Consider the following 142,362-nt stretch of genomic DNA (forward strand, 5'->3'; position numbering starts at 1 on the left):
AAAAAAAACAATTAGCATGCAACGGTTGCATTACGTACGCCTCAAGTGGCAAACAAGGTCTAAAACGTGTGCATAATTGTCACACATCAATCTAAGTTCGTTTTCACATCAACGAGAAAGAGAGATGTTAATTACCAAAGAGCACAGCAAGAACAAAAGCGAAGATAATAACCGGAGAGTATAAACACATTCGTCTGACACGGCCAAGGCTTCTTGGCAAACCTCCCATCGTGGCAGACCGCCTTCTGCGTGTTCGAAGCATATACAAAAAAATTTCAGGGAAAACAGAACCCGTTTGAAATATACATTAGATAGGTATGATCAAGAAGTGGATAGAGAAACAATGTTCAGTATAGGTTTAGGACTAGTTAGGTACTTATCTAGCTAACCCATCATTTTAGCAGTAGAAAAAAGAGAGGAACAAAGGGGTCGAGGAAAGGGCTGGGTAGGGACCTTCAGGAGAATCCGGTGTAGCTCTACCGAGGATGTTCTTGAACGAACTTCTTGTTAGAAAGACTGAGTTTCTAGTAAATAAAAAACTAGCTGTATACTTCGCGGAGAGGAAAATAGATGGAGAGCGACGTGGCCACAAGGACCAACTGCAAGCGAATCTAATATGGAAGGGACGTAAATGATGTGGGGGAGGTGGCCATATTTATAGCATGAACTCACTAGCAAGATCGAGAACCAGTACTAGACGACAAAAGTCTGTACATGTTTTTACGGTGCAGCCTGCTAGTGTTTACCCGCTGGCTTGAAACACGTATAGAGAGGATTTTCAGGGTTTTCAGTGTTTCTTCGGTAGTACTTTGACTGAGTTATCGATCACTTTGGGCCTTGGGGGGCGGACATTGGAGCCCAATTGCCGGATTAAATTAAGGGTAATCACCAATCTATTTATAATTTATAAATAATTTTAAATATAAGAATATTTTTATATTATATTTAAACACATCAAATCATCAATAAAATCAAAATAAAATTTAAAATAATATTATTTTTTTATATAATTGTATACAAATTGTAAATAAAAAATAAATTTATTATTTTTCTTAAATTAAAATTAAACAAGTAAAAGTTGACTAGCAAGATCAACAAGTTTATGTATTCATTCGAGCTAGGATTGTGAACAATCTTGCAATCTTACTAGTTCCAATACAAAAGGATATTGCAATAAATATTTTGTAAATATTTGCGATCGATGCAAATATCTATGTTTCGTGTTAAATATTTCTGTTCGAAGACAAACATGGGGTCTGGAGATGTATGATTTTTATGTTAAAGGCGCAGGAGTACTTGAATTTAAAACTGCAGTTTAACCCAACGATAAAGGCGAGAGCAATTATAACAGGCCGGTTCATGTGGGTCACATCGTCAACTAAAGCAGTCCTCGGTAAATACATTCCGGCCGGGTTTGTTCAGTTTTTTTTCAAAGCATGCATGTATGAGAGTTGAAACTGCAGGAAATATAATTGTTGGCATGAATCTAATGACTCAAAATCCACCATAAAATCCTCGCGAGTTTTCCCGAGACGATGACGACGTTCCATGCACTTTAATTAATAGGCTTTGGATTAGGTATGACAAAGGATCAAATCAAGAGATGTGCCGCATGCAGCTTTCTTGTAGCTGTCATATGATTTAACTCTCTTTGCCATAATGACGTAGAGAGACTCTTCATGTACTGCATAATTATAGACTTACAGTTAATTACAGATTAAATGGCAGTGCATGTGGCCTGTGGGTGTGTCATGTCTAGCGAAATAAATGCATAGGGCCAGAGAGACTCGGGCTTTTACGCAGAAGAGCCGCCAAAAGCAGGAGCAGCATACCAGGCTAGCTTTTTATTAGTGGCGTAATCTACTGGCTTGTCTGTCCCACGCTCCACCCTTTTCCGACGTTTAACCTCGTCAAGCTAGCCACTTAAACAGTTCATTGTCATCTTACATGATGTCTGTGTTGTGAATATGTTTTGCACCTTTTGATCTAAAAAAGGAGAGAAAATGATAATCTTTTGAACCCATATAAGAGTTGCACGGTAAATTAAGGTATTGATAATAGTTTTAATAATAATATACAATTAACATGGTTATGTACAGCATGTTTTGATGTATTTCGTACATACCTCCAGATCTTATTGGACAATTGGGTAGTAGACTGCTGATCTACACCAACGCAAATTTAAGAGAAGGCTCGAGGGTGATTAGGAAATTTTCGATACCTAAGTTAATTTTCTTGACCTCTCATTCCAGTAGGAGTGATCAAGGAGGGCACGGGAGGACAACCTCCTCTCTCTTAGTAGGCTCTACCATTCAAATGCCCATCATAGTGAGATTTAACTCTTGCATATATCACTCTTAGACCAACACTAGTTCTCTTCTGACTTCCCTGGCCTACTCCCGTTACAACAGCAATGGCACTGTCATCACGCTCACACTGTAAGGTAAACCAGCGCGGGCAAGCATTTGATCCATAGAGGAGGATGTTTCCACTCTCCTCACCATCTCTTGATATTTATTTTGGAGCTCCAAAAGTACTTCTTGTTATATTCTTTTTCTATTTTCCTAGTTGTCTTCCATCATTATTCTATGTGACTCTTCTTCCTGGCTGTGGCTTGGCTCCAGGTTCTCCATTAATTTAAAGGGGTCTTCTTTTAAAGCCTCGTTTTCTTTCTGCAGTTCTTCCACCTGTGCCTTCCATTTTTTCACCAATTTCTCCATCAATAACGGGTCCATGGTTCTCGATAAACCTTTCAAGCCCTAAGTTTCCGCAAGGCTGTGTCAATGCTATCCAATTGTCGGCTCGAGTTCAGCTAGCTCGACTAATCGCGAGCAAAAATTTAATCTCAAACTTGTATAAAATTCACCTAATTCGTCTAAAAACTCAACTTGAATCATTAGCTCATTTATATATTAAACCCCTAATTGTATATCGTGAGTAAGAATGCTATGTTATCTTGATTGTTATTTTTAAATTCATTTTTATTTAAAAAAAAAAACGAGTCAATTGAGCTGAGTACGTACTCAATCAAGCGCTCGGCTTGATTTATAGTTGATCAGTCTGATCAAGACAAGTTTGCAGATGATAATTTCTTACTCGAATCGAGTTCGAATATTTTGAAAAACTTGATTCGAGTTCGAGCTTTATTGTTTAATAATCGAGCCGAGTTTGAGATTCTGTGTGAAAAAATAAAACTTAATTGGTTAATTCTGTGTACCTTCTTAGCTGACCCACCGGTCTTAATTTCTTGTTTTCTCCGGCTAATATAAATTAACGAAGCCTATATCTGCAGATCTAAGTAGTGGCGGGCCAACTTTTTTATTATATGATATATTTATGTAAAATATATAAAAAAATGAGATAAAATATTTAGAAAATATAATTATATATAAAATTAAATATCAATAATTTGTTACGTATGTATAAAAATAAAATTCTAAAATCACAGCTTAATATATATTTAAGATTTATAATAATATTATTTCATGTAATAATATTCATTGATTATTATTTTTGTATTAAAATATTTAAAATTTACTTTTTTCATAAAATATATCAAATGATTTTTTAGAAGATAATCTTATATTCTAGTGTGTAATCTAATTTAGTAAGTTTCATGTAAAATTTAAATATTTTTATGTCACATTAAAGGTATAATAATATAATTGAGACCTCAAATAAATATTTTTATTGCTCAATAAAATCTCTTAACTATTTTTAAATAGATCATCAACTTTAAATAATTTTTTTTATATTTTTACTTTAAATTATATATTAAAAAACTTAATATTATATAATAAAAAATTTTAAGATTCATATTAATAAATTTATTATTTTTCTTAAATTTAATTTAAATTAATATTAGCGGGTCCACGTCCTTGAAAATAGATTACAATATTATATCATTTATTCTAAATGAAATATAGGGAAGATTTTCAAATTTCAAAAAACTTCAGCCGAAAGTGGCCCACCACTGGATGTAAGACGGCCCATTTGGTCACGTTAAGACTGAAAATTTTATTAATTAAATTTGGATTGCCACTGATCAAAATGATTGAAAATGACGTCATGATTATTATAATTGGTATGTAAACACGCAACTCAATCATTATTGTTATATATGAAAAGAGACTAATTACAACCACTAGATCAAAGATAGCAAGATGATCAGGCGGCTATCTTGGCGCTCCAAACAACCATCCAAGATATCACCAGGAACACTAATCAACTTAAAATTCAAACGTCTCTGTCATAATTTAATATTATATTGTACGTAATAGCGTATGAGGTCGAAATTTGCTTGTATTAATGCACAAGACACGCCGTTTTGTCGTTCACGGGTCTTTTGGTAACGTGCCTCGCTCTCTATATAAACAAGTCCAGCCTTTTAAGAATTTGCTTCAAAACTCAATCAAACATCTTGCATCAAAGTCTTCAATCTCGTCCATGATCCCTTAAGGTGAGCGAGCGAGAGAGAGAGATCAGAGAGACATGGCCCTGAGCTGGATTCTACATTCTGCATGCCATGTTCTAGCTGGGACGCCAAAGGACAATAACATGCAGAGGAACCAGATTATAGATCACCACCCCGCCAGTGATCAAGAACATCGAGTACATGTGCAAGGAAATATATATCCTTCAGCATTCCAAATGCCTCTCCACTACCCTCGCTACAAGAAGGCGGACTACCAGAAGATGGAGGAGTGGAAAGTGGACCTTCTTCTCGAGCAGTACGGGCTCAAGTTTAAGGGAAATCTCGATGAAAAGAGGGCATACGCAATGGGTGCATTCTTATGGCCTGATCAATATTAATAGTGAAACGAGTTGGTGCATGCATGGCTTCATGCCTGCATGCATGGGACTGTTATGTTTCTGTTTCAGAATGAAGGGACTACATGCCATGTGCCATGTCGTGCTAGCTAGGCTCTGATCCTAATGATCTCTACGAAAACTACTGTGGTTTAACTTGTAATGTTTTTTAAACGTATGCTAGCTGTACAACGTAAGTAGAATGGTTTACATTATAAGTAGTGAAGAAACGAAAGAATTATTACTCGTTTACAATTAATAAATAAAAATAATATTATTTTAAATTTTATTTGGATTTTTAGTTTTGATATGAGTTTTAATTTAATAAAAAATACGATTATATTTAAAGTTTTCTATAAAAATTATATATAAATAAGTTGTAATCCTATCCCATTTGATAGAACAAATTACAACATATACTTCTTCATGAGTTGCAGTTCATCATGAGATCATCAAGTTTTCTTGAAAAATAAAATGTCTGTGGCTGATCAGAATTACGGCTCGATGAAATGAATAATCATGAATGACATTAATATTGGTAAAAACTGCAATCAGAATTAACGTCTGAACCGATTTCCTGGTTTAAATAGTAATTTTTTTTTTATTTATTTTTTAAATCGGTTTAAATAGTACTTGAAGTCTTGAACTGGTGGTCTTGCTCGATCAGAGCATGAAATAATAATGGTGCATGTTAAATTAATCCCTCGACGTTCAGTCTTGAAATGAATAAGAAAAACATGAGTACTATTAATTAATTAATATATAGATTTATATTAGAGTCCCAACAAAAGAAATGTTGTAACTTGTGGCATATCATTGGGAATGCGAAGTTTTTATTTTTAATATATATGTTTTTTCAAAGAATATATATATATATTGATCTTAAACAAAGAGAAAACTTGTACAACTACCAACAAATTAATTAAATGCTAATTGACTTAATTGATAAATGCTTGTAATGCTTATTATCAAAGATATTTATTTGTTTTTTTATAAATAAAAAAAATTAATTAAATTCTCATAAGAATACATATATATTGCTGGCGTTTCGCTTGAGTGTTAGTTTATAAGATAGTGTGCATTAAATTTGAATAGAAAAAGAACACATCCTTCCTTATCATTGATCACGTGTAGCTCGTTTGCGCGCAGTTTGTGTTGCCAATTGCAATCTTCTCGACTACCACGATTGCCAAGAGATTGTGAGCGGCCTCTTAATTGTTGATGAATCATATTTAAAACTGGCATCAAACTTAAGAATTCATGTTAAATGCAAGTCTGGCTGTCAATTGGAGGTTACAGGTGGAGATCAGAATATTAGACGAATTAAGGAGACATCAATAGAGTTGATTCGACCCCTGGTTGCTTAAATTGGGGGATGCCTGGCTGGCAAAAGAGGCGTGATCATAAGTAATTCATAGAAACATTTTCAATCTAGCTTGTAAGGAAAGCGAGTCCTTATAAATTCATATGTATTAAATGATCTAATGATTGTCTTATAAAATTTTCACTACAAAAAAAATGACTTTTTACGTCACATAAATTCATCGCAAAAAATACAAAACGATTGTCTTTTACGACGAATTTAAGTGACGCAAAAATCTATTTTTCTTGTAGTGTTTAATTGGACCACATCATGCATGCATGTCACGCAAAGTCTTTTTGAGCAAAACCAATTCTTCTGAACTAGAAAAATAATTAAAGTTGATGAGTTATATATTTCAGAAATTTAAATCTTGAGAAGTGCCATTTGTAAAGGTTTGAGCAAAATCACCACACTCAATCGTGGTGAGTATTTCTTCTATATATTGTCAATTACAACGTACGTGCATAAGAATAGTTACAAATCAAAGTTATAAAGACTAATTACAATAAAAATGAAAAGAAAGAATTATTTTGTACAAATGAATCTCGCTCCTAAGATTAAGGTCAATATGTCAAGCCGAATATTAAGGTAACGTATCCTTGACACCATTAACAAATATATATATATATATATATATATGCTAACTAGCAAGAAAGTCCATGCTAGTATTTAAGAATAGATGTAGACCAGATGGAGGTAATCATTGGGTTCATGGAGATCAGGTTTCAAGACAAGGAAAAGAGTTTTGTTTGTAAGGCACCATACAGTTAAAAAGCGAAGGTTTCACGAATATCTAGTGAACATCCAATGAAATCTAACATTTTAGCCTTTGGGATTTTCACTCGTCGACGTTAATGTACGTGTAATGGAGGTTACACGGCTCTCCCGATCGATGTCACAGCTACTTCTATGCTACTTTGTGCGATTTTTAGCTTTTTCCACTCATCTTAATATCTTATGAATTCTATATAGCATCGAGCAAAAATATGAAAATCTAACTCCGAAAATACAGATCGAATATGGCTTCAAACTCCGATTTTATGCTCCACTTCGTTAATTTCAACTCTAAATCCAATTTCGATATTGTATATATGTTATAAAAATATAAGTTTATCTATATATATATATTTATCATATATACTAATATGGTTATATATATATATATATATATATATATATATTTAACAAAAGAAGGACAGCACCTTCTGAATTTTATTCAAATAAACATTCTTAGGAGGAAAAAATCCATACAGACTCCCAAAACGAGCAAAACAAAGAAACAACACTCTAACAAACATTACAACAAACAGTTATTTGAATAGTTATATAATTAAATAACTAGAACTTATATAGTTAAATTTAATAATATATTAGTGTGAGCGAATTATTATAAAATAATATATATATACTTATACTATAATATGAATAGGTTAATGATATTTTAGTATATGTAAACACCATAGTATTACTACCATACATAATCAAATATAGAAATAAGTTAGACATTAATATTTAAACAAGGCTAATATAATAAGTTAATAACACATATACTAATTTACTAAAATATAATAACATGTAATTAGACACTATATTAATTATAAGTTTTGTATAAAAATAAATTAGACCCTAGTAGATAACTAACTAATAAGTCTGGTATAATAAGTTAATAACACATTATATCAATTTACTCAAGTATAATAACATATAATTAGACACTAAAAATAATATGTAATACTATAGTATGATAACATGTAATTAGACACTATAGTATAAGTTTAGTATAAAAATAAATTAGATATTAATATATAAGTAATTTAGCAGTAAATGATTTAGTTTGTGTTTAATTTTTTTGAAAATTGAAATTTAAAAGCTTACAAAAATTCTTTTTTAAATGGGCTAAATATGAAGATAAAACAAAGAAGCTCAAAATTGAAAGTCCAAATGCGATTCCATTCTAACAAGTCGGAATCGGAGTTAGATCGGAAACCTATATAAGTTGGAGTCGAAGTTCGGATTTGAACTCTGACTAAGTGCATGCTTACCCTTAACTCTACCTACTCGAAGTAGTAGATCACTACTTCTTTCCTTCAAGGTTTCAAGCATCTCCATCAACCCAATAACCATATTCTGGCATGGGTTTACAAAAAGTAATACTTGAGGGTAATGCTCTTGATAAGTGGTTCGAGTTTTTAAACAAGTTTGCTGGAGTAGAATGGCCGGGGCAACTGATTAATGACACAAATTAAGATCCCTGACTATATGCAATATTGGCAAGTAATGCTAAACGGACGGTGATGGCGCGGGACAGAGTCTCGTTAAAATGGCTTTAGATTTGGTATAATATGTTGGATATAGAGTAGTACCTCCGTGCGCATCCATCCAAATAATGTGTCATATATATATATATATACCAGTCAATATTGGCAAATTATTGAGAGTCATGAAAAGTTATTGAATATAGAAGAAAATTATAGCAATATTTAACAAAATAAGGGTGCTTTCCCAATCACTAATTAAGAAGGTGGATCCAGCCGGTCTGGCCTTGATCATTAATTCATTGCTGGGGTCCATGCATGTTCTTGCACAATACAGAAAGATCTTGACCTTCATATATGCGTACGTATATAGTAGGTAAACATGATGATCAAGCTGCTCTTTTACAATCTTCTTGCCGTGTTATGTACGCAGTGCTGCGGACCTTCTAGCTGCTTGCATGGTGGCAGCTAGAAGTTTCAAATAAAGCCCTTAATTTATAGCAGCATCTTCCATTTCTTTAACATTTGGTGCTTTCAAGATCGGTCATTCTAATGGGCAACAGATACAGACTTGGGATTGTTTGTAAAATTCCTATTCATGCCCCCCTTTTTATGCAATTATTATGGTCATTTTTGTAAATTAAGTCTTGGTACTCCATGTTTTAGGACTATTATAAATAAAGAGGTACTTCATGTTACCCAGCATAACATCTCAAGAACCCATTAAAAAATAAGCGAAGACACCCCCTTTCAAGGCTATACCCTCGCAGGATTCCTCTCAAGCTTCCCTTAATTTTGTTCATACACAAACTACAAACAAAGATGGAGCAAAATGATCGGGACCAGAAGCTCCTGCAGAATGTTGACAAGTTCAACAAGAAGTACAAGAAGTTCTTGAAAAGGACTTTGCAGTACTCTGTTATCTCAGTCTCATTATTTTCTTTGTTTCTTTGCTACTCCTCAGGCTTTTGCTTCTTTTCCCATTCCTTCGTTGTCTACTTCTCCACATTCCATTTTTCCCTCTTCACCCATACCCTCCAAAGGAGATACATATTTCTCATTTGTAATGCAATTCTTGCTATTCTAGCCAAAAGCTTATTTTCTAGCAGCTCTTCAACATCTGTGACTGATATTGGTGGCGACTTTTCAGCTTCTGATGTAATTGCAACGAAGACATCAGTTGCTGAGGAAGTCCAAGTCGGAAGTATTGGATCGGTAGATAATGTCGCTCTTGGTGCTGAAGGAGGAGAAGAACAACAACAAAAACTAGCAGATCAAGCTGAAAAACTAGAAGTCCAAGAAGATGGGTCGTCTTCTGGTGCAGAAAATGAAGAGAGTGAAATTGAAGCTTTCATTGCAGATCAAGATGAAGGGGGAGAAGAAGAAGAAGAAGAAGTACCACCGGAAGCAAATGATGAATTGAACAAAAAGTTCGAAGAATTCATTAAGAAGATGAAGGAAGAACTCAGGATTGAAGCCCAACGTCAACTAATTGCCGTCTAATCATGTATATCCTGATCAGATGTATTATCCTGCTCCAAAATGCTTTGGTCTCTTTTTAAAATGACGAAGCTAGATCTTTTTTCTTTCTGATCATGTATCTTGCATGAATGCATGTAGAGCTTAGCTTCTGTCGTTAAGTTCTTTGTTCTAATCATGTATTATCCTGCTCCAAAATGCTCTGGTCTCTTTTCTTTGTTGTAAGCTAGCTGTGTGACTCTATGCTTTCTCCTTGTTTTTACTTCATCAATTTACGCAAATTAAGCTTCAAATTAAGTCTAAATATTAATTAAAGGAGTTTTGAAGCATCATTGAAAAACAACATAATTAATAAAGAGTTTTAAGTACAGAATAAAATATTAGGAACTTCATCTTTCCCGAGTTTTGTGGAAAATACTAGAAAAGTAGACTCCAGTACTACTGTGGTCTGTGGAGAATTTGGACAAAATATTTACGATTTAGCGCCAAGAATATGATACCACCGTACTGCAATACAGTAACAAGGAACTTGAACGTAGTACCTCAAGGCATAAGAACTTTAATGGCGTGTTGTCGCCACAATCGAACCTGTGAGGACTTGCATTTCCTTTTGTTTTCTGCTTTTTACGCAGCGTGGAAGCCGATAAAAGAAAATAATTATGCCTTTGACCGGCCTTTAAGCATCTAGTCTCTTCTTTAATGCGCCCTTATTAGACAAATGAAAGACACCAAATGCCTTTAACCGGCCTTTAAGCATCGAAGGCGCCCTTAATTAGACATACAAAAGACACCAAAATGCTCAATGCTTCTCACTCCCGACTAGGGTTGTAAAGGAACCGACGAAACCAGCTACCACTGATGTGAACCGATCGGCCATATTAGGAACCGGCCAAAACCGGTGGAGAATTGATCAGCATGCAGTGGAAAATGAAAGAAATCGAAGTTCAACAGTTGGGTCTTGATTTGAAGCCTGACTGGACAGTTGAACCAGCCAATATTATAAATCATTTTTTTAATAAGCTTCCTCCAAAATGACACTATAGTTTAAATGGAACGGATTTTTTACATATAGTTCATAACACATAAATGAAACGACACTATTTAGTATTAAATCAAACGGCATTTTTTCATGTTAGACGTATGAAAAAAAATTTGTTTGCAACGACATTTTTCGATTTTAAACCAAATGGCATCGTTGTAATATGTGATCATCTTTTACCATCAGTTTCTTCTTCCCCGCATCATTTGCAGCAGTTCTCTCTCCCCTCTGCAACACATTCTCTCTCTATTCTCTCCAGCTTAGATCGCCTCTAGGGGAACCAAAAATCTGCCGAGAACCGATCAAGAATCGCCAGAATTAATATGGCCGGTTTTCCTCCTCCCTATCAACCAATTATAGTCAGTGGATCCTCCCTCTTACACGGTGTCAGTTGGCGTCGGTTGTCTGAAAACCGATGCCAGTTTTCATCAAAACTTTACGACAAAACTGACGCCGGTTTTCATCAAAACTTTACGACAAAACTAACACCAGTTTTCATCAAAACTTTACACGTGCCACTTTTTTCCTCGCAGCCAAACACCTCCGATGTGACCACCATAAATGGACACGTTAAGAGCTATAGAGGTTCAGAGCTACAAGAAGACATGAACCCCGGTCAGTTCAAATCCCATCCCTCCGAAGAGAACACGCAGGTCTGTCCCAAGTGATTTAAGCATAAAGTATATCGATCTCAAATCATAAGTCCTCGTATCAATCTTTTAAGGGTCGAGATTTGATATTAATTCGAAAATAAATAGGGCAATCCACTCAATATGGCAAATTGATATTTGTCCTTCTCAGTCATGTATCATGTTGTACAGTACAGAAACCGACCCTTCAATGTGGTTCTTACACGTGGCTACAATTTTGCAGCTATCATTTCCATTCTCTTGTTATTAATATTTTTAGTGCCACGTATCATGGACAGGGTCTCTTTTTCAAGTTCAGATTCAAATTGAATGAATAATGTATTAAACTTACCTGTAAGTATGTAACTAAAAATCAGGTATCGTGGGGAAAGATCTAGATATAGAAGGGCCCCTAGATTGATGAGGGCCACTGCAACATTTATGGAAGAAATCCACCCTACTCAGCCTGCAAGTAGTGACAAGAACGTGGGTGTCAAGTAATTGTCAATAACTCTGTTGATGATATGGTACAGTTCAACAAAAGAGTTTGCATGAAAGAAACAAGGCCTTTTGATTGTATGAAGATGAGTTCAACTTGTATCCTCCTCTCGTCATCCAAATGAGGCACGTGAATGCGGGTCCATGATCAGGTAAATTACAACAAGGACTGGTGTATCCAGAAATAAAAACAAGAGACTTCAGTAACTCAGTTTCTGTAGAAGCTTATTACCCATTTGCAATACAAGGGGCCCTTTTGCAATTATCACCTTCTTCATTTTTCATTTTCTTTTTTTTTTTTTCATTTCTAGTCTTACAGTTTTAAACGTGTCCATTGAGTCTGCATGATACTCTAATCAGTAATTTAAAGAGTTCATCTCAGGACACGAGTAATCGAGACAATTTCTACTTTGTAAGCCAATTAACAAGGAATCTTGAGTTTATAGCTATTATTATCTATTTTAAGATTATTTTTTATCCGCAGAAGAACTTAGATCAAGATGCTTTCATACTCATTCAAACATGGTCCATCACAAATAGGTTTCTACATCTCAATCAACACAAAAATCCAATTACATCACTAGTGTAAACAAACTACTCACAAATACATCGGCAACCGGCTAGATATTTAGCAAAAAAAGAACGACTTTGCTACATACAGTCGCCAGATGCAGTCGGCGTGCAGTCGGCTGTACGGAATAAATAAAAAAAATTATAAAATTTTTTTTTTATATTCAGGGATACCTACATGAATTATAAAAAATTATAAAAATAATTTTTTTTTTTCATGTAGGTCCTGTATTAATTTTTTTTTTACAGCCGACTGCACGCCGACTGCATCTACCGACTGTAAAAAGTATTTCTCAAAAAAGAATTAGAGGTACGAAATTCTAGTTAAAGAAGCTTCTTTAATCTCATTGGTATTCTCAACTTTAGATCTATTAAGAAATGTCAACACAAAACTTCGGATGACAAATATGAGTACAGACTATATATTAAAATCTCTCCTGCACATTCTCTTTTTTTTTTGGTAATCAAGAAATTTTATTTATAGGAAAAGGAGGCATAGAAAGTACACATGATGTCTCCTGCACATTTTTGAATGGTATCAGCTATCGAGATATGTACTTCATAGAAAATACTGACTGGGGCACCTCAGTCTTCAAGTTGTCTGTTGTAAAATCATAAAAACTGAAGGCTGGGTTGGATACTAATAATATTTCAGAATATCTGTGAATAATAGTGAAATAGTAGTGAGAAAGTAGAGTTTATGAATAGGTAGTGAGAAGTTTATAAATAGTAATGAAATAATTTGAGAATATTTGATAACAGTTGTGCTCCCAAACATGTCCTAAAGGTGCACACCACTTCCATCAACCGGCCTTTTCGATGAACAAATTGGCCGTGATGGCGAAACCTACTCCAAATTCAGCATCTAAATATATTCAGGGAAAATGAAACTTATAAAAGCAGATAAAAATATGGCGGCTGTACTGAAGAAAAATCACTTGCTATACCTCATTAAATCAGACAGCTAGAATCTGTTCCAAGTTAAGGTGAGAAAAGATAAGAGCGTTAAAAGATGGAGACTATACTTTGCTTCATTATTAAAAACGACCTTAACACTTTACAAAGAACACCATCTTATGTGTATTTAACTAACCTCATCTGCATCCTTTTCAGCCAAGTTATTCATACAGGAAGCCACAATATACACTTCTGGTTAGCCATTCCCAGAATATTGCCTCTTTTGATTGGAAGTATTAATGAGAATGCATTATACTTTTGTCTCTTTTTCACCTTCATCAGCTTTTACTCATACATTCTTCCACATGTCTGTTGCCTCCAATAGAAGAAGTATCCAGTGTTGCATTTGCTAGAATACATAGACCCACCACTTCAAATCAACAAGTCGGTGAAAGTGTCAAATCCATAGCAACCACATCAGTCTCTGGTAGATTTCTGACCTCATTAAGAAGCCTTGTAAGCTCTTTGGTCAGTTTGCTACGAACATAATCGGAACGCTCCTTTGTAATGGATGATTCTGTGAATACAGTTTCACTAAGGCATTGATATTCTCGAAACCATTCATCCTCACCATTTTGAGTAGCATTATTTTCATAAATAACTGGAGAGATTTCTCGTCGCCATCTACTTGGAAAATACTTGTCAGGAAGCTGAAAGTAGTTTTTTATTATAAGTACCCTAAGAGCATGCCTGCACAAAATTCCTGAAGATTCATATTCCTTACAAGAACAATGGACCTGTTCATCTTCTGGAATCCATATTACAAGACGCTCTCCATCCATCTTCTTGAAGTGGCGTACTATATAGGACCCATTAGCCATTTCAGAGGTTGCATACTGCATGGCCAGCACCAATTCATTTTGTAAAGCATTGAAGGCAAAAGGCGTAAGAACGCTTCGTGCATTCTCTTCAATGGGTACACATGTTTTAAGATGCATATACTGCAACTCTAGACGTGCATGATTTTGAAAATTGGCAGAAATACCAACCTGAAAGAGTTCCAAGTGAAGGAAGAAACTTTAGTGAAAGGACTACAGAGCATATATTATTGCAAACAGAAGAGCTTAGAAAACCTTTAACCAATATACCTGCTCAAAAAAGCTACGTAAACATGTTTGTGCACTAAAAACCCCTTTCAAGAATGCATCTACGGACTTCGAATATGCCTGTGTTGCCATCTGGGCAAGAAAGTAGCCTCTCATATAGGACAGTGCCCAAGATGTCCGAAAAGAAAAGAGTAAAGCAATGTGTTTGTCTGAACCAAGTCCAAACATTGTAACCATTTGATTCCATCTAAGTTCAAATTCATCCACACCGTCCACATTATATAAGACATCGAACTCATGTTTGAATTCTCCATAGCGAGATCCAAGTGGGAGAGAGAACCAACTTGGTAGTTTGGAGAAAATATTCCATATAGAAGTGACGTGTTTAGTGCCAGGCAATTCACTTCTTATTGCGTCTCTAAGCCCAGGGTCAAGATCAGTTAGAATTGTTTGTGGACATCTACCTCTCATGAATCGGACAAAACTCTGCATCCAAGGAAAAAGATTATTGCAGGAGAGACATAATAGTGCATAACTAAAACCATTATAATAAAGGATATCAGCAGCAAACCTGCAAAGCCCATGAGAAGGAGCGCGGTGTTTCATCTTGCAACAGGACACAGCCAAAGAAGATGGTTCTACCATGGTTGTCAATCCCAAGCCATGCTCCAAAAAGCATTCCATACGTGATTGATTGATAAGTAGTGTCGAAATAAAGTACATCCCCGAACATGGTGTATGCATGAACTGAGTCACCATAGGACCAGGCAATATTTTCAACTTTGTCATTCTCATCCACTGTAAAATCATAAACAAAGTCTTCATCTGTCTCTTTTGTGGCCTTGCATGCCTCAAGAAGTTCCATCGTATCAGTTTCTCTCTTTTCAGTGAGCAACGCATCATTTTCCTGAACAAGCTTCTTACGGTTTTGAACAAAATTTCTGACATCCCTCTCCAAAAATGGCAATTGCCCACCCTGAATCCCCTTTTCCAATTCCAGCACCTTCACAATACGATGAATGGGAAAACCTGCTTTAGAAAGTAACAATATGCGCTCTTGATCTGCCTCATGAATTTTACGATACGCTGGAAGGAGGCGCACTTGGTCATCTTCCAAAAGTTCGTGGTTATGGACATTACTGAACTGCACAACAAACCATTGAGAAACCCCTTCAACTATCTCCTTCGACAAATACATTTTTGCATCACATCCACACCTCACCGATTTTCTATCCCTGTGGTGCTCTCCAGTAGGCTTTTTCTTCATGGGCGCAAATCCAGAACGGTAACAAACAAAGTCACGTTTATAGATACCAAGTTGCGGGCTCAGCCTCGATCGCTCTTTCCTAATCGAAAACCCGTTTTTTCTAGCAAAATTTCCATAATACTCAAATGCATCATCATCACTCTTAAATATCATTCCAACATAAGGAGAAACCATTGCATCTGATGGCGACGAATCATTCTTTATCAATTGAGATGCTATGGACGTTTCTTCAGCATCACCCTCATACGCAACATAACATTTCCAATCCCCACATGGGCATTGTTGCCGCCGGATCCATATGTTTTTTGAAGGTACTGATGTCATTATTTACACTAGGGTTGAATACATGCAGTTCAATTAAAGTCACTCGAAGCCTCAAAAACTAGCTGGAAGAACAAATGCAACACAAAGCAGAAAATTAACAGAGGAACAAAAAGGGTTATTCTTGGTAGGATAAAATACGTAAAGAACACAGAAAAAAACCGGTAAAGCTTATATTATCTAGGACCTACATGTGGTTTGAGAATTGACGGGTTTTGTGCTGCAAGGTCTTTGAAAAATTGGAGTAGAATTATACAAGGAAAATAGTAACAAAACGTGTAAAAACTTAGTAATTTAGGCTTAGAATTGGTGTAGAATATCGTACCAGTGAGAGAGAAGGAAAGAGAAATGCTTAAACCCCTCCTCTTCTTCTTCTTCTCCTCCTCCTCCTCCCAACCCCAAGTCGGGAGCTCCTGGTTTTCCCTCTACTATTGAAATCCCACAAATTAAAAGAAGCCCAACTCGCCGTGCAGTGGTTACTGTGTGAGTCCCGGCATTTAAATCGGGCCTCTACTGTGTGAGGCCCGGCTCGGTTCACCGGACCTGATTTAGTAAGGATGGTTCTGACTTCTGTGGGTCCAAAATTCAAATTATCAAGGTGAAGATATTCAAATTCTCTCGAATTACTATTTAATTTATAATCAATTCCTATATTATCAATTTTGATAATCACTCTCATATTAAAAATAATTAAAAATATGTTAAATTAAATAATCGAAAATGAATCTACAAATTAATGATTTTTTTTTTTTAATTTCTGAATACACAATTGATTAATTAAGTATTTATAGCGTATTCTTTTTTTTTTCTTTTTTTTTTGACAAATAAGACAGTATCAGTTCTGTAAAAGATGAAATTACTCTTCACTATTCTCAAATAAGACAAAAATACCCTAGTAAATTTAAAATCTTAAATAAAAATAATTTTCAAAAAAATAAAAATATATAATTTGTGTATTTTTATAGTTTGTGAATTTTTCTCAAAGCTAGTATTTATGTCATTTCCTTATATGGAGGAGCATTGAAATTTTTTTGGTAGTTTGGGGCTGATCGTCAAAATTGATGATTTAAGGTACTGTTATTGCAAATTAGGCGGTAATTCGAGGGTTTTATATATTTAAACTCATGACATTAACCAACATGAGGTAATTCATATTTCTGATGATCCCAAAGCAAAAATAGTAAAATACTATGATTAAGTCCTGTTTAATGGACTCTATTTTATTAACCTATGCCTATATAAAAGAAAATTGTTATAGTTACAAAAAGATTACACAAAATCAATTCTACAAACTGACGTAGTTTCATATAATCCGTTAGATCTACTTTATAATAAAAATAATTTTATAATCTAACAAATCACATAAAAACATGTTAATTTGTGAGATTATTTTATGTAATCAATTTGTGACTAAAGTATTTCTCTATATAAAATGGTAATGATAAGTTGGTGAACAGAAGGCTGCAGTGGGTAATGATAAGCACATATATAGGTATAATTGTAAGTTAATTTCTGCATATAAAATGGTAAGTACTGATGTTGCAGAATTATCATGTTAGTCTCAAAAGCTTGTAAGTTCATAGAAAATGGGGATCAATCTAATCATTTAAAAATTTTCTGTTGTATTAAGCAGAGAGAAACTCGAGCTTCTATGAATACTTAAAACCATTTCAATTGGCTAGTTCTTGTATGTCTGTAAGCGTATGTTTCTTCTTTTGAGGTTTGCATTATTTTTTCTTTTTTCTTTTTTTTTTTTTTTTTTTTTTCCTTTTTGTGTGTATGTGTGAATGAATATTCAGTAATTTAAACTGAATGAGCTTAGCTGCGTAAGAGTGAGCCATCATGGAGGTTCGAGGACATGCAACACGTCAACTTTGGTTTGATCAATATGAAGATCAGAAACTGAAAGCAGAACAAAGTTGAATTCTTCTTAATCTTCAACTGATCTTCTTAATTACTTGATCCTGCGTTATTTTTTGGGACTTGGGATTGTATGCCATTTGTAGATGGCTGAACTGGAATAACGTTGGTGAGCTTTGTGGGCACTGGACATCACGCAGATCAGAGACTAATTTTTGGTTTGTGATGTTGACCATGTCAACGTGGATTAGTCTTGGCGGCCAAACTGCCGAAGGACCCGCTTGGTTATTAGCGGTGAGAAAGTGGCCAGCTGGAAGAAGAAGAGTGAATCTCGCTTCATTTTGATCAATTTGAAACTGTCGCTGGTCCTATGGGATATGACTGTTAATCTTTCCAGTCTCTTGATTCTGGATTCGCTGTAAGGCATGCAAAAAGTACAAGCATTGTTTTCAAATCAAGCAATGAATTTGCAATAACCATCTTTCTTTGGTAATAAAATCTATCAAAAACCCATTGATTATATCTCTCTCCCATAACAACTAGCCCAGAGGAGAGGGCAAAAAAAAAAAAAAAATCTTCCATTAACAGTTCATCTGCTTTCTTTTTCTTTTCTTTTTCAAAATTTCGATTTTCATATTTGTAGCTTATTTATACGGGATGATGATGATCTCTTAAAATCATCCTAATTTCACGTTCATTTTACTTGTTTTACTCCTCTATGTTTCTCCTATTTTTTTGTTTTCGACGTAGAAACCAAATTTATGGTTTCTTAAGAGCCCATGTTGTTCGATTACACATCTAACAATAAAAGTCGATTGGTTCTAGATGATAGGATTCAACATGATCTGAAAATTGATTGTCGGTTTTGTGATTGGTTCATATGGAATTGTATCTGAGCTGTTAGAGAAGCGAAAGTCAATGTATTTTAATTCAATTCGTTTTCTACAAGTAATGATTTCCCATTCATGTTTAGCTCGTCGTTAATGTGATTTTGACACAATATGCCATAAGGTTATATCCAGCTCACTCTGTCATTTGAATTCTGCAGGTTTTCCCTGAATCAGACACACCTTCGTTTGATTTTCTGATGGCCTGTGAAGATGCTAAAGAATCATTGCTTTCAGAGTTGAGAGATCATTATCGTGTCAATGGAAACAAGGACATCCGGAGAAGAAATATGTGCAGTGGTACTGCTTCTCCTGCAGAGACCAATACCCTTGAACAAAATGAAGTCAAATGTCCTTTGGCTCCTGAATGTATATTCGAGAAACCCCGATTCAATTTCAAGTATGTGGTTATGTTGTTGGCTGTCTACCTCGGTGGAGGCACCCTTTGTTTCTTCTTCATAAGACATCAGATCAAGGGCAAAAGAACAAATGGGATTCTTGATGCCATTTACTTTTCTGTTGTTACAATGACCACTGTTGGCTATGGGGACCTTGTTCCAGATAGCATATTAGCAAAACTATTTGCATGCATTTATGTCTTCACTGGCATGGCACTTGCTGGTATAGTTATTAGTGAGGCAGCTGATTACATAGTACAAAAGCAGCAAATCCTTGTAGTTAGAGCCATTTACATGGGTGAAAAACTTGGTCCAAATGAGGTTCTTAAGGAGGTCGAGACCCACAAAGTTAAATATAAATTAATAATGGTGGGTGGCCTTCTTCTGGTGCTTATTATGGTAGGAACTCTCTTTTTATTTATAGTCGAAGAATTAAACCTGATGGATGCATTCTATTGTGTTTGCTCAACCATTACCACTTTGGGCTATGGGGATGAGAGCTTTTCAACCAGAGGAGGTCGTGTTTTTGCCATTTTCTGGATACTGAGCAGTACCATTTGCTTAGCTCAGTTCTTTCTCTACGTTGCTGAATTATACACCGCAGAAAGGCAACGAGCTATGATGAAACGGGTTCTTTCAAGGGAATTGACATTCTCAGATCTTGAGGCAGCAGATCTTGATGGTGATAAAGTTGTCCGGTAAGAGTAATTTGTGTGAGTTGAGCACATCAAAACCAAAGGAAGACATGTTGACTAGTAATTTTATAGGTTCTTTCTTTTTCTAAACATGCCCAGTCACTTAAATCTTATGCCATCTAAATTTTTATGTCAATCAGCAGTCTTATAGCTGGCGTTTTTAATAGTTGCATCAGATTTCCCATATTTATCATGCCTTCTTTGGTTTCCTTTCTTAGTGCTGCAGAATTTGTCATTTATAAGCTGAAGGAAATGGGGAAGATTGACCAAGAGGATGTTTCAATTGTGATGGAGAGCTTTAAGAGATGTGATGCCGATCAATCTGGGACTTTGACTGAATCTGATCTCATGAAATCCCAACCGTCCTAATCTCAGATCTGACAGTCACCATCTTTCGCAAAGTTAAAAACTCAGTCTGTAGTTTCTATAATTAACTTAAGAAAGGTGCTAAGATCCTTTCTACTGTACATTTGTGAATTAGATCCCCCAAGACATAATACTCATTTCATTCTGCTGGAGACTAATAGCATGGGCAAGGCTATAGTTATCTGTTAGGAATCAGTTAGCAGCCTGTGTATGCTTATGACAGTATGTGCTCACCAATTACTTTTCAACTTCGGCAGGAAAACACTGTATATTTGTGTCTTATTTTGGTGTGAAGAGTACAAATGCATGCCAGGGCATAAGGCACTTCCAAGCTTTTATCCAAGGCTCATTGTTGCAGAAGAACTGCTGAAAGAGACCAGGGAGCAAAATAAGAAAATACAAGCTAATCAAGAATATGCAGAGTATGACAGGACCTTACTACATCTAAAATCCTCAAGGCAATCCTTAAAACTTGTCATCATGAAATGAATCTAAGAGGCTCTAAATTTAATTCAGAAAGCTAAAAGCGCAAAAAGTGAGGTCCACTCATAAGATAAATGATATTTGGCAAGTGTAGCCTTTCAAAAGGGTTGGTGATGATATCTATTTGTAAGAATACATATGGTAAATCCATTAATGACTATCATCCCTAATTTTTTCCCAACATCATTCTTCCTAACATTTTATCCTTGATTTCTTCTCGAAACAAGGAACTTTTTCATGACCACTCAATCAACCCAGCTAAAGTTAAGATATCAAAAGATTGAAGAAATGATGTCAAATTCTTAAGTGATAAATATCGGGCTATATGCTGATAGAGTTATACTACTTACAAGTCGATGTATGAACACACTGATCTGGGACCACATAAGCCATAAAAAATTAAACAAACATTTTTTATACTAGCTGATGTGATAGGTTTATATAGAAATAACATGTTTGGTGTGTCAACAAGTAGACTTACAAATAAAAATTGTCGTGCCGGTAGGATATGTTGCATGATCCTCTGTCAGAAATGAAAAGAAATAAACAGAAAAAAAAAATGAAAATAGAGAAACCGTCTTTGCAATATTACTTCCAGGATTTACATTTTCCATGTCATCCAAGTTGTTTTCATATTTAGAACAAACAGAGTGGGAGATTGAAACATCTTTTTATGCAGTCATATAGTTACAGAGAATACGAAGTCATTGATGAATAAGCACCAGAAAAATTCTGAACCCACTCATTGAAGCTTGAAAGTTGAACCTTCTAAGTTTGCTCAAACCTTTAAGACACTTCTGTATGTTCTGGTCTGCGTTGAACATAATCTATGATTCCTTCGCCTGCTTTGTAACCGTGAGTTTCAGATGCCAACTGGGAAAGGCCTCCAAAGCCTATTATTGCCACCAACAAGACAGCCGTAGAGGCAAATAGAGGCCAGAAGTAGGTCAGAATGTTTATGAGCCGAGGGGATGCATACAACAGCAAGGAGATTACGACTGAAACAATAAATGTCATGGCGACATTAGATCTGTGCTGCATGAGCTTTTCTTGGATATCCATTGCCAGTTGAACTAGAATTACAACACAACAATAGAGAGGGAGAGGGTGGGAGAAAGAAGTTATGGTTTATGGTTATATATCTCTTCTTGAGTTTCCTTGTTATATATAACCTTTCCTTCAGATTCTCTGTTGATAACGATTGGTCTCAACAATTCTCACTGTTTGCTTGGCCAATCTACTTCCTATTTCCTTACTGATATGGTTTCCCAAAGTAACCTCCCTTATCTCCTTTATTCTTAGGTAATAAAGGCACCCTTCTACATATATATATCAAAAGGCAACCATGGTTAAACCAGCAAAAGTTGTCAAAATAGTGTCATTATCAGTTAGACCAATATGTAAAAGGGAACATATTCATTTTATGATCATGCTGTTGATTACTCCTTCCTTTCCCTCCTGCTAATTTTTCTTTTTATCAATCAATGTATCCACGTTGGAGGGCACTTGCAATTCAGAATGATGGGAGGGCAGATTAGTCAGTGCAGTGAATCCACTGCAATGTTTTGGCATTTATTCCCTATCAAATTACTTTATTGATCTGTTGCCAAATTGTCCCTTACCAAATGGCCCTTTTCCAATTGAGATGAGGATTAGAATTTTGGAAAGGAATAATCTTTTCTTCCAATGTATTTATGGAATCCAGGAAAAGATTAGTTCATCAAAGAAGATAAGAGTGGTTTCCTAGCTCATTTAATTATTATTTTGGGGCTTTGTTTAATGAAAAGGATAACTTTCTTCAAGGGGGTTACGGAAAGCAAACGACTCTTTTCCTTTTGACATGACACTCAAGGATTCTAGTCAAGCCTAATACAATAGAGACCTTCCAGGATATGGTTTCCTACAGAATAAGAATCAGATTCTTTTTGGTAACATAATATGGGATAGAGTAGAACTCAGGTCGGTTAAAGCAGGGAATAATTTCTTCATATGTGCAGCGATGGAGAATCTTCTTCTTCTTCTTCTTCTTTTTTTTTTTTTTTTTTTTTGAACAAAGTTTTGCATTTTCCACCTAAATTATCAAAACTGAGAAATCATTCCTCTTAACTACCAAAAACCTACGCTTTGCATTTTTATCGATTCTAACAGTTAATTAAGATGAAAAATAGGTGACATAATACAATCTTGATTCTTGATAGTCGGATCTTGATGGAGTGCAAACTACTAATTTTTAGTAGTTTGATGGTGTAATATGTTAGATTTAGTAATTTAGATTGTAAAATACAAAATTCTAATAGTTTAAGTTCCGTTTGTCAACTTAATTCAATCTAATTTTAAAGAGAATCTAACATCTAAATACCTAACTCTCAAATCACTAAATTCATCTTAACTCAAAATCTCTTCACATATAGGACCCACAACTTTTTTCAACAAAACACCTCTTTATATGTGAGACCACATATTTTTCAATTTTTCATAAATATATCTAAATTCATTTTAACATTTAAACATCTCAACTCACTCCATCTCAACTCATAAATATATCTTATAAAACTCATTCCACCATCTCAACTCACTACTATTCATAAAAAAAACTCAACTCATTTCAATTTAATTTAATATCTAAATAAGGCCTAAGAGTACCGGGTGTATTTATTTATTATTATTTTAAAGCATGTGTTACTATTCTTTTGGGTCAAAACGTATCTGACTCGTTGCTAGAACTTTTTTATGGATGGGTAATGGGAAGCTGGCAACCGGCAAGGATTTCCTGTTGTGCTTGATTGGGAAGTGGACAACAAAAGCCCACCACAACCGTTCAATGGAACTATGTAAGGAGTATAAGACCTGCAATTAGCAGCCCAATCGTGCAAGTCATTGGGGTGAGCAAGCCCAAAAGAGTTGGGCGGGCAGTGAACACGATTTGGGCTTCAATACAGCCAGGCCAGAATCGTTCAGTACTGTTTGTAATGCAGGCATTCCAACCTGCACTGACCTGAATAATGAAAAGGCAAAATTGGACAGAAGTATCATGAATCAATGAAAAGGTTCCAATTTTGAGGTCTAAACCCTTGAGCAAAGACCTGAATAATACAGTTGTTAAGTTGCTTTAGCTGGCCAAATTAGACTTCAACACCAGAAGATCAGGTGATAGTTTGTTCAGGTTCAGGTGCAGGTTCACCTCCGTATTTCTACGAATTTTTATGAAATGCGATAGTTTCTAGTCCAAAACTGAGTTGACATTAGGTCCAGGTTCAGACTCCATAACCTGCCGACTAGCCGATATTGCTGAATAAACTAGAAAACTTTTTTTCTTTCTTTTTTCTTTTTCTATTCCTTTTTTTTGATAATCTTAGTATGAGGGATGTTGACATGTCACCTCAAAACAATTAACAGGTTCATTCATCTGAGAGATGAGCAAAATTCCTTGGTCCTTTGAATAGCTAATATACGTAAATGATTTATTATTGATCATTGGCTTTCTTCCATATTTTCTATACCTGAATGAGACACCCTTTTGAAGACTCTGTAGATATTCCATATATGACATCATTAAAGCTTATTAAAAACCCACCTTTAAAAAAGATGATCCACCTACTCAACCCAATAAGGAAAACAAACTAAAGAAGTACCCACTTCAAACCCCAGATGTCATCTTAATCAAGAACAACCCCTTTGAGTGTTTTGGTTCTATTTGGGTTTGGCCATTGATCTCTCACTATTTCAGATAGGCTTGGGTGTTGGTGGGGGTTGTGGTGTAGTAGTTCCTTTGTCGCCTAGCCAAATGCCCTGAAGTACAACTAAAAACTGGCCAAATGGCTGATGTCCAAAAACACAGCTGGAGCTTTGTATAGTTTTTCTTATTTCCAGTCATTCTTTTAAGCAAAGGTGAATGGCTCCGTCTGCATTAGAGTGTGAATATTTGATTCTTCCAAGCCACTTTTAGTTGGTCCCTTTCTGTACAGAGTCATCAATACCTCATTTCCTTAGTTTTGATTCAAAATCTTTTTGAGTGACTTCCACTAAGTAGAAAAAGCGAGGTTTTAAGGACGGATTTAACGCTTAAGCAATTGAATTACTCGAAACAAGAGCTTTCCATCAATTTAGTCAGATAACGACTAGATAGAATAGTATCCTTTCCCTTTATATTTTGCAAAGGACTTCAGAGAATAAAATATAAATACGTTTTATTTTAATAAAATCTAGCAAAAATTAATAAAAAGAACACTAGAGATGAATAATAATAATAATAATAGAACTAGAACAATCATCACCAACTTTCATCGAGATAAGGAAAAAACCAGAGGGATATGATAATCCTTTGTTAGCAGAGAGGTTTGGTATTATAATGGTTGGCATCTCTTTATTAAAGTAAAATAGAGATAAACACGTGAACTGACTTATAAAGTACTTATTTAATCCTCATATAAATTTTTTTGGGCAATATTAGACACTTAGTAAAGATTGCATGCTTCACTTTATGTGTTTATTTATCTCCCACTTGAAACCTTTAAAAGGATCTTGATCTCTCTTATTTTAATCTATTTCTTATTGGGTTTTGGTTGAAGTTGTACAATCCCGTATTAATTTGCAAGTAGCAGGAAATGGCACAAAACGTGCCTTTGATCCTTCAATAATGTTTATAAACATCATGTTCATCCTCTGAATGCTCCAAATGTAATTGTCCAGAGATTAGGTAGTTAAGTATATCCCAATTATTTTTAATTAGAAACGAAGTATATGATAAGAAAGAGTCGTCATCAAATAGTACCGTTGAGAAAGCATTAGCTTTTTTTTTTTTTATAAAAAAAATAGATATATAAATTCCACTATATTTTGTGGAACAGATAATACTTTTAGGATTATCTCAAGTAGTTTGAGATGGTGATGTTCAAAGCAAAGATGATGATAAAGTGGAAGTAACCGTTACTGTCAAAAGGAAGGAAGAGAGGAGCTAACCCAGCCGGCCAGGCCGGCTTATGATAAATGCCTTCCAAATTTTTGCTTCACAGCAAGGGAAGGCAATCCCACTCTTTGCGGTTAATTCATTGAAACATAGGACTCTTCCACAAATAAATACAGCATTTCTCCTTTGACATTCATCACAAATTAGAACTCAGGTCTAGGTTGCTCTTATTGTTGGACTTTTGTGTCTTCCCTTGTAGTATTTCCAAGAGCCAAAGAAGAGAAACTAAAAGAAGATGGGGAGCTATGAGGAACAACTCGGATGTGAAGAGCTCTCTCTTGTCCACCCTGACCCTTTTGTGTTGGAGCTCAATCGTCTGCAGAACTTACTCTCAGGTTTCTGCTCTCTTCTTATTTATGTCTGTTCTGCATAATACTCAAGCTGTTGTGTTCAATGTGCTCCATATAATTGACTGGCGATTTGTGATATTTTAGTTATTCTTTGAGGTTCCTTTTTGTCAAATTAACTTTGAACTAGGTCCATGATTATTTTTTGTTCTCAACTTGGCAATAAAAGTAAGGAAAATATATATATATATATATATATATATATATCTGCCTTAGGCATTTCATGACTATAATTTTGGGATGTATTTCAGAGAAGGATAGGGAGCTAGGAGTTGCTCAGGGTGAAATCAAGGCTTTAAGAGCGACTGAAGCTTTAAAGGAGAAGGCTGTAGAAGAGGTAATCGATATTCATATGCAAACATTGTCACTCAAAAGTCTTCACACATCTGTGAACATTATGTGGCACTAGGTGCAGTGGAAGTCCTTTGTTTTGAGGGAAGATATTAGTTTTCTATAAAGGTTACCACTAAATCCGTGTTTGCATTTCTTTTGTTATTTTTACAGCTCAGAACTGAAGTTCAGAAAACGGAAGAGAAACTCCGAGTCACTGAAAATCTTCTTGAACATAAGGTAAGTCCAGGCTTTACTGAAGTCTCTTGGAGCTACAGAAAAATGTGCTAAATTCGTGAGGCTAAGATACTCACTCCAATCGTGTCAAAACTGATGAAATGCAGAACATTGAAATCAAGAAAGTAACAAGTGAGAAGAAAGATGCATTGGCTGCACAATATGCTGCTGAAGCAACCCTTAGACGGGTGTATGCAGATCAAAAGGACGATTACTCTCTTCCTATCGAGTCAGTTATTGCTCCGCTTGAATCTGAAATCAAAATGTATAAGAATGAGGTACGGGATGGAAGTTTTAAAAAAATCTTGTTTTCAGCCAATGCAATATATGGACATTGTTGATGGCTCACACTGCATGCACTTTCCACCACTCTTGGCCTTTTCAGATTGCAGCATTACAGGAGGATAAGAAGGCTATGGAACGTCTCACCAAGTCAAAAGAATCAGCTCTACTTGAAGCAGAGAAGATATTGAGAAGTGCTTTAGAAAGGGCTTTAATGGTAGAGGAGGTTCAAAATCATAACTATGAATTGAAGAGACAGATTGAGATTTGCCTGGTACGCTTCATGAAATCTTGTTTTGTTGATGAAGATTATGAACGTTTGAGCTATTAACCAAAATTTCATCCACACCAAACACAGGAGGAGAACAGAATCCTTGAGAAAACCAATCGCCAAAAGGTTTTAGAGGTTGAAAAGCTTAGCCAAACCATTCAAGAGCTTGAGGAGACCATCTTAGCTGGTGGGGCTGCCGCAAATTCTATTCGTGACTACAGACGGCAGATAGATGAATTGAATGTATGTCGTCGTAATATATGGAGATATTAGTATTTTATACTCCTTCAAATTTCTAACGAGCGTTTAGTCCTACCTCTCAGGAGGAAAAGAGGACTCTGGAGAGGGAGCTAGCAAGAGTAAAAGTTTTAGCAAACAGAGTAGCAACTGTGGTGGCTAATGAGTGGAAAGATGAAAATGACAAAGTTATGCCTGTCAGGAAATGGATGGAAGAGAGAAGACTAATGCAGGTATTTTCGTTCCCTGGACATATTAATGTCAGAACTTAAGTAACATACAGGTGAAAACATTTATTGCCGTTTCTATTTTTCTGTATGATTAATCATACCTAGCAAACGTAGGCAGAGATGCAGCGCTTGAGAGACAAACTAGCCATATCAGAGAGAACAGCTAAGGCAGAAGCACAACTTAAGGTGAACAAGTGAAGTCGGTCTAAACCTTTTGCTGTTGATCTTTTTAACTAAGTAGATCTTCTCTGCTAATGTAAATTTTCTTCAGGATAAGTTAAAGCTCAGACTTAAGATAATTGAAGAAGGTTTGAAGGATGTCACAAGTTTGTCAGTCAATCCTAATAGGTTTTGTGGGTCCCCGAAACCGGAGAAGTCCAGCAACATATTTGGCTTTCTTAGTAGCAATGGTGGACTAAAAAACAGGTCAACATCCCAGCCAAGGGCTTCTACCAACAGTAGAAGCTTGCTCTTGCAACAGCACAATTTGGAAAATGAAACAGACAATATTGCTGGAGAGCTAAAACAAGCCAATAACATAAAAAAGAAACACTCTTCCGGAGAAAATGTGCTGAGAAAAGGTATATGGGCCTCCAGAAGTAGAGTTATTGATAGCGGTGAAAAGGAGAACGCAGAAATAAGGGCAGATATGGATATGAATATCGGTAAGGACAACAGTGATGATACAACAGCCTCACCAGAAATTACACCCAAAAGTGGCAGCAATAAAGATCAACAAAACAGAGGAAGCGATGAAGATATGATCTCAGGATTTCTGTATGACAGACTTCAAAAGGAGGTTATCAACTTAAGGAAGCTTTGTGAAGTAAGAGACAATACTTTAAATGTTAAAGATGAAGAAATAAAGGTAAACTATAGACATCTCCTCTCTCTCTCTCTCTCTCTCAAAAGTACTGATTACCTGAGGTAAAATCCCTTGCCAGATGCTCATGAAGAAGGTTGATGCACTGACAAAATCCATTGAAGTAGAGTCTAAAAAGATGAAGAGAGAAGCATCAACTAGAGAAAAGGAAGCTGCATCAATGAAAGTGGATAATAATAGAAAGATTAGACCTGCAAACTCACCTATAAGGTACAATTTTCTGTCTAACTTTTTCCTGTGTGCTCAGCATTCATGGTTCAATAACTTTAATCTCGTGCATTGATAATCCTATATGATATAATGTGACTTCTCATTAACTTTGCTCTCGTTCCTTAAGCTTGTAGTGGTTTGCAATTTGCTGCAGGGCAACAAAAGCATAGTTAAGATTCATCGCATTGGAGAAGATGAAATGACTAGGAAATCAGTTAATTTGTGAGCCGTATTGTGTGACTTCTCATTGTACATACAAAGACGAGGTTTAACTGATGATACGCCGAAGAAATAAAGGTCTGAGTTGAAAAGGGAGTTGACTTTGTAGCATCCTATGATGGTGTTGGTGTGCGTTTTCCTCTGATTGAGATTATGTAAATGGTATCTTATACGGTTTCATGGTTTTCATACTGGTGAATAAAATGTAGTCCGATTCAGGAAATATAAGCGAGTGATTTTTTCTGCCTTTTTCCTGAAGACCGAAATGGGGCTAAAGTTGAACTCATTAAATGAAACAGATTTTATATAATGGCTGCCATGGCACTAAACTTACCAGGAGGGACATGCCTCTTCACCTTGAATCTATAACTATTGCTACCAAGCAAGGCTTAACAGAGGTAGAATGGCTTTGTTTGCAAGCCTTTTATGTTAATAAATTTGAATTTACTTCATAAGATTAAGAAGAATGGCTAAACAAAGCCAGAATTGGAGCAGCCCCTGACTCTAAAGTAGTGCTAAAACTACTCTCTGCAAAATAGCATGGGAAACCCACTCCTTATAACAAAATACATACTCCTTGTGTAACCTTCTATGCTGGATACACAATGGATTTGGTCTATTCTTATCCCGAGTGTGAGACCGTTCGTTGTCAAGCAACTGTAATGAATTGCGAATAAGAGAAACCACTGCCGTAACCATATTCTACATGCATCTAGCACTGAAACTTTGACCTATATATTGCAGCAACCAGATTAAGAAGTACTATTAAGTTTGAGAATTCCAAGCACCTGTTATCTCCACGATTATCCGAGAGAGATACAATTTCCATGGTGAATTGGTAGCTGAGCAACTGGTAGAACAAAAAAATATAGCAGCAGCTAGCTATCCTGTCACTCCAAAGCTATACGCCTCAGGAATCGTGGCTAAAGATGGCTGCCATTTCTGACACCCTTCTACCCGAAGATTCTTTAAGCAATGGAGAGCAATACCTTTGGACTCGAACTTCTGCGTGGTTCTTAACAGCAACTCCTACCGTTCCCTAGTCACCACAATCTGCACTTTCCGTCTCTTGCCAGTTTTGGGGTTGGCCGTTCTTGAAGGAATCGGAGGGCAAGGAGGCTGTGCCTGGAGTGGTAAGAGATAAGGTTCTAGCCTGGTGTTGGGTGGCAATGATGAATGAGGCTCAGCATGGTGTACCAGCTTAAGGCCATTGTAAGGGCCACGGGTGATTTTTTCAGCAGGTGCCCAGGCATTGAACTCATCTCCTCCATCAGACATGAGAACTCTAATCTTCTCTTTTGGCCGATGCATCAAAACATCTATGCAGTTTCCCATGATGGTGCTGTCGATCAAAGGATTTTGGATCATCAATTTATGGATTGGCTTGACCGACAAAATTGGTGGTAGTTCGACGTGCAAGCCGTCATGCTTTTTTTATAAGCTTTTTCTACAGGCTAAATCAAGGGTGGGGACTGTGGAGCTTTTTCTATAGGCATGGCCGACAAGTAATTCAGGTGTTAAAAGTGAACTTAATTTTTTAAGCGGAATTTAGAAGTCAATTTTTTTTTTTTTTTTGGACAAGTAAGAATTTAGAAGTCAACTTGTAAGCAGAATAAGAAGTCAATTCATTTTTTGAAAGTTAACTTCAAAGAAACTTGTAAGCAGATTTGGAAGTCCATGAATTTGGCGCCACAGAATGAACCGATGCTGTTCTAGTATGCTTAGCTTGAAGAACTAATACCAAATTGCCAATGCACCCTCCTGTGGCTTTATAATAATCTTCAATCCAAGTGATTGCTGACTTGTCTAATCTTCTTGCCAATAGTTCAGCTCTAGCATCACAACGTTGTGCTTTTTGGCTACTTTCTCCTCGCTATTCAATCTATTCTATCCAATGAATTTTTTTTTTTTTTTTTTTAAGTCTATTCTATCAAGTGATTGAAGAGAGAATGGCCAAAGATTGACGCTTCTAACAACAATGGACCGAGTCAGAATCTCGGCTTTTCAATTGTTGCTTCAGTTCTTAATCAACAGTAACTTCATCTTGTTTTCATTCCTTGAAACAACAACTTCTTCCTGTCCTTCAAGTTTTCTTTTTGTTGAATGGATACACCTCAACAAGTTCGAACGCAGTTTTTACTGCATATACTATTTAAACGTGGTCCAATTGGAACCAATCACAATAAATTCGTAAGAAGATGGGTAATTTAGCCATTGAAAGCACCCAATAATTCCTAAAAACTTCTGTGCTTCCATAAGACATCAAAGTATAAATAGATTTCATTGTCTAATACAAAAAAAATAATAATAATAATAAAAAAAAAAAATTGTTCTCTTACTAGAGAGTGATAAAATGAACAAATAAAAGAGGCATTTTGAAGCAGGAAATACCATTTCTAGGCATTACATGTCAATGAGAAGAGCAGTTCCCATAATGCCAGACCATTATGAGCAAGAAACCTCTGGAGCAACTAATTCAGGCGAACTTCTAGACTCCAACCATGACTGGGCTGCGACCTTTGTAGTCAAAAACCAGCCAACCTTATCAGGAGCCTCATGGAACGGAGCATTGAGTTCCTTCAAATGTGTCTCAAACACAGTCGCTAAACCCTTATCTGAGTACTTGTGTTTCCCATGTCCAGTATTGATTCCAAGCAATGGAGGAAGCTCCTCCCCACATTTCACGGCCTTGGACAAATCATTTATCCAAACATGTAATGCGGTGAGAGCTGCCCCAAGAGAGAGACCCTTTAGATGTAGGGACCACTGGGTTGGGGACCTGGACTGTATATCTGTGTATATCTCAAGTGTAAGCCCCAGCTCTAGTAGCTCACATGCTCTCTCCAACAGATTTAGGTTTACACTCAGATCAATTAAGCAATTGCAGTAAGCCTTCCTTACATCCAGACTAACTGAATCAAAGAGTTCTGAAGCTTGCTTTTTAAACTCTCCATCACTATCTTGCTCCTCTAACAAGAGCTTTACCACATGGCCAAGCTTTGAATTAGCCTTCTTGACACAATCAGTAAGCTTATTAAGTTCTTCCTTAGGTGTTTGGGTCATCACATTCAGAAGACAACCGCAGAAGCGTTCATCTGGAGTGATTCCCAACTCCAAGAGCCGATGGAATGTCCTAACAACATCATCGGTACGCTGGGCCTTCCCATAGCATTGAATTAGTGATGTCAAGACAAAAATATTTGGCTCAAAACCCCCCTCCAACATTTCATTCAACATTGCCTCTGCCTCTGAGACTTTTCCACTACAGGAATGTATCGTAATCAAGGAGGAAAATGACCAACTGTCAGGCTTGCAAGTGCCAGAATTCTTCATATCTTCAAAAATCTTGACAGCTTCATCAACATAGCCAACATCAGCACACATGGCCAAAAGTGTATTGTAGAGAACTACAGTCAACTCCATCCCCTTCTCCTTCATCTCCTCGTACACACTAAGCGCATCTTCACTATATCGAGCTCTACCATAGGCCCGCAAGAGAGATGCATATGTTGCCCAACTCGGGGAAAATCCATTGTTGATCATTTCCTTGTAAATGGTTTTTGCCTGCCAAGGCCTTTTAGCTCTTCCCATAGCATCCAACAAAGTATTATATATAACCAAGTTAGGCTTTGCACCAAGAGCCTTCATCTCTTCAAAAACATTCAAGCATCCGTCAAAATTTCCTGACACCCCATACACTTTAATCAATGTCGAGAATGTCACTGGGTCAATGCGCCACTTGCCAGTTCTAGCTCGGTCATACAAACTCAAAGCCATATCAATATTACCAGCCCGTCCATAGGCATCTATCATAGCGGAATAGGTAACGTCATCGGGATCACACCCAAAAGTAGGCATCTTCTCAAACCACTCCACAGCCTTATTTGGCAAAGAACACATCCTAGCACAGGTAATCAGAGTGGAGAACGTGACATTATCAGGTTTTAACCCTCTCTCAAGCATTTCATCAAACAGCTTCTCTGCTCCAACCAAATCCCTACACTTTCTAAACACCTTAATAGTCACATTATAAAGAACCACTTCCCTATTTGGTTTCAGCCTCTGCTGAAAGTACCTCAGTGCAAGCAATGCGGTGTCTGGGTTCATCGCGTTATTAAGAACAATCACAGCATCTTGTTCCAAAATTCTATCTCCTAAAGCCCCCAGAACTTCAGCAACATCTTCCTCATTTGGATTACATGAATTCAAAGACTCGGCCACTTTCGCAAGAGAAGCGTACCTTGCATCGTAGGAATGTCGCCGAAGCCGTGATGCTTTGGGACTTCTGGGATTGACCCAGATGTAGCTTCTGGATGAGGACCCAGATTTTCCATCTGGGTATTTAGTGTTTGAGTCTTCCGAGGGACTTGCCTTGTGGGTTTCTTGTGGGATTGGGTCTTGTATAGAAACATGTCTTATTTGGAACAAGGTTTTAGGTTGAGGTTGGAGAGGATTCGGCTGGGAAAAGAACGTTAAGCTTCTGAGAATGGGTTTTCGTGGTGAGGACAGAGAGTTGCAGAAAGGTTGGCGGTCATGGAAGAGAGAAGAGGGTGAGGAGCAGAGATGATAAGCCATTTCCCTCGGTCAAGTATTTGCAATGGTGTGCGTCTTCAAAATGCTTTTTTGGCTTTTCGGGTTTGAGAGTGGGTGAGGACTGAGGCGGCCTTATCGAGTGAGATTTCCAATATTAACCTTCAGTTTAAAGTGGAAATATCTGTCCGGAAATTAGGGTTATGACAATAGCTATTGGCCTTTCCCACTTTTACCCTTATCCTTAAAGAGAAACATACTATAATTAATTTTTTCGTAAACAAATAGATTAATAGACATTCTTATATAAAAATATTGTTCTCTATAATCTCTAATTATAGGGGTCAGCTGGGGCGCGCACCCCGCTCTGTAGGAAGAATTCCAAGCGGGGGCAGGGGCGGGCTAACCCAAGCCGGCCCCGCGACACTACGCTATATATAGTAATATAAATTTTATATATTTATATCAATGTTTATATAAATAAACATATTGTGTATAGATATATATATAATTTGTTGAAAATTTGAAATTGTATTCAAGTTATAGGCCCTAGGTCAACTTTTATACAGGAGGCTAGAACAATACAATAGTTATACTTAAGTAATGTGAGACTTATAATATTAGTAATTATAAATAATTTTTAGACCCAATGAATAGGCCTAGACACGAGGCGGGGCATATGAGGTTTTTGACCCCACCCACTTGGGGTGGGGCTGAAAACCCCTTCCCCCGCATGATTCGGGGCGGGGTGCGAGGAAGGGTCCACCTTGCCTCACACCATGTGGGTATCACCCATATCACTAATATGATATGCGTTATAAAATTAAATTAATAAACTTTCAACCGTTTATACAATCATATTTTCAATTAAAATTATTTTATAAAATAATTATAAAAAGGTATCATTTTATTAAAATATTATCATTTTAAAATATAATTATATTAAATATTATGTAAATGATTGTATGTTTATCATTATTTAATTTTACATATTATCTACTATTATCGAATTACAAATTGAGGGTTTTATTTGAAGTTGAGAATCGTGATGTGGTGCCCAAACTAGATTCGCTATATCATGTATGCGGTGTAGGAAACTTAAACCAGCTGCTAAATAGAGTTTCTGAAAAAAAATATATAATTTCAAACCAGTAAAACATATACCATTGTTTTTTACAAGAGAACTAAGACAACCACACCGACTTTCCATGAAACACAAGAAATCTTTTAACAAAAACATCCAAAATTGGCTTGAGCTTGGGGTATCCATTACTTGACATAGAGACTCCAAGAGTTCCTTTTCTACAGAAAATAGATCTGCATTATTTATCATTTTCGCACTCAAATGCAAAGGAGTCAACAGCATAAAATAGGTAAAATTATGAAATTACAACAAAAATTATACACTTTTTTAATCAAAACCATTCTTTGATCTTCACCTTTAGTTTTGTTTGAAAAATTTCCCCATGCCGAAAGCTTGTTCGGTGATACCCCTTATTAGGTGAGTATAGGTGGTTGATGGATCTTATATTGCTTGAAAATAATTTCTTATTCTAATAATTTCAAGAGAGAGTACTCCAATTGTGCTATTGATTAATTCTTTTAGAACATGACTCATACATGACTTGTTCCTCCATTGGAATGTTTAAGATAATATTAGAGCGTTAGGAGCTCCACTTATAATAGTTATATAGTTTCAACATCAAATTTTGAACCATATATATCTAACTAAATAGAATCTCAATCTCTATATTCACAACTTACACATTTCTTACCAACACTCATCTCAAACATTAGAATAACGGCCTTCCCCCAACTCCAAAATAATCCAATTCTCATTGTCAAGGGCCTAAAACTCAATCCAGGTAGAAATAATGAAAATCTTAGAACTTTGCCTTAATTTACTGGTTGTTTGAGAGCAAGATATATTAGCATTCGATGTGGTAGCTGCCTCAATAGCAAGCAAAATAATCCTTTATATAGGCTTAAAATGGAAATTCTTTACCAACTTCATCAACTGCCTATCCATTTGACATGGTCTTGATCTTTTGGTGGAATGGCAATAATGTAAGCCTTATCCAATCCCTTTTCCAACCAAGGATACTGAATCTGATTGAGGAGAAGGACATCTATTCGGTTGATATTTGAATTTGACACAGTTGCGAATGATCCACCTAAGATTGAAGCCAATGGCAATCGATCCAACAGTGAGACATGTTGCTACTTGCTGCACGTTTACAGGAAAATGCATGATATATATTAAACCAACAAATCTAACTCATATACATAATAGTATAATACCACAAGTTCCAGCACCTACTAGGGTGAAATGAATCTCATGTAATGACTACGGTTTATAGTTATGCTCTGATAATGTAAATGACTGGGAATGGTTTTGAGCGGGCTCTCATTCTAGAGAGAAAAGCTCTCACTTCTCTCTAGAGTTTCAACACAACCAATCCCCCAAAGGCTCCTCCCTCCCTCCCTCCTTATATTTTGTTTATTTTGTTTCGGTGCACGATAATAAGGCTTCCACGGTGGTTAATGTTATGGTGGCTTAAGGAAACTAGAGAACAGCTTCTCTAGTTTGTGACCCACGCAGGCTTCTACGGTGATTCGTGGAAGCACTTTGCAGACGTGCATGGAGATAGTAAGAATCTATGACTGTCCTAAGCAGTCGTTCGTGCAATACAAACAGTCGTGAGCCCTTGGCGATCTCACAGGGTAAAGTGCTCGAAGAAGTAAGCAGTGCAGTCCATTGGTGAGAGCCCCAGAGCTCAGACTCAACATTCGGCATAGTAAACTTCTGAACCAAACTTCAGAGTTAAGATGGACAAAGGAGCTTTATTTTTGGCAAAGAAAATAGAGGAGATCACCAAGCTGGGGTACAAGCCGTTTTGGGCTAGCTCGCGGTGGGGCAACCACGGGGGTTGGCTCTAACGTTTAAGAAGGTTGCCGTCACTTGTCTTGAATATGGCAAACGAACTGGTTAGCTAGTTTGACGTAGTCGTGGAAGGTGGTGTTGAATCTAATTTACTGTCGAGCTTGGAGTCAAGTCGTGAGGAGTGGAGTCATGTCGTGAGATGTGGAGGAGGATTGCCGCTTTGGTGATGCAATGGACTGGGTTGCAACGAACGTAGAGGAGCAGAAGAATGTTGGGTGCTCTGAACGAGGGAGCTGGTTTATAGCCTACCCACGCTTGCTTGTTGCAGGAGAACGTGGGTGTCTATCGAGCACTTACGGAACCTGATGGGCAAAAGATAGTTGGCAGAAAGTGTTGCGGCATAGGCTGGACAAAAGTCCATCATGATTGACAGCTTGTTGAAGGGCCATTATAAGTGTTTTATATTTTAATGTTTTAATGTTTAAGGTTGTAACATTGTTTTTTATATTATATTTAGATAAAATAAATAGAAATAGACTATTGGATTATTTGTCCATAGCAAGCTTGTCCCTCTCCTTCTTTGGAGGGTGGGGTTTTGGATGTGTTTTTTCAAACAAGTCGAGATGGACACCTATTTTGTTTACAGAGTCTCGTATCTCAGAAGGTCTTGTCACTAGAGAGTTTATTTGAAGTTCAGATAATGTCCGTCACAAAAAAATTTATGTGCGGGGAAGCCCCAAACATATGAGTAGTTTGACTTGTAACCGGGATTTTCTCCCTATATTTATCAGTCGCAACTGTAACTTCTTCCATGAATGAATTAAAGTCTATTTCTCAAAAAAAAAAAAAACAATAGTTCTGCTCTGATAAGATACAGAAAAGTGTTTTAGTACAGAATAATGCGAGCCAATAATAATGGAAAAAAAATATGATGATTGGTTCTCAGAGGCATCGCCAAGTTACGCACTCGCACTTTATGCGATCAAGTCCATCTCCCGCTCACCTCTCTAAGACAAGCCTTACGCTTGCACTTTACGCGGTCGAGTACATCTCCTACTATTGCCGAGCTACGCACTTGCATTTTATGCGGTCGAGTCCATCTCCCACTCACCCCATCAAGACAAGCCCTACACTCTCACTTTATGCGGTTAAGTCCATCTCCCACTCATCTCGCCAAGCCAAGCCCTGCGCTAGCACTTAACGCGATCAAACTTATCTTGCTAAGCTGAGCCTCGCGCTCGCACTCTATGCAGTCGAGTTCACCTCCCGCTTATCTTGCTAACCCGAGCCCTATGCTAGCACTTAATGTGATCGAGTACATCTCTCGCCTAATCTCACGCTTGGAAATCCTTAATGCTTAACATGAGAGGAATGGATAACTAGGGACCAGCTCTCAAAATTTATTTCTCTACGGATTGGGGCGGATCAGTTCAATTGCATATTTTATCTTTGAATATTCTCAATTTCTTCTTTTTTGAGCAAATTGCCTTTAAGAATTGCGGGCAATTGGAAGAGATAAAATATAACAAGTCCATGATATTTCCTAGGCCCAGTCCAATATGGGAGGAACTCATAAGGAGGGAAGAAAGAGAGAGGGAAGGAGGGGACAAAGGGATGAGAGAGGGCAGAGTGTCAAGAGGTAAAGTGGGTGATGTGATATAAAAGAAAATGATATGACATAAAGCAAATGGGGACAGGAGATAACAGGTAGGGACACCTACGACTTCAAAGACACTTTTGGCCAGACTTCTCCAAGAAGGCTTCTCCAACCTCACGACAGAGGTTCAAGCAATGAAATCTCCACCAGAAGACAAGCCTTCAAGATTTATTGTACAATGATGATGAGATACCATGACAGACTGTAAAACAAGCTTATTATAGTGGATCTTCCTCTCCCTGAACCTTCGTGGACGTAGGCCCAATGCCAAACCATATAAATATATATGTCTCTCTATTTATTTTCTCTATATTTATTTACTATTCACCATCATAGATGTTCACACTGACATCGTACAACCACACCGGATTATTGCCGGGACTCTACACAAAATCGATCTAGGCCAGAACTATCTCAGCTTTATGTCACATCACCTTTTCCAACTTGTTGCTCTTTTTTTAGGTGTTATTTCTCTCCTTCTTGATTATTGTGCTATTTTTAGGTGTTAAGAGTCATGTCGAGATCATCCTAGGTGCAGTGCATAAACTAACTTAGACCACTTTTAGATGTGAAGCTGGACTGAATTCTTTATGAATAGTAGTAAATTGATATGGTAGAATAAGTTTTGTGGGGCCCACCTTAGACAAGTTTAGATGTGTTTGGATGTTAAGATGAGTAGAGATGTTAAGATGAGTTTAGATGTATTTATGGGAAGTTGAAAAAGGTTGTGAGTCTCACGTGTAATGTGATTTTGAGTTGAGCTAAGTTTAGGACTCATTTGGTTATGCAATTTGAATTATATTCCGTATTATCCAGAAAAATATGTTTGAAAAAAAGCATCAAAATAATACTTTTCATCAAACATACTTTTTAATTTGGATGTTAAGATGAGTAGAGATGTTAAGATGAGTTTGGATGTATTTATGGAAAGTTGAAAAAGGTTGTGAGTCTCACATGTAATGTGATTTTGAGTTGAGCTAAGTTTAAGACTCATTTAGTTATGCAGTTTGAATTATATTCCGTATTATCCAGAAAAATATGTTTGAAAAAAAGCATCAAAATAATACTTTTCATCAAACATACTTTTTAATTTATTTGAGATTAAAAATATTTTAATATGTAATACACAAACAACTTAATTTTTTTTTAATTAAAGAACTTTTAAAGCTGTTTAAACATTTTTTAATACTTCTACTGCCATCCTAAACAGAAATGTGCTATTTAAGCCCAAATCCAACCAATTCTCCCCACACTTCCATAAAAGTGATTAATTTGTACATTAGGAAGTGGAAATTTGATTAAGCATTCTGTTTAACCCACAAAAGGGAATAAATCAATAAGATCTTAAAACAATACAATTTTAGGCAGTTTAGCTAAAATAACGGCAGAAACTCTTGCTGAAATAACCATACCATACTACTTTATAAAACAGAAAATACAAGACCGTTCACTTGAGAATTAAATGTTTGCATTCTTGATCAGTATGGTTTTCCTTGGGTTTCTCGACAACCAAACAGACTAGAACTGAAATAACCACCCGAGCAAGGAAATTAGAGGAATGCATGCATATCTTCAAGAGCCTGAGGAGAGCGTGTTTGGACTTTGGGGGAAGGAGGGGTCTCGACTCTCGACCATGAATTCGGCCTTCTTGAGCTCAAGGATCCGCCCAAGGGCCCCAAAACATTTTTAAAAAATATTTTCCCTCTTAAAAGGTAATATATACGAAAAATGCTATAAAGTTTAAAGAAAAAAAATTGACCTGACTCGTTTTTTTATTTAATAAGTAAATAAATGATTATTAGTGAATTGATTTGTTTTATCTAAAGGTAAAAAAAAAAAAAAAATACTTTCACTCGGGGAGCACCACCATTCTGATCAACACCCCTAAGTCCCTAACATTATAATATACACACACACACACACACACATATATATATATATATATATATTATAACTTATAGACTACTCGCCATATATAATTTCAAAATATATAATTATTATATCATATATATATATATAAAGTATAAAATCGATGTGTGAGTTTTCAGTACTTTCTTTGAGTTTCTTCAAAGTCTTTCTTATTTCTCTTCTAATTTTCCTTTAGTTTCTGCTTATTCGTTTTCCCATCCACTTGAATTTTCTTTAACATTTTTCTTTGTTAATAACGCTAAACATAGTAGGTTTTTTCTGTTAAAGATGGAAATTCTTATTTGTAATTTATAGTCTTACATTACTGTAACAGATCAAAGATATACTGATATATACATTTTATTATAACCATCATATACATATATCGGTAATATTATTTGTGTTGATGCCATCTTTTAATCTGGTGGCCACTAGTTGATCAAATGAGTCATAGATGATGCTAACAACAGATATGCACATCTGTAATCTGATCAAATTAAAGTATTGAAATGAAAGAGAAAAAGTTATGGTAATAATTTGATATTGACATCTACGTTTGCGTGGCTAAGGAGAAGATTCTACTACGATCTAGATTTGATATATACAAGCTCCCAACTCATCTCTTGCTCTCCATAACAAGAGAAAGAAGGAATAGAAGAAGATGAAATTTGAGAGGAAGAAGTAGCAGGGGAGTCCCACACTTTGGAGACATTTATGCACATAGCACTATTTTCATGCTTTTAGAGGACCGCAAGGACCACATATTTATCGATGAGAATGAAAGTAGATGGGCACTTGTTTCTTTTTACAATAGAAGCTTTGCACTTATTTTTTTTCAAGCAAGCAAATTAATAGATAAATTAAGTGGTTACAAGATATTAGATTGAATGGGGTGGGAGTCCCCAACCATCCCAAAACAAGTAAAGGCAATACAAGAGGAATAAAAGAAGGGGGGGGGGGAGGCGGATATGAAGCCAAAAATTGGCTACCATCCATTTTTCACTAAAAAGAAGCTGTTTGAAATGGTTTTTATATAGTCTAATAAACAAACTATAAGACTATGACTAAAAGTCGTAGTGAAATAATGTGTACTACATCTTGTTTGTCTAGATTGGCTGTAGGAAACTTTCACGACTATTTTATCTTGATCATTGGTTAAAAAAAGTGAGAACATAAAAAAGTAGCAATTGGAAAATGAGTTGATACGCTGGCATAGAACGATCACTGGTGTGTGGTTCATGCGCCACTCTAGGAAATAAGGTGATGGTTGGATCTAAGAGATCTAAAGCCGCTGATCCCAATGGTGCCACCCGTGACGGTGGGAGATTCTCCCTGGCACGACTATGTGTGAGTTTCACGCATGGTATGAGTTGCATGTGAGACTCACACACTGTTCTTTTGATCAATTTTCTTTGACCTTTGGACAAATCGACGACTAGAGAGTTTACTAGTGGGGTGCGTGACAGTCATTAAAGGCCGGTAGGTAGTAGATCGACACATCTTGATACTACGAATGGAAAACTACAAAAAAATAAGGAAAAAAAAAGTATAGACAATTCCAACGAAGGTCAAACAGAAGGAGGGATAGAGGAGTTGAAAGTCCACCTCGCCTCCAAGCGTAAGAAATGGAAAGATTGTCGGAAGCTTGGTAGAGAGAAAATGGCCTATAGAGGGAGAAACGAAAACTTTCCTCCTTATGCAACTTGCTTCTGTTACTTTATTTACTGAATTATAGAAGCTACGCACTTAGATACATACAACTTATACTCCTTGTTGTCAATATTGATGTTGTGTTCCTTTAGTTTTTTTTCATTTTTTAAAATGAGAAGTACTACAACTACAAATATATTTTATAAAGATAAATTCATAAATTGATGTGATTTTATATGATACGTTATATCTATTTTGTAATAAAAGTAACTTACATAATTTAATGTGCCATAATACATAAAGTCTTGTCAGTATGTGAGTTTATTTTTATAAAATTACTTTGTAGTTAAAGTATTTCTTTTTGAAAATTATTTTAGTATTTCGTGTATTTCTCTTGCATTTTTATGAGTTTTTTGTTTTGTTTTTAGCACTTTTTTCTTTTACGAGAGATTGAAAGAGGCAACATATTTTCCTTCTAACTCAAAGAACATAAGCCTCATTTGGACACTTATCTCAATCAATCTCATTTCATTTTCTTTTCAAATATCATTCAAATACAAACACTTTTTAATTTCAAATTTTTAATTTTTTTACCTAATAATTACCTAATCATTACAACTTTTCTAAACTTTTAAATAAAACACAAACATAATTCAATTCTTTTATATCTCAAAACAAAAAAAATATTATAATAATAGTTTAACTGTACAATATTTTTATTCAATTTTTCTTTCTCATTTTTCAAAACACAATAAAATATCTTAACTCAAATAATTTCACTACCATATATTCACAAACTATAACACTACTATTCATAGATTTCCTATCACATTTCATCTCAATATCCAAACAAGACCTAATTGTTACTATCTTATTATTGTCGTACGTGGAAACATCTCTCTAAATTAAAAAAATTCTGTCCCTTCTCTTTAGAAAATTAAAACAAATCCTCCCATTTTTTTTCTCCACCGAAAGGAGGAGCTGCCTCTATATCCTCCCTTCTCCCTGACAATCTTGCCATATATACTCTCTTTTTCCTTTATTTTTTTTTTATTTCTGCATTTTCTTATTTATCCACTAGCCAGGTTAGAAAATGAACGACCTAGCATTCTAAAACCTACCTGCATGCTCATTGACCACTGTTGCATAATTTTGATACCTGCACCGGCTGCACGCTATATGGATGGCACAACAGAGTTATTAATCACTTCCAGCTAGCTGATCTGACCCTCTGCCGCCACACCCAGCCGTCATGACAAAACCTTATGCATGCCCCAGCACCACCGATCTCGTCATGAGTTGCTTTATTCTATGATCTATTCGACTATGTTAATTATGATTTTTCCTAACTAAGATCAGTTTGTAGGAAAATGATATTGAAATGATCTCCATCAACGGTAGTACTATTCTAGTACTGCTAGCTAGATCCTTTCTCGATTGCGTATTTAAAACCGCATTTGAATTCCTTTCAAAAAAAAAAAAAAAAACCGCATTTGAATGGTACTTCACCAATTGGACTACAAAACTGTTCATGTTTAGAGTTAGGTATCCACCTCCTCGAGCTCGGTTGAAGATGAGCCCAGATCTAACATGTTGGGTCTTTTTTGCATGCGCTTTTAATTTCTTTTTTATGTCTTATGATTGCTGATGATCTGCATCTATTGTAATGGCGTTTATGTTAGCTAGCTAGGTTCTCCCGTCTCTTACCTCGAATAGTAGTAGTACTACTCTTGCAGTTTTGAATCTAAATTCAATGCAATCCTTGATTTTTTTTTTTTTAATCATAATAAAGCATTGAAATGTGATGGAAAGAGGCAAATATATTAATTCCCAGCTTCTAACTCACTAGAAACTGATCAAGTTCGCAATCTCCAATGTAATGTTTGTTCATAATAACTCTAATTCGCAATAGGCTTCATGTAGTGATCTGTTTTTGTTCGACTCAAATTAAGCTTTACCTTAATTAATAAGTTCTGATCCATATATTGCTACCTATTGATTACATTACACGCATGGACGATGGATTTATCACTACATAAGGAGAAATTGATATCATCAAGAATTATGCAACACCAACAAGTTTTTTGTACTTGGCCTTGCAAATCAGAATAATATATGCTATTCCCACGTAAAAAAAAAAAAGTAATTGATGGTGGCGACCGATTCTTTCTTTTTCTTCTTCTTATTCCTTTTTTACTTAATAATTAAGAAAATATTTTTAAATAATATTGTGAATTTAAAAAAATATATATATATATATATTTAAAGATATAAAAAAATATATTAAAAAAAAATAGGGTGGCCGCTATTGTGGCTTTTATCTATTGTTGTAGCATGATCCAGCAAACAAACAAAAAAGATGAAGCAAAATTTGACATATAATACTAGTGACAGCAACTCTTTGGCGACTGTTGCTTTTATGGGGCATAAAGATAACGATCGATATTATCTGGATGGTGTCCAACCAGCTTAGCTAGCTATAGCTAGCTATCTCCAACGAATGTGATCGTTTGGCTCATAGAATTACGTGGAACATCATGTCTATCAACCACATCATCCATTCCTTTGAAATTTGCCGCTTGATATTAATGTACGGCCCATGATCTATAATATCGATCATTGATCCCGGCCAAATTCTCGATTCCAAACCAGGAAAGAACTCATGATACATGCGATATTTGGTCCGAGTCAAAAGCAAGTGCATTATATAATATGTAAAGAAATGATTGATTGAAAACGTCTTTTAATCTTCTTTTCTTCACAATAATAAAGAACCACAAAAGTAAGTAGCACGTACAACTACGGAAAGTAAAAATTTCATAGATAAAACCACTAATTTCATGATTTAAAAGTAGTCGTTTCAACTCACAAGTCATAACAGCAGTACTACTACGAAAATCAACAGCCAGTTGTCAACCGACATCATCCCACCAATCTTATTTCTTTTTTTTATCTCCGTCCTTCTGAACAAGCAAAGAAAAACAAATGCGGAGGGCACCCATGACAGATGCAAAACGAAAGGCTAATAATTATGATCATGACGATATATGTATGATGCATGCATGCAGCATTCACTCCCATTTACATGATTGTGCATCCTGATGTGTTTTCTTCTTTGAAATAGTCACAACGGATGGCATAACAGAGTTATTGATCACTTCCAGCTGATCTGACCCTCTGCCCCACACCCCCCCGTCAAGAGTCAAGACAACCTTATGCATGCCCAGCACCACCGATCTCGTGAGTTGTTTTATTCTATGATCTATTCGAGTATGTTAATTATGACTTTTCCTAACTAAGATCAGTTTGTAGGAAAATGATATTGAAATGATCTCCATCAACAGTACTAGTACCGCTAGCTAGCTCCTTTCTCGATGCGATTTCAAAACCGCATTTGAATAGGACTCCACCAATTGGACTACAAAACGTTTGCATAGTTAGTTGAATTAAATTGAGTTGAATTAAATTATTTTTTAGTAGTATTGAATTGAGATTATTAAATGAGTTAAAATTTACTTAAGATGAGTTAAGTATGTTTGAATATTAAGATAAATTTAAATATTTATAAAAAATTTAAAAAAAAATGAGTCTCATTATTATTTTATATTGTATTTTGGGACTGAGTGACATGATTTTAATTGACCCACCTAATACAGTAAAAAAAGTTGTAATTCATGTGCACTGCATCATCCGAAATAGCAAACTCCCATCATTTTTTTTTTTTTTTCATGAGTAAAGCAGCCACTTGGAATACTATCAGAAGGTCACACTTTTTTTTCATCATTCAAATATATTCACAATTTCTTTTCTTTTCAGTGTTTTTCATATTACTTTTTCTTTAATTTTTTTTCTATCCATTTCATTTCATTTGTTTTTTCATATTGCTATTTTATTATTTTCCATACTTTTACTTCATATAATATATTATTTTTTATTTATTTTTTGAGTTAAATGAGTAACATTAAGTACCATTATCTTACTTAATTTTTATTTGAAAATGCAAAATATAATTAGTTTTTTTAAAATTATTTAAAAATAACAAAATTAATAAATAATATTACTTTATTATTTAAATGAGTCAATGCGTGTAAAAACTGATTTTACACTATATTTTATTTGTAGATTTTTTCAACAGAAATTATAAAAAAAAGATTCCAACACCATGCTAACAATTCGCACAACATGCGATAATAATATAACGTTGCCGAGTTGGATGATATTTAGGCATATTTTTTAAAAGTTGGAAACGCCTCTTCAACACACCGAAAATTCGTTCAATGACATTTCGAATGGATGAATGCAGATAATTAAATAGATCTTTATATCCTTGGAAGATATGATTTTCATGGCGTTCAGATCTGTAGTATCTCACCCCTGGATATGGCGGCATATATCCCTCCATGCAAAGGAATGTAGAATCTACCAAATAATAATAACTTAAGATTTTAGTAGAACAGTAATCTTTTTATAAATATGGTATATAAAATTACTAATCACTTTTTAGGTGCAAATTAAATAATGTGTAGAAATTACCGTCTTGAGGCTATGAAAAATTGTTTTCCAGATGCCTTAATGCATCAATTAAAAAGCGAGCATAATGGGCTGTACCCTCCCACTCGGAGTATACGAATGCAAATTTCATATTGAAATCACAGACACACAAGACATTCTGGGCAAGCCGCTGATACCGATTTAAATATGCGTTAGTTACGGAACTCGGCATAGCTGCATTAATCATGACCTCATCCATTGCACCATGACATTTCTGCAAATTTTGTTTTAAATCTGCATAAATTCTAAAACTATGTATTGGAAACATTACGTTATTTGTAGAGTACATTTTAATCTACAAAAATAGATAATGTAAGAAAAACTTACCTCGAACCATGGATAATATTTGGGATTTCCTTCAATATAAGGCATCATCCCTGTCGTTTGAATTGGTTTAATCACATGGCGTGCAAGGCAACATAATGCTACGTACACATGTCGATTCACAGTTTCAACCAAATGTTGAAATAGATTAGCTGAATTTCGTTGAACCACACCATGTCCGACGATGTAGCAAAACATTTCTAAAGCTTCCTCAACTGTGACCTCTTGAGTCGAATCATGTAAGGCCACATCTCTACGTAACCGATTGCATAAGGCCCAGAATATATATGCCTCCATTCAAAATATCTTATAACAGTTATCAGGATGTCCATTTAAGACTGCGATGATATACTCCCTTCCACGCAAGCCAATGTTATGTTGTGGCCTAAGCATATGATGTCAGGCACGGGATTGCTGCTCCTCCATCATCATGTTCAGAAGGGTCACCTCTTCTTGCGTACCATCATTACAGCTCCTCCATGCGTTCCATTCCGCCCATCTATTTTCGTCAAATGTATTTGACACATTACTACTAGACCCCTCATCGCTTGCCTCGTTCTCCTCGATGTTTATTTCATCATTCCACCAGCTATCATTGTCCATGCTGCGCTTTTAAAAATATGTGGTACGTAAATATTTAGAAATTCTCAGTATTTGTAAAACTAGGAATAAAAGGAACTCATTTTATAGGAACTTAGTGATTGGGTGGAAATAATATGAAATTTTAGCTGAAAACTAAGGTCCTTTTGGTCCTAAAATGTCACAAATGCACATCCATGCCTTACATTTCAGAAGAAGTAATTACAGGGATAGAATGAAAAAAAATGTATTATTTCTGCCACTTGAATTCACTTGACACTTAGAAGGAATGGGCCTTCTCGGTGCCCTAACTCTTACATCTTACATTGCAGAGTTTTTCCACATCAAAACTGCATGGAATTGGAGGGAATAACCACCCGGAGAGAGAGTGCAGCAGAATCATTGGAGTGAATGGAGGAAGATAGGCTAAAAGGAGAGTGGTGGGATGCAAGAGGGACATCGACATTAGGTGATAGAGCTGTAAACCGTGAGGAATGAGGATTTCTTTTGCAATTAAAATTCTGTTTTTACTCTTTTTTTTTTCTTTCGATTTTCTGGATGAACCATTTTTGTTTTGGGTTCTGAATATTTCATTTTCATACTTGATGGAGGGGTAAATTTCCAAGTAACCTAGGTGCATAAGGTGGTTTTGCTTGGGGGTTTTGGTTTTTGTTTGATTTTTAAGTTGTGTTCATATGAATTCCTATCAATTTCCTAAAAATCAAGTCTAGAGGTTCATCTGTAATCTTGTTTTGACTCATTGTTGACTCTGGGCACGGTGGGTACTTAAGAGATACAGACTCTAGCTTCGGATACTTAATGTTGATGTTGATATGAAATTTGTGATATTATTTAGAAAGTGTTTGTTAGTGCTAAAATTCTCCATATACTCTGTTCTAGACTGAAATTGCATGCGATGTTTTCATAAACGTCAAATCCCATTTAAAACCCCTTGGTGCAAAGAGGACCTGCAGCCTAGGTGCTTGTTTAAAGTCACTTGAGAAACTTAGTTCTAAATATTTCATTTGATTTACTTTGTCCATGTTCATAACTCGGTTTCTTGTATATTTTGGTTCTAAATTTCATAATGTTATTGAGTACACCACATGTTGTTCCCATTAAGCAAACTCCACCTCTATTTTGAGCTGAACTGACATTCAGCCTTGTCCCGTGGCTTTAAGGATGTTGCATTCAGCTTAAACTCTATTTTCTTGACTCTATTAATTCCAATAGCTTTCTTGTTGCAAACAAAATTGGAAAATGCCTTGATCCCTGTGAAATCAACCTTGTATTTCCATTATATATAAGTTGAACACCTTCTGCACTTGGAAGGCAATTTAAAAGAAGAACCTCTTAGTTAGTACTTTTAAAAAAAAAACCACGCCAATGTTTGAACTTAAATTAGCCCACACGAAATAAGATTGTTAGAAATCAACATATAACTAATAAAGCTCTACATAAAATAAAAGTAAAAGAAAGTGTTAGATAATTCTGTAAATCCAAAACAAGCCCAATATGCGTGGTTAGCGTAGTGACCACACCCAGTGCAATTTTAGCTCTGGAGTCATGGTCTGGAAAACATTGATCATATTAGGATCCAAAAAAGCTTTTGTTGCGGCAAGCTAGACATCCAAAGGTAGGGGAGGGTTGATATCATACAAAAACTGCATACACTGTACAACACTGTTATAGTCTGCATCAGACCCAGTATTTGAATTCTCGCCTCTACTGCGCTTTGAACTGCATAGTTGAAACATCTTTGCATCCAACTTTGCCCGCACCTTAGAACTAGCGGCAATTGTTTTCAAGGCATCAACCAGATCTGGTGAGATTGATGGCCCGGCTTCATCCCTACGTCGTCGTCGAGGAATCATTCACTACGGCACCCCTCCTTGCGTTTCAGGAGTGATCTCGATGACATCCAAATCAATAGTCGAGTCTAATCTAGTGCCAGTACCAAACACGGGACCACAGACCCTCAATTCATCCTCCAGATGCTGCTAATCCTCTCTAGAGGGGCGTTCTTGCGTTGAGGCAAAATGCAACACCCCTGTTGTGACCGTGTGACGCCCCCAAATTCCGTTTGGGATCGGACGGACATTTGAAGCGTCGAGACATGCAACACAAGGTTACCTGCCCCCGTTCATGACATATAAGATGCAATAATCCTAACATGCATCTAACATTATGCAATATTCGCAGCGGATAATTTTTTTCTTTAGCAATACTATGCACCAAACTGAAAATATCCCAATACTTAAAACATACTTCATACATAAAGATCCATTAAATAACTAAGATCACAGCACTATTCCAAAATAGTTATGATCCAAAAGTACTGGAGATGCAACTCCATCGTACAAGTAGTAATTTAACTACTATATTAACATTAACGACGCACCGTCGTTCAGTCGACTGTGTCTAGTTGGTCAGCTCCTGGTCCTCATTCAGGTCCTGTAACAAGATCTACCATTCAGGAGGAATGGTAGTTGGGACTACCACAGTGAGATTTGATTACAAATCTCAGCAAGTTAACAAAAAACTTCCACACAGACTAATGATGCATGGATGACAGTAAAAGCATAAATGCATAATCAAATTCATAAGTAATTAAAGAATAACTTAGCGTACAACATAGCATAATTGACATAACTTAAATTGAAACATGAACTGAACTTGACTTAGCATGAACTTGCTCTGAAACTTGAATTAACATGAAAAATACATACTCCACAGTTGTTGTGGCTCCATGTATTCTACGTGTAAATACATACTCCACAGTTGTTGTGGCCCCATGTATTCTACACAAACTTGACTTAACATTAAAAATACATACTCCATAATTGTTGTGGCCCCATGTATTCTACACAAACTTGACTTAACATGAAAAATACATACTCCACAGTTGTTGTGGCCCCATGTATTTTACGCATCACAATTGTAGTTAAATACATACTCCACAATTGTTGTGGCCCCATGTATTTTACACAAACTTGACTTAACATTAAAAATACATACTCCACAGTTGTTGTGGCCCCATGTATTCTACACAAACTTGACTTAACATGAAAAATACATACTCCACAGTTGTTGTGGCCCCATGTATTTTACGCATCACAATTGTAGTTAAATACATACTCCACAGTTGTTGTGGCCCCATGTATTCTACACAAACTTGACTTAACATTAAAAATACATACTCCACAGTTGTTGTGGCCCCATGTATTCTACACATCATAATGTACTCAAGATGAAATGTGACTGGAATACGAAAGGACTGAAGTCCTGACGTAACATAATGTGACTTGAACATAACTTAGAATACATGACCAACTTGAGATAGAAACATTTCGTAACATGACATAACATATAATAGACAACATATTTAACATGACATACTTGCAACAGTGAATATTACATGACTTGACTTACATGTAATGGATGACATACTTAGCATGACGTACTTATAATGTACAGTAATATATAACAGAATATATTATGTAACAGATAAAAATTGATGACAGAATAAATTCTGTATAATAGACAATTACATGATAACTTGACATGGCATGACACATATGATAACATACATACATACACTGTAGTTCTTTTACTTAGCACACATACACAGTAGACTGCTAGTAAGTTAAAAGCTAACTTACCTCGATCTCCGCGTTTCTTATAAAATTCAAGTGCGATCACGAGGAAAAAAGTTTGGAAATGGGTGTGCAAAAGAACTCCTAAAAGCTGTCCGAGAGAGAGTGTTTGGTATTCTTTCAATGGAAAGCATAAATGAAGATAATTTCGTGGGGAGGGATGGCTGGAGATACTTGTGGATAAGATGTGGAAGAGATGAGGCTGGAGTGAGAGTTAAGTGTAGGACTCTCTTACCCGAAGTGAGAGTTAAGTGTAGGACTCTCTTACCAGAGTGAGAGTGGAGTGTAGAACTCTCTTACCTAATAATATCTACAAAAATCAACTCAAGATATTTTTACCCAATAATATCCACGAAATTAGTTCAAAATATTTTCTAAATGTGGAGTAGACTTGGAAGAGTAAGGTGGTTAAAATCTTTCCATGTGTATTTTAAATCTATGTTCTTAAGATATTTTCCAAATGTGTATTTTGCTTAGGTGTCATGATCTCACACCTTGATTTCCTTCACAATTCCATCTAATGGTTTCTCTTTGTGCTAAGTATCTAATACTATTCATTATGTGTGGTTAAGATCTTGCCAAGTATCCAAATAAAATTTCGCTAACCTAATTTGGACATTTCACACTGTGATTTTGAAAACACTGCATTTAGTACGTTTACCGAGATTACTATTCACTCCAAAAATAAACGTAATAAACTTAGTACTGAAAAATCCTAAATATTCAATTAAGCCTAGTGGTGTAGACTATAATGTATTCTGACACTTCTAACTATATCAAATAATTAAAATCGCATTTTTGGCACCATAGTGAGTGATAACACTAACTATGTTGACAGGTTAAAACCTATGCGATTAGTCGATTCGTGTAAACTTACGGAATTTTCACGAGGTTCTTAAGGTCAAAAGAAATTCCACAATTGAATTTCTACCGGGCTGTTACAAACCGCCTAACCAAAAATCGTGTAGAGGGCATCGTAGTTGCCACAACCATTGTTCTTGAACTTTTTCCACTCAGATCAGACCAAAGAAATGTTAAAAATAATTAAACAAGTTGATTATAAAAGTAAAATGCATTTAATGGGCAATAATGGGCCATAAATTGATTACATAAAGCAATAAATTAAAAATACATCAATTAGACCAAAAGAAGAGGAAGGTTACCCGGATCGCATTTGCCTAATGTTCGTCCGAACCAATTACAGTTTTTGTGATGGGGTTTCAACCCATGCCCATTTGATCCATTAAATCTGTAAATTGGCATTGTATCTTCTTAAGACGGGCGATTTTTTCCTTCACTTGTGATGAATCAACCTGCTTAATACGCAGGTTATTGAGGAGCTTAACTAGTCGGACATAGTCACGGTTTGTTATTTTGGACCCCACCAATTTACCTTCCAATGTTTCTTGGTACAACATGTCAATCAGCTTATCCGAAAACCCACCAGCCCACAGGTCATGATCACATTGAACCTCTACATCAGTCATGATATGCTGCTAATGGACAATAATGACAACACAAAGAATAGACAATGCAAACAATAAACAATGCATTTAAAGTCATATTATTACGTCAAGCTATGTATCATAGATGTGGCGCCCCCAAATTCCGTTTGGGATCGGACGGACATTTGAAGCGTCGAGACATGCAACACAAAGTTACCTGCCCCCGTTCATGACATATAAGATGCAATGTTCCTAACATGTATATAACATTATGCAATATTCACAGCGGATAATTATTTTCTTTAGCAATACTATGCACCAAATTGAAAATATCTCAAATACTTAAAACATACTTCATACATAAAGACCCATTGAACAACTAAGATCACAACACTAGTCCAAAATGGTTATGATCCAAAAAGTACTAAAAATACAATTCCATCGTACAAGTAGTAATTTACGTTAACTACTATATTAACATTGACGTCGCACCGTCGCTTAATCAACTGTGTCTAGTTGATCAGCTCTTGATTCTCTTTCAAGTCCTGTAATAAGATCTACCATTCGGGGGGAATGGTAGTTGGGACTACCAAAGTGAGATTTGATTACAAATCTCAATAAGTTAACAAAAAACTTCCATACAAGCTAATGATGCATGGATGACAGTAAAAGCATAAATGCATAATCAAATTCATAAGTAATTAAAGCATAACTTGGCGTACAACATAGCATAATTGACATAACTTAAATTGAAACATGAACTGAACTTGACTTGACATGAACTTGATCTGAAACTTGACTTAGCATGAACTTGCTCTAAAACTTGAATTAACATGAGCATGATATGAAACTTAACTTATCATGAACTTGTTTTGAAACTTGACTTAACATGAACGTGATATGAAACTTGACTTATCATGAACTTGTTCTGAAACTTGACTTATCATGAACTTGTTCTGAAACTTGACTTAACATGAAAAATACACACTACACAGTTGTTGTGGCCCCATGTATTCTACACATCACAATACAGACTACACAGTTGTTGTGGCTCCATGTATTCTACACATCACAATACAGTTAAATACATACTGCACAGTTGTTATGGTCCCATGTATTCTACGTGTAAATACATACTCCACAGTTATTGTGACTCTATGTATTCTATACATCACAATGCAGTTAAATACATACTCCACAGTTGTTGTGGCCTCATGTATTCTACGTGTAAATACATACTCTATAGTTATTGTGGTCTCATGTATTCTACACGTCATAATTGTTGTGTCTCATATAGTGTATGTGTCACAATTGCTGTGACCCCATACTTCGTGTGCCACAGATGTTGTGGACCCCACGAAACTGAATGCACTCAAGATGAAACGTGACTAGAATACGAAAGGACTGAATCCCTGACGTAACATAACGTGACTTGAACATAACTTGAAATACATGACCAACTTGATATAGAAACATTTCGTAACATGTCATAACATATAATAGACAACATATTTAACATGACATACTTGCAACAGTGAATATTACATGACTTGACATACATGTAATAGATGGCATACTTAGCTTGACATACTTGTAATGTACAACAATACATGACAAAACATATTATATAACAGATAAAATCTGATGATAGAATAAATTATGTATAACAGACAATTACGTGATAACTTGGTATGGCAAGATATATATGATAACACACATACATACACTGTAGTTCATTTATTTAGCACACATACACAGTAGACTGCTAGTAAGTTAAAAGCTAACTTACCTTGATCTCCGCGTTTCTTATAAAACCTTAAGCGCGATCACGAAGAACTGTAATTAGTAATTCTAAAAGTTAGCACTAAATTACTAATAACTTGAAATATGGAAAATACTAACTTAAAGAGTAAAATTTCCATTTTACTCTCTACATGTAGGAAATTGACCGTTTTACCCATAACTTAAGGATTTTGCATACTAACTCCAAAAATCACCAAAATTTACATGCCTCATGTAAATTTTATCCTCAACTCAAATATCAATTTAGAAAAATTTAAAACTAATCACAACTATTAAAACTCTATAGGGCCGAAATTCCCATATGCTATTTCCATTGATTTTTGTTTTCAATTTGTTTTGATCAACCTTTTGATATATGACTTATAAATATGTGATCTTCAAACCAAACCATCACATGGTTTAAAAAGATGTCCTAAAACATATATAAGCTTCTAATTCAAGATCACATGGTTAAAAATTAACCAAAACATAAATTTAGCCAAGAACATCCACACTTTGACTTATTTGAATATCTCTTTGCATAAAATTTCGTATCTTTGAAACTAACATCAAATATAATAATATAACATGTATATAAGATGCTTAGGATCCTCCAATAAAATTATCAAAGTCATTGGAATAGGTTTAGACCACCAAAGAGTTAAACTTTCTCAAAACAGAAACTGTTTTTCCTCTTCCAGTTTCTAAGTTTCTAAATCTAAGAAAATCTTTCATCAAAACCTTTAATCATGCAAACATCCTCAACCAATAATCATATACACATGTTAACAATACTTCATAAAAATTTCGGACCAATATCTATCCATTAGCTTGGTTAAAAACTCCAAACTATAACATATTCTCCAGTTTATCTCCCAGAATGACCTTTCTATAGTTTATATAATATTTAACTGACCAAATGATCTTCAAATGGGACAAATAAGATATTCACGTAAACTAGACTCCAAAAGGAACAACTTATATGAAAGAGATTTTATGATAAAACACTTATAAAAGCTTCAAAATGAGCGTGCAAAAGAACACATAAAAGCTGTCCGAGAGAGAGTGTTTGGTATTCTTTAAATGGAAAGTGTAAATGAAAATAATTTCGTGGGGAGGGGTAGCTGGAGATACTTATAGATGAGATATGGAAGAGATGAGGCTAGAGTGAGAGTTAAGTGTAGGACTCTCTTACCCGAAGTGAGAGTTAAGTGTAAGATTCTCTTACCCGGAGTGAGAGTGGAGTGTAGGACTCTCTTACCTAATAATATCTACAAAAATCAACTCAATATATTTTTACCCAATAATATCCACGAAATTAACTTAAAATATTTTTATCCAATAATATCCACAAAATTAGCTTAAGATATTTTTATTCAAAATATCCACAAAATTTAGTTCAAGATATTTTTATCCAATAATATCTACAGTTTTGAACAGATGTTTCGTCCGAAAATATGAAAAAGTTTTATTGCACCATAAGACCTTAAATGACCCTCCGAGTCTAATGGCACAAATCATAATATATTTTGACACTTCTAACTATCTCCAATAATCAAAAACACACTTCTAATACCATAATGAGTAATAACACTAACTATGTAGTTAGACTAAAACCTATATGATTAATGGATTCGTGAAAACTTATAGAGTCTTCACGAGGTTCCTAAAGTCAATAGAAATTCCACAATTGAATTTCTAACGGGCTGTTACAATAGACATGGTATATGCAATGTGTAGAAATATAGGAATTCACTAATTAAATACATGTCATATGTTATTTTTGTTTATGAGCCAAATGCATGTAATATATCATAGAAGGAATCGAGGCCAATTAAAAATGTAAGATAAATTTATAATATATTGATATTGAAATATTTAATACCTTGTACGATGAGCTGTTGGATGAGCGTAGAAAATATGACTACAGATTTTAATACATAGCAATTAGGAAAGTAATTTAGTAGGGCTGCAGCTTTTAATACATAACAATTAGGAAAGTAATCATAGAGTAATCATATAGTAGGAAAGTAATCATATATAATAAGTGTAGCACATGAAAGGGTTGTTCAGCCAAAAAAACAACTTTGTGCCTTCTTGTATACTAGTAGATTTTGACGTGCTACACCTATAACAATTATCTATAATGGTCTACCATAGAAGTGTCATCACAGGTCATATGCATAGGAACTATAGAGTTATGGTCTAATAAATGGTAGCTAGGAACTATAGAGAATCCATCATTATAGGACACTTTATTTATTTATTTGGTTAAAGTTCAATTGTATTTCCATGTGCGATCTGCATGAATGCTCCTGGGGGCAGTCTTGGCAAGTCAACAAGCCAATGGCATCTAGTAGGACACTTTATTTATTTATTTGGTTAAAGTTCAATTGTATTTCCATGTGCGATCTGCATGAATGCTCCTGGGGGCAGTCTTGGCAAGTCAACAAGCCAATGGCATCTAGTGTTGTTTCATTACAATCCGAGGCTATTACAATCCATGTGCGATCTGCATGTATTGCTCATTGCTCTGGGTTTTTTAGTGCCCATTTATCCGTAAGCTAAAATATTAAGAATGAATTGGAGTAGACCTCAATGTAAGCATAAGTTTGGCCGAGGATATAGGGATATGCTCCATGCAAATTTTTTATTATTGTGGTTTCGACATATGTTGCATTTTCTTGCTTTAGTGCCAGAATAAGACAAGAACATATGAAAAAATGCAGAATCAACCCCTCCCAAACCCAATATCTTATCAATATGTGCATCCTCAAACTCAATATAATCATCACCACCACTGCCTGGTTCAATAACTATATGCGTATATGAAAAGTTGATAAACAAAAAATTCTATCCACACTAATTTTACAACCTACCTTAGACAGAATTCACCCGTTGAGTGCTCTATAGTCAAATGCACCAACACCAAAGCACAAACAATTCCAGTTAAGAAAAATGCACTCCACACTTTTGACAAAATTGTTATGAAACATTAAAGGGGAAACATACTCAAGTTTGAATTGAGATCGATGCTTACCCGATAAGAGCGCGTCCTCGGAGCCATGATTGATAATCTCTTGATGGTAAGAGTTCAGTGCCGATGCTTGACTATAGAGGAGCTAGCTCTGCTTCCATAGTAAGATTATGGTGGAGCATCTACATTTCGGCATGATGGACTTATATAGGAAACACAATAGCAAACAAGAACCAAATGTTTTTCAAGTCTACCCCTATGGAGATGATGCTCAAAGAAATGAGAGATTGGAAATAAAGTTGAGTGTAGATGGAAATAAAGTAGAGTGCAGATGGCAGAGGATCAGTTTGACTGAAGAAAAAAAAAACTCATGTGCACGTTCTATTCATTTACCACACCGATTACAGAATCTAGATGGTTGTAGCAGTTCAGATGAAGATTTTAGATTAGCTATCTTTAGGAATTGTTGCTGCACGAGGGTTGCAGATTTTAATTGGGGTTGACAGTGGGTTGTTTTCCATTTACATAGTAGGTTGCCGTTAGCCCTTATCTCCTGTTGAAGCTGCCGACTGTGGGGGATGATCGGAGACCATTCTTGTTGAAATCTGCTTCCAAATTTTATTTTGGTTCCTTAGATGTTTGGCTGATCCTTTGTCGCATGAAGCTGCTTGAAATCTTGTGCAATTTTTGAGGAAATGGTTGTGACAGACGGATTGGGAAAGAAGAAGACATGAAAGAGAGAGGGAGAGACGAAGGAGATGGAATTAATGGGAAAAAAAAATTTCAAATCACAAATAAAGACGTCAGGAATCTCTGTGTTTTGTCAGTAGAGTTATATCCAGATAAAGTAAACTCACTTGATTTTTACATGGACTCAACTTAGCTTTGCGTTTGGATAGTTGAACGGGTTAAAAAGTGGACTGCACTTAGTGCAATTAAGTTTGGTTATGGAACCAAACGGGGTCTTAAGTATCGACCTCCTCGAGCTCAGTTGAACACGAGCCCAGATCTAACATGTTGGGTCTTTTTTGCATTCTCTTTTATTTTTTATTTTTTATTTTTTTGTCTTATGATTGCTGATCTGCATCTATTGTAATGGCGTTTATGTTAGCTTGGTTCTCCCATCTCTTACCTCGAATAGTAGTAGTACTCTTGTAGTCTCGAATCTAAATTCAATGCAATCCTTGATTTTTTTTTTTTTTTTAAAGCATAATAAAGCATTGAAATGCGATGGAAAGAGGTAAACATATTAATTCCCAGCTTCTAACTCACTAGAAACTGATCAAGTTCGCAATCTCCAATGTAATGTTTGTTCATAATAACTCTAATTCGCAATAGGCTTCATGTAGTGATCTGTTTTTGTTCGACTCAAATTAAGCTTTACCTTAATTAATAAGTTCTTATCCATATATTGCTACCTATTGATTACATTACACGCATGGATGATGGATTTATCACTACATAAGGAGAAATTGATATCATCGAGAATTATGCAACACCAAGATGTTTTTTGTACTTGGCCTTGCAAATAAGGATAATATATGCTATTCCCATGTAAAAAAAGTCACCGATAGTAGCCACTGATTCTTTCTTTTCTTTTTTTTTTCTTTTTTACTTAGTAATTAAGAAAATATTTTTAAATAATATTATGAATTTTAAAAATATATATATTTAAAGATATAAAAAAAGTGTATGACAAAGAAAAGGAATAGGGTGGCCACTATTGTGGCTTTTATCTGTTGTTGTAGCATGATCCAGCAGACAAACAAAAAATTTGACAGACAATACTAGTGAAAGCAACTCTTGCTTTTAAGCGGCAAAAAGATAACGATCGATGTGGCCGGATGGTGTCCAAGCAGCTTAGCTAGCTAGCTCTCCAACGAATGTGATCATCATTTGGCTCATAGAATTACGTCGAACATCATGTCTATCAACCATCATCAATTCCTTTGAAATTTGCTGCATGCATGATATTAATGTATGGCCCATGATCTATAATATCGATCATTGATCCCGGCCAAATTCTCGATTCCCAACCAGGAAATAACTCATGATACATGCGATCTTTAGTCCGAGTCAAAAGCAAGTGCATTATATGATATGTAAAGAAATGATTGATTGAAAACATCCTCTAATCTTCTTTTCTTCACAATAATAAAGAACCATAAAATTAAGTAGCACGTACAACTACAGAAAGTAAAAATTTCATAGATAAACCACTAATTTCATGATTTAAAAGTAGTCGTTTCAACTCATAACAGCAATTACTACGAAAATCAACAGCGAATTGTCAACCGACATTAAATCATCCCACCAATCTTATTACTTTATCTTCTTTATCTCTTTCCTTCTGAACAAGCAAAGAAAAACATATGCGCGCACCCATGACAGATGCAAAAAGAAAGGCTAATAATTATGATCACGGCCATATATGTGCGGCGTTCACTCCCATTTACATGATTGTGCATCCCGATGTGTTTTCTTCATTGAAATAGTCACAAGGGACGTGGCCGGTTGGCCTGTAATAACCTCCACCATAACTATCATATACCGGCCTTCCATAGCCCTCATGACCATGACCGTTAAAGCATGGCCCCCCGCCACGATCCTCATAACATGATGAACAACACGTCCCAATTGGATAACCGGGCGGTAGTACTGGATAACACGGCACGACGACGGGAGGATTGGGTGCCGGTGCCGGTTCTTTAGGCTTTTCAGCTGGTGGCTTGGGAGGATCCGCAGGTTTCTCCTTTGGCTTCTCAGGCTCTTTCGGCTTCTCAGCTGGCTTGGGAGGATCCGCAGGTTTCTCCTTAGCCTTTTCGGGTTCTTTCGGCTTATCAGCTGGCTTCGGGGGCACTTTGATCTCAATGCTCTTAATGGAATCACCACCCTTGCAGATAATCTTTTGCTTAATCTTTTCGGGAGAGCAGCATACAACTTTGATCATCACCAAGTTTTTCTTCTCGTCATACATCTGGTCTTGTATTTCTCTTGTTCGCAAAATTCAACACCACATATATAATAACTCAGTCTTTTTCTTTTTGGTTTAATTTACTGCTCAATTAGGAACCACGCTAGATAACAACTTAAAGCACTCGCGTCGTACAATCATCCACATAATATACTAGAGAAAGACTAGGAGAGAGAGAGAGAGAGAGAGAGAGAGAGAGAGAGAGACTCACGAGGGATTTTACATAGAATCCTCTTCACCTTCTTGTAGCAGCGATGGCACTGAAGGTCAACCTCGAGCAACATTATTGTAGTAACCTGTAAGAGTAGACAAACTCTAAGAAAACAAGAAAACAAAAACAAAATCTCTGAAAAGCAAATAGCAATCTGTCGATCTGCCTACGACAGAATCAAAGCACAGGTTTTGACACAAAAGATGGGTATGTGAAAATAACGAAGATCTATCTGGAAGCCAAAAACAAAGTAACATTTTAGAGGACAACCACAAAAAATTGAAGATCGGATCATAATATCGAATGGGTATTGAGAGGCAAAGAGTGGGAAGTTACAAAATTTACGAACCTTTTCCCCCATGGTTGGCTGGCTGTTCAGATCTCAACCTGAGACAAACACAAATACGAAGAAGACTTTTTTTTTATCGAGCAACTAAAGTGAAGGTGTGGAACAGACTGCACTGAAGTCGCCAGAGCGCGAGATATCAAGACATCAGAAGTTAGCCCAAAAGGCCTCTTAAGAAGCATCATATTTCGTACATCATATTTTTCCATCGAAAAAAAAAAGAAGCATCATATTTCGTACATCCAGAAAAAAAATGTCATATTTCCACACTTAGAGCCAATGGGATGTAGACACGTAAGTTTCCGACGTTGAATCTTATGGCCTCACTACTACAAGATTGTCTTTATGATAAGGTGAGATCCGGTGTACGTGGCAGCTTTGATTGCTGACTCTCCAATCTCGTATTTGCAAGTGCAGGCTTTGATTGACGGCCACCTTCCATCCAATGCATCCATTATTAATCAAACCAAAAACTATACGCTAAGGTACATAGTTTGTTCAGATTCAATTATTGTGCCTGCAACCCAGTACGGGAACCGTACACGTGTCCCTAGACCAATTTTCATCCACCTTGGAGTGTGGCTAAAGTTTGGGTCGACTTTCCCGGCCATTAAGTCGTGTCCAGTATTTAATTAAAATATTACAGGCTCTGATTACACCAATTGCTACATGCCATCTTCAAGCAAGCAATCTGCGCCCACAGAATCGTCCTAAATATTCGTGGGTTCTAGATATATAAAAGTGTTGATGCGTGCGAGCGCGAGCTTTTCTTTAGAGGCCGACATGCAACCTAATACCAAACTCTACACTTGTGGGGTACCTTACCTTCTTGGGTATGTAGCTGTCAATTTTAAATGCGAGATATGTAGTAGGTTACGGATCTTGATATGCCTTTATTTGTTGGGGAAGGCAATCAAGATTCAAAGCTATAGACCACGGATTAAGTACTATTTATCACCAATATCCTATTGTAATTTATCATGTAATTGAGATGCATGCAGCAGTACTAGTACTGCATATTAATTAATCTGGATCATGTATTCGGCAGAATCGGCACATGCATACCCATTATCATACGTACAATTATCATATAAGGGAGTTTTAATACATACACTTGATGCGCATATATGTAACGTACACTCCGCCTTTGGCCCTTTATTTATGTCTTAAACCATACATATGTTTATGTATGCACGGGTGACTATGTAGTGATAGATAGACCATCTATTTCGATCCTTGACAGGGCTTCAGAGGTCAGCATGCATGTACCAAGTCGTATAGGAGGCCCCAGTTATGAGTGCTGAGACAAGGCTGTCCAACCTCATCCAGCCATCCAACCATCCAACATAAAAATGCAATTAAATTATATATGATCTCCCGGCCACTCATTACATTTACCTAATTTTCTCCAATTTGTAAATGCAGTACTGGATGAATGATCTTCAATGTCTGGCCTGATCATTTCCTAGCTACTCGTGCGTACTTAATTACTGTCCTTTCTAATTTTCTTACCTTTCCATGTACCTACTTCATGATCCTTGAAAAACTGATAACCATAGCAAGCATAATAATCTAAGATAAAGTGCGTGCATTGACTTTTGTCATTATGGAAAACGATATGGAAAATGATAAGATGACTACCCTATTTATAATTTTTCTACAACCTTCTAAAAATATAATAATTTTTTAAATATTTATTTTAATTTTGATTTTAATTTGATGTGGTTGATATTTGTAAAAAAATATTATTTTATTAATAAATTATAAATAAATTGTAATTAGATTGTACCATCTTCCAAACAATACCATTTGTCATTTTTGTTATCTGATGATCTGTTTCAGTGTGTCGTACAGTTTTCGTACTATCTTACTATCTAGGAGACTGAGTCCTGGGCTGGGCTAGGCTAGAAAAGTCGGTACCAAGCTGCAGGCCCCGCTTTTAGGTGCTGAAAGATGGTTCCGGCCATGTACAACCCCAGCCAGCCCATCCAATTGTCCACCACAAAATGCAACAGAATCTTCATGAATTAGACCATTTTTGAAAGAGGCCTTCTACGTACAATTGCGTGTTGCAAGCGGCAGGGAATTGGCTAACGTTATCTCAGAAAATAATAATAATAATAATAATAATAATAATAAAAAAAGATCTAAAAGCAAAAATAATAAAGAATAGAAAGTAGATGGGCAGGCTGCAGGGGATGGATGGATGATGCCATATATGATCGACAGTTTAGAGTGCTGGAGGGTGTGGACACTTGGTACAACTCAGAAAGCAAAGGAAAAAAAAAAAAAAAGTAAAACGCTGAAAGACGGAAAAGGAAACCAAAACAGAGCATGCTTATCGAAGAGAAATTTTATTTCTTTTACAATTTCGTCCATCATCTGATTCATCTCTTCGGATAGTTTCTTTTATAAATTTTATCTATCGTCCATCATTTCTTCCATCACAAGAAAACCCACTGATCAAGCTATTTTGTATAACTTGTCTGATCTTTGCAGGTATTTTCATGGGTCACGAACTCCACCATGTGGTTCATTTTGCAAGAAGCCGTAAGCAGCTGCTGAGCTGGTTTTCTTCTTCATGTGAGTATTTTTGTAGGTATTTTCTACTGGTTCATCTTTGTGGGGGTGTGGGTCATCTTCGCATAAGAAAAACGATGAAGGATTGTTGAAGAAGGATTGTACATAGAAGGATTGTTAAAGAAAAACTCTGAAAAAAATCTGTATTTTCTACTGATTCATCTTCGTGGGGGAGTATTTTCGATTGTATGTAGAAAGATTGTTGAAAAAAAACTCTGAAGAAAAATCAGTATTTTCTACTGGTTCATCTTCATGGGGGTGTGAGTCATCTTTGTTGGGGTCATCTTCATGGTGAGGACTTACGAACATAGTGAAAATGGTTATAAGTTTCGTAGCCTAAAAATGAAATGATGAAAGGGTTAAAGTTAAAATGGTGCATAGCAATTTTTGACACATCAGCAAAGCTATTTGTATGCCGTTTGCATTAGACGACTATATTTAGAATTTTTCTTTTCGAAATGTATGGAATGGGATCTACAATGTCATCTCTTGCTAGGCACTTACTCTTTTTTTTCCCCTTTAATTTATTTCTTTTAGATTTCTTAGGCTTATCAACTTTGGAAATTGATTGTGAGGTGTCAGAATTACAAGAAATAATATTATTCATTATTTCAGATTTTATTATGCTAGTTATCTGTCATTGTGGTACATTATAAATAGTTGACATGCAAAATTACTAAAAATTTATTAATCATAACAAGATTTATGATACGTTTATATATGCATAAACACTACACAATATGTGCATGGATATAATAGATATGTCATTCGGAGAAAAATCACCATACCTCATTACAAACTTAACTATTAAGCCTAACTATTAAATTTGATTAAGGCAACATTTGGATATTGAGCTCAGCTCAATTGAACTAAGTTGTTTATGAATAATAGTGAGTTGAGAAGGTGGAATGACTTATATGAAATCCATCTAAAATGAATTTAAATGTATTTAGATATTAGGATGAGTTTAGTACTATTTATGAAAAATTAAAAAAAAAAATTATGAATCTTAAAAATGTGTTGAGTTGAAAAAAGTTATAGGTCTTACGTGTAAAAAAATTTTGAGTTGAGATGAGTTTAGTAATTTGAGAGTTGAGTGTTTAAATGTTAGACTCAACTTAAAATTAGACAGAACTAAATTAATCTCACCTGAATTTTACAACCAAATGCAATCTAAATGATAAATCCTTAGTCTTTATTATCATAGAATCTTGCATGTTTCTCTCTTTGGTAGCCACACTCTTCTGTCACCGTTCAATAACTTAACAACATGCATCAAGACAGGTTAATTCAACTTATAACTCGTGACAAAATCTCGCATCTAAAATTAATTATTACTAATCTAATATTTACTAAGAAATTATTAAGCAATCTCCAAATACAAATTATATAATAGTCTTGGGTGAGATTTGGCTAGTGAGTAGAGATGAAAGTTAAAAATTGAAAAAAATATTGTTAGAATATTATTTTTTAATATAATTATTGCTTAGAGATTTGAAAAGTTGAATTGTTTATTATATTTTGCATGAAAACTTTAAAAAATTATAATGATTAGATGAAATGAGTTGAAATCTATTCTAAATCTAAATGGAGCCTGATCAATCACGATATAAAATAATATTAAAATTGTTTTATGATATTAATATTTAATAATATGATAAATCAAGGCCTCGTTTGGTCATATATATGAGATGAGAATTATGTAAATAATAATGAAATGATTTGAGTTAAGATGTTTGTTTAGATTTTGAAAAATGAAAGAGAAAAAATTGAATAAAAAAACTATAAAATTAAAAGAAGGTTAGGAGAATCTTTTTAGCAAAAACTTTATATGTAGTCACTTTTGCATATTCCTTGCGCATTCTACTAATGTGATTGACTGCATCACATTTTTTTAATATAAAATAATTGTTTTAGTCAATCATATCAGTAAATGGCGTAAAGATTATGTAAAAATGATTGTATATAATATAACTCTTAAAGTAATTATAAGATGAGTAATACTATATACAATTGTATAATACGTAAACGTCACACAATTCATTTGATAAAAAATGAGATTCATTATTAAAAAATTAATTTTTTTCATGTGAATTCTAAATTTACTCACTTTTTTTTAAAGAATTATACAAAATTTGTGCACTCAACGACTGCAAATATCATTTCTCTTAATGAGTTAGAGACCTTATATTTTTAGGCCTAATTTGATTTTACAAAATTTTCAAACTATCATATTACATCTCATTTCATCTCAACATCTAAACATTTTTTAATTTATAATTATTAAAATTTTAATTTTTTATTTAATTATTATTTAATCATGATAACTTTCTCAAAATTTTAAATAAAAAAATTTAATTTTTTAATTTTTAAAATAAAAATAATATTAGAATTCAAAAATGCTATTAAGAAGCCTTCTATTTGAATACATCTCGCACACCCTCTATGTCAGCTGCTGTAAATTGTCGATTCAGCCCTTAAAATTCATTTATTTTTCTCGACCAACTCAAGAGGACTTCTGGGCAGAGGCAAAGGGATCTCACCTGACACTTAGGGCTCTTCACGTTGGACGCTTAGATGGAAATCACAATTCGCGAAATCACCTATGCGAGAGGAAAGGGCTCTTCACCTATGTGAGAGAAAATCGCGAAATCACCTAGGGCTCTTGTATTTGTTGCTATTTTCCGTGGGTAGCTGTTAAGGTTTCTTTTCGGCAAGGCATCTCTCCTCAACTGTTCGACGGAAATCACAAATTGAAAAGGGCTCAGAGAAGACAATCTCCTTCTTACAAACTCACAGAGAGAGAAAGATAGGTGACCACCGCTAGGGGTGAAGTTCCACCATTGCCATTTTAGCAACTTTCACGTTCCGTCGAGCAATGTGAGAGTATTCTATCTCCCTACGAAAGGCTAGCCTTGCAGGAATCCAATCGGGGTCAGTTGCTTGGGAGGCAATTGCTACGGATGCTTCTCAGAGTGGTCTTCTGTATTGTTATTGTACATCCTTTTCTGGGTCGTTAATTACGCCTGGTCTTATCCACACTTGTGATATACAGCTGCAGAATATCGTGTGTGAGAGAGGGAAATATGGTTGCTGAACTCACGAAGAGAAGAACCTGTGCGAGAATTTTGTAAACTTCCGTTTTCTTTTCAGAGAAGAACAGCCCAAGAAGGACTTCTTGTGGGCTCCATCAACATCACTCCTCCACGTCAGCCGGTGTGCGGAGTGTGCTTACGTAAGGGGCTTCTTCGTAGCAGGCTTCCTTAGAAAATCGCCATTTCTGAGAACAAGTCGAGCAATGCGATGGAAGAATCTAGGGTTTAGGGGCTTCTGTTTACCCCTCTTCTTGAACAACGAACCAGCTAAACTCGGCAAAAGTGAAGTCTGCATCAGTCGCTTCCATTGATGAAGCGTCAGATGGTGGGTATGAGTCATGACTGAGCACAAGTAGAAAGCTTTTTGCTCTTCGCTTTAAATTTTGCTCAGGCTGCTGCTCAGCGTTAAACCGGAAGGTAAGCGGATTCCTTGTCTATGTAGAAATTGCCGCACTTCTATCCTAGTCATAATAATCCTCTTCCACAGATGTTTGTGATTCATGCTTCGGGTTTCTTTTCATAATATAGAAATTATTGGGAAAGGAAATGGATTCTTCATCGGGAATTTTGCCCACCGCCGGTCTGAGGATTACTTTTCTTTTTTTCGTGAAGGAAATTGGTTCTTCATAGGGATATAGACAATCTCAATTGGTTCTTATGATAAAATATGTAAAATCCCCCAAATGTTGGTCAAAATGAGAAGTGTTTCATTTTTCTGATGAAAAAGTTTTATTAACAAAGCGTTTCCTCTTTAATGTCTCACTCTCATGCCCATACTGGTAAAAACTCTGCAAATGATAAAAACTGCGAAGATTTTTTATCAAATTAATATGGTTCTATTGAGAAAGGAGGAGCTTATATGCTACAAGCGTTTTCGGACCACATAGGGGGTTGACTCAATCAAACCACTCCACTACAGCAGAACAAACCCTTCAACTTCAACCACTAAATATCAATCTAAAGTTTTCAAGGACGATAGAGAAAGCCCTAATGGACTCTCGGAATTCTTCCAACTTGATATTGCACCAGATTTGTTCTCACATTCGATTCCTAAAATGTTTTTACATTCGATTCCTAAAATGTAAAGATAGATTGAAACTGTTGGATAGAAGTAGGCTGTAGAATATTAAATTTTCATAACTAGAATGATGGGTGAAGTTGTGCTGTGAAAGCCCAAGTTTGCTTGTGTGTGTATGTGTTTTCTTTAGTAAGTTGAAGCCCATCATGTTGTTTAAGAGGATTTTGTTGTATGTGGGTGTATGAGAGACAGGCCCAACTTGTGTAAGTGAGCCCATAAGCTGAAAACAAGAGCCCAGCCCCTCCCTCTATACGACATCGTTTGGCCTAGGGATGAAAGCCTAAGATTTTTCGGTTTTACTTGCTGTGAAATCTCGTTGTGGTGTCCCCGCCAAAAGGGAACCGTAGATTTTGATGCAGATGATAGTTATGAGCTTGGAGGATCGGTTCCACCCGAGGAGTGAAGACTTGGGTACCTTTCCCTTATGTAGAATTGTTTGGTGTCTTCTTTTTAATTAGTTAGATGACTGTATAAAATTTTATGTCGGGAATTGGGAGACGGGTGGCTTATGGATTATTTTGTTAAGAGTTGTAATTTCAATTTCTGATACTATTAATTGATTGCCCCTATTTATTTTTCCACTGCAAATTCACTGTCCGCATTTATTAAGCATACACTATGTTTTCACGTTATGCGAGGGGTGTTTGATCCAAGCGGCCAACATCTCGGCGTCACGACTCCTGACTGAACACAAGTGGGGTTGAGGGCGCCACATGTGTTGCATATTTTTTATATAATCAATATTATGTTTCACACGATGTTACCTATAAAAAAAAATGTTTCACACTGTGTTATGTTTCACAGCATGCATACAAGGCCACTTCTTGCTCACTAGCATTAGGCAGTGAAATTTAAAAGCAGGTTGTTGCCCGCCCTTCATGCAGTTTGTTGTTTTATGGTGATTTTAATTAACCAAACTAGCTTGCAATAGGAATTGGCTAATTTGACCCAAAATCATGATCCATGGCATGTGCCTCTCAATAAAGTGCATTGCAACCTATCAAAAAAAATAAAGTGCATTGCTTCTCACAATGTAGGAATGCTTCACCTCTAGCTGAGCTCGAAGCCATGCAAGTTTTTTTTTTGGTCTTAGAGACACTTTGATTGTATTGGTAATATACATATCTCCCTTTTTGCTCATTTGATCTAAACTCTCTCTCTTTTTTTTTTTTTTAGTTCATTCCACTGTTGATATTTCAAGCCATGAGTGGTGGCAGACAAAGGACCCTTGGGAGTGGGGGTCAGCATTTATTGGACCACTTGAAGCGGATGAATGCAGAGAATCCGGCTTTCTTCTATGCGGTTCAGGGTGATAATGATCACACTGGTGGAAATATATTCTGGGCAGATGCAACATCCAGAATGAACTATTCATACTTTGGGGATGCCGTCATATTTGATACAACATACAAGATGAATGGGTATAGGGTGCCATTTTCCTCATTCACAGGGTATAATCATCACGGGCAGCCAGTGTTGTTTGGTTGCGCATTAATTATCGATGAGTCTGAGTCCTCCTACATCTGGCTATTTCAAACTTGGCTTCATGCAATGTCTGGACGCTGCCCTGTTTCTATAACAAGCGACCCAAACCCACTCTTACAAGTTGCTGTTACACAAGTTCTTCCTGAAACCCGCCACCGTTTATGTTTGTCTGCCATATTCAGAGAAACACGGGAGAAACTGGCTCATCTATATCAGTCACATCCTACTTTTGAAACAGAATTTAAGAAGTGCATTACTGAGACAGAGACAATTGATGAGTTTGATTCATGCTGGCAATCACTGCTGGAGAGATACTATATTATGGACAGTGAATGGCTTCAGTCAATGTACAATGCAAGACAACAGTGGCTACCAGTTTGCATGCGTGACACTTTCTTTGGAGAGATATCTAGAGGTGATGGAAGTGAACCTTTAAATTTGTTCTTCGATGGTTATGTGAATGTATCCACCACCATACAAATGTTGATGAAGCAATACGAGAAAGCTATAGCAAGTTGGCATGACATGGAATTGAAGGCAGATTATGAAACTACTAACACTAGCCCAGTTCTGAAGACACCATCTCCTATGGAGAAACAAGCTGCCAATCTTTATACAAGGAGAATATTCATGAAATTCCAAGAGGAACTGGTGGAGACACTTGCTAATCCTGCAACCAAAATTGATGACTCAGGAACTGTCGCCACATACCGGGTGGCCAAATTTGGGGAAGACCACAAAGCACACGCTGTGACTTTCAATTCTTTTGGGATGAAAGCTAATTGCAGCTGCCAAACGTTTGAGTATTCTGGAATTATTTGTAGGCATATATTAGCAGTTTTTAGAGCAAAAAATGTTCTTACTCTTCCATCTCAGTATATATTGAAACGATGGACAAGGAATGCCAAGAGTGGAGCTGTGTCGGATGAACATGCTTCAGAATTGCCAAACAGTTCTCAAGAATCTTTAACAGTGCGGTATAACAATCTACGTCAGGAAGCAATCAAATATGTAGAAGAAGGGGCAAAATCTATCCACATTTATAACGTGGCATTGGATGCTTTAAAAGAGGCAGCTAAGAAGGTTGCTGCTGTGAAGAATCAAGGTCCAGCACCTACCCAGGTTGGTACCCTGCTAAACGGTGGTGGGCATGAGTTGCATGCAAATCAAGGAAGTCAAACGGCAACATATCAGTCTACGGTTAGTTTCTCCCATCCAACAAGCTTATCTATATAAAGGACCCTCATTTTTATGTTTTTTTTTTTTTTTTCTTTCATAATTTATACTGCCGAACAGTTTCTTCCTTTAAAGACCTCCCTCCTCCCCCCCCCCCCCCCCCCCCCCCCCCCACACCCCCCCCAACACCTTCTCTCTCTCTCTCTCTCTCTCTCTCTCTCTCTCTCTCTCTCTCACACACACACACACACACACACACAGAGGCATGCACAAAATTGTCCTAAATAAGGATTTGTACCTGTTTAGATTGAGTGTCTAAATTGTTGGGGAAATAACACCACCCACAAACAACGATAGCGAGAAGACAGTGAAAATATAAATGTGGAAACACAAGAATCAATCACACGACACGAGATTTACGTGGTTTGGCAACATATTTATGTTCACGGAGCTGCAGTGGATTTTATTCAGAGGATATTTACAATACACAATGAGTTATAGGAGTTCTCCTCTCTACTCACAATCTCAACTCTCTCCGGAGGCTCTCTCTCTCTCTCTCTCTCTCTCTCTCTCTCTACTCATAGGCATCCCTTTTGTCATTTTCAGATTGAACAGTTTCTTCATTATGGACACCTTGTTATTACTTATAAAAAAAAAATGTGCACCTTGTTATTTGCAGACGGTTTTTCATACATACCAGACAAACCACAATGAGATCCACTATGATTTTCTCTTTAATAACGTTATGCGCCACTGATCTTGACAGGGTGAGCTATATAACCCCCAGAACCTGTCGATCTAACATTATGATTGGGCCATGTTAGATGGAGCTTCTTTCCCATAGAGGAAGATAGAGATTCTTCCCGTAAAGATAATCCTCGAACTGCATCCTCCAGTATCCGAAATCTGTGTCATCAAACTTCTTGATTCCAACCTCCACTTCTTCTCCAGCCATCGTTCTCTTTCAACCTTGAACCCTGAGCCTTGGAGCTTTGATATCAGTTGTTGGGGAAATAATACAACCCACAAACAACGATAGAGAGAAGACAGTGAAAATATAAATGTAGAAACATAGGAATAAATCACACGACACAAGATTTACGTGGTTCGGCAACATGCCTACGTCCATTGAGCTGAAGGGGATTTTATTCAAAGGAGATTTACAACAGACAGTGAGTTATAAGAGCTTCCTTCTACTCACAATCTCAACTCTCTATCTCTTGAGCTCCAAAATTACCGTTCCTCACTCTCTCGTTCAATCTCATAGTTTCAAACAAAATAACATACATATATATATATTAAATAGCAGAAAAGCCCTAAGGCGGCAACTTTTGGAATATTCGCTCTAGCAGAGTGTTGAGCACACCTCGAGTGAAGTTTTTGTCTAACATTTGCTCGACTGGTTTATCGAGCGAGCTCTCTGTCTGTTGTTCGCTCGAGCCAACAATTGAGTGCACGTCAAGCGAACTCTCAGGTTGAGCTTCCCTCGAGCCCAATGTCGAGCGAACTCTCTGATCGAGCTTCACTCGAGCAAGAGTCGAGCGAACTATTGGCGTGATGTCTTCTCAACTCACAACTAGGCTCCACATGGCCCAACATAAATGTGGTTCAAATTTTCAATAAATGAAACACGAATGTTTATGTATTGAGAATCTTGAAACTTTGGATATTATTTTTTGGATAATTTATTTTCTTAGAAAAGATTGAATGATTAAGTGTACTCATCGATTATATTACAGAAATTTGAAGATAATTGTTCCCTGTCTTGGCCTGCAAAACGTCCTTGTTTAAATGTATGGTCTATTGTCCAGCCTTTGAGGTCTAGCTCCAATGGCACATTTCCTCCTACAATAATTTGTTGGATGGTGAGATTGTGAATTCAAGAGCCAATTGGTGCGTGTGGTTTTACCAGTAAAATAGTAAAGAAGAAAAAAGTTATTTAAAGGCTTTCCATTCCTCTTTCTAGATAGAGAAGCTTTGCCTTCTCTCTAGAAAGAAAACCGATCCCTTCGAGTGATGTTGCCGGAGAGGAAGGTGTGAGTCTCGGCTTCACCTTCCTCTCAATTTCCTTTTCCTTTTCTTCTTCCTTTCCACTACCTTTTTGTGTATATGCTTCTATGGTCGTGTTTTTCCACCGGTTCTGATTTTCTTAGATATGGGCTTCTATGGTAGTGATGTTGCCGGACCACACATGGCCTTCATGCGCCGCTGTGCTTTGACAGCTCCACCGGCTACACGCGTCGTACCAACAGGCTCCCCACCCTCTGATCCTTCAGATCAGCTTTACCCCACCTCCATTCCACTGAGGCGTGGTCCAAAGGCATGGATTGACTATTCCGCTACTGCATATTTGCCCTTTCAATGCTAGTCTATCCAGGTTATTGTTTTCTCTAACCGGTGATACTGTGAAAGAGACTAAGGACCTCATCAACAAATACCTCAAGACTTTCAACTACAGTGCTTCCGTTTGCACCGCCTCCAATGGTGGTTTACGTTTAAAACGTCTTTTAAGATGGTACCCTCTTTGTAGGTCTGGGGTATAGACCAATTTCTTGGTCGACTTTTTTATTTCACCTTTTTTGCATTGTGGTGGTTGTTTTGGGGATGTTTTGTTAGGGAATGCCACCCTCTCTAACTTGTATCATCTTTTAATCTAATGAAGTTTGCTTGCTTAAATAAAAAATAAAATAAAAAAAGGGAAAGAAAAAAGTTATATGGTGTCTCCTTGTTTAATTGTATGGTCTCTTGTCTAGCCTTTGAGGTCTAGCTCCAACGGCATTTTCCCTTACAATAATGTGTTGGATGGTGAGATTGTTAATTCAAGAGGCAATTGGTGCGTGTGGTTTACCAAGAAAGGAAAGAAAAAGTTGTACACATATGCTATTGCTTCAAATAAATATGAATGCGTTGTAATGCAATTAAAAAGAAATGCAAACAGCGTTACAGATTCTCTGTAATGCATATCAGAAACTCAAAACATATCCTTGTGATAAAAAGACTATATTATCTGCTTGTGATGGTGATTGCATTTTCTATTAGATATAATTCATTAATTTGTTACTCAGGATGAGAAGGAAAAGAAAGTTCGCGAATTGACTGCAGATTTGGAGAACATTAATCGACGATGTGAAGTGTATCGAGCAAACCTGCTAGCCGTCCTGAGAGATATGGAAGAACAGAAGTTAAAGCTATCAGTGAAGGTTCAAAATGCGAGGCTTAGTTTGAAAGAGTGAAGGCTATACAAGAAGGAAATATTCGCGTCTTAATGTATATTTTCATGTACCAGTAGTTTTTTTTTTTTTTTTTTTTTCCTTTAAAAAAAAAAAATCTTTTTGAATTGAGCTTGGGAAGGGCATGGCTTCTGGTGGGTGAGGGGGAAGGTGGCGGATTTTAACTCATATTTTCGCCGTGCAGTTTAGAATCGTTAGAATGTATGTATGACAAAGATGTTAGATCATAGTCAGCTTTAATGGTCAAGTAGAAATTTTCGTAGCCAGCCGGAACAGAGACTCATTTCAACTTGTCTCAAACTAATTATTGATGGGATTTACTGCATTTTTTAACATAAAAAAATTTAAATTATCTCAACTTATTTCGTATATTTCAACTTAAAAAGTAAAATTTATATCAATTTAAAAAAAAATTAAATCTATCTCAATGGAATTTATAAAATATTATTATTCACAAATCAATTTAACTTATCTCAGCATTTAAACGTAGTCTTAAATTTCTTAAAATGAGTTTTAGATTTATGATACCACCTAGATAGCATTTTCGTATGTTGAAGTGTGAAGCCCCAGCCCCGAACCCGAACCTGCAACAAATTAGTTCTGTAACGTGAACATGCATGTGTTTCTGCACCTGTGGCAGTTTGCACAAGGTTATGAGTCCAAGTAACTGGAACTTGGAATTAATTTATTAAAACAGCGTGGAGAGACAAAATGCATGTGCCAGGAAAGGCAATGTAAAGGAACAGGCTTACCCAAAAAAAAATTGGAAATCAAATAGAAAGAACTGCACGTATAACTGCATTGCAACTTCAATAGTCATCTTTCACACAAATATTCATTTGTTTTTAAGATGGATCCTGCTACACTCACCGCTCCCAGCGGGAGCTACAGTTAGTGACTTTTAGTGTTATATTTTTTTGCTTTTTTTTTTAAATGTAATTTTTTAACATTTTTAAATTCACAATATCATTAAAAAATAATTTCTTAATTACGAATTAAAATAAAAAATAGAAAAAAAATTAAACTAGTCCCATGTGTAACTCTCAGCAGGAGCTACAAGTGGTGGGACTTATCCTTTTAAGATTAACTTTGGTGTTTGTTACAAGTCTGTAATGGTAACAGTAGGGACCAAAGCCACAGTGGGCTAGTTTAGGTAATAAGTATTTAGTAGTTGGGCTCAGCCCGTCGGTTAAGTGTTGGCCTGTGTTCACCTCTTTCATTTGCTTAATTGCATGTTATTGTTAATTGGGCCATGACCCACTTCTTACCTTGATAGACGTGTTAAGCTTAAATTATTTTACTTTTGCTTTAGTGTGTCGGCCCTTGGTACATGAATTGGTAAGGGGCCTCGTAGCATATGGAGTGAACGTCACTCTTGCAATGGTAAGCAGGATTTGAATGCAATTTTATTTCCTTTTTATCCTCGTCTTCTTCTTTGTTGGAGGTTGCTCCCTCGAAGTGAGCCATTTCTTAGTACATTTTTATCAAGCAGCTTCCGGTGTGATATGGTGTCACTATTTTTTGTAAGGCCTAAAATATCGAAAGAGAAGAAGAGGAGGTTGCTCCCTCGAAGTAAGCCATTTCTTAGTACATTTTTATCAAGCAGCTTCCGGTGTGTCATAGTGTCACTATTTTTTGTAAGGCCTAAAATATCGAAAGCATTGGTTAGAAAATTTAAAGAATCAAATTGATAAGAATGGTCATGTCTTTTTTTGAAGTTTTTTTTTTTTTTTTACTTTTTATTTTTATTTTTTATCATTAGCAACTCAATGAGTAAAGATTTTTAAAGAAATTAGACTAATCCTTTTAGTTCAATTTTACCTACATGATATATAGAGAGGTCTGGTGGTTGCATACCGCTTGTAACATGCATTTTATTATAAGATTTTATTTTATTTTATTTTTGCGCATACTGACGTGGCAGGGCGATCAGAGCTCTGCTAAGGCTCCCTTTTTTTCATTCGTGTGCGTTAGGGGTCAGCCTCCTGCCTACTCTTGTTCACTCTGTGGTGGCCTTTCGTTGCTGGTGGGTTTGGGATGGGGTCTCTTCCGACTAGTTTTGAGACTGTGGGGGGAGGTTTTGGTGAGGGTATGTGTGACGTCCCCAAATTCCATTTGGGATCGAACGGAAATTTGAAGCGTCGAGAAATGCAACACAAGGTTACCTGCCCCCGTTCATGACATATAAGATGCAATGTTCCTGACATTCATCTAACAATATGCAATATTCGCAGCGGATAATTTTTTTTTTCTTTAGCAATACTATGCACCAAATTGAAAATATCTCAAATGCTTAAAACATACTCCATACATAAAAACCTATTGAACAACTAAAATCACAACACTAGTCCAAAATAGTTATGATCCAAAAGTACTGGAGATGCAACTCCATCGTACAAGTAGTAATTTAACTACTATATTAACATTAACAACGCACCGTCGTTCAATCGACTGTGTCTAGTTGGTCAGCTCCTGATCCTCCTTCAGGTCCTGTAACAAGATCTACCATTCGAGGGGAATGGTAGTTGGGACTACCACAGTGAGATTTGATTTCAAATCTCAGCAAGTTAACAAAAACTTCCACACATGCTAATGATGCATGGATGACAGTAAAAGCATAAATGTATAATCAAATTCATAAATAATTAAAGCATAATTGACATAACTTAAATTGAAACATGAACTGAACTTGACTTAGTATGAACTTACTCTGAAACTTGAATTAACATGAAAAATACATACTCCACAGTTGTTGTGGCCCCATGTATTCTACGTGTAAATACATACTCCACAGTTGTTGTGGCTCCATGTATTCTACGCAAACTTGACTTAACATGAAAAATACATACTCCACAGTTGTTGTGGCCCCATGTATTCTATACAAACTGAATGTACTCAAAATGAAACGTGACTAGAAAACTAAAGGACTGGAGCCCTGACGTAACATAACTTGATTTGAACATAACTTGAAATACATGACCAACTTGAGATAGAAACATTTCGTAACATGGCATAACATATAATAGACAACATATTTAACATGACATACTTGTAATGTACAGTAATACATGACAGAATATATTATGTAACAGATAAAAATTGATAACAGAATAAATTCTGTATAATAGATAATTACGTGATAACTTGGTATGGCATGACATATATGATAACATACATACATACACTATAGTTCCTTTACTTAGCACACATACACAGTAGACTGCTAGTAAGTTAAAAGCTAACTTACCTCGATCTCCGCGTTTCTTATAAAACTTCAAGTGCGATCACGAGGAACTGTAATTAGTGATTCTAAAAGTTAGAACTAAATCACTAATAATTTGAAATATGGAAAATACTAACTTAAAGAGTAAAATTTTCATTTTACTCTCTACATGTGGGAAAATGACCGTTTTACCCATAACTTAAGAATTTTGCATACTAACTCCAAAAGTTTCCAAAATTTACATTTCTCATGTAAATTTTGTCCTAAACTTAAATATTAACTCAGAAAAATTTAAAACAAAACACAACTATGAAGAACACACTATGGTCGAAACATCCATAAGCCATTTCCCTTTATTTTTGTTGCAATTCCTTCCAACTTCAAAACTCATGCTTAAACCAAAATTTTGCAACAAACATCTTCCAATTCTAAGTTCAAAACCATACTTAAAACATCCATTTAGAAAAAGCTAATAATCAACACCAAACTTTTTTGTAAAAAGATCCAAGCACTTGAATCACAAGTTTTGACCTTAAATCAAAACATCTCCAAGAATTTCAAAAATCAAATCGTACTTCTAACATATTCATAATATCATCCTAACATCAACCATGCTTTAAATCATCAAACTAAAGTCACCAAAATCACTAAATAACATTTGGAGTTTTTGGTTTTACACTTAGTCCAAAAACAGGAATTTTTTCCTCAACTAGTTTTGATAAATCTCTTGATCTATGACTTATAAATATATGATCTTCAAACCAAACCATTACATGGTTTAAAAAGATGTCCTAAAACATATACAAGCTTCTAATTCAAGATCACATGGTTAGAAATTAACCAAAACATAAATTTAGCCAAGAATATCCACACTTTGGCTTATCTGAATATCTCTTTGCATAAAATTTCATATCTTTGAAACTAACATCAAATATCTTCAAAATAATAATATAACATGTATATAAGATGTTTATGATCCTCCAATAAAATTATCAAAGTCATTAGAATAGGTTTAGACCACCAAAGAGTTAAACTTTCTCAAAACAGAAACTGTTTTTCCTCTTCCAGTTTCTAAGTTTCTAAATCTAAGAACATCTTTCATCAAAACCTTTAATCATGCAAAAATCCTCAACCAATAGTCACATATACATGTTAACAATACTCCATAAAAATTTCGGACCAATATCTATCCATTAGCTTGGTCAAAAACTCCAAACTATAACATATTCTCCAGTTTATCTCCCAGAATGAACTTTTTATAGTTTACATAATATTTGACTGACCAAATGATCTTCAAATGGGGCAAATAAGATATCCATGTAAACTAGACTAAAAAAGGAATAACTTATATGAAGGAGACTTTATGATAAAACACTTACAACAGCTTCGAAATGGGCGTGCAAAAGATCTCCTAAAATCTGTCTGAGAGAGAGTGTTTGATAATCTTTTATTAGAAGGAGTAATTGAAGATAAGTTCATGGGTGCTGGCTGGACACATTTATGGACGAGATAAGGGAGGTGATAAGGCTGGAGTTGAGAGTTGAGTGTGGTTTTCTCCTACCCAAAATATCTATAAAAGATTATCTCATAATATTCTATCCAATAATATCTACAAAAATCAACTTAAGATATTTTTATCTAATAATATCTATAAAAATCAACGCAAAATATTTTTACCCAATAATATTCACAAAAATTACCTCAAGATATTTCTTTTTATCCAATAATATCTACAGTTTTGAATAGACGTTTTGTCCGAAAATATGAAAAAATGTTATTGCGCCATAAGACTTTAAATAATCCTCCGAGTCTAATGGCACAAATCATAATACATTTTAACACTTCTAACTATCTCCAATAATAAAAAATACATATCTCCAATAATCAAAAATACACTTCTGATACCATAGTAAATAATAACACTAACTATGTAGTTAGACAAAAACCTATACGATTAATGGATTCGTGAAAACTTATGGGTTTTTTCACGAGATTCCTAAAGTTAATAGAAATTTCACAATTGAATTTCTAGCAGGCTGTTACAGTATGGCTAAGCAGGAGATGTCTTTGGGTGCTAGGGGTGCGAGTTGGTCTTTCCTCCAGGCTCTACAACAGCCTTTGCTGATTGCTAAGTTTCATCTTCCGATGAGGAAGCTAGAGATGATTGACGGTGGTTTGGGCTTTGTGTTCACAAATGCAGAGATGAGTTGAAGTTTGCCTTGGTCCTAAAATTCCTCTTGGCGAGACCATTGATTGATTTTTTGAGGCGTCAAATTATTAAATCCTGGGGGTTTGTTAAGGTTTCAATGATCAATTTTATGGATGATTTCCATGTGTTACTTCACTTGGCAAATGAGAAGGATTATCTCCATGCTTGGGCGACAAAGGGGAGTGTTGTTGCTGGTTACCAGTTTCGTCTTTTCAACTGGTGGGTTGTTTTTTATGTCAAGAAGGAGTTGCCCATTGCTCCGCAGTGGATCTTTCTTCTTGGTTTGCAGCTTCATTTGTATAGGTTAGACTGTTTACAAATGATTGCTTCTCGGTTTGGTCGGATTTTGGTATTGATAATGCCACTTTGTATCAAATGAGAGCTACGATGACAAGATTATGTGTTGAGGTTGATCTCCAAGAGTAACCTATTGCGGGTTTTCCTTTGGTGATTGGCTAGAAAAGTCAGTTCTAGCAAAAAGGGGTGTATGAAAAAAGGGATTTTATTTTACTAAATGTTTCAGGCAAGGGCATATTGCTGTGGTTTGCAGGAGTGGAGAAATGTGTAAGAAGAATCTTGTGAGAAAAAGGGGCCGTATATTCCTTGGAAAGATGAGGAAGCTAAGGTATGAAAGAAAGCTGGTAAAAAAAAATGAGATGGAAAGAAGGGGGTAGGTAGTGAGGCTCGGATGTTATCTGAAGGGGAAAATATTAGTAACTTAAGCGATGTTTTGCCTTTTGAGAGGGAACTAGCGGTCAGGCAAGGTTCAATAAAGATGGGGTTGAAAATGATAATGCAGGGGTTGGGTTTGAGGAAGGGGAAGTGCGAACTCTAGATAAATTTACTGGTGAGAATGAGGGGTCTGTTTCGATTGAGGTGATGGAAGAACATGTTGTTGTGGCTGATGAAGGAGAGCAGGGTACCAAACTAGCGTTGGAATATGAATGTGTCCCTCCAGATTCTGATGTTGAAATTGCGAAACTTAACATATTTGAAGTGTTATCAAATGGTGATGGTGAAAATACCTCGAAATTTTAGAAGGATTATTGCTCAAATCCTGGTTCAAAATTGGTGCTGAGTGGTTTTGGGATAGGTGGTGTTAAAGATTCAGTGATAAGGAAGTCTCAAAGGCAAAGGCACACCCTAAAAAATTAAATTTATGATTGATAATATTGTAGTGTGGAATATTAGAGGGTTGGATACGTTAAAAAGAAGGGTACGAAAATTGGTTCATAAGTTTGATACCTCTATTTTGGTAATCTTGGAGCTGTTTCAAAATGTGGAAAAATTACAAAGTTGGTCTTGTTCTATCTAGTTCCCTAATTTCAGTTCTAACATAGAAGTAGGTGGCAAAGTTTGGGTCTGTTGGAAAGAAGATGTGGTGATGGATCTTGTTGGTATCTCTAATCAATCCATTACTGGCATTTTTTCTGGTAATGGTGTTGTTCTGTTAAAGACATTTGTGCATGCAAAGTGTTTTAAGCTAGAACATAAAGAACTATGGGATCATTTGAGTGGTATCTAAAGTGTTGGAGTTCCATGGGTGGTATTGGGTGATTTCAATATTATCAGGTCAGATGATGAGCGCATTGGTGGGAGGCCGAGGCCTATTGGTGTGATGGAGGATTTTAATGGGTGTATTAATACTTGTGGATTGGTTGATTTCAAGTTGCATGGAAAACAAATTTCAAAGTGTAATGGCCAATTGGAATAGGCACGAAGTTGGGCAAAACTTGATTGTGTGCTTGTGGACAACATGTTTATTTTCAAATTTGGTGACGCTTCAGTGCAATTGTTATGTCGAAAGACTTCTAATCATTCGCCAATTGTTTAAAAGCTAGTTTATGGGTTTTTGGGGTATGGTCCATCTCCTTTTCGATTTCAAAATATGTGACTTTCGCATGTTGATTTTTTGAAAGTTGTAGAAACTTCTTGGAATGAACCAATTGTGAGTAGTAGTGGGCTTTTTGTCTTAGATGAGAAATTGAAAAGGTTGAAGCATAAATTGTGTGAATGGAATAAAAATGTGTTTTGAAGAGTTGATGGTGTTATTCGGGAGTTGGAGGAACAAATTGAGATTCTAGAGAGGGTGTTACAAACAAATTTCTCTGAGGAGGTGGAAGATGAGTACTTGGTGTCAAAGGCAGAACTTGATATTTGGGTCAAGAGGGAAGAAACTCGATTAGCATAGCAAGCAAAGAAAAAGTGGACTTTAGAATGGGACCAAAATTCAAAATTCTTCCATGTTGTTATTGCGCAAAGGCGAAGGAGCTCTTGTGTGAAGGAGATGAGGCTTTCAGATGACCTAGTCCTGGATTCTCCAAAAAGAGTGCATGAGGAAGTTGTTGATATTTTGAGATTTTCCTCTCTCAAGAAGAAGTGGGTGAATTGCCAAACCTGGATTATTTGTTCCCTCACTCGCTATCAGAAGCCGATGGGAGGGGTTTGATGCTGGAACCATCAGAAGACGAAGTAAAAGGGGTTCTTTCTTCCATTGCTACAGACAGCAACCCCGGGCTTGATGGCTTTGGGTCTTCATTTTACTTGGCTTGTTGGAATTTTGTGAAAGATGATATTATGGGTGCTGTGAGGGAATTCTTTCAAGCTATGGAGCTTGTTGCGTCATATTCTAACGAGTTTACCAATTCATTTACTTTTGGTATTGCAGGTGCCTAAGGCTATAATTCGAAAGCTAAATGGTCTATTTACAGAATTTTTGTGTGAGGAGGAAGATGGTAGAAGCAAGAGAAATTGGAGAGCATTGAAGAAGTTGTGTTTACCAGTGGAGGAAAGGGAAATTGGGGTGAGAAATCTGGAAGAGGTACAAAGATCTTTGTTTCTGAAATTTGGATGAAACTTGTTGACCCAAGAGACATTATGGGCGAAATTTTTTAAAACTAAATATGTTAAATTGGGTCATGTTTCATTGTCCCTTGATGATAATAAGGGGTCGGTGTTTTGGAGAAGGATAGTGGAGGGATTTCCACTTCTTTTGCAAAATTCTAAATGAAAGGTTCGTGTTGGAAATATATCTTTGTGGTTTGATAAATTCATAGAGCAAGGGCCGTTGTGTGAAGAGACTATAGAGATGGAAGAACCGAGTATCACAATTTGAGAGTTGGTTGTAAATGATCAGTAGGATGTAGAGAGACTTGAGATGATGTTGGGTATGCAAAAAGCAAGCGCTGTTATGGCACAAGTGGGAGCATTAAAAAATGAGAAGGATGTTTTGATATGGCTACCAAATAAACACAGGACACTTACGTCAAAGTCGGCATGGGAATTTCTAAGAATCAAGATGCCAAGATTCGATTGGGCAAGATGGATATGGCATAATCTTCTTACGAAAAAAATGTCTATTGCTTTGTGGAAAGGAACTTTTGGTTGCTTAAGTGTGGATGAATAAGTCTGTTGGCTGGGAGTTCCTATTGTTTCTCGTTGTAATTGTTGTGTGGAGGGTCATGAGGAAGATTTGGAGCATGTGCTTGGTAATGGAGAGTTTGCACAGGAAATTTGGAAAAAAGGTCTTGGTTGAGGTGGATTTCCCTTCTGGGCACAACAATCTTGGCACGATAAAATCCAGTTGCGGTTTTCTAGAGTGTCTAGACAATCTCATATTGGTATTTTGTTGGGTCTCATCCCTGTTGTGGTAATATGGAGATTGTGGCAAAGGCGTAGTATTGTACACATGGAAGGAAAAAATGAAACTGTACAGTAGGTTTGGAGTTCGGTTAAATACATGGTGAAGTTCCTTACAGCCAAAATCTCCTTGGACATACCAACTATGGAACTGCAGCCCCCAATGGTCTTTGTTATTAGATGGTTGAAGCCTTAATTTGAGAAATTGAAACTGAATTTAGATGAAAACTTCTTTAGGAATCCGGGACTTGGTGGGGGAATAAAATTCTGCCGATAGTTGGGTTATTTTTTCATTGATATTAAATGTGATTATTTAATTGTGGTTTCTTTGTTGGTGACCAAAGTTTGTACAGTGTGGTATTTATGAGATTTTTGGAATCAATTGATGACCTTGCTGGATGGTTGTGACTTCTCCATCAAGCATATCTTTAGGGAATGTAATAAAGTGGCTAATGAGTTGGCAAGAGTTGGTGCGTTGGGGGAGCATTTTTTGTTTTTAGATTCTACTAAATTGTCACGTGAGGTGAGAGATTTTTATATTCTACGGCATCATTTATGCTTTTTAGATTTGTTAGTTGTTGGGTGCTTTGTAAAGGAAAAAAATGCATTTTATCTTGCATCTCTTCTACATTTTTTTCCCTTCTTGAATCTCATCTCTCTCTATCTTCCATTTAGATTTATAATCAATGAATACTATAATATGTATCGTCGTATCTAAACCAAGTACTTCCAGTTGACGAGTTACAGAAAGAGATCAAATATAAATAATTTCTTAAACAATTCCACCATATGTCCTAACCCGAAAAGCAAGCAAACATGCAACAAACAGTCTAAACAATAATATTGAGATGGCCCGGTGTTGCATGCTGTTTGTAGTAGTCATATATATATATATATATAGAGGAATGCTACACATCATCCCACACCACACACTTTATATATTAAAATATTATTTTTTATTTTTTATTTTATTTTATTCTTATTAAACTAATTAAATTATTCTATTTATCATCCATACACTACATATTTATTATAGAAAAAATGAAAAAAAAATTAAAATAAGTATGGTGTGTGAAGTGTGAGGATGATAAGAAGATTTTTCCATATATATATATATCACCTTCTTATAAGATGAATGATCCTAGCAACCTTCTTTGGGAGACCAATATTTATTCTATTATAATAAGTGGTTATCTAATTGTTACAACAACTTTTCTTTTTTTCCTGTTAAGTTTGTTACTTTCTTGTTTTAGGGATACAATTGTCTTCTCTCTCTCCTCTCATCTCGAACCTCTCTCACACTCTTCAATGACTGCCTCTCTACCTACCCCCCTCAAAACCACCCTATCATACGTTTCGTTAAAACACTCAAATCTTAATCTGAGTATAAATGTTCGGATCTATAGGAAAAAAATGGCAATAAAGAACAACAAGTACAAAACGAAAAAAAATTCCCACAAAGAAAAATACTCAGATCTGAACAAGATCTGTTCAAATACGTCAAGATTAAAAAAAAATTTATATCAAAACACATGATTTGGATTTATCGTCCAACATCTCAAAATAATTTCAAATCTTATGTGATCTTTAAGTGTTGTGATAATATTTATTATGGTAACAATGATGTTATTTTTATTTATCTATATTATTCTAATGTATCTTGACTTTAATTTTAAACTAATTTTTTTGTTTTCTAATATATCTAAATATGTAATTATATACTTACCGACCTATTATTATCTAAATATATTTGTTAAAATTTGTTATTTTTTTTTTATCTCTATATATTAAATTATTTATTAATCAAGTTCTTTTTAAAAAAAATCATATTATTTTGATACAAAAATATATTTAATTCAATTAAATAAACGTTCTTTACCCGTGCTCTAACCTAATATATATATATATATATATATATATATATATATATAGTAACCTTGTGGAATCGTCAGTTTGTGAATATATATGGCTGATCCTGCTAGCCAGCTTTCACGATATATATCGGCATCAGTTTTTCTCTATCTCAAAGAAAGTTGAGTGTCTTTTATTCATCTTCGTTTCTTTTTATGCAATCATACAAGCCCCCTTTATATCTTACAAAAATAGCCTATTTTATTCATGCAGTATTCTTCCAACGTATCCCACAAAAAGAAAGAAAAATAAAATAAAAATCACATTTACAAGTTATGGAAGGAAACTTTCATTTATTATTCCAAAACATACTGCTTAATTTGTATTAATTCAAGTAGTACTCATGATGTATATATATATATATCAAAATAAAAATAAAAACTAATCTAACTGCAAATAAAAGGACTATTTGTTTTTTACAATGTAAACAAAATGAACAGATTCTATAATGGACCCTATATTGTATTTATTTTAAACATGTTTAAATATTTTTCAAAAAATAAAAAAATTTCGATACATTAATAATTATTTCTTTAATTATTTAATAAAAATATTAAAAAATAAAATAAAATACAGAAACGGTCAAATTAAGTTAAAAATTCAGAGCATAATATTATTATTATTATTATTATTATTTTAAACTTTAAGGTTAGGTGGGCTTTCAACTTGTATGCGTAAAGACAGCCTACAGGGAACCAATTGTCACCTCTGCTTTCCCTCTCTGTTTTTTGCACCACTTTTTGGACTTATCATGACACGTGGCTTTCAAAGAGTGGTCGTAATTTCCTATCTGGGTCCCAATCTTATTCAACCTTTTATTTTTCATTTATTTTTTTCTACAAATAGTGATACCGATAGCATGCCCAGGCAGACCATACGTAGGGTATCCGCCTGCTCGACCATCACTTTGGGCTTGGAATCCAAAACTGTGGGCTCCATTCTCTATGAATTTGAACATTTACATTTGGTATTCTGACATCCACATCTTTCTTTTATAAAATAACTCCCACATTTTTATTTCTTTTCACCTTCTTTAATATAAAAATACAATGGGTTTGGGACATGTACTACATCCTGAATTATGAGCAAAACAAAGGTAATGGCATTTATTGTTGTTTATGATTTGATTAACCCCTTTGGGCTACATAATATGCTTAAGATATATACTTTCCATGTCTTAAAGATGCATATATAAATATATTATGCCGAAAGAGAGCAAGTTGATTTGGAATGGGCAGGATTGCATCATCTTGTCTGAATTTAAAACTAACCATGAAAAAGGGGTAACCTTATCAAGATCTTTTTGGATTTTTGTTCAGCTTTGTAGAAAACACCTCAATCAGCTCCTAAAGTATGCACCTAAAGCTAAAAACGGAGCAAACTCTGTAATCACTAATCACCTACCTTTTGCTGCAAATTGGACTTCATAGTCATGGCATCATAATCTTGGGGTTACATCCTTTTATAGAGGATATTCTATGAATACATGATATGAAGATAGAGTGAAATTATTGGAGAGAGAACAAAAAAGATGAATCAAAGGTGACTGGCTTTTAACCACCCAAGTTCAATGTGCAGAGGATTCAAAAAGCACTGCATAACTTGAATAATTATGCAGAAGTATAAGCTAATTATTAATAGTTTTTGTGATCTAAAATTGTACAAAAATCAGAACCAATATAGTCATGTAAGCTAGGACCAAAGTACTCTCGATGTAAAGACATGGGTCAAGAGTTTCTGAAGGAAATATTTGACAATTTTGTCATATTCTTTTAATGCAGAAAGTATTTTGGTACAGCAAACAAGTCATTTAGAAGGAAATGAGGGGCATTTTATAATATGATGAGTCAGCCAGAGAGCCTTTGTTTAGTATGTATTAAAACACTCCACGTCAGATGTGCAGAATCCCCATGTTCCTTATATGTTCTTCCTCCCCCTCCCCCACACATTTTCACATACAGAGAGAAAGATAGAGAGGGTGAAGCGTGAACCAGAGAAGTCTCCATTGCTTGCACAACAACTCGCCTTTGCCAATATATTATCTGAAGTAGAAAACTTTGCTAAGTATCATCACAGAAATGGGTGAAGTAAGTTTTTTATTTGTTGTTTTTAACCGAACTTAGTTTAATATATTTTTTCTGAGCATGCATATTTTTTCTCCCATGCTCATTAGTTATTCCATTTACTTTGTGCTCTGTTATTTGTTTTTACAACTCGGTTTTGGGTGGAACGAGAGTTCAATTCTTGGCTCACATTTCTGACAAATATCCCAATGCTTTATCTTGCTGAAGGAAAACAAGGAACAGAAAAAGAAAGAGGAAAGCAAAGAAGAAAAGGCAGAAGAGAAGAAGGAAGAAGAACCACAAGAGATTGTACTCAAGGTTGATATGCATTGTGAGGCCTGTGCTAGGAAAGTGGCAAGAGCCTTGAAAGGATTTGAAGGTCATTACTTTCTCTGCACTCGTTCTATTCTAAGTCTGTGCTTGAATTCTCATATATCTAGTTTTAGAAATGTGCTCATATTGAAGAACGAGAGCATTGAATATAAGGTTCATTTTTCTCAGAATAATAGCCCCAACTAGGATTTTACGATATGATGTATTTTTTTGGTAAAAGAAAAAGAAGGTATATATTGAGAAATCGCAAATAAAATATAATCATTATTTTTACTTTAAATCTCTAACACGTTTTTTTTTTAATTAAAAGATGTCGAGTGCATGCCAGAGTTCAAAGAGGGGCAAGCCCACATAAGAAAATAGTTCAAGCGTCGGTGGGTGATAAAATAATTGGATTTTTGGGTGAAGTGCCCCTCAGTATTTATTATTATTTATGTAATAATTCTGCAGTGTTCATGAGTTGTTTTAGGAGGGCATATTCATGAGTTTCCAGAGATCTTTGAAAAATACATCAGACATGTATGCATAAAACCAGAGTTTATTCACATATTATAAATCAAGTGAAATATAAAATAAGTAGTGCGATTTTTTTCTTAAAAAAAAAAAAAATTGATTTCATCAGGAGTGGAGGATGTCACCACAGATAGCAAGGCCAGCAAAGTGGTGGTGAAAGGAAAGGCAGCAGACCCCATAAAGGTGTGTGAAAGGCTACAAAAGAAAAGTGGCAGAAAGGTAGAGATAATTTCTCCTTTGCCAAAACCAGCAGAAGAGAACAAAGAAGAAAACAAAGAACCAAAGGAAGAGAAAAAAGAAGAGGTTAGAATTCACAAACTTTACTTACTCTTTAACCACACAATCAATTACTCTTGACTAAGATTATGTTTGGATAAGACAAGGAATGAAAAGCAAAAAGAGATGGAGAGAGAATGAAAAGATGTTTTTAAAGCTGATCAGTGTAAAAGAAGATCCACAAACATTTGTTTAACTATTTTAGGATGCACAAGTGTTGCAGGGGAAACACTTTTCCCTCACTCTCTTTTTAGATTTCTCCCATATTCATCCTTGTATAATTTCTTTAAGGTTTAGATAAAATGTATTAAAAAAATCCCCCCATATCAACTTTCCTATGTCCGAACATATAAGCTATAGTACTCCCTCAAATTTAGGAAAGCACCATAACTTTTGCGGACAAATTTTCTTAAACATCTAATTCTTTACCCCTCTCCCTTCACTGTTCCTTTCTTTTTTCACTCTCATTAATGAACATTACAGTAAAGACTTGTTAGTTCCTATAATTGGTTATTTATTTCTCATAAATGCTTGGCTGTGATATACAGAAAACAATAAATAATCAGGTGAAAAGTTTTCCCTGGTCTGAATGCCTAATATTTAGGAGGAAATTCAAATATGAATGCTCTTAACTCATAAAGATCCAACAATTGGCTTGGTAGGAATTTGGACAGCGGTGGGGGGACTTCAAATATACAAAGGGATCTGTATCCCACATACCTGCCCACAAGTCTCTTCTAACAGTCTTAAATTGTGACTTGATAGTAAAGCATTACAAACTTAATTAAAACATAGACATTATTTTAAATCATCAGTAATGTGTCAATAAGAATTAGATTTGTTTTTGAAAAAAGTTAGCTCGAGTACTTATATCCTGAATGAACTGAATCTAGTCTTGTTTAGATTCTTTAGAATCCCCACCCGCAACCACTCTTACATGCACGTACGGGGAAGACTGTTAGCTGCTGTTTTCATGCTGACATGAAAGTAACCGAACAAAGGTGGCAAAGTAAGTAGAGGCACATTTTACAAGGCAGAGGAGAAGTGATTGTGAGACTAGCCAGGGGTTTTGACCCCACGACTGCCCCCACTAGGTCAAATGTCGATGTCCTGCTCTGCAACAAATGGGGTCACGGGTTCGGTCTCAGCCCTAGCTTACGATTTACTACATGGAAAATGAAAAACAACACTGAGGGAGTGAGAAATTTGAGGGCCATTCACATGCTGGTCCTCAGGTATAGGTCATTTTTAAAACATCAATGCGTTGCATGTGTTTATCTATCTAGCTATCGTCAAAGCTGCTCGTTGTGCCCTTTGTTACTGTCCAATCTTCTTGGGTGCCGGGCCTGTTGCGATCTTGAGTCAGCCCACTTGCAGTGACCCCTTTAACTGAACCCAACTGCAAATAAACGTGACTAGAATCCGAGGCGGACCTACATTTTTCACTTTGTTTGTCTAACCCCAGCCTACCCTACTCACCCACCTGTACCAAAAGAAGAAGAAAAAAGTTTAGCTAGCTTGTTCCTGTAACTAAAGTTGTTAACGCATTTTGAATGAGAAGAGAGTCGTCAGATTCTAGATCTGTTCATTCAATTTATTTTTTATTTTATTATTATTATTATTATTTTTCCAAACAGACAGAGCTAGAGCTGAAAATCTAATGCCACATGGGTTTTAAAGGATCATCTAGTTTTGATCAGTAAACAAGTATAAAGAATTTGATATCTAAAAAGCATTGTTTTTTATTTGTCATGATTAATACACGGATTCTTAAATTTAATGTATCTGATAAATCATTGGATCTCTTGCCAGCCTCCTGCTGTTGTAACAGTCGTTCTGAAAGTCCGAATGCATTGCGAGGCATGCGCTCAAGTTTTACAGAAGCGAATCCGAAAGATACAAGGTACGTACATTGTCATTATCATTAGCTGATAATATGAGTTGCTACATAATATATAGTGTCATGTTTTATCATTAAAGTTGAAAATAACGGGGGAAAAGAATTGTATTAAAAGAAGAGTGAATGTCATATGCATGGAATCACTACTACTTGAACAAAGTAAAATTTGCAATTTTAGGATCATGAAAGTAGCTTAGACGGCCAGGGGTCGAATTTTCTGGCCTTAAACCTACCTAAGAAGTTGTGTAACACGTACGTGAATACCAAAACGTGGGAAATTTGTGGTAGAAGCCCATGAAATGGCTACACACGACATGACTTCGTTTTTTTATTTAAGCCAAGTGAGAAACACCCAAATTGTACTTGCTATTTGGGCACAAACATCCAAACAAGGAACACTTATCACCAAAAGTGTTAATCCCACTAATTATTCCATAATGATCAGGATAGCCCATCAGATCCGGCCCCGACTAAACTAAACAGAGTATTGGGGTTACTTTGACTACTTTTAATTTGTGCGCTATCGTTGAAAGAAAAGTCCTTAATTAATCAATTTAGTCCAATCGTGTCGGCTTAAGTCTTTTTTACTTTTTGTTTTTATTGGCCATAGAATTTGTAGAATCAATGGCACCGTTTAATATAGAATGGTAAAATAGTTACAAAATAGTTGTAAAAACATCGTACGTTCGTCATATTCCTTGAAGTTTTATCTTGTGGATGCAATATGAGATGTTAACTGCTGTTAGACTGCATGGATTGCAGGCGTTGATTCAGTGGAAACTGACCTAGCCAATGAGCAAGTAGTAGTAAAAGGAGTTGTCGAGCCAACGATGCTGGTTGACTATGTGTACAAGAGAACAAAGAAGCAAGCCTCGATAGTGAAAGATGAAGAAAAGAAAGAAGAAGAAAAAAAGGAAGATAAAGAGGGAGAAAAGAAAGAAGAGGAGGAAGGCAAGGGAGAGGACGACAAGAAGAGTGACATCAAGAAAAGTGAATATTGGCCATCCAAGTACTCCTCGGAGTATACATACCCACCACAGATTTTCAGCGATGAAAACCCCAATGCCTGTTCGGTTATGTGAAAACCCCATGCAGTAGTAGTAGTACTACTTGTAGTTACCCCAGCTGCCTTATGCGATAGTCTTCTCTATGCATGTGCTTTGAAGGATACGATAATAAGCCTCATGCAGAACGGAAAACCAATGGCTCTCGCCATATAAATTGTGTCCCGTGTCTTTCAAGTATGTACCTATGTATCTGGACAGTAATCAGGAGCTATGTCTTTGGCCTAAGTTTTTGTATCAACTAATTTAGCAGAGAAAGATGTGCCTAATATTGCATTCATGAGAATTACTTTTGGCAAGAAATAAAGAAAAAACTCCAACCCATGCATGATGCACCGCTATCTACGTACACATGATGCTAAAAGTCTTTTATAGACTTTTTTTTTCTTTTATTTTTATTTTATAAAAAGACGAAACTTCAATTTTATTTATAAACTTTATTTATGACGGAAGAAAATTATAATTATTTCAATTCAGTGTAACTAATATAACAAATGTTCAAGATGGTGTATAAATATACATACACCACCTATTAGGAGATTCATTATAGTTATAAACTTATGTTAGTTTTTAGTAATTTTTAAAATTAATTGATGTGATAGATTCAAGTCAATAATAAATTGAATGCATCAACAAATAAATTTGTTTATATATAGATATTATGATTTTTGTTATAATGCCTCAGTATTTTGAAACAGGGTAGATGGGCTCAGACAAAATGAGCCCAAGTCAGTGATTCTAAAGACTAAGGCCCAGTTTTGAAACTTAGAAGATATTAAGATCAATTCAATTAAGTTTACTGTTAAATTGAGTCTAACATTAAAATATTTAATTTTTAAATTACTAAATATCACAAGTCCTTTTACAGTTGAAATTCAGAATATTTTTTAATTTTTTATAAATACATATAAACTTATTTTAAGATTTAAATATATCTAAACTTATTTTAAATTAACTCTATAAAACTTACACTACTATCTTAACTCATTAGTATTCGTAAATGAGTTTAGAATAGAGTTTATAGCTGAGGAGTGTCCAATTGTATAATGTCTGTCATTTGGATTTTGATGATGCTCGTAATGGAACTGCAGCCACTCAAAACAACTTTGACAGAATTTGGAAGTTAGGTTTAAAACGTGTGGTTAATATGGCTCAGGGAAGAATTCTGAATTACTTCACTATTACACAAATTGGACACTCCCCAGCTATGAACCACTCATCCTAGATTCTTTTGGTCCATATCACTGTTGCAAAGATCAAAGGAGCAGCAAAGAAAAAATGGTAGATGTTGATGGTCGATGTTGATGAGATTCCAACGCCACTCAAAGTATGCAACGTCTAAAAGAAAATGATGCTGTCATCGATCTCAAGCGTACGTTCTCGCTTTCTGCGTTCTAGCTAGCATCAGTACTCCTGGGACTGTTGGTAAACAATAAAGTAAAACTGGAGCCTACCTACAGAATTCAGTTCCATCTAGACGGTCTATATAGATACCAATATCATTCTGTTCGTATATTGCTAGTGATTTTGGGCTTTCCTTTTTGGAGTCTTATATGCTCTCGATCGTTTCGAACACACTCCTTGAATGATCTCAACCACCACAGTAGTGACACTTGACCAGTACGACCGTGTGTGCATAGCATGCGCATGTCCTGTTTGAAGAATGTGCAGAAATTAAGCAGAACAAAAGCGAGCTGCAGCGTGCATGTGGCCGGTCTGTTGATCACGAAGGATTCTTCAGATGGTCAAATTCATACATGGCTTTCCCTCACGGGCCCTGCAAGCAGCACTAGATCACTCACTACGTTGGACCACAAGGTGGTTTATGGACTACACTTTTAAGCCAAAAGACGCATATAGGTTATGCTCAGACCTCAAGACGACAAAAGATCGGTTAAATCACATTCACTGCGAGCTTGGTGGGGTGGTACCACGGCTAAAAGCGATCAAAAGTAGTGAGGAGAACATGAAAATGAGAGAGAGAGAGAGAGAGGGGGGGGGGGGGGGGGGGGGGGGGGGGGGGGGGCGGCGGCGGGGCGGAGAGTAAGACTTATATGCTTTATATCTCATGTCATTTCTCGTTCCTAGTGAAGTGGCATGCGTTGAAATGGAGAGCCTTCCAAGATTCCTTATCCCCTTTCAATATCAAGCTGGAGCCGTCAAGTAATTTAATCAAGTTGGGTTAGACTTTGTGGTTTTAAATGTGTGTGTTATGACTAATAAGGATAGTGATAGTTATATATATACACATATTTATGTATATAATATAATGTTAACATGTATATTTACATTTACAATACTTTTACCCTCCTATTGTTTTGAAAACAGATATGTAATTAGATGCAGTATCAAATATTATAAAAATATTTGAGTGTGTCTTTACTAATGCATATTGATTTTTAAATGGAATGACAATATTTTAATTATGGTCTGACAACTATATTTCAAAATAAATAGCAAAAGTTATGATTAGAGCATCTTAAAAAGTATTAATAGACCGAGTCATGTTTCACCTAATTGTGAAAAACAATTGTCGGATCTTAGGAGATCTTACGTAATGTCAGCACAATTGTCACAATCCTCGCACAAGGGCAATGCTATAGTGATTACTAATATATCCATTAAATGTGCACAATAGTATAAATAAATTTTTTTAATTATTTTTTAAATATTCTTAATTATTAAAAAATATATATAAATTCATTAATAGTTACTTCTTTAATTATTAAAAAAATAAAAATATAAGAGTGCATATTTGGTGATCAACATCTTTAATAGTTTTCTATATGTAATACGTCTCAATTTGAGATATCACATTCAGAGCTTAGTTAACATTTTGTCGTGTGAACAAAGTTTAAACAGAACATGGTGTGACTAACGTTAAAATGATGTCTTGGTAAGCTAGATCAACTGAAAAGGTGCTTTTTTCCCTGCCACACATAATTAATTCGTTTGTTTTCATAGAGAAACGAGATAAGTTGAAATTAAAAATAAAAGTTAACTAAATTATTATTAAAATCTATTATTTTTATATTAAAATTTAAAAAAATTAAATTGTTTTTTTTTTTTTGGTATTAAATTTTGAAAAAATTAAATTATTTATTTTATTTTATATAAAAATTTAAAAAAATTATAATAATTAAGATAAAATAAAATAATATGAAATGAGAATTTTATAAAGTGAACCCATCGATGTCTTCTTTTTGAACTGCTTAATTTCCCTTTTGATTTTCAAACGAGTGCGCGCAGGTACATCACACATGCAGCCAAATGAAATAGCACGAGTACTCAATGAAATGGTGCCTCTTGGCCAAGTGGCCTGAGTCAAACATAGAAATGACAAGGAACTCATGATGAAAATCTAGCAGCGTTATCATTGTATTTGCAAGATTTGCAGAACTTAATTAGGAACGTGTGTTATGTGCTCAGTGCATGGTTACTCATTAAAGAGCAGTATTGACGATGAAATCGATATGGCCGGTGCTAAGTTGGCCCTTTTATTTGAGTGCCATATCTATCTCGTGACTAGGAGTGTTCACTACTCGAGCGGCCCGAAAATCACTCTTTTTGACCCGATCCGATTCAAAGTCATTCTGATTGGCCGATCAACCAATTAGTAGACACTAAAAATCTTTTGAAAGAAACGGGTATTCCGAACCGACCCGTTGTGTGTGTGTGAGCAAGGTCTGAAGGTTGCTTTTATGCATTCATATATTCATAGTGATTAAACTATTGAAAAGTGATAAAAATAAAATTACAAAAAAGAAAAAAAAAAAAAAAAAAAAAGAAGAAGATAGAAACCAACTCATGCACAACAAAATACACATACGACACTATACAGACGTGCACATATAAGCCATGCATGACAACACGACTGGTGCATGTTTAAACCAACAAGAATATATATGTATCCTAGATGTTTGTAGAAATGCATTACAGAGAGTATTCTTGAACAAAAGTATTCTTCATATATTCAATCTTTCTCAATACAGTAATGTCCATATTTATAGTAGAATTGCAGCGGTTACATCAAGGATAATTCTAGAAGATTCTATAATATTCTAGATGGAGCAAATTCACAATAGTCTATAGAGCAGAGTCTGTTATGAGATGCTGTGCAGCAGGTGCAATGGACGTGACGTTCGGTTGAGAGCATACAGCTGGTGCTTGTGAAGTGTTATTGTCTAAGGTAGGTGTAGGTGCTCTAATATTCCCCCGCGATTCAAGCGGCACCGATTGGATGGTGAGGCTTGAACGTAGAAGTGCAAAACGTGCCAAGGAGAGTGGCTTAGTAAAAATATCTGCAATCTGTTCTTTACTTGAGACAAAGGAGACAATGAGCGTTTTGTTGGCGACACGATCACAGACAAAGTGATAATCAAGGTTCACATGCTTAGTCCGTGAGTGTAAAACGGGATTAGCCGAAAGGTAAGTGGTACCAATGTTGTCACATAACAAGTGAGGTGCAGCAGCAATAAAAATCCCTAATTCTTTTAGTAATGCTTGTATCCAAAGAATTTCACAAGCAGTATTTGCAACTGATTTATATTCAGCTTCGGTCGATGATCTAGCTATTGTGGCTTGTTTCTTGGAATCCCAAGATACTAAATGAGATCCAAAATAGACACAAAACCCACCCGTCGATTTCCGATCATCCGGGCAACCAGCCCAATCAGCATCAGAGAATGCTGTTAAATGAAGAGGAGAGACAGATGAGAAATATAAGCCAAGAGAGATGGTGAGTTTGAGCTAACGCAGTATGCGTTTGACAGCCTGCCAGTGAGATTGGCGAGGACAATGCATAAACTGACAGACTTTATTAACTGCAAACGAGATATTGGGACGAGTGAAAGATAGATACTGGAGGCTACCAACAACACTCCGATAGAGCTGAGGATCCTCAAAAGAGGACCCATCAAGCGCTGAAAGTTTATCAGAGGTAGACATTGGTGTTGACACAGGTTTAGACTCATGCATATTTGTTTTCTTTAATAGATCAGAAATGTAACGAGACTGAGATAAAAAGAGTCCAGTAGCCGTGCGATAGACATGAATTCCCAAAAAAAAATGAAGTGGACCTAAGTCTTTGACAGGAAAAGATTCAGACAGAGAGGATATGAAATCAGTAATAAAAGAGGAATCCGAGGCAGTGACCACTATGTCATCAACATAAATGAGAACATACACAGAAGCAGTAGCAGATTTAAAGATAAACAAAGAGGAATCAGAGACAGAAGCATGAAAACCGAGTGAGATTAATTTCGAGCTAAGCTTTGCAAACCAAGCCCTAGGGGCTTGTTTCAAACCATAGATAGATTTTTTCAATTTACAAACAAAGTGAGGAAAGTCAGAATGAACAAACCCAGTAGGTTGTTGCATGAAAACATCTTCTTCCAAGTCCCCGTGCAGGAAGGCGTTCTGTATATCCAACTGATGAAGGGGCTACTTCCGAGACACTGCAATAGAAACCAAAAGACGTATGGTAACCGGTTTAACAACCGGACTAAAAGTGTCCGAATAATCGAGACCCGCTTGTTGATGGAAACCTTTGGCAACGAGGCGAGCCTTGCGTCGCTCAATGGTTCCATCGGCAAGCCGTTTGGTCTTAAGGACCCATTTTGAACCGAGTAGATTTTGAGAGGGATGGGGAGGAACGAGGGACCATGTCTCGTTTCGAAGAAGAGCGGCAAACTCACTGGCCATGGCTTCACGCTAGGCTGGAAATCTGGAGGCTTCCGTGTAGGAAGCAGGCTCATCCGGAACAGATAGATGAGTAGAGAAAGAGGCAGTGTGTTTCGGTAGTGGCCATAAAATGGTGCCATCATTTCGGGTAAGGGGACGGGTGATGGAGGCTTTGGACCGAGTGGTCATGGGATGAATATTTTGGAGGGAGGTGGAAGACGGAACTGGTGAGAATGAAGGGATTGAGTGATTCGGTGCAAGGGAGACGTGCGAAGTAGACGGCGCAGAGGAAATAATTTCTGGAGAAGGAGATGCCGAGTTAGGGTTAGGGGCAATGGGCTCATGGGCTGGGCTTTGAGCATTGAGTGAGGAAAGGCTATCGGCTGGGCTGGATTGAGTAGAAGATTGATAACTCATAGATGGGGCCCGGTCTGGTAAGTGTGGAGAAAAGAAGTGTAAAGAGTTGGGCTGGGCGGGTGAGCTTTGGGATTGTGGTGAGGTTTGAGTTGAAGCAAAGGGGAAGAGGGTTTCATCAAAACGGACATCTCGGGAAATATATATCGGGCCAGTGGGGATGTGTAAGCAGTTGTATCCTTTGTGATCAAGAGTATAGCCTAAGAAGACACAGAGTTGAGAACGCATATCTAATTTATGACGATTAAAGGGGCGAAGATTGGGCCAACAGGCCGAGCCAAAAACTCGTAAAAAATGATAGTCAGGTAAGGTATTAAAAAGTAATTGAAACGGAGAGAAATGATTAAGAATAGGTGTGGGCATTCTATTTATGAGAAAAACTACTGTTTGAAAAGCATCAGCCCAATATTTGATAGGAACTGAAGATTGGGCTAAAAGAGAGAGCCCAGTTTCAACAATGTGGCGATGTCGCCGTTCAATGCTACCATTTTGTGCGTGAGAATATGGACAAGATATTCGATGAGAGATGCCAAGATTTTGCAAAATGGCATGAAAGGGACGGAATTCACCACCCCAGTCAGACTGAACTGCAATAATATTTTTAGAAAAAGTATTGCGAACGAATTTAGAGAAATTAAGAAAAATTTGCGAGACATCAGATTTTGCATTCAAAGGAAAGAACCAAACATATTTCGTAAAATCATCGACAATGGAAAAATAAAACCGATAACCACTAGAGGATAGCACAGGCGCTAGTCCCCAGACATCTAAAAATAACAATTGAAAAGGAAATTGCGATTGAGAAGGAGAAGAAGGATGAGGAAGTGCATGTGATTTGGCTTGGAGACATGCCGAGCAAGTGGATGAGGTAGATGTGGACGTGGTAGGAAGGTTGTGATGTCGTATAGTAAAAGATGTGATCCGTGGAGATGGGTGACCAAGACGAGCATGCCATATAGTTGATGAAGTCCGTTCGCCTATGAAAGCATGCTGGGAGGGAAGACGAACATTTTGATCATCAGTTGGAAGTACGTACAAGCCATTCTTAACGGGGTCCTGAAGAAGTACTTCCTGGGAATGTAAATCCAGATGGAGTGGGAAGTAAGCCAGAGCCAGTGTTTTGAATAGCGAGTGAGGATCCATCTCCAATTGTCACTTGGTCTGGCCCTTGATAAGCAGTGGACTCGAGATTAAGTTTGGAAAAATCTGAGTTGAAGTGTGTCGATGCAGTCGTATCTGGAAACCAATTAGAAGAAGCTGAGGACGAATTTGGAAAATTGGTGAAATTAGCTGAGAGAGAAGAAGGAGGAGGAGATTGATATGCATGATCAAACCGATGATAGCAGGAAACAACAGTGTGACCGACACGGTTACAGAATTGACAAGTGGGTCGATTGGTCTGAGCGGAAGAAAAGAAGTTAGGTGGAGTTGGAGAGAAAACACGACCTCCCCTTCCACGTCGAAGACCACGGCCACGGTTTCGATTGGAGGGAGAGAAAGAGCCTCGGGTTGTGGAGTTTGCAGTAAAAGAATTTGTGGAGAGAAGAGACACGGTCTGATGTGCAAGCTGTGACTCGTGATTAATGAGAAAACTGTAAACCTGAGAGATGGAGAGAGGATCGGGTCTTGTAGTTATGGAAGAAACTACAGACTCGAAATTGGAACCTAGACCAGTCAAAAAATAGATGATAAATTCGGAATCAGGAAGAGGATGACCGGCGGCATTGAGGGAAGCCGAGAGTGCCTTAGCTTTGTGAAAGTAGGTAGAGATTGAATCAGACCCTTTTTTGAGAGTAGCTAGTTGAAATTTTGTGTGCATGAGATGAGCTGTTGACTGAGCCGAATAGAGATTGTGAAGTGTTTCCCATATTTGCTGGGAAGTGGAACATTCAAGAATTTGAGAAAGAACCGTATCGGTCAAAGAGGAATATATAGCCGACATGATGAGCTGATCTTGTAGAAGCCAAAAGGAATGATTCGGATTGGGAACATCATCGATGAGGGCAGGAGGAATGGGAGTAGTGCCGTCGACATATCCAAAAAGTTGATTGCCACGGAGAAAGGATGTGATTTGAGCATGCCAGAGTAAGTAATTGTCGGTAGAAAGTTTGATGGTGATGAGTTGGGCAGCGGAGTTAGTGATGGAGGGATTCGGAGAAGGGGTTTTTGATGGTGCCATGATGATCGGAGAAAGAAAAATGGGCGTTGGCCCTTTCAGGCTCTCGATACCATGTTTAAACCAACAAGAATATATATGTATCCTAGATGTTTTTAGAAATGCATTACAGAGAGTATTCTTGAACAAAAGTATTCTTCATATATTTAATCTTTCTCAATACAGTAATGTCCATATTTATAGTAGAATTGCAGCGGTTACATCAAGGATAATTCTAGAAGATTCTATAATATTCTAGATGGAGCAAATTCACAATAGTCTATGGAGCAGAGTCTGTTATGAGATGCTGTGCAGCAAGTGCAATGGACGTGGCATTCGGTTGAGAGCATACAGCTGGTGCTTGTGAGGTGTTATTGTCTAAGGCAGGTGTAGGTGCTCTAATAGTGCACATCTCGTGCACTTGTGATCCCCTCGAGCCCACTCTGTGGATCTGTTAGAGAGACCTCCCAGCCACCACGAAGGCCACTGGTGTTATTTGCTGTGACTATGGTGGTCACCAGGGATAATCGTGCATGGCGAGTGCATAACTGTTAAGCGTTGCCCCTCATGGTGGCTAGACGTGAGCCCATCTAATCCTCTAGAGGCCACAATTTGGGGTGCCAAAGGTTTTTGTTTGCGACCGACCACCCTCAATGGAGGTAGCCCTGCCAGGGGAACCACTTGTGTAGCCTTGCATGCGGTAAGAAATGCGAAGCCCAGCCCTACCGTGGCACAACGCCTCCAACAACCACCAAAGGGCTCACAAGCACTGTTTGCCTTCCCTGAGGTGGTTACCAACCACCCCAACTGACTGGCCGCATATATTGGCCACACAATGCACCAATGTGCACGTACACTCACGACACTGCCGTGAGCCACTGAGCTTTGTGTCCTTGCTAACTGTCACCACTTGATTGCCGGGACTTCTAAAGATGGTTCTAAGGTGGTTACCAACCTCCCCGTTTGCATTTTGGGTAAAGGGTAATTACTCAATACTGAACCGTTTTATATGAAAAAAAAAAAAGAAAAAAGAAAAAAGGCAGCAAAAATCCTTGCCCGTTTGCCATTACGGGTCGGGTCGGTTACATGCCTAATTAAATTGTTCAGCGCTACTCCTGATCTCCTACATGAGAATGACCCTAGCCTAGAAGTCGTTCCAATGAAACATTATGCTATGTATTCAAAGTTACAGGGACATGCAGTACGTATATACGAAATATCTATCAAGTTTCACTGTCTCAATACCAAACTGATCTCCCATAAGATTACATCAATTTGACATTGCACTACAGTTATACGCTGCTACTACATTGTCGTTGAATGGCCTTTTTTATCACATTAATGTAACTCCACAATGGACGGTGTAAAAAATGATTAAGTTTTGGATCATTTTGAATTTAGTACTCCTTGAAGTTTCTACTGGAGGATTCAATCTCATGCAATTAAATGCTGTTATGTGCACCCACGGCCAGCTCCTAGCATATAATGTGGACAAGTACTATAAGCAGCTTAGTGCTGCGACACCTAAGTACTTCTGTCCAATAGATTTCTGTCTCAGCATATGATGACAATCAAAAACTACTCATTAGGGTCACAGAAAGTTAAGAAAGAAACCCACCATTTTCGGTCCATTAAAACTTAGATTCGCAGCTTGCATATATAGGTAGCCACCAAAACAAAAATGTGATTCAATTTTGAAGTTCTTGACGGGCTCCATATCGACATTGACTTTATAATCACTCCACCATCCAAATAAAGGATCGAATAGTTAAAAAAAAGTATATATAAATTTCTGGAACCTGAATAATTTTGTAATTATCTCTTCAGTCTTCACCAGTGAATTAGGAAATTCGGTGGTTTGACATGACTAGAGCTAAGATCAGAAAACTAATTATTAAAGTATTTGATGATCTGTAAGGGTTTAACACGCAACATATACATAGATATAGTAATCATTAGCTAAAGAATATTCCTGGAAATTAATAGCATGCATCTCATTGCTTGGGAGGGAAAAAAAGTAGGAAAAGGCCAGTACAACTTGATCTATTGCCACTACATATATATTTCGTTTGGATGACAATGCCAGCATGTATGCATGTTAGTGGTTGCTCATGTCAATGGGAAATTTGTTTGGCTCAACCTATATTATACGTGCAAGGATATCTCGATTATGATGTAATTGTCGATCGTAAGATATTCGATCCTCACCAAGCGAAGGGGTCATGTGAAGGCGACCCGTGAGGCAGCGACCGGAGGGAGCCCCACTTCTTTAATTTGTTTGATGCGGTAGATGCAATGTCCAATATCGATCGCCCAAGTGGGGCTAGGAATTTTATAAGGTTCTTTGTCCTTATTGCCATGATATTTGCCTCTGTGTGAACTCGTTCGCTCAATGAAGTTGGACCGAATTATGAGAACAGGGAACGTTGCTACGGCCTTTCCCTGCTAGTTAGCTATTTCTAACGCTCGGAACTATGCGTGTGTGTATATATATATATCCCTATTTTGTTAAATATTTTAACATAAAACATTAATATTTGGATATTGATTTTCAATGATCTCCTTAACAATTTTACCTCTGAGCTGAGTGTCTCTCGATGACTAAATATACAATTATGTTGTAGGCAAGAATTAATCCTTAATCCTCTCAAGATTTAAATAAACTTCTAGCTATCATGAAATCTAGATGCATTTATATGTCACTGTAACTCATAATTAATTAAGTGATATAATTTGAACTAGTATAAATCCATACAAATAAGGGTGTGTGAGACATTGAGTTTTAATAAAAGTACTTATATATATATATATATATATATATATATATATTTTTTTTTGTAAGAATCTTGTTACTCGTAAGAGTACCTGATCAATTGTAATATCAGCATGCAGAATATTAGTCGCTGACAGATATTGATATATCTATCATAACAATTCTAAAAAGATATTAATGTGATCTTAATTACATTTTAACACATCAACAACGTTCGGTGTTACATTTAGCTCTGTTTGGATGATAAGATTATCATAGATCATCTGTAAACAGTTCATGTGTGTTCTCAAACAGAGCGCATGCTCTAAGTAGAAATTTTCTTCATCAGTACTTTTCTTTTATTTAGTTTATGTAAGTCAGGCAAGTAATTAAGCACGTTTAAGTAATCTAAGATATATACTTTTGGAATTAATAATAGATATTAATATTATTAATTTCGTGGGACGCGAGGAAACATATATATAGCTAGCTTGCTAGGGTGCCACCACATCATGACTACCAAGCCCATGACATTCCTTTTGTGAACACATTGCATGTATCGATCGGATCGGGTATGCAATTTCAATTACAAATAAAGAACACATGAAAGCATGAACTGATCTGATCTCTTGGGTGGCAGTCATCATTTGATGTAATTTCCATTCGGAGCCTCTATGTCAGTTAGATTCAATTAGCTATCTCAGCTCTATAATTAATACTGCCTTTTAAAACTGAAGGGATATTATATATATGGTACACTAATTAATTAATCACGTTTTCTCGATCTGTATCCTAATCAGCTGCCGTTGTGGTTTTTAATAATATTAGATCACACCAATATTGATCTTAAGTTTATTAATTAATCAATTGGGTAATTTTATAATAAAAAATTCTATATATAGTCATTTTTATATATTTTTTATATACTCTATTAATGTAATTAGTTATATAATTTTTTTTAAATATAAAATAATTATTTTAATTAATTATATCAATAAAATATATAAAAAAATATATAAAAGTAACTGTAATCGTAAACAATTAGCGTACGTAGATAATTGGGACACCGGTCTCCTCAGTCAACATCATTTTTCTCCAAAAATATAATATAATCATGACTGCTTTGCTTATGCACAAGGTGACAAAGGGCAGGCCGAGGTAAGGGCTTGGGGGCGCGCTCCGGTTCCCATAAAACTTCGAAATCATTAAATTCAACCTAAATGCATGCACATTAAACCAGAAAAAGAAAATCTGTTTCTTCGGCCTTGAGATGACGATATCATGTTCCACATCACGTACGTCTTTCTTCTAACCTTTTCAAGCTCTCTCCTCTGAATCCTGTTTCCTGTTGATCGTATATCCGTCCGTGGAAACCAAATTAAAGTCGTGCAATTGCATGGGCTCATTCCATGGCCAAGCCGGATGGGGCTATATATGTGTCCAAAAATGGAGATGCCTGCAGTTACTGCTCCTATATATAGTACTCATCCTGCTTCTTTGACACCTCATCATGAGTGCATGGATCCCGATGCATGGATAGCAAATTAGAACTTATTCTAGCGTAAGATGTCCAATATTGGTGGGGGCTCTATGTACTCTTGCTTTGCACACAAACCGTACAGATCGAACTGATCTCACAGAAAGCATTGGAAGACATGCAGGTTTTTTGCAGTGTGTATTCCTGTGTAAATGACTGGGGTCAACCCTTGCTCCGAATTTTCGGGTCCATTCGTAGGACCCTCGCTCCACTATTGAATTAAATGATTGGTTTTCTACAGCTAGTACGTACCCCACCCAGGGCTGGCTCCAGCCGCCCACCTCCACCACCAGCGACTCTGCACAAGTCTTACCAAGACCCCACACAGTGTGGAAAAAGAGAAAAAATTAAACACAACACAGACAAATATCAGTCTCCAACTTCTTGCATTCGATGCATGATAGCATATCCATGTAGTGGACGTCCTCAGCAAATCATGCATCCGGCCTTTTCTGATCTTTATTTCAAGGGAAAAAAGCATGATCACTTTAATTGTAGTAGTTGAAGTGTGCTCTTAAGTATCTGAGTGTTGTGAAAAACGATGACAATAAATTAAAAAAATAATATTGAATGAGAAAGACAATCACATATGCAATCACACACGACACAAAATGTACGTGGTTCGACAAATTGCCTACGTCTACAGGAGCTGCAGAGGATTTTATTATTGAGGAATATCACACTACAAGATGGATCTCTCACTGTACGTCCACAGTGTTTCTACAGTGTCAACCGTACGGCCATATGAAGTAAAGCATCATATATATAGTTAAATGGCGGAAACCCTAAAAATGCATGTTCGCTCGAGCGGCGTGTCGAGCGCACGTCGAGCGAACTTCCCTTCCGCATCCTGCTCGAGCTCATTGTCGAGCTAACATCGAGCGTTCAACTCTGCCTGATTTCGCTCGAGCGGCCAATGCCTCTGCTCGAGCGAAAGCCTCCTGCTCGAGCTCACTGTCGAGCTGACATCGAGCGTTCGATTCTGCCTGATTTCGCTCGAGCGGCCAATGTTTCCGCTCGAGCGATGTGGACCAGACTCCACAGTACTCAACAATTCTCCCACTTGGAGACTAGTACACTCACTGTATCGCCGTCTTCCTCAAACATGATATCCTCCACCTCTGCAACTCACTGCTCCTGTCTTCATGCTAGAAGACCAACTGAAGTTGCGCACAATTTCAGTTTCTCAAGCGTAACACCCTTTGTCAACATATCAGCAGGGTTCTTGCTTCCACAAATCTTCTCAAGTAACAACTGTCCATCATCTAACAATGACCGTATGAAGTAATACCTGATCTGAATGTGCTTGGTCCTGGAATAGAATGCTGGATTCTTGACAAGGAATATGGCACTTTGACTATCACTATAGAGAGTGCCTTTCTGATTCTTCTTACCCAATTCTTCCAAGAAGCCTTGTAGCCATACCATCTCCTTTGCAGCCTTTGACACTGCAATATACTCAGCTTCTGTTGTAGACAAAGAAACTGTTTTCTGTAGATTAGAATCCCATGACACTGCAGTACCACTAAGTGTATAAACAAAACCCGTGGTACTCTTTCTGCTGTCAATATCTCCAGCTAAATCAGCATCAACATAGCCCTACACCTCCAAGCTCTCTTCAGAGAAACACAAACAGGTTTCTGAAGAACCATTTAGGTACCTCAAAATCCACTTCACTGCTTCCCAATATTGCTTTCCTGGGTTACTCATGTATCTACTCACAACTCCCACTGCATGGGCAATATCCGGTCTTGTGCAAACCATAGCATACATAAGTGAACCAATAGCTGAGGCATAAGGAACCTTACTCATGTAATCTTGTTCCTCCTCTGACTCTGGTGACTGATTCTTGCTGAGTCTGAAGTGACTTCCCAAGGGTGTGCCAACTGGTTTGGCCTTGTCCATATTGAACCTGCTGAGTACCTTTTTCACATATTCAGCCTGTGAGAGTCTCAATGTACCTCTGACTCTATCTCTGACAATTCTCATGCCAAGGATTTGCTTTGCAGCTCTCAAATCTTTCATTGCAAAGTGCTCTGACATCTGCTTCTTCAGATTATTGATCTCATCAATACTAGCCCCTGCAATAAGCATGTCATCCACATACAACAGCAAAATAATGTAAGAATTGTCAAAATGCCTGACATACCAACAGTGATCTGCCTGACATCTCATGTACCCTGCATTGTTCATGAAGTTGTCAAATTTCTTGTACCACTGTATAGGAGCTTGCTTCAGGCCATACAAGCTCTTCTTCAATCTGCAAACTGAACCTTCCTTTCCCTGTATCACAAACCCCTCAGGCTGGTGCATGTAGATGTCTTCTTCAAGGTCTCCATGAAGAAAAGCTGTCTTCACATCTAACTGCTCAAGAAATAGATCTTCAGTAGCAACCATAGCCAGTACCATCCTGATAGTTGTGATCTTCACCACAGGAGAAAAGATCTCAGAGTAATCAATACCCTGCTTTTGCTGAAAGCCTTTTACAACAAGTCTAGCCTTGTACCTCTTACTGCCGTCATGCTCAGTTTTCATCCGGTACACCCACTTGTTGTGTAATGCCTTCTTCCCTGATGGAAGTTCTGTCAACTCCCATGTCTGATTCCCTAGTAGGAAATCCATCTCATCTTTCATGGCCAGCTCCCACTTGCTAGAATTCTCATCTTGCAAGGTTTTCTTCATAACTTTGCGGTTCTCCACCATCTGTCAACAAAATATAATTCAAAGTAGGTGAGAAAAGCTGTGGAGGACGTATAGTCCTAACTGACCTGCGAACTGCAACTGTAGGAGTAGACGGTTCTGAAACTGCCTGCGGAATAATAGGAATGGGTGCACTGGACCCACTCTCCCCGTCACTCACATCTCTACACTGCACTGTGACCTCTGGTAGGTCATCCAATCCTACAAACTCGGACTCCTGAGGAGCTACTACAGAAGCTGTACTAGACTTATCCTTGTACATCACTTTCTCATTGAAAATCACATTCCTGCTTCTTATGATTTTCCGACCCTGATCATCTCAGAAACGATAGCCAAATGCCTCGTCTCCATAGCCAATGAAATAGCATTTCCTTGACTTAGCCTCAAGCTTACTATGAGCATCAGAATCAACAAGCACATAAGAAAGACAACCAAAAGTTTTAAGGTGAGAAAACTTAACCTCTTTCCCGCTCCAAACCTCCTCAGGCAATCCACAATCCAGTGGAACTGATGGCCCTCTGTTTATCAAATAAACGGCAGTGCTGACTGCATCTGCCCAGAGAGTGGGTGGTAGTCCAGCGTGCAACCTCATGCTTCTAGCACGCTCATTTATGGTTCTGTTCATACGCTCAGCAACTCCATTTTGCTGTGGTGTCCCAGGAATGGTCTTCTCCATTCTGATACCCAGAGCTGCACAATACTTCTTGAACCCGCCATTAACATACTCACCACCATTATCAGACCTCAAACATTTCAGTTTCAGGCCTGTCTCTGTCTCAACCATGACTTTCCAAATTTTGAAAACATTAAATACTTCAGATTTATGTTTCAAAAAATAAACCCATACCTTTCTACTATGGTCATCAATGAACATAACATAGTAGCGAGAACCTCCAAGAGATGCCACTGGGGAAGGACCCCACACGTCTGTGTGTACAAGATCAAGTCTTCCTGTCTTAGGCGTCCTGCCACTTTTCAAGAAGCTGACCTTCTTTTGTTTCCCCATCACACAACTCTCACACATATTGAGATCAACTGTCTTCAGCTCTGGTAGCTTGCCTCTAGATAGAAGTTCCGTCATGCCCTTCTGACTCATATGGCCAAGCCTACAATGCCACAAATCTGCTGTGCTTTCTGCAACGGTAGTAGCAATAGTGTCAATTAAACCAGTAGTCATATACAGTGTACCAGTTTTCTTACCCCGAGCTAGTACCAATGCCCCTTTTGTGACCTTCTAGGTGCTATCTGAGAACACCACTGAATGACCACACTCATCAAGCTGCTCAACAGAAATGAGGTTCTTCTTCAACTCAGGAATGTGCCTGACCTTTTGCAAGGTCCATTTGTTCTTGCCAGGGAGTGCAATATCAATGTCTCCCATCCTCACTACGTTCAAAGCCTCACCATCAGCCAAATACACCTTTCCAAAATCACCTGCAACATAGTTTCACATTAGCTCCCGGTGGGAAGATGTATGAAAGGAAGCCCCTAAATCCAGTATCCAGTCATCAACTGGACTATGAACTGCAAGCAATAGTGCATCCTGTACTTCTTCAGTTACCACATTAGTACTATCATTCTCCGTCTTCTTGGGGTTTTTGCAGTTCTTCTTTATGTGGCCAGCTTTGCCACAATTCCAGCAAGTTGCCTGCTGACCAGGCCTCGACTTGCTCTTGCCCCTGTACTTTGATTTTGATCTTCCTCTGTTTGAGTTCCTGTCATGTGATCTCCCTCGAGAATCAACATTTAGGGCTGAACTCAAACCCGAGGTCTCGCCTGAATCTTTCCTGCGCACCTCCTCAGCCAAAATCAAATCACGAATATCATCATATTTTAGTTTAGTTTTACCAGCAGAAATACTAACAGTCATTCTCATGGCTTCCCAACTATTTGGCAGTGAAGCCAATAATATCAGTGCACGTATCTCATCATCAAATTCAATTTCAACAGACGACAATTGATTTGTGATAGTATTAAAATCATTCAGATGCTGTGCAACAGAAGTACCATCTGCCATTTTTAAATTGAATAACTTTTTCATCAAATGTACCTTGTTATTCGCTGATGGCTTTTTATACATACCTGACAAAGCCACCATGAGATCTGCAGTCGTCTTCTCCTTGATGACGTTGTGTGCAACAGATCTCGACATGGTTAATCGAATAACTCCCAAAACCTGTCGATCCAACAGGTTCCAATTAGCATCATCCATCTTCTCCGGTTGCTACCCCAATAGTGGAAGATGAAGTTTCTTCCCATAGAGGTAGTCCTCTACTTGCATCCTCCAGTATCCAAAATCCATGCCATCAAACTTCTCGATCCCCGATACCTTTAAATCATCCTCAGCCATCGTTTCTCCTCAGACCCGAACCTGGCTCTGATACCAATTGTTGTGAAAAACGATGACAATGAATTGAAAAAATAATATGGAACGAGAAAGATAATCACACACGCAATCACACACGACACAAGATGTACGTGGTTCAGCAAATTGCCTACGTCTACGGGAGCTGCAGAGGATTTTATTATTGAGGAATATCACACTACAAGATGGATCTCTCACTGTACGTCCACAGTGTTTCTACAGTGTCAACCGTATGGCCATATGAAGTAAAGCATTATATATATAGTTAAACGGCGAAAATTCTAAAAATGCATGTTCGCTCGAGCAACGTGTCGAGCGCACGTCGAGCGAACTTCCCTTCCGTATCCTACTTGATCTCACTGTCGAGCTGACATCGAGCGTTCAACTCTGCCTGACTGCGCTCGAGCGGCCAATGTCTCCGCTCGAGCGAAAGCCTCCTGCTCGAGCTCACTGTCGAGCTGACATCGAGCGTTCGACTCTGCCTGACTTTGCTCGAGCGGCTAATGCCTCCGCTCGAGCGATGTAGACCAGACTCTATAGTACTCAACACTGAGAACTCATTGTCAAATGTCGATCGAGGAGGGTGGGTCGGCAAATGCAATTCGAAATCCAATTTCAGTTTGCAATATGATTACGCTTTTGATCTCTCAAAATGTCACACGTACGTACCCGAAACACGAGCAGTAGTCTTTGACTTTGGTACGAGCATTAGATCCCTTTCTTTAAAGAAAAAGAAAAATGCCACGTCTACATTAAAATTTATAAAAAATAAACAGATCAATGCATATGGTTTTTTTTTTCCCTCATTTCTAAGCAAACATTTTATAAATGAAATAAATGGTTATAAGATACTAGATTTAATGAAGTGAGAGCATCTAACAATCACTCCAAAACATACAACTACAATACAAGAGAAATAAAAAAAAATCTGAAACTAAAAATTTGGTTCCCATCCATTTTCTACAAAGGGAAAGCAACTGCAGCTTGAAGAAATTATTATATAGTCTGATAAATAGATTATAAAACTATGACTATGTTGATGTGATGTAATTAGGATATATAAGCCCTTGGTTTATATTTTTTCTTTTCTTTTTGGTTTGATATCATATATATTCATATCTTCATTCCACCATGCATAAGTACCATAATACATGCATGTATATATATATATATATATATGCACATATATTAGTTGATCAGGATGATCAATAAAGTCTGAATCCACTTTATATAAGATAATGTCCGTATATAAAAAGCTAGCTGTAAAGTCGTGGACATATCTATATATATAAATAGTTGAGTGCAAATACTGTGGTCTAAAACGTACAACTTGAGAGAATAACATCCATCAAAACTCAAAAGCTCTGAGCATGTTCCAAAGTTAAGACACCGAACCGCTTCCTTATTTATGGATGTATACGTAAGTTATAGTTCATCGAACAAGGTAACAGGTGGTTGTCTGGAACACTTTATTTTTTGGGTATTTTTATATTAGATACAGATCACTACTTTTACAGGTCAAAGACTAGCGAGCGTAAATTCTTCGCCACGTGGACCGCATAAGCTTTGTCATTTTATGCGGAGAACACGAGCAGCACACGAGGTTCCCGTCCTACGTGGGTCCGATGTGTCCGAAATTTAACGGCAACGGCAGGTAAGTAAACCGTGAGTCACCAAGAAGTCCATGTGTTTCAACGACGGCGTTGACCCATTCCGTGAGTCCCTGTGGATGTCACCAGTCCGACGTGGAGACTTTTGCGGGTCCCGTACGGGAAACCACATGTAAATACGACGTAACTTCTGCTCACAACGAGACGAAAGTGTGGGAAACGCATCGTAGCATGTGAGATTCACGGGCGTCCAATGGCTCATTACCTCATTAATGATCCCTCGGCCATAAATTTCTCCATTACCAATATGCACATCTCAATTGGCTTAAATTATGGTTTTCATCAACGAGACTCTCGTGGATAAGAACGAACGGACTTATTCCTAATCACCCATGAAATGACGAAAAAGTTCGTGTCTTAATTACTATGGTTTGTAGGAGACAACCTAGTACTTAATTAGCAGGAGATGCGTTTAATACATGAATTAGTACTTCATTAGCAGGAGACGCATTTTAATACACACACATGTGGCTGCTGCCTGCAATTTATATGATCAAATTCTCATGTCATCGACATGTCATATTGTCGTAAGCTAGCTTGATAAGTTTTGGGATGGAAGTTTCGTATTTGCAGAGAGAATCATGGTGGACTAGTTCTTCACATTCCCCATAAGGTGCGTATAATACGTTAAGAACTCGAATCGGATAATAATTCAATTGTTATATTATTATCTTATACGTAGATCATAAGACTATACGTACAATTGAATTTTGTTTCTTGATCTCATTTGCACGACACTTGAATGACCTGCTTCGCTCTTGCACATACATAAATGTTATCAACATTGCTTAACTAGTTATGTAAGTAATTTAATTATGACTGTTCATCCCAATTGAATTTTATTCAGCTCGGTTCAGAACCCAGTCAACCTGATTGGACTTATTTAGTTTGGATATAGTTATGAAACCCAAGTATCCGTTTCCATTCTAAAGAAAAATGTAAAACACGCTAAACAGCCCCCCAAAGATCAATTTGATATTCTCTCTCTCTCATCTAAACCCTAGCTCTCGCCGCTCATTCTCTCTCGCATCGAAACCCTAGCTCCCGTTAATTCAACTTTTATCTTCCTTTTTGCTTCATACTCTCTCTCTCTTTCATCTAAACCTTAACCTAACTCCTGTTGAAACCCTACCCTAGCTCCTATCAAAACCCTTCGCCTCTCAATCTTATTGTTCTCTTCCTCTTCCATTTCACATCTTTCTAACTTTCTTCTCGCAAGCTTAAAATTTATTTACCAATTTATAAACATTGAAAAAATATAATTTATGACTCACAAAACCTCATATTTAATATATAACATATTCACTCAGATCAGGAGCAGCAAGTCTTTTCCAAAAGTGCTCAAAATACTGTGAAATATACTATTATAAAATATATTGTAAAATGTATTGTGTAAATATCATTATAAGAAAAATAAATTTTTACGACTAAAATTTTATAACTAAAATGACTATTTTCGACAAAAACGTACTCATTTTCGTCAGAAATAATCATTTTAATCATAAAATTTTGATTATAAAAATTTGTTTATCTTGTAGTTATATATCATGACTCCTAAAATATACCTTGAATGTTGTTGGGTTGGATGAGCCAATAACTCAAGGGTTACCATGCCCCTAAATTTCCCATTCATAGTACAAATTGTACTTTTCTTTTTTATAATTTTTTTCAAACATTTTTTAAACATGTTTAAATATTTTTAAAAAATAAAAAAAAAAATCAAAATATTAATAATCACTTTCTTAATCAATAAAAATTTTTATTTTTATTTTTAAAAAATGATGTACAAAAGACAAAAATGAGAGAAAATAATACCATTATTCATAACTCAAACGTGTCCAGTCTGGTTTTTGAGCAAAAATCACAGCGTAATTTCCAGCTTTCCTTCACCGCGCCATGATACGGACTCCCAAGTTCTTATATATGGCAGAGCCCGAGATCTGAAATAATTTTACATCAAGATCGTGTTAGGTTACGTTGGATTAAGTTACATTCCTGCACGTATTTCCATCAAAGTTAATTAAAAGGAAAAAAATGAATCTGCTCTTAAGGATAAACTAAGAACGACCCCTAATCATAAGCTTATTATAATTAGATAATGCACAGTACTAGGGAATCTATACACGTGTCTCGTCATGTTATGGTTGATGAACCTTCCTTTCTCACATGTAAAAGACTATAAGCCAAATAATTAATTTCTCGTAATTTCTTTAAAAAATAATTGAATAAATGTGAAATCTATACAAAAAATTCACTTTTTTAATGCTGGAAAAGGAAAAAAAATTAAAATTAAAATATTATAAAATTAAAATATTGTTAATATATAATGTTTTAATATTATTTTTGTTTTGATATTTGAAAAATTTTAAATTATTTTTTATGTTTTATATGTAAGTTTAAAAAAATTATAAAGATCAGATAAAAAAATTTGAATGATAAACTAAAAAATATTTATTTCTGAGCAGTGTTAGAATATTTTTAGTGAAATGGGGCTAAATGCATAGTCACATGTGATTAGTATACGAGGGTATTTTAGTCATTTGGTTCAATAATTATTACATTATTTTCTATGCAACAGAGACTCTGCGCAAAATGTTAAAAGGGCAAAGCCTTCTGTTGAAGAGTCTTCAGATTAGACAGCAGAATATAAATAATGGAGTCTTGCCCATCATGTAAAAACCATATATAGTGAATGGCATTATTGTCATGGGAGAGAGAGTAGAAATTCAAGCTGGATTTCCTTCTATATATAACCAACCCCTTTCCTTGACCCTTTTTCAAGCGAATGCCGAACTTTTCTTTAGATATTATTCTTAGTTTCCTATGTACAATCCTCGCCACAGATAAGAGTGACAGCAGAAGCATTGACTGAGCTGCCAAGCCTGTCTTTGGGTCTGTGTGCCTCTTCTTTGTTTTCTACAGAGCTAGCTTTGAACTCCATCAATGGCGTCCAAGAACCACACGGACGTTCCAGAGAAGGCAAACGGCGGCGCTGATGAGCATTCAGAGGAAAGATGTTCGGTAGAGGAGGTGGCCCTCGTGGTGCCGGAGACCGATGACCCATCACTGCCGGTGATGACTTTTCGGGCGTGGTTTCTTGGGCTGATCACATGCACCCTCCTTATCTTCCTCAACACCTTCTTCACGTACCGCACGCAGCCTCTGATCATCTCGGCCATCCTAATGCAAATCGCGGCCCTACCCATTGGCAGGTTTATGGCAGCCACGCTGCCCAGGAGGGAGTACAGCTTGTTGGGGTGGAGGTTCAGCTTGAACCCTGGGCCCTTCAACATCAAGGAGCATGTGATCATCACCATCTTCGCCAATTCTGGTGTTTCATATGGTGGGGGTGATGCCTACTCTATTGGTGCTATCACCGTCATGAAAGGCTATTATAAGCAGAATTTGAGTTTCCTTTGTGCTCTCCTCATCGTATTGACTACTCAGGTTTCATTTTTAAATTAATTTCTGGGATTCGTGAATTTTTGCTAGTGGGATTAAAGGCCGTTTACATTTCCATTATTATATTGCCATTTCTTTGTTGCTATCCTCATCAATGAAAGTTTAAAGATCGATGCAAAATTTAAGTAATACAGTGCATCAAATTATTTTTATTTTTAGTATGGGGAAGGATTTGAAAGAACTGATGGGTTAGTAGAGGCAACTTGTCAAAACTCCTGAAGATAATTATTTTTTTTTTCTCCATTATTTTTCAGTTCAGAAGGCTCGAATTTATAACCTCCACCCTTCTTTTAGTTTTTTTTTTTATATGTTTGGCTGATTAAGTAATTTATGTTTCGGCCCGCAGATTTTGGGGTATGGATGGGCTGGGATGCTTAGGAGATACCTTGTCGATCCTGTTGAGATGTGGTGGCCTTCAAACCTTGCTCAGGTTTCTCTGTTTAGGTCGGTTTTCCTCTTCTTTATTTTATCCTGAAAATGCAGGCTTTTATCCCGAAACAGAGACCTCCACTAAAACTGGCCGCAATTTTATAACTTGAATTATTGGAGGTGACACTTCTATTATTGGTAAGTTCAAGCAAAATGGAACGTAAGAAAATAACAAATGAAGCGCAACAATTGCATTGGTGGCCGAGAATTGGCTTGTTATGTCATGTGCTCTCAACTTGAGTAATTATAGCGCTTTGAATTTATAAGTTGCATCATATTTCACTCGGAATACAACATAGATTTGTTGCAACTGTCTTACTATTGCTTTTTTAGATCGTTAGGCAGAAATTTATCCTGTTCCCACGTCATAAACAGAGAGTGTTTATTGGTTGAGGATTTGTTTGATGGGCTATCTTGCCCCGTTGGTGTTATATTCTCTTCAATTAGATATAGCATACCACTTTCAAAAATAAGGTAAAGTTGACTATGAATTACTTAATTTATATTTTGTAGTAATGAAGAATTAGCATATGGATAAAGTAAAAGTAATCGATGCTAAAATAACTCAAATCAGGAGAAAGGAGATGGTCTGAATCTATTTGATCAACGGTTATTATCTTCCATGAAAATTTATATTGATTCACTCGAGTCCTATGTTGTTACAGAGCACTACATGAAAGGGAGGTGAAAACAAAAGGCTTTACCAGGATGCAATTTTTCCTCATTGCCATGGCTGCGAGCTTCGCCTATTACGCACTCCCTGGCTATCTGTTTCCAATTTTGACATTCTTCTCATGGGTCTGCTGGGCATGGCCCCGTAGTATCACAGCTCAGCAAATTGGGTCTGGTTACCATGGACTTGGGGTTGGTGCCTTCACTCTTGATTGGGCAGGGATATGTGCTTATCATGGCAGCCCACTTGTGACACCCTGGTCTTCCATTCTCAATGTTGGGATTGGATTTATTATGTTTATCTACATAATTGTCCCATTGTGTTACTGGAAGTTTGACACCTTTGATGCTCGGAAATTTCCCATATTTTCTAATCAGCTATTTACTCGCACTGGGCAGAGTTATGATACCACTAAGATCTTGACGCCACAGTATGATCTTAATGTTGCTGCTTATGATAGTTATGGGAAGCTTTATCTTAGTCCCCTGTTTGCCCTATCTATTGGATCAGGATTTGCAAGATTTACAGCAACACTGACTCATGTGGCACTATTTCATGGCAGGTGGGCTGCTTTTAACTTTGAGTCATGTAAAGTACTTACAGTTTCATGCCTTGTATACTGATGCCCAATTAAATATCACATCAGATGGTGGCCCGTAATTTTCGACATTGAACATTGCAGTATAACACATTGCAATCTTTCATTTCTGATTTACTTCCTAAGAATGACAGGTTTAAAAGATAGACGCAATGCTATGACTACTGCCATGGTTGGAGCACAGGATAAATGATTCTTTGGGTTCTTCATTTGCTAATAATTCTGGAAAATGACTTTTTTTTTCATAATTATTTCACAAGAAGTATTAGTTTATGTAGAAAAGAATTGGGTATGACTACCTTGATTATCTTTTGATACTTAATTATATGCTTTAATTCCAATTGACTAATGGGGATCCTTTGCCTAGTGATATTCTGAAGCAAAGCAGATCCGCAATGAAGAATGCAAAATTGGACATCCATGCTAAATTGATGAAAAGTTACAAACAAGTGCCTCAATGGTGGTACCTCATTTTGTTAGCGGGGAGCATAATCCTATCCTTGGTAATGTCCTTTGTGTGGAAAAAAGATGTTCAGCTCCCTTGGTGGGGAATGTTATTTGCCTTTGCCTTGGCTTGGATTGTTACCCTCCCAATTGGAGTTATTCAAGCAACTACCAACCAAGTAAGGAATCAACTTTCTGAGCTACTGTGTTTCTTCTTGTCTTTATCCTTTTAAAAGACAAGAAACCAATTTTCAACATAGGTCAGGAAGGTGGAAGAACTTGTAGATTTATGATTTTAACATCTCAATGTTTTTGTGACTACTATGCAGCAACCTGGATATGACATAACAGCTGAATTCATAATTGGTTATATCCTACCCGGAAAACCCATTGCAAACTTGCTTTTCAAGATTTACGGAAGAATTAGTACCGTCCATGCTCTCTCTTTCTTATCTGACCTCAAACTTGGGCACTACATGAAAATTCCACCACGGTGTATGTACACAGCTCAGGTATCCACAGCTGAAACTTACGCATTGATAAAATCTGGATTTTTTCCGAGAATACAAGTTGCTGACTAGCCCTTTTATTTTTCCAGCTGGTGGGAACGTTTGTTGCGGGTACAGTGAACCTTGCAGTTGCATGGTGGATGTTGGAGAACATTGAGAACATCTGCGATGTTGATGCACAGCATCCTGACAGCCCCTGGACTTGCCCTAAATACCGAGTGAGCTTTGATGCTTCTGTCATATGGGGCCTGATTGGACCAAGGCGGCTGTTTGGACCTGGAGGGCTGTACCGGAATTTGGTATGGTTGTTCCTCATTGGAGCTGTCTTGCCTGTTCCTGTTTGGGTATTGAGCAAAATTTTTCCTGAGAAGAAATGGATTCTCTTGATAAATATTCCAGTTATAGCATATGGTTTTGCTGGACTGCCACCGGCAACTCCCACCAATATTGCTAGTTGGCTTATCACTGGAACCATCTTTAACTACTTTGTGTTCAGATACCATAAACGCTGGTGGCAGAGATATAACTATGTTCTATCTGCGGCACTGGATGCTGGAACTGCTTTCATGGGTGTTCTCTTGTTCTTTGCTTTGCAAAATGAGAACCGAGATTTGAAGTGGTGGGGGACTGCTTTGGACCACTGCCCTTTGGCGAAATGCCCAACTGCACCAGGCATTGCGGTTAAAGGATGCCCAGTTTTTAAATAGTCATAGATTCTAAGCAGTAAAGTGTGTTGAAGATTACAAGACATAGGTGGAAGAGGTGCAGTTTCAGAGGAAGAGATATTATATATATTGGAGCAAGGTTTAGAGAAAATTGAATAACCAATTGCTTTGCGAATTTGTACATGTTTGTTTACTCTCCCTGAAAGCAAATAAGGAGTGGGTCTTCCTCTTTACACCTGACAGTAGGAAGTTGATATTCGCATAGAATCCACTGTCAGAAGTTTGATCTTCGACAATATTAATTAAGATGTGTGCAATTGCTGTATTTCCCAACCACATTATTCTGAACCTTTTTATTTCCTTTTAGGCAAATCTTCATCCATTCTCTCATCGCTGAGGGTCGATAAAAATCATAAATAAACAGAATTGCCAGAATCTTTTAAGAATAAAAGCAATTAAAACAATTAAAGTAAATGGGGCAATCTCTCTACTTTCTCTTCTGATCACTCTTTATGCTGGAATCTAGTATTTGCTTTGTTTGCTGGGGTTTCTTGTAAGAAATTTAGAAAGAGAAGCCTAATGGAATCAAAATCCTGCTGAGGTTCAACCTCTCTCTCTCTCTCTCTCTCTCTCTCTCTCTCTCGGAAAGTAAGTCCATCTTTTATTGAATGAAACCCTTAATTCAGGGAATGAATAGAGACAGGATAATCTTCAATGTCTACAATATCTTGATTTCTGAGAACTTCTCTTTAAACGTCTAAGAAAGTATGGAACCTTTTCTATTCTGATTTGATTGCAGCGTTTGTCTGACCATGGCTGCTTTAGATTGATAATTGAAATAAATTCAATACGAAAAGGGGAAAAAAAAAAAAAAAAAAAGCTTGAAATTTCATGATATATATATCAGCCAATGAAATTGTTACGCAATTTTCTTGGGTGGAATTGGGTGTTCGAACAGAGTTTATGGTATGGAAAGTCTGTGGGAATGATTAACCATTTACTCGAGTACTAATGGTCTTGATCTTTGAGTTATGCCCTTGATGTCTATGATTTCAATCCTTAAATACAAACAATTTACAAGGATCATGTCTCTCTCATCAATGAAAAACTGAGGATTTACTTGATTTGTGTGTGATGTAGCCCTTACCTAAATAAAAGATGTTACATTTGCACAATCTTTGAAATTCCTTTTCATAAAGAAGAAAAGTATGCGAGAATACTCATTTCTCGCTATGAAGTTGACGGAAATGACCCATTGCGCAATTTCGTCCTGACAAAATTGGCACCACACGACTTTAAGAGATTGACTAAAGAAACAAGGAGCGGATATCTCGGACGGAGGGCGGGCGCTTGTGCTGGATTGTGCGGATGACAATGCGAGTCGCCATCGAATCGTCGATGTTGGTATTGGATGACAATTCCTAAATATTGTTTAGTTCAAATACTCCTAATTTTCCACCTTTTCAGTTTTCACCTGCATCAATTGACCATAAGAGATGGGGGTGCTCAAGCCACTTGGTGAAGTTGGTTACGGCGGGTAACTAGTAGTGGTGGACACAACTTTGGATAGCAACTGAAACACATATAGGTGGGAAAATATCTGATTCCGCCATCTCAACTGCCCAAACCTGCAGTACTGAAGCGTGCAATGTAGCAGTTCATATTCTGAAATGCAACTACTTCAGTCATAAATCATCTTTCCTTTTAAAGAGGGAAGAAGAAAGATAGACTTTAAATTTAAGGAAATTACTTCGTCTGCTCAGGACTTCCTATATAAGTGATTTGAGATGCTGATATGTCCATCAGTTTTCTTTTTTTTTTTTTTTTGAAAGGATTCTTCAGAATTTCATTAATGAATAACTCTTCTATACAGCTTGTCTGATTCCAGCTCCTTCACAATGAAGGCTGGCATATCTTCTATCCAAACTTTCTGTTCTAACAAGCCTAAAGCATTTCTAGCTAAAGTGTGTGCTACTATATTGTTTTCTCTATGTGTAAATTGCAATTTCCAGTCTGTATTTTGTTTAAAAAGAACCTTTACATCTTCAATCACAGAACCAATGCATGACATATCCTCTTCTTCCCTGTTAACTGCCATAATAACAGTTTGTGCATCCCCTTCAAATATAGCCTGCCTGATGTTAAGATCAATGCATAAATCTAGAGCTTTACGCAGGGCTAAGCATTCTGCCACCATGGGGTCTTCCACATGACTCTGTTGATCACATACAGCCACCATCGGATCTCCCACTTCATCCCTTATAACTATGCCTACTCCCATTTTTTCCTTTTTTTTTTACTAAGGCAGCATCCCAATTCACTTTGACAAAACCACCCACTGGTTTTTCCCATTTCTGTTTCTCTCTTGCAGGCCTTTGAACTTGAATTTCCAGAGTTTGAGGGGCCTGAGCATTCTGGTATTCTAATAATGCTTCCTTTGCTGCCCTTATTACTCCTTTTGGACATAGCATCTTTTTTTCAAAAACAAAGGTATTTCTACGCCACCACACTCTTCTGAGAATCATAACTACCTCCTCCATTTGGTTCTTATTCAAATTCTGCATCATTCTTTCCCATAACCCGATGAAGTCTTCTTCTTTTCTGCTCCACTTGTGAACTAAACTTTCTGGTTCAGCCCATATATCAGTTGCAGCAGGGCAGGTCCAAAGCACATGCATTAAAGTTTCATTCTCTGCATTGCACACTGGACATGTCCTTTCTTCCACTATCTTTCTTTTAAACAGGTTTCCCTTAGTAGGAAGGAGATCATTTCCAGCCTTCCATAAGAAAAGCTTTGTGACATTGGGCACTGTTAATTCCCACATATACTTCCATCTTTCATCCGTATAGTCCCTTAAAGAACTTTCACCCTTCTCCCTCTTCCTTCTTTCCAGTTGTAGATAGTATGCACTGCTCACAGAGAACACTCCCTTCTTTGTAGGTCCCCAATATATTGTATCTTTTGCCATCCCTCTGCTTAGTGGAATTCTCAAGATCTGGTCAGCTTCCTCTTGCTTAAAAATGGCTCGTATTTTATGCTCATTCCATTCCTTCATTGGCTTGTCAATGAGTTCTTCAACTTTAGCATCTGCCTGCAAAACAGAAACAGGTGACTGTATAGAGAAAGATGAGGGAGAAGATAGCCACTTAGTGCCCCATACATGTATCTTACTGCCATCCCCCACTCTCCACCTCAACCCTTCTTCTACAAGGCTTCTAGCTTCCCATACACTTTTCCAAATGAGGGAAGGTTTAGAACTCAGTTTAGCTTCCAAGAAACTAGAGTGCTTGTAATATTTTTCTTTATAGATCACACTAGCTAAAGAGGATGGACACTTTAAAAGCCTCCAACCTTGCTTTGCTAGAAGAGCCAAATTAAAAGACTCCAAGTCCCTGAAACCCATCCCTCCTTTTCTTTTCTGCTCTCCCATCTTCTCCCATTTCCTCCAGTGTATGCATTTTTCTGTCTGCTGCTTGCCCCACCAGAACCTCGAGAAAAGCATGTTTATCTCATAGCATAGCTTTCTTGGGAGTTTGAAAACTGACATAGTATAAGTAGGTATTGCTTGTAAAACAGCCTTAATCAAAATTTCTTTCCCAGCTTGGGACAAGAAATTGTTTTTCCAACTTGTAATCCTCTGACATATTCTTTCTTTTAAAACTCTAAAAGTATTAAAGCTGGATCTACCTACCATCGTTGGAAGGCCCAAATATTTTTCATAACTCCCACAAGCTACAGCCACCCCTGCTTCAACTATCCTCCTTTTATCTCCTTCCCTTGTATTGCTACTAAAAAACACAGAGGTTTTTTCTTTATTCAGAAACTGCCCAGAGGCTTTTTCATATTTTTTCAGCACTTCTTGCAGTCTATTCCACTCTTCTATCTTGGCTCTTCCAAAAAGAATACAGTCATCAGCAAATAACAGGTGGTTGATACTCGTACCCCCTCTAGCTACTTGCACTCCTCTTGTCAGCTTTTGGTCTTCATAAGAATTCAAGAGGGTACTCAATCCTTCTGCACAAAGGATAAAGAGGTAGGGTGACAAAGGGTCCCCCTGCCTCAAACCCCTTTTAGGCCAAAACTTTAGTCCAGGACATCCATTTATCAATACAGAAAATGAAACTGATTTTACACAGCTCATAACTAATTTCACCCAATCCCTATGAAAGCCTAGCTTAGTCATAACAGCCTCCAAGAAAGCCCACTCCACCCTATCATAAGCTTTTGACATATCTAATTTTAATGCCATACTCCCTTCCCTCCCTCTCTTTCTGAACTTCATAGAATGCAACACCTCATAAGCCACCATTATATTATCATTTATCAACCTTCCTGGCAGGAAGGCACTTTGAGTTGGTGAAATAATAACTGACAGAACCTTTTTAAGCCTATTTGAAATAGTTTTGGAAACTATTTTATACATGACATTACATAGACTTATAGGTCTGTACTCACTAGCTTTTTTTGGTTCTTTGCACTTGGGAATTAGGGCTATGTGTGTATGGTTAAGGGCAGGTTCCATGGGGTTCCCATTTAAAAAAGCTAGGGCAGAAGAACAAACCTCCTCGGAGACCACCTCCCAATGGTTTTGATAGAAACATGGTCCAAAGCCATCTAGACCAGGGGCCTTGAGAGGTGCCATTTGCTTCAATGCTTGCTCCACCTCCACTCTTGAATAGCTCTTCATGAGCTTATCATTCATCTCGGGAGTCACCCTTGCTACCAAACTTCCCAAACATGCTTCTATATCTTCTTCACTTGGATTTGTAGTTTGGAATAAATGCTCAAAATATGCCCTGAAAATCTCTTCAATTCTTTGATGCCCCTCCCACTTCCTGTTATCATCATCATATACACTCTTAATAAAATTCCTTTTCCTTCTTTGATTGGCACATGCATGGAAATATTTAGTGTTTCTATCTCCATGCCTATACCAATTACATTTAGCTCTCTGTTTCCATTTAATGTTCTCTTTCTCCAGTAAAAGGTTCAGCTCCTTCTTTATTTGCCTTATCTCTTCTATATTACAGCTACTCTCCTCTTTCTGTAAACTTTGTAAAATCTTTGTTTTTTCTTCTATCTCCTTGTTTCCTCCCCTCCTCTTAATTTTACTCCATCTGAGTAGGGCAGCCCCACTTCTTTTTAATAATTCCATGACTGAATTTGACCTTGAGCTTTCTGAAACTTTCTTCTTCCATACCTCTTGTAGAACCTCCTTACAGTCCTCCTCAAGAGCCCAAGAAGCCTCATATTTAAAGCTTCTCTTCCTTACCCACCTTCTATTTTCTGGTTTTATCATGTGCATCAGCAGGGGCTTATGATCAGAAGTCCTGGCTTCCAATACCTCAACCCAGGTTTCTTTATAGTTCTGAATCCAAGTATGGTTTGCAATTGCCCTGTCCAATCTTTCCTTTGTGAAAGATTCATCTCCATGAGAATTACTCCATGTGTATTTATGCCCTTTCCACCCGAGATCATACAAGTTACCTTCCTGTAGGACTTCCCTAAACATCTCCATCTGACTTTCTGACCTTGCTTTCCCCCCCCCCCCCCCCATTTTTCATCATTTGTGAGGATCTCATTGAAATCCCCCACTATGCACCATCCCGTGCCACTTGGAGGCTTGAAAGACTTCAACAAAGTCCAACTCTCTTTTCTTTTTGCAGTTTCAGGATGCCCATAGAAACAGGTTAGTAACCACCCTTTTTCTTCCTCCTCCTCCACCCAAACATTTATGTGCCTTTGAGAGTAATTTATGACTTTCACTCTCACTTGGGCATTCCATAACAGCACCAGACCCCCTCCTTTACCCACTGCTTCTACCACAAAACAGCCCTCACTATTCAATCTCTTTTTTAAATTTTCAAAACTTTTTCTTATAGACTTAGTTTCCATAATGAACACTAAGCTGGGTTTATTCTTCTCTGCCATATTGCAGAGATCTTGAACTGTCTGAGGGTTCCCCAACCCTCGACAGTTCCAACTTAAGAGTTTCATAATGCTTGGCGGGGCTGAGAAACAGCCACCGCCATCATGTTTGAGTTTTCCACCTCTCCCACCTCCCTATCCCATTTCCCCTTCTTTTTAATGCCCGTGTCCTCTCCTGCCTCACCCCCTTCACATCTTCTTTTTTTCTGCTTTTCACCTGAGTAAACAACCTCACCCATCTTCCCTTTTGCTCTAGCCTTTCTTTTCCATCCTCCCTTCTTTACTTGTTGATTTTCTGTCTCGCTACTCCCACCCCCTTCTAATTTACCCCCATTCCTTATCACCACCTTTGTTCCATAATTTTCTATCCCTCTTAAAATATTTTCTGCCACAAAACCAACCTTCTCCCCGACCCCTTCCCCTTCAGTATTCTTATTCCCTTCCTCCAAACTTTTTTCTACCCTCTCCTCTTGACTTCTAAATATCTCATTATTGACCCTCTCTCCATCTTCTCCTCCTACCCCTCTTTTCTCACTCTCATTCTTCTTTTTGCTGTTAAAATTCTCCACCTCTTTTTGGTTCTTATTTTCTTCCTCCTTCCTCCACCAACTTCCTTCTTCCCTTCTCCCAAAACCTCCACTATAACCCCTGGTTCTGTTTAGTTGCTTAGCCCTCAACCATGAGCCATATTGATCAACTTCACCCTCCCCCTGCACATTATCACCATAACAGCCCTCCTCTCCATGTACTATGCAACCACAAGAGAAACAGATCTTAGGTAGTTTCTCATAGGTAAAAGGAATCCAGTAACTAGATCCTTTAACCTTAATTGTTCTCCCTCTTGCAATTGGTTTGGTTAAATCCAAATGCAGCTGTACTCTTATGTAGTTCCCCCAACCAACTCCATCCTCCTGTACCTCCACGTCTTCAACCTTACCCACGGAGGCCCCTATCTGTTCAGCTCGGCATTTTGTCATACATGACAGAGGCAAGTCATGCATCCTCATCCAGAAGCTCTCAGATTCGAATTTCACTCGATTTAAAGGAGTGTATCCTTCAAATTCCTTTAGAGCTAGCAAGTGGTTGTCAAACAACCAAGGCCTACCAGCCCACACCCTCTCCTTATCAGCAATGGTCTCAAACATTAGAACGAAAACATTAGATTTTACCTCAGCTAACTTCACGGCTTTACTCAGTCTCCAGATCTTTGCTAAAGTGGCTTCCAGGACCTCCTTGCTGATCGATCTTGGTGAACATAGCTTTCCCAGCAGACTTCTCTGTTCTTTGTAAGCTAACTCAGTCGAGGGATCATCCGCCAGCTCTATGTCTACTATCTCCTCTTCTCTCAATCTGAGGCACTTCCATTTCTCCTCCAGTGACTCCATTCTCCCTCTTTAGATTAGAATCTCACTCTTTCCTCACTAAAACTTCCTCTCTGCCGTAGCTTTCTATCCTCCCTCCGCCCCTGAACCACCGTAGCTCTGAGTTGAAATCCCCCACCTCGCCTGTTTCCACCAGTAAAACTCTCTCTCCTTCGCCCTGTAACAACCTGGAAAGCCGTTATAACCACCCTCACGTGCCTAAAGCACCCTTCCCACACCACCTCTTCTTTTCGAGAGAAAAGAAAGAGAGGAGACTCCTTCTCTATCTTGATACTATGTCCATCAGTTTTCTTATGCATTGAATAGAGTATTTTTTTTTTTTTCCTAAGCCAAGACTAATAGTATCATCAAGTCAGCGTGTAACTTACCTTTTATAAAAAGTTTTTTTTTTTTTTTTTGGAAATATGCTTCATGCATTTATTCATAAACGAAGTTACAATTGTGACTTATCAATACAGGAGAACCAGATTATAAGTCAACTAACGCAACTGCTCAGGAGCTTCCCCGCCAACAAATTTCTTTGTGACGGACATTGTCTAAACTTCTACACATTCTCTCCTGACAGCAGTCAAAAGAGAAAGCGCTCTGTCAAAACAGAGCTAAACCAACCTTTCTTCCGAAGAAGAGAGGTACACTCACGCTCCATCCTCCCAAGGAGGAGGAGTACACCCACACTCTCTCCTCCCAAGAAAGAAGAGTACTAACACCTACCTTCCTCCAAAAGAGAAGTAGGACAAAACACCCACATTCCTCTAAAAAAAGGAGTGGGACACTAAACTATTTTTATTATTTTTAAAAACTAAAACAAACTAACTACAAAACAAAAATTAAAGGGCTGTAAAGCAAAAGGGCCCAGCCTGAGCTAAGGGCCCAGCCCGGAGGTACATGGGGCCTAAAGGGGCGCATAACCAAGGTAACCCGTAGGGCCCGGCTAGGGTCTCATCGCTACTCCCCGCCGCCCCTTCCTTCTTCTCTGATACAACCATCCCCACAAGGCACGGGAAGACGAGGCCCAAAAATATGCTCAGGAAACCGACGGCCAAATCCAGAGAGAAAGAAGGCCAACGTGCCTCCTGCCGACAACCATCAGGACTCCGCCACCTTCTTTCTTTTTTCCTCTTGCGTCTTCTTCCTTCACCACTGCACAGTAAAGGCCATCCATTCCAGTCGACGTGCATCCTCGTTGGTCCACTGTGCAGGTGGCTTGTGTTGTTTTGGTAGCCCCTCGGTTTGACTCCACCGATCTGCTCTGCATGCGGCTCGTATACGTGAGCAAGCCTCTCTGTTTTTTGCAAACCAATCTGCTACAACCTAGTCTGCACCCCACGTTCTTCTGCTCCTCTACGTCTGCTGCAACCCAGTCCTTTGCATCACCGAAGCAGCCAGTACCCCAGCTCGATTATCTCTGTTTTCCTAGCTGAAAACAGAGCCCCTTCATCAGCTTTGAAGAATGGCTCCACGAATGGCTTTGCCAAGGGCCTGAGACCGAGCTCTGGTGCTCTCCTCAACCAACCGACTACATCGCTTACCTTCGTGCACTTTATCCCCGTGAGGTCGCCCAAGGCTCGTGACAGCTTGTGATGCATGGCTTGTGAACCAGACCTGGTTTCCGAAGCAGAGATGGTTCCTTGAGCCCTTAAGCCACCATAAAACAATCTCCGAAAGCCTTATGTTAAGTACCTAAACACACACAAACAACAAAGAAAACAAAATGAAAACAAACAAGGGAGGGAGGGAGGGAGGAGCCGAGGCTCCCACCTCCCTCTTCGGAGGTTTTGTTTTTGTTCTCTAGAGAGATGGGGGAGTTTCTCTCACTAGGTTGTAGAAAGAAAGAAACTCTTCATTCACCTTTTATAAAAAGTTTGTGTAGACGTAACAGTTCTCTAAATTTAAATAACAATGCTATTTGACTATCTGAAAGTTGCCACTTAAATGGCCCTCTTAATAATACAAACACAAAATGGATAAAAAGAACCTATATTTTCAATCTTTCTCTTTTTATATTTTTGAACATCCTTTTAATTTGAATATATTTTTTTTATGCTTTTAATAAACACAAAAGGGATAACAGGTTTGCTTTATGACTGATTTTGGGTTGATTTTGTTGGGCTGGTTATAAATTTAACTGTTTATAGGCTTGTCTTATTTTATTCTTAAAGATTATAAAATTTTGCTTAATCAAGTTTATGTAATGGTTTATGTTGCCAGATGATTAACATAAGAGGGGGGTGAATTGAGTTGTATTAAAAAAATAACAATTATAAATCAAATATATAATATAAAATATAAACAAAATATGAAATAACAATAAATATAAAGAGTAAGGGTAAGAGAGAAGCAAACTCAGTATGTTAACAAGGTTCGGCCCCACTGCCTAAGTCCTCGCCTCAAGCTACCCCTTGAGGATTCCTAAATTCACTATTCAACCTCCTTCAGGTGGAGATAGAAACCTATTACACCTTTGAACAACACCGCTACAAAGAATCCGTGTAGAACACCCTCTACACTTGCAATCACCTTACACGTGGTGATTCAACTATTCCCCGTGTAGAATACTTTCTACACGCACAAGGGTTATACACACCCTTTTTATGATACAAAAGCTGATAGTGGGTAGGTTATCGGAAAACACTCCTCAATGAGTGAAATAAGAACAATACAACGTAAACTATATCTTTCAAAATGAACAAGGATTAAGGCTCAATGCTTAGAGAAGAGAGAATGAAAGTTTTGAATGAATGTTGTATGCTCTTGATGTTGTGAATGTGAAGCTCTCAAATGATCTATTTATAGGCATATGAGACTTCATATTCAAATTTAAAAAGATTTACATCTCAAAGACAACATCATTCACTTTTTCAAAAAATTCAAATAAAAGGTTATTCTTTTTCAATTGTCAAAGACAACATCATTCCCTTTTTCAAAAAAATCAAACCTAATCTTTTACTTTTGGTATATGACAAAATGAGCACACTTTCCTTTTCAAAAAATTCAAACCTAATCTTTTACTTTTTGCATATGACAAAAAGAGCACACTTTCCTTTTCAAAAAATTCAAACCTAATCTTTTACTTTTTGCATATGACAAAAGGAGCACACTTTCCTTTTCAAAAAAATTCAAACCTAATCTTCTACTTTTTGTATATGACAAAATGAGCACACTTTACTTTTCAAATTTTTCAAACAAAATCATCTACCTTTTGTATAAGTCTAAAAAAACATCAATCACTTTTGAAAATATTCAAATAAAACATGCACATGTAAAAGATGACAATTAATCATCTTTAATATTTTCAAAGTTCAACCCTTTAATCAAGGCATGCACATGTAAAAGATGACAATCAATCATCTTTCAAAATTTTCAAATTTAATTTTCAAAAATATTCATGTACATATGAAAAATGTATTTTAATGCTTTATGATAAATATTAATTTTGAGCATTAATCCTAATTTCGAATTTTAAGAGATTTACAACATTACTCTATGACTTTAATGTGAACTTGTTTCCTTCTTGCTCATGTTTGGTTCTTTGATATGCTTGATTATATTATGTGGACAACTTGAGTTTGAAACTCTTTTATTCTTTAAATTCATTTGTTATCATCAAAATCCATGTATAGATTTATAATCACATGAAACTTGAAACCTTGGGTTTAACAGTTTAGTCGTTAACTTTTGTACAAATATTTTAATTTAGGTTATCGTGATACGACTAGGTTACTGTCCCAAAATGTAGGAAGTACGTTACTAGAGTCAAGTAAGTGGAATTCCTATGCTAAACTTTGCATAAAAAGAAAATAAACTGAGATCGATTTTATAAAAAGATATGCATGTTATGTGTTGAAAAGAAATGCAAAAAAAACCTTAATTATATATTCTGCATTACTCATGAAATTAGTATAAAAGAGAATATTTTCTAACATAACTAGTGTATACATGAGCAAAATTTTGGCATACTGTTTCTAAATTGCGCAAAAGAGAAAATTTGAAATTTGAAAATATTTTACATGTTATATGAATATGCTCTAAATTTGTTTTAATTATGTAAAAATGATATGAATTTGTTTAGTACTCTATTTTGATATGAGGTGGCATCTAAAAAACCTTTGGCATGATATTTTGATTTTATTTCTAATTTTGATTTTGGTTCTGATACGATATTCTGATTATGTTATATGGTTGGTATCAACTTCTCTGATATGAGTGCATCCACTTGAGAATAAAATAGTTTTCTGCGTTGTCTTTTCTGTGTGCACATTTGGAGTTTCGAGAATGAATAAGGGGAAGATTCATATTTTGATACTGCCTAGTTTGGCAACCGGGGATAGTATAACCCTACCACGGGTTTAAACATGGTATATGATAAAATGAAAATGTTCAGTTATATTATACCAAAGGGTCTTTGAATATGAACAGCTGATTTTTGAATATGAACAGTTTGAAATGTCGCTCTGATTTTTTAATAACACGTTTTGAGATCTGTGTATTGAAATTAAAATGTTTTGTTTCTGCATTCTGAACTGTCTAAAAAGATTCATGTTTACATACTAATATATGTTCTTTGCTTATTGAGATGTTTGATAACTTACCTTCTTATCTTTATAGTATTTTCAGATGATGTTGACGGTTTAGCTGAGGGCCAGAAATAGTGACTGTGAGCAATTCTAGCTAAGGATAGGAAGATTGAGTACCTAAGGGTACTATTGATGATTAGAGAATTTTTATTTGGTAGATGGGTTATCAATTTGTTATGGATTATTGATATTTATGTAATTAATTGAATGTTATGATTGGGGTTACCAGAGATTGTGGCAACATAGATTTGTGTTTCTTGGATTTATCATATTGATGACCTTGTGGATAAATTTATGCATTAATTTGAAGTAGATAAATTTAAGTTTTCGTGTTTTGTAGTCTTTGAGAATGATATTTATGTTTGGGATATATGATTATAGGTGATAGGTAGTAACTTTCCAATCCATCCAGGCACAGGGCGTTACACCACATGACATTATGTGATGCTGCCACATTAAGAGGGTCATCTAAGCGGCGAGTTTCAAATGGCCAATAGCAATACTCAAATTTAAAACAAGAAGTAACAGACAAATATCGGTTGGCATTGCCAAAAGGGTAAAAAAGAGAAAATCATGAACAAGAACAAGTAAAAAATTCTTCGATCAATGGTCATCAAGCAATTGCATATTAAGCGAAGTGAAATAGTTTAATTTGATATGATGCTCCTTCCAAAGTTACCTATTGGAATAACATTGCTTCTTAATATGTTAAATACATGAAAAGGGTTTAGGATTACAGATGTTGACATAGATGTAATGTATGTTTACCACTGCAAGACTTATAGAGAACCACCGTCACATATTTGGCTAGAAACCTATTAGTTGTCCCAAGTGCTACAACAGACGGCCCACTCTTCCCTTTTTGCATGTAAAGATGATTAAGTACAACATGTCGAGGTCTTGACAAAGGAGGCAGAATCTCCATGTTCGATGCAGGAACGTTCAGCAGAGTCATCTGTAAGTGTGGAGGCACCAATGGCGGCCCCTTCTCAAAATCTTCAGATCCAAGTGGCAAACTGTTATAACTTGATTCTGGGGACTCTGGAGGTTCAAAACTGGAAATGCTTTCAATGTCTTCTGGAACATACTCCTGTACATCAAATCAAAACAGCTTGATAAGTTACATTAATAAACATACACTTCAGTCTAAATTAGAAAGTCGCTTCCCTAAAGTCTAGCCAACATTAATTTCCGAAGTCCCCATAGATAGTCGGCGTATGCAACTCCTATGTATAGGCATAGTCAGCATATTTTAACGACCCAAAACATAGTCAGCATATGCAAATCCTAGTTGCTGAAACAAAGTCCCCGTAGATAAACTACTAATGCATGTTCCCTAAACAACTTTTACATTCATTTCATATGTAGGCATAAACCAGAAAAACGGAGAAGATATTAACCTGCAAGTCCAAAACGTTGTAAGCGTTGCCTGCCTCATCTTGGGCCCAGGGCAAGTCAGGGGCATACCTCCACTGTCCATCAACAACAAACCTGTACTGGTAAACACCAGATGGTAGAACTTTCATTATAATGAAGTCTTTTCCTGACCTCTGCAGGTGTATTCTGATGATCAAAATAAATGGAATGTTAGATGTTTACATAGAAGTTTATGAAGCATGTGCATGATTTAGAGAAAGAAAGAAGGCACCGAGTTTCTTGGACCTCGTCCTCCAATTATCCCATGACCCCTCCACAGCTACTTCCTTGCCATCATAGCTCCATGTAATCATTATTGGAATTCCTTGCTCCCTGCACATGCCTTCATACCCTGAAGCAGTTTGCATCCATGAATGGCTCGAACCGTACATCTCACCAGGTCTTCGTAATGGAACCACAGGGGCCTGGAAGCAGAACAAAAAAGAAAAAGGGGAAGGCATGATGAACAAGAGGCACATGCATATGCAGTTCATAGCAACATATTTTCTGCTCAAGCATGTTAGGTATTCAACAGGAATGAATTTACTTATATTGATTCAATGCTATTTAAAATGCTTTTGAGGGACCTCAGATAATTTTCTTTTATCAGTAAATAAGGGACCTCAGATCAAACATAAGTATAAAAGCCCAATAAAGTATAACAGAAGTTTTTATGCTATGATGTCCCTATAAGCACTGCCTCCACGGCAACACTCCCAAGAGGCCAGAAAAACCCAGCAAAACGAAAACGGAATGATATACTTTTGTCAAAGTTCTAATAAATATAAGGTCATCTTGGTTGTAAGCTGGATAGAATCAGAAAGTCAATTCCTACAGAGAGAAAAATCGAAATTCTCCACTCAGGTGCTATTTTTTCCATCCAAGGCTGTATGCCTCCTTAGAAGTGATAATATACTGACATTCGTTGCTACTTTCAGACAGCTAAAGTACAGGTGCATCACATAAACCATACTCTAAATGCATAAACTAACATAGAAGCACTTTGCAAGAGGTAAAAGCACTCAAAGTTTTCTTCCGTTAAATGGAGCAGCTAACATGGGGAAAATCTATAATTAAGGGCCTTTTAAACACTAGTATTCTAGTTGGACTTTCATCGAACTAAAGTAACGTGTGCCCACGGAAGCATGGGACGCAATATTGAAGGTAACTCCAAAGATCTCAAACGAACTACTTTCACTTCAATTATGCTAAATAATAATCCATCACCACCCAGGAAACATTTACAGCACCATTTTAACCGATTGATCAAATACCCTTTTGCTTGGCACTAACATTAATCACCGAGTCATAAAACCCCATGTCTAAAAAACTCAACTTGGCTCATAAAAATAAAAAACTGCACTTGGCAATAACTGATACCAAACCTCAAGTCTCCTACCCAAAGTTTACATCAAATTAGCACAGGCAACAGGAAACCAATACGGATGCCGAGATAAAGAGAAAAGGAACTCACTTGAGGAGTGAACATCAGGGGTGATTGGGTGGCCCTTGGGCTATGAGGAGGGGTCTGACCCATCAAGTCAGAAGGAGAAACAGAGACACCATGAGCTTCTACTGGTGCTGCAATTCCTTGCTCCAAACTATCACTACAACCACCTTCTCTTGCATTCACATTACCCATTTAATTATCGCCAACCAAAAAACAAAAACAAAAGAAAAGAAAAGAAACCCACCTGCAGAACCTCATACAAGTGTGTCTCACAATAAGTTAAAAACACAATTATACTTGCATCCACTATGAATTAAGAAAAACCAAGAGCATCCCAGCAAAGAGAATCCCTTCTACAAGCCCCATTTTGGAGAACTTTGCCACAAAACAAAAACTTAATAATACCAACAACAAAAAATAACAATTACAAACATAAAATAAGAAGGCTTTTGACAAGCACTAAGAAGCACAAAGGAGAAAGTGAAACCGGAGGAAATGTTAATTAAATACTCAGTTCAAATAACCTCCGACGAGTTTGGAAGATCCAAATTTCCAATGGTGGTCCAGTGAATATGATGTTTTAGGTAGTGGGGATGGACGTCACGTCATCATTTTGACAAAGTTCTTTCCTTGCTTTTCTCGAAATCCTGATTATTCTCTCGTAATTTTTTTTTTTCCAAATTTTTCTGTGTCGCGGAACCAGCATTTGGGTTCACCCAGACAAGATTAAAAGATAGGATTGAAAGAAATTGATGTTTGCGATAAAAAGAAAAACCCAAGAAATCATTTGCTTTTGCTTTGCCGGTTGTAGGAGATCCGCCCCCTTTTTTTTTTTTTTAAAATTCTATATGCAGTTATTTTTGCGAACTTCTTTGTACACTCCAGTAATATAATTAGTTGTATATTAAAAAAAATTAATCCAACCAATCATATCAATAAAGTATACAAAAAGTACATAAAAATAACTATACGTAGCATTACTCTTTTTTTTAATATCTATTGTGGCCCGTGGGCAAAGTCTAAAAACTTTTACTTCATTACTCTACAAATTCGCATGGCAGTATTTCAAAAAAAAAAAAAAAAAACATGGCAGCCAATGCAGTAATATCACATCAATCACAACATAAACATTCGCCATAAAAACCGTGAACTTAAAATAATTAATTTAAAATTTACCCATTAATTAAAATTCTTAAAAACTATATAAATGTTACAATACTCAGTCTTAAATTTTAATCGTACTGGTAGACAATAGTACATCTCATGAGATTTACAGATTATTTCTCTCCTACATCCGCCGATGAATTTAGGCATAAAACATCGTATAACATTGCTCCTCCTCCTCCTCCTCCTCCTCCTCCTCCTCCTCCTCCTCCTCCTCTCTCTCTCTCTCTCTCTTAATTCTTCCTTTCACATATTTTGCCTATCAATATTTCTTTTATTTAATTTTATTTTACTATCTTCGTAATCGAAAAAAAAAGATTTACAACTTTTCGACAACTCTCAAAAGATACACGGCACAAATAGATCTACAGGTCAAAAATTATTTAGAAAAAAGTAGTAATTTTATAAAAATCACTGCACGTGATTCTCACGCATAGTCCACATCTGTGTGTGGTCTTTATACACCATCCCTTCCGACAACTTTTCTCAACACGAGTAATAGGTGACTGAATTCGCTACTATTAGACCTTTCAAATATGATATTTGTGGCTAAAAAAAGTTAAGTGTTTTACCTTCACAAGTCATCACATATTTCAGAGTCTACCAAAATTGATCCAAACTATAATCCATTCTTTTTCACATTTATTTTATTATTTTCCTTTTTAGTTTCATTATTGTTAATTAAAATAAAAAAATAGTTCATCTCTCAAACGTTTGTCTGTACAGGTTGAATCCTCTCAATTTATCAAGAGTGAGGTTGTGTCTCTGTTTAAGTAGAAAGTGTTATCTCTTAGATATTTATATATATAGAGTATTAGTAATAATGAAGATCACCAGACCAATCATAAAAAAAGAAATAGTACATTAGTAGCCTCATATTATTTTAATTGAAAATATCCCAAATGTATCCGTTATATCCTCATTACTATTGTTACTTTCCGTTAATTTTCTCACCCGTCCAGCAAAAGTAAAATCGAAAGATTTCGAATGAAAATGATAGAGGTTTTATCTGTCGTCCACATTTTCAATCCTCTAAGAGTATCTTAAATCTCCTCAACACTTATCACTACTATTTATTATTTTATTATTACCTTTTACTTATTTTTATTACTATTTATTACTTTTTACCTATTTTTTATTATTATTTATAATTCTTCTCAACACTTCTCAACGTTCAAATACACCCTAATTCATTTTCCAACCACTTTCACCTGTTTCATGACACGACTTTTGCCGATTTAATTAAAGACACGATATGGAACTAAAGCCCTACTTTTTATTTTGTTGACAAAAGAAACAAACAACAACCACCTCTCTCCTTTATTACCAAAATTATTAACTTTCGCGTTAAATATTTTCTTCCACAAAATTGAAACCAGGTAGTTAGATCCCCATTTTATGTTGATGGCTATTTGTAGTACCTTTTTTTTTTTTTCTTTTTTTAGCAAAGGTACCTTTTATTTTAATTTTAAAATTTTCTTTTCTACCTAATTAAAAAGAGTTAGGCCCGATCTAGAGCTATATGGTACAAAAGGCTTTGTCTATCCAAACGGTGTAAATAAAACATTATAAAATAATATAAAATTGACAATGAACAGTATAAAACAATAAATAAACAGTATAAAACAGATAGAAATGGTAAGTAAACAGTAAATGAATTGTGCAAAATCTCAAGTAAATGGGTACTCTCCAAATTATGGGACCTACACTTTTTTTATATTCTAAAAAATAAAAATTATCTCATCTCATTTTATTATTTAAATATATATTTTTTTATAAATTATTTTATCTCATCTTAATTTAAAAATCTTACTACTATCTAAAATATATCATCTAAACTGTAATTAAAGGATGACTTAATATCATGCTCCTTGTAAGTTTGGTGCGCTGAGATACTATATATTATGAGAAATTTTTTAATCTAATACAATTAAAACTTTATTTATTAATTGACGTAGCTGGTATGTCAAAATATAGATTTATAATTAGAATTCTTTGTAAAATTTACTTAATTGACTGATAATATTATTTTAAAATTAGTTCTAATTTAGTTATATAGTTTAGATGAAAGAATATGAAATGGAATAAGATGAAATATTTTATTAAAAATAAAATAAAATATTATTATAATATTAATTTTATTTTAAAATTTAAACATTTTAAATTATTTAATATATTTTATAAAAAAATTTTAAAAATTTATAATAATTATATGAAAGGAGATAAATAGTTTGATTTTATAAAATCAGATCTTAACGAAACAATTACATCATTAGTGACATTAACCAGACTACAGGGGGCAGGATACTTCCGTTACCTACATAGGCCGTAGGCGCATGTTCACTTCCGCACGGGCTTGGACGGCGCAAAGAGATGCCAGGTGTGTTATATATATAATCTTGAGGCAATAAAACAAACACATAAATAACGTACATAGCAGACAATTCCATCTCCACCGAATGAAAGAGCCAAGCACAGCGAAGCTCGTGAGTTTTCCGTAATTTCCTGCCGGCTTCCTTGAATTTGTTTCTTTGTTGTGATAGAGTCTAGCACCGCTATCTAAAATGATACTCCGTATTGCTAGTGTCGATTCCTTTGCTTATTTTTAGATTTTGTTTCAAATATGGCCGCCGCCTGGATTGTTTCTATCTACTGCTCTATTCTTCTTGAAAAAATATAATTGTCCTTGATATAATTATGTATTAATCTGTACATCAATATAATGTGATTAGTCAAAAAGTAGATTTTATTAAAAATAATATTAATTTAAATTTTAAGTATGAATGAATCAGTATTAATACACAGATTAATATGCGACTGTACTTATATATAACAAAACTCATTATTCTTTCTTTTTGAGTTCCTCAACAAAGAGCAGACGACAGACCATTCAAGCGAAAGATTGGAGAGTAAAGATCTATAAGTTTTTTTTTTTTTTTTTTTAAGAAGAGCTAGAAGCCATCCACGTAGCAATTTCGTCTTAATTTTATTAATAAACTTTTATTTATGACAGAAGAATACCGTAATTACAACCCGTAAAGATCTATAAGTTATTTGCATACTCTTTTGTGGAATTGTCCTCGAACCCCTAACTAACTAGGTTGAGGAAGATTGCGTTAATCCAAGAACTTACCACAATTTTTAATTGTATCTTTCTAGTTATTAGTGTGTTTTAGTATTTTTTTTTTTGAAGGAGTGTGTTTTGGTATTTGAAAATATGGATTTACAGTTATAATGTTTATTTAACATCGACATATAACATTGTTTTAAAATTAATGTGACAATTATAACATTTTTTTTAAGTAATGACAATTATAACAATAATGATATTAAGGTTCGGTTAGGTAAGTAAGATGAGAATTTTAAGTTTTAAGATAAAATATTAAAATATTAAATTTTAATATTATTATTGTTTTGAGATTTAAAAAAGTTAAAAAAAAATTAAATTATTTATTATATTTTATATAGAGATTTGAGAAAATTATAATATTGAGATGAGAATTTTAAATTGAAAAATTCTACTCATAAGCCTCTTACACCACATATTACTGTTTTTATTATTTTTTTAATTTTTTTCTTTTACCAAATGTGTAGTATATAGATAATTAATAGAAGACTTTAATTATTTTAAGAAGAATAAAACTAAATAAAATGAAAAAAATTACATAATGTGTGATTTATAAGACTTATAAATAACAAAAATTCCTTTAGATTTGATAGGAAAATTTTAAGGTGTCAAACTGAACCTAAGTAGACTAGAAGTGACAGGACACTTTCGTTTGCTACATGGGCCGTAGGCGCACTTGGTTCTGCGTTGTTCAGTGTTCACCTCTATGGACTTGGACGGTGTAAATAGAAGCCAGTTGTGTTAGCTAAGTCTTCTTTGAAGCAATAAAACACACATAAAGTCGTGACCCGGCCCAAGTCCATCAAAAACCCTATTTTGTTTTATTTTTCTATTTTTTTCTACTCGTCTTGAGACGTCTCCCACCTTACCTCCCCCCCCCCCCCTCTTTACCCGGCGATGAAATGCTACCCTATGCATAACGACCGCAGCGTCCGTCCCCTACCGTTCTCTTTCTCGTCCCCGTCTCACTGCCGCTGTTCTCAACTTCCACAGTAAGTCTTCTCCGTCTGTTTGTCTCTCTCTGTTCGTTTCCCTTCTCTCTCTCTTTCTCTCTCTCTCTCTCTCTCTCTCTCTCTCTATTTTCGTTTCCGTGACACGCCACCGTCGTCCGATCCCGATATCCACGCCGGTAATTACTCCGGCTCCGTTCGTCTCTCTCTCTCCCCCCCTTGGGTCTTTTCTCAGTCGTTCCCTCTCTCCGTAGAAATTCTTTTGCCGCTGCCGTCCGACACGTCGTCCGTCTCAGCCTCGCCGGCCTGTAAGTCTCATATTTCCCACAGTACCTTCATTTTTTTTAGTGATATTTAGAAGAGGAGCAAAGCCGCTTTAGCTGAAAGTTCCGGATAGAAAAGCAACTTGATCGAACTTCCAGGATCTGCTATTGAAGAGAGCATACAAAAGCTGTATAATTAACTGGGAAGTTTCCGTTACTGATTCCAAATAGTTTTGCCACGTCATGTATGTTATTGATTAGCAGTATGTATTTTTTTAGTTTGTTAAGTTAAAGGTTTCGCACACGCAAATTTCAATTGCTTGTTTTGCATTCACTTTTTACCAAGCAGTTTCCTGGCAGTTTCCGTGGTATCGTAAGATACGTTTTGTGGTCCGAATCACCAACAGGCATGCAATGCTTAAAAACTACTAGAAGTTAATATTCTTCCGTAGGTTCTTGGTATTTTCCACTTCTGGTAAAACCTCTTGTATTTTGTGATGGATCAAGTACTTTTCACATGCTAGACCTTACTTGCCACATATGAGCGTAGGCTACATCTTTAGGTGGAGTTAAATCTTTGGGCCAAAATGTTGCAGTTTGTATAAGTCCGAGCTAAGTCAAGTTTGTCATAATTGTAAACATCATTTACTTGCATAATATGAGTATTGTAGATGTACTTATAAAGAGTAAAATGAGCGTTTTAGATGTTGAGAACCTTCCTGACTGGTTCAAACTTCTGAGTTCCTTTCTTCATTCTACTCTTGTTATTAACTAGTTGCTGTTTAGATACCCATATCCTTTCTATAATTATTTTTTTCCTGCTTTCTCAGTTCTTCTGAAAATGCAAAGTATAAGAGATTCCATCCTGAGGCATGTGAGGGTGGGGGTGTCAGCTGAAAGGTGGTTATTAACTGACAATTGGAATGTGCTCAAGCAATTGAGCCGCAAGATGTGCTCATCAACAACAACTAGCCCTGATCAAATAATGGACCGAGTTCTTGAACTGGTTAAGAAATTTGATAAAATTGATGCCTCTAAGGTAATTGATAGTTATCTTCCAAAGTTTTTTATGGACTGTGTTATGTGTCCCTCTTAAATTTTTGCGGAAACAACAAATTGCAAATTATACTGTATATAATCTTTTGCATGTTGAACAATCCTGCGTGTTGGATAATGTTCTATCTTGAGATATATGCTTTCACAAAATTTAGCCCATGATCAAAGAAAATTAATGTTTTTTTTTTTCCTTTTTATTTATATTTTTATTTTTTATTTTTTATTTTTTTCACTTAAACACTTCAATAGGTTACCGATACAGCTGATTTTCAAAAAGATTTGAGCCTGGACAGCTTGGACAGGGTAGAGCTTGTTATGGCTTTTGAGCAAGAATTCTCCATTGAGATCCCTGATGATAATGCAGATAAGCTTACTTGCTGTGCTGATGTTGCAAAGTACATAGTTTCTGGAGTTGAGCAAAAAGTTGTGGAGAAATCCTGATTTGGTTTTCAATTTTATCGTCCCTTCAAGCATTTACTCAAGGATTCGTCTTCTATGGTTTCTTGACATTAGCTAGTTGGGTGCAAAATTTCTGTGGGGTCAATCTCTCTATTCTTTTGTAATTCTCATATTGAAACTGCAATTCAATAATTCCAATTTCTTCTGCGGAAGAAATCTCATTTAGTTATTTATAACTATTGAACACACCATTACTTACATACATACTGTGTATGCCATCATTCTGCTTTTTACAAATGCATCTCTCACAACTTATAGATGGAGAGGTTTGGAAGCCATGGTTCAATGCTGTGACTGAAGCATCATCCGAATGAGCCATGGCGCTCTATATTTACTTACCTGCTTGCCAAATACATTTCTACCATAACATCTCTTTGTGACCACTCCCCTTCACGCATGCTTGCAGTGGTCTAGAAGTCAAATGCAGGAACTTAATGCTTCCTGCACTGTAAGAACGGATGCTGTTCCCGACCGATGATAGTATTATTCCCTTTTGTTTCCTGACAGAAGCTGGTCTGCAGGGCGAGTTCTTTGGTATTCTAAGTACTTTAATTGAACATGTTTTTTCTAAGTTGGGAATTGAATGAAGGTGGGAAGGAAGATCAATAATGAAATCTCCATATTCATCAGTGACACCCTGTGCCCCTCCCGATCTGCACTTCCGGCCGTGATTATGGCAATTGACAGCCACCATGGCACCTGCAGATTTTGAAGTGAACCAGATAGTGGTTGTGATTATGACGACATATATGATGATAATAGGCATTTAACCATTGTCTACCATTTAATTTTTAAATGATTGAAAATTCTCTGATCATGATGTACCCCCCGATACGAAAATGATTCAAAGCCTAGAATTGAATATGCACCCATGTATATATATACAAACATAGCTCCGAGGCAAAATTAAGTGTTGGGACTCTTGCATATAAATCTCTTTCATTGGACACTATATCTTCAACTTCAATTCTACGGTTATCTTGCTTGAAATTCAACTCATACATCCTTTTCAACTCTTGCAAACAAAATGGTTCTTTCATCATTTTTATATTCATGAAAAAATATTCTAAAATGCAAATGGGTTTGTTTCTGCTTAATTCGCATTTAGGTTAATATATCCTTTTCAACTCTTAGAAACTAAATGGATGTTTCAACATAATTATACTCATGGCAAGACAATTTTTAATGCAAATGATGTTAATTTCTGCTTTCATTTAGGTCGACGTTAACATTTATTCTCGTAAATATTGATTCACAGTTGTTTTTAATTACTTCCTCTCTCTCCCTCTCTCTCTCTCTCTCTACTTGAGAGGTTCAAAACAAACAAAAATTTAAGTGGATTTTCTTCTTTATATAATGATTTTTTCTGCATTACTACCTCCATGAAAAAAATTCACAACTACAAAACAGTTTTTTTTTTTTTTTAAAATAAAAATAAAAAAAGAAAAAAAATAATAAATATTCTTTGCTTGTTAGTACATATTGAGAGAAGATGCTGTGATCTGGAATCTCCATTTTAATTTTCCCTTTTCCGGAAGGAAATAGGTTTTTTTTTGGTGGGAGGGGGTTTACTTTCTGATCTTCGGACCAAAAAAGTCTCCAATCTTCATTCTTTTGAAAATGAAGAGGATGGATCATTAATATTTTCGTACGGATCAAAAGGAGACTTTGCCAAATCGGAGGAAACAAGCACATTGTAGTCGTGTAGATATATAAGTGAAGAAGGGTAGCTTTAAAGAATAATTTTCTACACGTTAACACAAAATCAACCAATTTACTTAGGCAGAGAAGCCTTTTCCTATTCAGTACTTCTGCAGTTCTGCACCCTTCAAATATAAAAAAACTAGTTTGCTGATAAGCTAAGTCATGTCACCTTATTAAGAACCCCTTAAAAGTCATGAAATTAAGCATTTAATTAAATTTATAGGGGCTTCTCATCTGGCCAGGAGCTAGCGTTCTGTAACTTCTTCTGTTCTATTGATCTGACTTTCCGACTTCCCGCCAATACAAGTATTCCTAGGCCTAGCATGATAATAGCTGAGGACTAAAGCATGCCTTATTCATACTATTATTTCAATGGAGTCCCTCGCATAGGCAGTCTAAAGACTGGACATCAGGATCATGTTTTCATCATCAGAAAACACAAAATCAATCACATTTTTTTTTTTTTATTCTGATAGATCGAGGATTATGCTTTAGTTTATAAGAATCACAGCCATGAATCGAAGGAACGTCTAGTGGAGGAGACTTGAGATCAGGATGAATTCAAAACACACACAGGACATTACAATCCCAGGCCAGTTATTTCACAACGAAAATATTATAAGAAGAAAACAAGTAAAAAGAAAAAAAAAAAAAATGGTAATCGAGCGTTGGAGCCTAATATCATAAAGACAGTACGTACGAGGCAATAGCGATCATCATGAACAATATGCAGTTACAAACCTGATATTGGCCAAGAACGAATATGAGGATCACCATGCAGGCATGCCTCACAGAGAATGGAACCGGTGACTAGCACGGTGGAGAGCCTCTCCTCTCCATATCCAGCCATTTGCACCAACTCTTCTCGGCTGGACAGTTCGAATAATCGGTTTTCCTGGGTGGCTACTGACCCTGGTGTACTGAAGAAGATGAACAAAATGAATATCCCCAGATAGTGGAAGCCGAAAAAGTTGCCCATCTTCTTTCTGTTCTTGAAATCTAAGACTACTCTGTCTTTAATTTCACGTACGTTGGCCGGATATGGAGCAGCAATGGACGAGCCCCCCTACCTATCTATTTATAATGTTTTTTGTTATCATTATGCCCCTTTGAGGGCCATATATTACAACCTTAACCCTCTTTAACGTATATATATATAACTTGGATGGAATGTCAAATATTTACGCTAGCTAGCTCTTTAATCGGTTTATAAGATCAATCTGTCCAGTCATTTGGGGCCTTTGGCTTGGAAGTTGGCGAAAGGGAAGTTAGAAATTAGAATGAAAAGGTTGGTAGCCTACTCTTAATTGCCTACGTACGTACGTGCTCTTTATCCATCTTTTTCTTTTTCTTTTTTCTTTTTTTCTTTTTTATATGAAAGTCCTTCCAATTGGCAAATACAATTCGTTCACCAAAGCTTTAAACACACAAACACGTCTTGTAGCCTTGGCGGAGAAGAACAAGTTAATTTGTTGTCTCTCGATCTGCATTTTCAAGCCTGCCCCAACTATCCCCATCTGCATACTCTGCCTTTACCTCCTAAAACTCTTCTGCAAACTTGGGTTGATTCGTGCGGGGCTTTTTTTTTCTTTTTCTTTGGGTGGCTCCATTTAAATCTCATTAGTACGTTTTCTTCTCTTTTTTTGACAAAAATTGGTGAGGGGGGCAAAGCGGCAAAGCAGAGTTTGGAAACCTTTACCTATCAGTGACCATATATAGTGGCCTCTCTACCAATTGGAAAACTTGTTAAAAGAAGTCGTAAGCAAGCAAGTTGATAATAAAGAGTTTTGTTATATATAAGTAAAGTTGCATACTAATTGTATATTAATACTGATTCCTTCATATTCAAAATTTAAATTAGCATTATTTTAAATAAAATCTACTTTTTAAGTAATTATATTATATTAATGTACATATTAGTGTGTAGTTGTGCTTGTAACTAGATTTTTACTGATATAAAATATTGTTGATTAAACTATGGCAGAGGGAGAGAGAAGAGATCATGAAATTATGAAAATAGTTTATACAAATATGGAAGAACACTTGTGCGGCTGTGCCTTTTTTTCTTAAAATTCAGTGGTCTTTGGATTATGTAAATATGCAAGGTTGGACCCAAATATAGAATTTCATGAACTTTGTCTTAATGGAACTGACCTCTGAGAATGAAATTAAAATTTCACTTGAAATATAGCTTTTGAAATTTGATTATGCAGATTTTTAATTTCCATAACTCAACAATTTCAGGTTCTTTTTTAATGCACAACTAAGGAAGAAAATAATATTAAAATTCTTGAAAGAGTTTTGTTATGTACAAGTAAATTTGTCTACCAATCTATGTACCAATGTTTATGCTTTTATATTCAAAATTCAAATAGATACTATTTTTAATAAAATCTACTTTCCGATCAATCACATTGGATGGTGTACGTATTGGTGAGCAGAATTACTAG

At 36.5% G+C, this 142,362-nt stretch overlaps 14 protein-coding genes and 1 long non-coding RNA gene across 26 annotated transcripts; 7 read left to right on the forward strand and 8 right to left on the reverse strand.

Annotated features, from left to right (window-relative positions):
• Positions 1-8,867: 8,867 nt before the first annotated feature.
• Positions 8,868-10,131, forward strand: LOC122277166. The gene is made up of 2 exons (XM_043087060.1): positions 8,868-9,010; positions 9,578-10,131. Exons 1-2 carry the CDS (start codon positions 8,980-8,982, stop codon positions 9,928-9,930), a joined length of 384 nt encoding a protein of 127 aa, XP_042942994.1. The 5' UTR covers positions 8,868-8,979; the 3' UTR covers positions 9,931-10,131.
• A 1,025-nt stretch (positions 10,132-11,156) lies between these two features.
• LOC122277209 (putative protein FAR1-RELATED SEQUENCE 10) lies at positions 11,157-16,714 on the reverse strand. 5 transcript variants are annotated; one of them, XR_006228955.1, is made up of 5 exons: positions 16,559-16,714; positions 15,217-16,298; positions 14,688-15,131; positions 13,736-14,588; positions 11,157-11,538 (listed from the first exon to the last, which is right to left on the reverse strand). XR_006228955.1 is itself a non-coding variant. In XM_043087130.1 (4 exons), the coding sequence occupies exons 2-4, from the start codon at positions 16,234-16,236 to the stop codon at positions 13,977-13,979; spliced, it is 2,076 nt and encodes a 691-aa protein (XP_042943064.1). In that variant the 5' UTR covers positions 16,237-16,298; positions 16,559-16,714; the 3' UTR covers positions 13,567-13,976. The 5 variants fall into 5 exon arrangements, 2 of the variants coding, with proteins under 2 accessions (XP_042943064.1, XP_042943065.1); XR_006228954.1 differs by lacking the exon at positions 11,157-11,538 and adding an exon at positions 11,657-12,040; XR_006228956.1 differs by lacking the exon at positions 11,157-11,538 and adding an exon at positions 12,980-13,302.
• A 1,900-nt stretch (positions 16,715-18,614) lies between these two features.
• LOC122275578 (two-pore potassium channel 1-like) lies at positions 18,615-20,721 on the forward strand. The gene is made up of 3 exons (XM_043084697.1): positions 18,615-19,041; positions 19,142-20,076; positions 20,292-20,721. The coding sequence occupies exons 1-3, from the start codon at positions 19,012-19,014 to the stop codon at positions 20,440-20,442; spliced, it is 1,116 nt and encodes a 371-aa protein (XP_042940631.1). The 5' UTR covers positions 18,615-19,011; the 3' UTR covers positions 20,443-20,721.
• LOC122275579 lies at positions 20,473-21,450 on the reverse strand. Its single transcript, XR_006228601.1, has 2 exons — positions 21,404-21,450; positions 20,473-20,805 (listed from the first exon to the last, which is right to left on the reverse strand). It is a non-coding gene; the product is annotated as an uncharacterized LOC122275579 (long non-coding RNA).
• A 38-nt stretch (positions 21,451-21,488) lies between these two features.
• LOC122276806 lies at positions 21,489-30,469 on the reverse strand. The gene is given in 4 exon segments (XM_043086710.1): positions 21,489-22,052; positions 23,770-23,917; positions 28,745-28,857; positions 30,124-30,469. Coding segments are annotated over 4 exon segments (951 nt in total). The 3' UTR covers positions 21,489-21,708.
• Positions 25,795-29,384, forward strand: LOC122275577 (microtubule-associated protein 70-5-like). Its single transcript, XM_043084695.1, has 11 exons — positions 25,795-26,223; positions 26,487-26,572; positions 26,740-26,805; positions 26,910-27,080; positions 27,188-27,358; positions 27,443-27,598; positions 27,679-27,825; positions 27,937-28,008; positions 28,094-28,690; positions 28,767-28,915; positions 29,070-29,384. The coding sequence occupies exons 1-11, from the start codon at positions 26,124-26,126 to the stop codon at positions 29,083-29,085; spliced, it is 1,731 nt and encodes a 576-aa protein (XP_042940629.1). The 5' UTR covers positions 25,795-26,123; the 3' UTR covers positions 29,086-29,384.
• On the reverse strand, positions 26,696-33,800 carry LOC122275575 (pentatricopeptide repeat-containing protein At4g16390, chloroplastic). 4 transcript variants are annotated; one of them, XM_043084693.1, is made up of 5 exons: positions 31,526-33,800; positions 29,923-30,476; positions 28,909-29,063; positions 28,745-28,815; positions 26,696-27,054 (listed from the first exon to the last, which is right to left on the reverse strand). In XM_043084693.1, exon 1 carries the CDS (start codon positions 33,707-33,709, stop codon positions 31,580-31,582), a length of 2,130 nt encoding a protein of 709 aa, XP_042940627.1. In that variant the 5' UTR covers positions 33,710-33,800; the 3' UTR covers positions 26,696-27,054; positions 28,745-28,815; positions 28,909-29,063; positions 29,923-30,476; positions 31,526-31,579. The 4 variants fall into 4 exon arrangements, with proteins under 4 accessions (XP_042940627.1, XP_042940628.1, XP_042940625.1 ...); XM_043084694.1 differs by lacking the exon at positions 28,745-28,815; XM_043084691.1 differs by having other exon boundaries at positions 28,745-29,063.
• A 12,464-nt stretch (positions 33,801-46,264) lies between these two features.
• Positions 46,265-47,241, reverse strand: LOC122276807. The gene is made up of 3 exons (XM_043086711.1): positions 47,086-47,241; positions 46,642-46,929; positions 46,265-46,528 (listed from the first exon to the last, which is right to left on the reverse strand). Exons 1-3 carry the CDS (start codon positions 47,239-47,241, stop codon positions 46,307-46,309), a joined length of 666 nt encoding a protein of 221 aa, XP_042942645.1. The 3' UTR covers positions 46,265-46,306.
• Positions 47,242-59,265: 12,024 nt separating this feature from the next.
• Positions 59,266-60,780, reverse strand: LOC122275071 (protein PYRICULARIA ORYZAE RESISTANCE 21). The gene is made up of 3 exons (XM_043084013.1): positions 60,612-60,780; positions 60,263-60,347; positions 59,266-60,068 (listed from the first exon to the last, which is right to left on the reverse strand). Exons 1-3 carry the CDS (start codon positions 60,621-60,623, stop codon positions 59,530-59,532), a joined length of 636 nt encoding a protein of 211 aa, XP_042939947.1. The 5' UTR covers positions 60,624-60,780; the 3' UTR covers positions 59,266-59,529.
• A 4,888-nt stretch (positions 60,781-65,668) lies between these two features.
• LOC122276293 (protein FAR1-RELATED SEQUENCE 9-like) lies at positions 65,669-73,518 on the forward strand. 2 transcript variants are annotated; one of them, XM_043085902.1, is made up of 3 exons: positions 65,669-66,700; positions 68,538-70,046; positions 72,195-73,048. In XM_043085902.1, exons 2-3 carry the CDS (start codon positions 68,565-68,567, stop codon positions 72,195-72,197), a joined length of 1,485 nt encoding a protein of 494 aa, XP_042941836.1. In that variant the 5' UTR covers positions 65,669-66,700; positions 68,538-68,564; the 3' UTR covers positions 72,198-73,048. The 2 variants fall into 2 exon arrangements, with proteins under 2 accessions (XP_042941836.1, XP_042941835.1); XM_043085901.1 differs by lacking the exon at positions 72,195-73,048 and adding an exon at positions 73,088-73,518 and having other exon boundaries at positions 65,671-66,700.
• Positions 73,519-86,135: 12,617 nt separating this feature from the next.
• Positions 86,136-90,641, forward strand: LOC122277509 (heavy metal-associated isoprenylated plant protein 7-like). The gene is made up of 5 exons (XM_043087506.1): positions 86,136-86,321; positions 86,526-86,676; positions 87,253-87,446; positions 89,232-89,322; positions 90,082-90,641. The coding sequence occupies exons 1-5, from the start codon at positions 86,313-86,315 to the stop codon at positions 90,399-90,401; spliced, it is 765 nt and encodes a 254-aa protein (XP_042943440.1). The 5' UTR covers positions 86,136-86,312; the 3' UTR covers positions 90,402-90,641.
• Positions 90,642-112,358: 21,717 nt separating this feature from the next.
• LOC122275842 (oligopeptide transporter 3) lies at positions 112,359-116,763 on the forward strand. Its single transcript, XM_043085130.1, has 6 exons — positions 112,359-113,105; positions 113,467-113,564; positions 114,215-114,784; positions 115,188-115,443; positions 115,594-115,776; positions 115,863-116,763. Exons 1-6 carry the CDS (start codon positions 112,602-112,604, stop codon positions 116,478-116,480), a joined length of 2,229 nt encoding a protein of 742 aa, XP_042941064.1. The 5' UTR covers positions 112,359-112,601; the 3' UTR covers positions 116,481-116,763.
• Positions 116,764-128,930: 12,167 nt separating this feature from the next.
• Positions 128,931-131,946, reverse strand: LOC122275337 (SNF1-related protein kinase regulatory subunit beta-2-like). Of its 2 annotated transcripts, XM_043084354.1 has the most exons (5): positions 131,434-131,946; positions 131,214-131,356; positions 129,986-130,164; positions 129,724-129,886; positions 128,931-129,413 (listed from the first exon to the last, which is right to left on the reverse strand). In XM_043084354.1, exons 2-5 carry the CDS (start codon positions 131,274-131,276, stop codon positions 129,057-129,059), a joined length of 762 nt encoding a protein of 253 aa, XP_042940288.1. In that variant the 5' UTR covers positions 131,277-131,356; positions 131,434-131,946; the 3' UTR covers positions 128,931-129,056. The 2 variants fall into 2 exon arrangements, with proteins under 2 accessions (XP_042940288.1, XP_042940287.1); XM_043084353.1 differs by having other exon boundaries at positions 131,214-131,945.
• A 4,370-nt stretch (positions 131,947-136,316) lies between these two features.
• LOC122276619 (acyl carrier protein 3, mitochondrial-like) lies at positions 136,317-138,410 on the forward strand. Of its 3 annotated transcripts, none has more exons than XM_043086487.1 (3): positions 136,317-136,472; positions 137,524-137,732; positions 137,999-138,410. In XM_043086487.1, the coding sequence occupies exons 2-3, from the start codon at positions 137,535-137,537 to the stop codon at positions 138,188-138,190; spliced, it is 390 nt and encodes a 129-aa protein (XP_042942421.1). In that variant the 5' UTR covers positions 136,317-136,472; positions 137,524-137,534; the 3' UTR covers positions 138,191-138,410. The 3 variants fall into 3 exon arrangements, with proteins under 3 accessions (XP_042942421.1, XP_042942420.1, XP_042942417.1); XM_043086486.1 differs by having other exon boundaries at positions 136,342-136,938; XM_043086483.1 differs by having other exon boundaries at positions 136,342-136,738.
• LOC122276618 lies at positions 138,333-140,977 on the reverse strand. The gene is made up of 2 exons (XM_043086482.1): positions 140,654-140,977; positions 138,333-138,907 (listed from the first exon to the last, which is right to left on the reverse strand). The coding sequence occupies exons 1-2, from the start codon at positions 140,889-140,891 to the stop codon at positions 138,567-138,569; spliced, it is 579 nt and encodes a 192-aa protein (XP_042942416.1). The 5' UTR covers positions 140,892-140,977; the 3' UTR covers positions 138,333-138,566.
• Positions 140,978-142,362: the final 1,385 nt, after the last annotated feature.

This window comes from Carya illinoinensis, chromosome 9, assembly GCF_018687715.1.
Source record: "Carya illinoinensis cultivar Pawnee chromosome 9, C.illinoinensisPawnee_v1, whole genome shotgun sequence".
In the NCBI taxonomy this organism is placed as follows: domain Eukaryota; kingdom Viridiplantae; phylum Streptophyta; class Magnoliopsida; order Fagales; family Juglandaceae; genus Carya; species Carya illinoinensis.

What these genes read in the sequence shown, in the direction of transcription:
- LOC122277166 (XM_043087060.1), top strand. Translation starts at nt 8,980, where the DNA reads ATGGGCAACAGATACAGACTTGGGATTGTTT. An exon ending in ATACAGACTTGGGATTGTTT is followed by an intron (nt 9,011 to 9,577) that starts GTAAAATTCCTA and finishes GCGACTTTTCAG; the next exon opens with CTTCTGATGTAATTGCAACG.
- LOC122277209 (XM_043087130.1), bottom strand. Translation starts at nt 16,236, where the DNA reads ATGACATCAGTACCTTCAAAAAACATATGGATCCGGCGGCAACAATGC. An exon ending in CCTTCTCATGGGCTTTGCAG is followed by an intron (nt 15,132 to 15,216) that starts GTTTGCTGCTGA and finishes CCTTGGATGCAG; the next exon opens with AGTTTTGTCCGATTCATGAG. An exon ending in TACGTAGCTTTTTTGAGCAG is followed by an intron (nt 14,589 to 14,687) that starts GTATATTGGTTA and finishes GAACTCTTTCAG; the next exon opens with GTTGGTATTTCTGCCAATTT.
- LOC122275578 (XM_043084697.1), top strand. Translation starts at nt 19,012, where the DNA reads ATGTATTTTAATTCAATTCGTTTTCTACAA. An exon ending in ATTCAATTCGTTTTCTACAA is followed by an intron (nt 19,042 to 19,141) that starts GTAATGATTTCC and finishes TGAATTCTGCAG; the next exon opens with GTTTTCCCTGAATCAGACAC. An exon ending in GATGGTGATAAAGTTGTCCG is followed by an intron (nt 20,077 to 20,291) that starts GTAAGAGTAATT and finishes TTCCTTTCTTAG; the next exon opens with TGCTGCAGAATTTGTCATTT.
- LOC122275577 (XM_043084695.1), top strand. Translation starts at nt 26,124, where the DNA reads ATGGGGAGCTATGAGGAACAACTCGGATGTGAAGAGCTCTCTCTTGTC. An exon ending in GACAGATTGAGATTTGCCTG is followed by an intron (nt 27,359 to 27,442) that starts GTACGCTTCATG and finishes CACCAAACACAG; the next exon opens with GAGGAGAACAGAATCCTTGA. An exon ending in AAGAGAGAAGACTAATGCAG is followed by an intron (nt 27,826 to 27,936) that starts GTATTTTCGTTC and finishes TAGCAAACGTAG; the next exon opens with GCAGAGATGCAGCGCTTGAG.
- LOC122275575 (XM_043084692.1), bottom strand. Translation starts at nt 33,709, where the DNA reads ATGGCTTATCATCTCTGCTCCTCACCCTCTTCTCTCTTCCATGACCGC.
- LOC122276807 (XM_043086711.1), bottom strand. Translation starts at nt 47,241, where the DNA reads ATGGACAATGATAGCTGGTGGAATGATGAAATAAACATCGAGGAGAAC. An exon ending in ATGATGGTACGCAAGAAGAG is followed by an intron (nt 46,930 to 47,085) that starts GTGACCCTTCTG and finishes TTTTGAATGGAG; the next exon opens with GCATATATATTCTGGGCCTT. An exon ending in AATATTATCCATGGTTCGAG is followed by an intron (nt 46,529 to 46,641) that starts GTAAGTTTTTCT and finishes CAAAATTTGCAG; the next exon opens with AAATGTCATGGTGCAATGGA.
- LOC122275071 (XM_043084013.1), bottom strand. An exon ending in GATTCTATGTAAAATCCCTC is followed by an intron (nt 60,069 to 60,262) that starts GTGAGTCTCTCT and finishes TGCGAACAAGAG; the next exon opens with AAATACAAGACCAGATGTAT.
- LOC122276293 (XM_043085901.1), top strand. Translation starts at nt 68,565, where the DNA reads ATGAGTGGTGGCAGACAAAGGACCCTTGGGAGTGGGGGTCAGCATTTA. An exon ending in CGGCAACATATCAGTCTACG is followed by an intron (nt 70,047 to 73,087) that starts GTTAGTTTCTCC and finishes TTTGTTACTCAG; the next exon opens with GATGAGAAGGAAAAGAAAGT.
- LOC122277509 (XM_043087506.1), top strand. An exon ending in AGCCTTGAAAGGATTTGAAG is followed by an intron (nt 86,677 to 87,252) that starts GTCATTACTTTC and finishes TGATTTCATCAG; the next exon opens with GAGTGGAGGATGTCACCACA. An exon ending in AGGAAGAGAAAAAAGAAGAG is followed by an intron (nt 87,447 to 89,231) that starts GTTAGAATTCAC and finishes ATCTCTTGCCAG; the next exon opens with CCTCCTGCTGTTGTAACAGT.
- LOC122275842 (XM_043085130.1), top strand. Translation starts at nt 112,602, where the DNA reads ATGGCGTCCAAGAACCACACGGACGTTCCAGAGAAGGCAAACGGCGGC. An exon ending in GCTCAGGTTTCTCTGTTTAG is followed by an intron (nt 113,565 to 114,214) that starts GTCGGTTTTCCT and finishes ATGTTGTTACAG; the next exon opens with AGCACTACATGAAAGGGAGG. An exon ending in TTCAAGCAACTACCAACCAA is followed by an intron (nt 115,444 to 115,593) that starts GTAAGGAATCAA and finishes ACTACTATGCAG; the next exon opens with CAACCTGGATATGACATAAC.
- LOC122275337 (XM_043084353.1), bottom strand. Translation starts at nt 131,381, where the DNA reads ATGGGTAATGTGAATGCAAGAGAAGGTGGTTGTAGTGATAGTTTGGAG. An exon ending in TGGGATAATTGGAGGACGAG is followed by an intron (nt 129,887 to 129,985) that starts GTCCAAGAAACT and finishes TTTGATCATCAG; the next exon opens with AATACACCTGCAGAGGTCAG. An exon ending in ACAACGTTTTGGACTTGCAG is followed by an intron (nt 129,414 to 129,723) that starts GTTAATATCTTC and finishes TTTGATGTACAG; the next exon opens with GAGTATGTTCCAGAAGACAT.
- LOC122276619 (XM_043086487.1), top strand. Translation starts at nt 137,535, where the DNA reads ATGCAAAGTATAAGAGATTCCATCCTGAGGCATGTGAGGGTGGGGGTG. An exon ending in ATAAAATTGATGCCTCTAAG is followed by an intron (nt 137,733 to 137,998) that starts GTAATTGATAGT and finishes ACACTTCAATAG; the next exon opens with GTTACCGATACAGCTGATTT.
- LOC122276618 (XM_043086482.1), bottom strand. Translation starts at nt 140,891, where the DNA reads ATGGGCAACTTTTTCGGCTTCCACTATCTGGGGATATTCATTTTGTTC. An exon ending in TCGTTCTTGGCCAATATCAG is followed by an intron (nt 138,908 to 140,653) that starts GTTTGTAACTGC and finishes CAAAATCTGCAG; the next exon opens with GTGCCATGGTGGCTGTCAAT.